General features: G+C 41.9%; 7 protein-coding genes across 21 annotated transcripts in view; 3 read left to right on the top strand and 4 right to left on the bottom strand.

The window, feature by feature from the left end:
* Positions 1–20,455, top strand: part of pikfyve (phosphoinositide kinase, FYVE finger containing) — a 32,986-nt gene extending 12,531 nt beyond the window's left edge. For all 5 annotated transcript variants that reach the window (XM_051403734.1, XM_051403733.1, XM_051403732.1 and 2 more), the window contains 34 exons: positions 297–454; positions 1,805–1,916; positions 2,139–2,286; positions 2,454–2,606; positions 4,429–4,491; positions 4,591–4,720; positions 5,796–5,976; positions 6,113–6,187; positions 6,491–6,598; positions 6,724–6,864; positions 7,552–7,678; positions 7,783–8,672; positions 9,217–9,621; positions 10,671–10,771; positions 10,858–10,929; positions 11,205–11,376; positions 12,099–12,277; positions 12,575–12,688; positions 13,190–13,298; positions 13,382–13,536; positions 14,558–14,654; positions 14,890–14,947; positions 15,054–15,182; positions 15,764–15,884; positions 16,716–16,811; positions 16,915–16,995; positions 17,271–17,365; positions 17,760–17,819; positions 17,958–18,134; positions 18,515–18,618; positions 18,698–18,826; positions 18,906–19,167; positions 19,252–19,326; positions 19,846–20,455. In XM_051403734.1, the coding sequence (XP_051259694.1) occupies positions 297–454; positions 1,805–1,916; positions 2,139–2,286; positions 2,454–2,606; positions 4,429–4,491; positions 4,591–4,720; positions 5,796–5,976; positions 6,113–6,187; positions 6,491–6,598; positions 6,724–6,864; positions 7,552–7,678; positions 7,783–8,672; positions 9,217–9,621; positions 10,671–10,771; positions 10,858–10,929; positions 11,205–11,376; positions 12,099–12,277; positions 12,575–12,688; positions 13,190–13,298; positions 13,382–13,536; positions 14,558–14,654; positions 14,890–14,947; positions 15,054–15,182; positions 15,764–15,884; positions 16,716–16,811; positions 16,915–16,995; positions 17,271–17,365; positions 17,760–17,819; positions 17,958–18,134; positions 18,515–18,618; positions 18,698–18,826; positions 18,906–19,167; positions 19,252–19,326; positions 19,846–19,961 (5,193 nt within the window). In that variant the 3' untranslated portion in view covers positions 19,962–20,455. The remainder of the gene's footprint in view (positions 1–296; positions 455–1,804; positions 1,917–2,138; positions 2,287–2,453; positions 2,607–4,428; positions 4,492–4,590; positions 4,721–5,795; positions 5,977–6,112; positions 6,188–6,490; positions 6,599–6,723; positions 6,865–7,551; positions 7,679–7,782; positions 8,673–9,216; positions 9,622–10,670; positions 10,772–10,857; positions 10,930–11,204; positions 11,377–12,098; positions 12,278–12,574; positions 12,689–13,189; positions 13,299–13,381; positions 13,537–14,557; positions 14,655–14,889; positions 14,948–15,053; positions 15,183–15,763; positions 15,885–16,715; positions 16,812–16,914; positions 16,996–17,270; positions 17,366–17,759; positions 17,820–17,957; positions 18,135–18,514; positions 18,619–18,697; positions 18,827–18,905; positions 19,168–19,251; positions 19,327–19,845) is intronic.
* A 2,109-nt stretch (positions 20,456–22,564) lies between these two features.
* ankrd44 (ankyrin repeat domain 44) lies at positions 22,565–62,149 on the bottom strand. Of its 5 annotated transcripts, XR_007885230.1 has the most exons (29): positions 62,012–62,149; positions 51,975–52,058; positions 49,718–49,796; positions 48,617–48,687; positions 47,209–47,409; positions 46,564–46,651; positions 44,753–44,895; positions 44,398–44,610; positions 43,798–43,876; positions 43,603–43,717; positions 43,420–43,502; positions 40,013–40,121; positions 39,150–39,218; positions 37,786–37,926; positions 37,006–37,071; positions 36,192–36,303; positions 35,785–35,856; positions 34,944–35,145; positions 33,304–33,391; positions 32,711–32,828; positions 31,122–31,344; positions 30,883–30,970; positions 29,996–30,079; positions 29,735–29,880; positions 29,493–29,575; positions 28,807–28,889; positions 28,570–28,661; positions 24,914–27,510; positions 22,565–24,457 (listed from the first exon to the last, which is right to left on the bottom strand). XR_007885230.1 is itself a non-coding variant. In XM_051403741.1 (28 exons), the coding sequence occupies exons 1-28, from the start codon at positions 62,036–62,038 to the stop codon at positions 27,251–27,253; spliced, it is 3,219 nt and encodes a 1,072-aa protein (XP_051259701.1). In that variant the 5' UTR covers positions 62,039–62,149; the 3' UTR covers positions 22,565–27,250. The 5 variants fall into 5 exon arrangements, 4 of the variants coding, with proteins under 4 accessions (XP_051259701.1, XP_051259703.1, XP_051259702.1 ...); XM_051403741.1 differs by having other exon boundaries at positions 22,565–27,510; XM_051403743.1 differs by having other exon boundaries at positions 22,565–27,413.
* Positions 62,150–68,185: 6,036 nt separating this feature from the next.
* sf3b1 (splicing factor 3b, subunit 1) lies at positions 68,186–81,383 on the bottom strand. Of its 5 annotated transcripts, XM_051403735.1 has the most exons (24): positions 81,286–81,383; positions 80,497–80,669; positions 80,173–80,274; positions 79,539–79,653; positions 77,042–77,121; positions 76,742–76,927; positions 76,094–76,556; positions 75,784–75,905; positions 75,479–75,676; positions 75,258–75,359; positions 74,697–74,876; positions 74,535–74,621; positions 73,630–73,900; positions 73,184–73,329; positions 72,739–72,885; positions 72,313–72,438; positions 71,908–72,129; positions 71,607–71,789; positions 71,401–71,512; positions 71,140–71,260; positions 70,905–71,036; positions 69,936–70,208; positions 69,522–69,738; positions 68,186–68,824 (listed from the first exon to the last, which is right to left on the bottom strand). In XM_051403735.1, the coding sequence occupies exons 1-24, from the start codon at positions 81,311–81,313 to the stop codon at positions 68,666–68,668; spliced, it is 3,945 nt and encodes a 1,314-aa protein (XP_051259695.1). In that variant the 5' UTR covers positions 81,314–81,383; the 3' UTR covers positions 68,186–68,665. The 5 variants fall into 5 exon arrangements, 4 of the variants coding, with proteins under 4 accessions (XP_051259695.1, XP_051259696.1, XP_051259698.1 ...); XM_051403736.1 differs by lacking the exons at positions 79,539–79,653; positions 80,173–80,274; positions 80,497–80,669; positions 81,286–81,383 and adding an exon at positions 77,475–79,254; XR_007885229.1 differs by lacking the exons at positions 68,186–68,824; positions 69,522–69,738; positions 69,936–70,208; ... (13 more) ...; positions 75,784–75,905; positions 76,094–76,556 and adding an exon at positions 77,475–77,529 and having other exon boundaries at positions 76,838–76,927.
* Positions 81,384–83,759: 2,376 nt separating this feature from the next.
* coq10b (coenzyme Q10B) lies at positions 83,760–94,274 on the top strand. The gene is made up of 5 exons (XM_051403754.1): positions 83,760–83,927; positions 87,284–87,439; positions 89,140–89,332; positions 90,143–90,244; positions 90,426–94,274. Exons 1-5 carry the CDS (start codon positions 83,830–83,832, stop codon positions 90,591–90,593), a joined length of 717 nt encoding a protein of 238 aa, XP_051259714.1. The 5' UTR covers positions 83,760–83,829; the 3' UTR covers positions 90,594–94,274.
* Positions 94,275–95,351: 1,077 nt separating this feature from the next.
* Positions 95,352–101,877, bottom strand: hspd1 (heat shock 60 protein 1). The gene is made up of 11 exons (XM_051403752.1): positions 101,746–101,877; positions 100,009–100,184; positions 99,592–99,927; positions 99,410–99,505; positions 99,200–99,293; positions 98,921–99,089; positions 98,414–98,513; positions 98,054–98,299; positions 97,783–97,957; positions 97,004–97,182; positions 95,352–96,821 (listed from the first exon to the last, which is right to left on the bottom strand). The coding sequence occupies exons 2-11, from the start codon at positions 100,180–100,182 to the stop codon at positions 96,651–96,653; spliced, it is 1,740 nt and encodes a 579-aa protein (XP_051259712.1). The 5' UTR covers positions 100,183–100,184; positions 101,746–101,877; the 3' UTR covers positions 95,352–96,650.
* Positions 101,878–102,207: 330 nt separating this feature from the next.
* On the top strand, positions 102,208–113,772 carry LOC127365564 (MOB-like protein phocein). 3 transcript variants are annotated; one of them, XM_051403757.1, is made up of 9 exons: positions 102,208–102,470; positions 104,175–104,330; positions 107,528–107,590; positions 109,712–109,812; positions 110,142–110,184; positions 111,198–111,284; positions 111,432–111,511; positions 112,088–112,199; positions 112,501–113,772. In XM_051403757.1, the coding sequence occupies exons 1-9, from the start codon at positions 102,468–102,470 to the stop codon at positions 112,633–112,635; spliced, it is 780 nt and encodes a 259-aa protein (XP_051259717.1). In that variant the 5' UTR covers positions 102,208–102,467; the 3' UTR covers positions 112,636–113,772. The 3 variants fall into 3 exon arrangements, with proteins under 3 accessions (XP_051259717.1, XP_051259716.1, XP_051259715.1); XM_051403755.1 differs by lacking the exons at positions 102,208–102,470; positions 104,175–104,330 and adding an exon at positions 106,509–106,640; XM_051403756.1 differs by lacking the exons at positions 107,528–107,590; positions 109,712–109,812; positions 110,142–110,184; ... (2 more) ...; positions 112,088–112,199; positions 112,501–113,772 and adding exons at positions 104,473–104,562; positions 104,661–104,871 and having other exon boundaries at positions 102,261–102,470.
* Positions 113,773–114,107: 335 nt separating this feature from the next.
* rftn2 (raftlin family member 2) lies at positions 114,108–141,357 on the bottom strand. Its single transcript, XM_051403753.1, has 9 exons — positions 140,922–141,357; positions 127,341–127,521; positions 124,369–124,477; positions 123,097–123,271; positions 122,551–122,769; positions 119,923–120,029; positions 118,366–118,469; positions 118,045–118,126; positions 114,108–116,436 (listed from the first exon to the last, which is right to left on the bottom strand). Exons 1-9 carry the CDS (start codon positions 141,058–141,060, stop codon positions 116,233–116,235), a joined length of 1,320 nt encoding a protein of 439 aa, XP_051259713.1. The 5' UTR covers positions 141,061–141,357; the 3' UTR covers positions 114,108–116,232.
* Positions 141,358–142,015: the final 658 nt, after the last annotated feature.

Genomic DNA, 142,015 nt, shown 5'->3' with positions numbered 1-142,015 from the left:
TAATAGCAAGGTATCAGATGATGACATAAAAACATTGTGATGAAGAGAGTGAATATTGAACAGATTTTAATGTTGCTCTGTTACTGATCTAAGTAACTGTTTACTAACAGGTTCACCATACTAACTTAAAATGAGGCGATGTTGCTAAAAAAAACATCAACTATTGCAGGTTTAATTCCTTTTGAATATATTTTTTAAATGATTTCACCCACACTGATCTGAACTGTAACACAATCGTAAAAAAGAGGAACAAACATTAGTGATTATTACATACTGACATACCAAACATGCTGCAGGACTCCTCCCAGCTGAAGGACTTGTGGAAGAAAATCTGCCACAACAACACAGGAATGGAGTTCCAGGACCACAGATACTGGCTGAGGACCTACCCCAACTGCATTGTGGGAAAAGAACTTGTCAACTGGCTGCTGAGGAATGGCACTATCTCCACCAGGTAGCGTCTCACCAGACAAACATGGTCTTTCCTGTGCTATGTTGTTTTAATGGTCTTTGGCAGGAATATGTAAATGAATAGTTTGACATTTTGGGAAGTATGGTTATTCACTCTCTTGCCAAGATGAAGATGAGAAGACTGATACTGCTTTACCACCAGTATGTCTGTTAAATATATAGCTGGAGTTGAAAGCAGATGAGCTAGCTTTTTCCCTGTTTACAGTCTTTATGTTAAGATATCCTAATCAGCTTCATATTTAGCATACAGATATGAAAGTGGCATTGATTTTCTCAACTAAATATTGGCAGGAAACCAGATGAGCAGATTTCTAAAAACGTAAAACTACAGCTTTAAAGGGTAACTTTGGTATTGCTCAACCCGGACCCTGGTCACATCTGAACTCTGTGATTTAAGGGATTATTTCAACCAAACCACAGTTGGTGATTTTTGGGACAGTGAAAAGACAAACCAAGAGGGGTTTGGTGAGTTTTATTGTTTTTCTGTTGAATGTTTGAATAAAGGTTTTAGAAAGTTTCTATCTCTATCGGGTCCACTTATAATAACATTATGAGCTGGTCAGTGGCAACAAGCATTTTTAGTGGACGTACATTGGCACAATTGCCCAAGGATTATTTGGCACCTGGTTTGCCACCCTGCAGCCCTCTCACTCAGTACTGGACCGATTTCATTGTTGTCCCCGTTAGTCACTTGAACACAAAGGTATGTGAATCCTCCACAAAGGAATCTAAAACTGTCCACAATTTCAAAAGATGACTCATTAATGGAAATATGGGTAGGATTTCCTCTGATCTTTCTGAAGTTAACAGTGATAAGACTTGTCTTATTGACATCTGGAAGGAGGTTGTTATCATAGCACTTAATTGTTATTGAAACAATAAAATGATCTTGGTAAAAGGTTGACAGATATTACATTCATCTGAATGGTTGGGTTGGTTGAGATCTCTTTAACTTCATCCTCATTGAAAGATTGCTCTTGGTAAGCCAGGATAGGCTACGCTGTATACTCACTATACGTGTATTCTTTCTATGTCTGTCCACCATGCTATTTTGTGTCTTATGCAAATTTCTTTCTAATCCTTCTGTATCCATTACGCATTACTCGATTCTTTCCTGTGATAAATTGTTGATAATTAGATAGAAGTATGCCATGTTAACAGGTAAACCTAATCTAGAGCAAGTACATTGTAAACGTGTGATAATGCCATGGGTACTTATTATCTTCGATTTGCTTGTTCATGAGTGGCTCTCCTCACATATCCAGTGTATTTACAGAATGAGAGCTGCTCTTGAGCTCTGTGTTAACTGTCGCACTCTGTTTCTGTGTTGCAGGGCCCAGGCTATCGCCATAGGCCAGGCGCTGGTGGACGGTCGCTGGCTGGACTGCGTTACTCACCATGACCAGCTGTTCAGGGATGAGTACGCTCTCTACCGCCCCCTCCAGGTAACAGCCCATTTCTGATGATTAAACACTGCACGCACCGGAAAAGAGCCATTTCAAATCATACATGATGCACGCATTTGCTACAACATACTCTGACACGTGTTGATATTGATTCAACAGGCTCCTCAGATAACACCAGAGCCTATATCTGTAGCAGCTTCTACAGATTGTTTCAGTGAAGTGCAGTGTGCTTATGGTGACGTCTCTCTGTCTGCTCTCTAGAGTACAGAGTTCTCAGAAACGCCGTCTCCAGACAGTGATAGTGTCAACTCCCTGGAGGGACATTCAGAGCCGTCCTGGTTTAAGGACATCAAATTTGATGACAGCGACACAGAACAGCTCACAGATGAGCCTGAGTACACCACACCCAGTATGTATCGCATGCCTAATGCTTTAATAAAGCCTTTTTGTTACACCTGCAGCCATACCTTGTTGGCTTGGATCATTTGCTGTTTGTACAAGCTTTCTATGTGGCTTTGGTTGGTGTCTGTGAATTAAAATCCCAGCTGCAACTCCCTGACCCAGCTTTCTGTCCAGACTCTGCCGGGCCCAGCAAGAGAACGTCTGTCAGCAGCTTCCAGTCGGTGATGGACAGTGACTCAGCTGCCTCCATCAACCTCAACATGGAGCAAAACAATGTAAACTTCCACATCAAGAAACAGTCCAAGTATCCACACGTGCCTCCTGTCGGTGAGCAGAAATGTACCACATACAATATGTCCATAAATATGTTGTCTATCTCTGAGTATTTGTTTTGATCCAGTCATTCTGTGTGTTGGTTACTGTGCCTCTAAAAAGCATGACCTCCACTTGGACTGATTTTATTTTTGACACAGATCAACAGAGAGTAGGCCCAGTATGCAACTGGTACAGTGTGATGTAGAAACTTGACACCATTTTTCTCAGTAAATATATTTCTAAAGGTCATGAAATTTTCACCAGATGTCGGTAACAACCCATGCACATGCAAAGAAACCAAAATAAATCATTTCAGAAATTAAAGTTGTGTAATAAAATGGAATGACACAGGGAAAAAGTATTGAACATGCTTACTGAAATTTATTTGATACTTTGTACAAAAGCCTTTGTTGGTAATGACAGCTCCAAGACGCCTCCTGTATGGAGAAACTAGTCGCATGCATTGCTCAGGTGTTATTTTGGCCCATACTTCCACACAGACAGTCTTCAAATCTTGACGTTTCTGTGGGCCTCTTCTATGAACTCTGATCTTTAGTTCTTTCCATAGATTTTCTATTGGATTCAAGTCAGGTGATTGGCTGGGCCATTCTAGCAGCTTTATTTTCTTTCTCTGAAACCAATTGAGAGTTTCCTTGGCTGTGTGTTTGGGATCATTGTCTTGCTGAAATGTCCACCCTCGTTTCATCCATATCATCCTGGTAGATGGCAGCAGATTTTTATCAAGAATGTCTCGGTACATTTTTCCATTCATCCTTCCTTCAATTATATGAAGTTTGCCAGTGCCGTATGCTGAAAAACAGCCCCACATCATGATGTTCCCGCCTCCAAACTTCACTGTTGGTATGGTGCTTTTTGGGTGATGTGCAGTGCCATTTGACCTCCAAACATGCTGTGTATTATGGCATCCAAAGAGTTGAATTTTGGTCTCATCTGACCAGTATTTCACAATGTTGTGCAGCAAACTTTAAACGTGCTTCAACATGCTTTTTCTTCGGCAATGGAGTCTTGCGTGGTGAGCGTGCATACAGGCCATGGCGGTTGAGTGCATTAGTTATTGTTTTCTTTGAAACAATTGTAGAACAATTGAAGATCTCCACAAGTGGTCCTTGGCTTTTGGACAACTCTTCTGATAATTCTTTTCACTCCTCTGTCAGAAATCTTGCGAGGAGCACCTAGTCGTGGCCGGTTTATGGTGAAATGATGTTCTTTCCACTTCTAGATTATGGCCCCAATCGTGCTTGCTGGAACATCCAGAAGTTTAGAAATCCTTCTGTAACCAATGACATCAGTATGTTTTGCAACAATAAGGTTGCAAAGGTCTTGAGAGAGCTCTTTGGTTTGATCCATCATGAGATGTTTCTTGTGTGAGACCTTGGTGATGAGACACCTTTTTATAGGCCATCAGTTGGGACTGAACCAGCTGATATTAATTTGCACTGACAAGTGGCAGGATGCTTTCTAAATACTGACGGATTTCAGCTGGTGTACTTTTTCCCTGTGTCATTTCACATTATTACACATAACTTAATTTATGGACATCTATGGTTTGATTTATTTGCATGTGTGGATTGCATGGGTTGTTACAGACATCTGGTGAAAATTTTATTTCAATAGCATCTTTAGAAATATATTTACTGAGAATAATGGTGACGTGTTCAATACTTATTTTACCCGCTGTATGTCTTAATACAAGTCTGGAGGGGATCCCAATTACATTTGTTGATCTTCAACACTATAAAAAAACATACGTTTTTGTTATAAGTGCTGTAACTAACAGGCTGCTCTTGCTCACTTCCTCTATCTCCTTTTTTAGCTGAATTTCTTGTGTCTGAGGATGGAGGACAGAACATTGTCATAAGTGATGCCTTTATCAAGGGTAAGAGCTCTGCCCTTCCTTATTTATTTAATCCGACAACATACTGATTTTGCAGCTAAGCAAACCTGCTCCGTCTCCCTGATTTGATGTTTCCTGCAGAGTCTCTGTTCAACCGTCGTGTGGAGGAGAAGGCCAAAGAGATGCTGTTTACTCCGTTGGGCTGGCACCACAGCTCTCTGGACCAGCTCAGGGAGGAGAACGGAGAGAAGAAGGCCATGGAGAGGCTGCTGTGAGTGGAGACGATAGCACTGTTTGTGTCCAGTGTGATTATACATAATAGTAGCAGTCCATTAGGGCTGCAAGTAATGATCCTAACAATGAACTGATTATAAAAAAAACGTTGTTGGTTCATTTTCTGTTGATGGACTGATCATTGCAGCACTTCCTGATGTTTGCAGTGACAGGATGAAGCAAAATGTGAAATACGTCTAGTATTCTTTGAATAAAGTGATCTCTATAAAGCAGCTAATAAACAGTAAACAGTAAATGCAGAGGAGCGACGGGCAAGGTTATTATAATTACCTAAAACTGAAGTAAAACTGGGTGAGAAAAAAACATTTTAATTCACGAAAAATAAAAAAAAACTATTCTTGAGAAAGAACAGAAATTTTGTGTACTTACAAAACTAACTAAAATAAGATAAATACACAAGCCATGTGTTTAGTTTTAGGCTTTGTCAATTTGGTTACATTTGTCAATACAAGCGTGGATTTATTTAGACTGACTACATGACTGTGAGTTAATGTGTTTGTACTTTAATACCTCTTCTGGACTTCTTCAGTCTGGCTCCTGACAAACACTCCCCATCTTGTAATAAGAAAACTAATATTAAAACACATTTTTTTAAAACAACAAAAAATGAGCTGAAACCAGCAATTCCACTCTGGAAACTGAATTGAAAACCAAAATTTAAGAGCTATTTCTGAACGTAGATTATTTACCTGCAGACCTGAAAAACGTAACATAGGTTTATTTTTGTTTGTTTAGTTTTGTTTGCTCTTTTTTGTCTCTCTTTTAATTTTCTTCATTTTTTCCCCATTTTTAATTGTTTTTTATTGTCATTATTTAATCTTATTTTTATTATTTATCTGTATTTTAGGTTTCTTTTTCCCTTCTTAGGTTATGCTGTATGGCTGTCTGGGATGGGGGTATTGTGTGTTGTGCTGTTAAAAAAAGAACCAAAATTTAAAACTACATCAAAACTAATGAAAAATTCAGAACTATAATAACTCAGGCAGCTGGTTTAATCATGCTAAAGTTTTGTCTTCTTATGTAACCATCTGCCACTCTGCCTCCCTGTTCAGCTCGGCCAACCACAGCCACATGATGGCGCTGCTGCAGCAACTGCTCTACAGCGAGTCTCTGTCTCTGTCCTGGCGGGATATCATTGTCCCTGTGGTCCGACAGGTGGTCCAGACAGTCCGGCCTGACGTTCGCAACTGTGACGACGACATGGACATCCGCCAGCTGGTCCACATCAAGAAGGTCAGGCGCCATCTCATCAAATCACTCAGATGTCACTCGTTGGAAATCATACACATATATTTAATTGAGAATCCTACAATTCGCTGATTAGACTGTCTGCTTCAGAAGTAAAACTGAATCTCCATTTGTGCTTCAGATTCCTGGAGGCAGGAAGTTTGACTCGACGGTGGTAAACGGCTTCATATGCACTAAGAGCATCGCCCACAAGAAGGTGTGAACATTAATGAATAGAGTGCTTAATAAACTAATACTCAGCTTTGACTCCTTGTCTAAAGAGAGAAATAGATTTACTGTATCTATTTTGAATTTCTTTGAAATCAGTCTGAAAGCTGTCTAATGTGGATCCTGCTGTTCTTTATTTTTGTCCGTAACTAGTTTCACATTCTTTGCCTTTTTGAAATCAGCAGTAATAAAAGTATATTATTATTGTGTAGTATATTGGTAGTTAAAATACAGCAAAGCTTCTGTGTTAATATTCGACTGAACACTTGATACTTGTTTGACCTGTAATTAGATGAACCCCTACATCAAGAACCCCAAAATTCTGCTGCTGAAGTGCTCCATAGAGTATCTGTACAGAGAGGAGACCAAGTTCACTTGCATCGACCCCATTGTGCTACAGGTCAGTGTCACTCCAACTACAGTTAACAATAGAGAGTAGAGGAAACCACTGTTTTAGCCTGGTCTGCAGTTGCATTTGCCTTTTTTCCAAAACTAAGTACAGATTTTTCTCTGTCTCTCCCTCAGGAACGAGAGTTTTTGAAGAACTACGTGCAGCGCATAGTAGACGTCCGTCCAAACCTGGTGTTAGTGGAGAAGACGGTGTCTCGTATTGCTCAGGACATGCTGCTCGAGCACGGTATCACGCTGGTCATCAATGTCAAACCGGTCAGTACAGTATGAGTGCTATATAACTCGTGCATTGGCCACTGCAGCAGCCATTTTTTAATAAAACCATCATCTTGCTTTCTACATCATTGCCCCCTCTTGTTTTGGTTTTGTTCAAATATTCACCAAAAGAACCAAACAGAGTCAATCCAAGTCCAAGACATGGACATGCAGAAACAAAATAAAACAAATTATAAACAGCATAAAAAAAATTGTCTGAAAACATTCTGAAAAGGATCCCTGCGGAGATAGACCTTTTGTTTAACCAGAAACAGCCGTGATATAGCTATCACTCACCACTACACTCACAAAAACAACAACAAAAAACAACAAATCTACCTTGCATATGATGGAAACCAAAACCATCTGTCAGTCCTTCCACTGTTCCAACAATCAAAATAAATCCTTAATTTGCTGATGTAGATGATAAAAACGGCAGTTTCAGACGCTCTACTCTGCGGCACAAGGAGCAGACCGGCTGTGTAAACAGACCACAGAGAGACTGTGATAGTAACACAGGCAGAGGGAGTGTGACACCATTCTCTGCTCAGGACTCCATGACTCCACTATATTGTTACATAGTGAATAATTGTTTGCTGCTATATTCATGTTTTAAATCTCATACATAGAACCTTGTTGTCTTTGCCACTTTTAATCACTTCTCATTTTTCTTCTTTGTCAATTTAGCAAGTCTTGGACAGAGTGAGTCGTATGACCCAGGGAGACCTGGTAATGTCCATGGACCAGCTCCTCACCAAACCTCGTCTAGGAACTTGCCACAAGTTCTACATGCAGCCCTTCACCCTGGCCAACAGTAAGAAGCACACTTCCGCTCTCCACTCCTACTCTCAGTGAACACTGCTGTGACATTACTATCCCCTGTAGAGTAAATCCTGATGCTTTTTTCTGTCCTTCCAGATGAAGTGAAGACTCTGATGTTCTTTGAGGGCTGTCCTCCTCACCTCGGATGCTCCATCAAGCTGCGTGGTGCTTCAGAGTACGAGCTGGCTAGGGTGAAGGAGATCATAATGCTGATGGTGTGTGTGGCCTACCACTCCCAACTGGAGATCTCTTTCCTCATGGATGAGTTCGCCATGCCACCCAGCTTGCCCCAAAGCAACTCGTTCCCCTGCTTGCTGGAGGGCGCCTCCGCAGAGGAGGAGGAGGATCAGGAGGAGGAGGCAGATGGAGAGAGGAGGCGGAAGGAGACAAATGTAGAGAGCCAGGAGAAAACTGTAGGCGCTGAAGACTCTGCACTGGGTGGACAGCCCTCGGAGGAAGAGCTTACCTCTGAGTCTTCATCCAAAAATGGAGATATAGACACTCTCCCAGATCAACAGAACCCCAAATCACCCTACTCTGTCCTAGATGAGGAGACTGTTAACACAGAGACAAGGACTTCCTCGCCATTTACCAGTCCCCCTGCACCGCCTCTGTCTGTCTCTCCTCCGTTCCTCATGGAAGAGGACCAGGAGATAGGCTCTGACACTCTCATCGGGGTGTCTGAGGGGGACACTGGGGAAGAGGGGAGCCTAGTGAAGGATGAGTCAATTGGTATGGAGGATGGGGAAGGTTCAGAGACACCTACCCCTAGGTTGTTCCGAGACCCTCTGCAGGATGATACGGGGATGTTTGTGGCCGAGCAGGTTGCTTCATCTGATGACCACCTTAAGTCCATCTCTGCCGTCTTTAAGCAGGAGCTTAAGGACATCATCCTGTGTATTTCCCCCTTCATCACATTTAAGAAACCTTTCCTTCTCACGCCTGCTGGAATGCACTGCCCCAGCAGGGACTACTTCCCAGAACAGGTACCTAACTTTGTTGTTGTCGTCTTGTGTTGTCTGTTGTCTTTTAAAAAAAAATCATTTTCTATTCCATTTACATTTACTGAATAAGAGCAGCAAACTAATAATTTAACTAAAATGTATCTGCTGTTTTATTTCTAATTAATTAATTACTGTTTAAATCAATTGTTCATTCTATAAAATGTTACTCCAAATTCAAGGTGATGTCTTCAGATGTCTTGTTTTGTCTGACTTACAGTCCAAAAAAAGAAAGAAGGATATAAAACAGAGAAAGGTAGATTGAGAGTCTGAAAACAACAACTTTTGGGATTTGATATTATAAAGTCACAATGAATTACATAAGTAAGTAACAGTAGTAAAACAGCATATCCTATTTTTTTCCTTGTTCACTTTTCTAAAAAATTTGCTAAAAGTTAAAATGTTCTATTCTTCTTCTTACTGGGGACCCCTTACAAATTATTCAAGGACATTCAATGGTTTCTGGGCCCTCAGTTTGAGTTCCTGGATTATTTGCACCATGCCCATCTATGTTTTCCCTGCCCCATAGGTCTACCTATCTCCACTCCTCAACAAGGATTTCAAGGAACTGGATGGGCGCAGAAAGCGGCAACTCCTTAAAGACTCTGCCCCCTCCACACTGGTCAGCGGACAGACTAATGGCGCCCCACAGCCAAGGCCCATCGATGTCCTACCCTCCCACAGCCTTACCAGCACCCGCATCGTAGAGCAGCTGAGCAGCAGCCAGGATCTGGCCAAGATGCTGGCGGACTACAGGGCAAAGGGAGGTCGTATCCGGCAGAGGGAGGCCACTGACCCCTTCACCGCTGCCAATACTGCGGCTCCCGTCAGCAGCCAGAGCAGGGCGGGGGAAGCGACAGTCAAGCCACCAGTGAAGAATGACAGTGAAGAGGAGAAGCCAAGCAAACAGACTGATATGAGCTGGGCCCCCAAGGTGAGCAGTGTTGAGACTATATACAGTGTTTGCAGTCACCTGATTCTGATGATGCATGAGATTCTGATGATGCATGAAATTCAGATGGAGGGCTGGAAGTGAAAAGTAGAATGGATGAGATGGAAGAAATCTGTTCTGTACTAGTTTAAACGATATTACAAGCAAAAGATACAAACAGAAAAACTCAATATATGTTGGATGTGATTTTTATGTTACGAAGAGGAGAAATTTTTCAACTGAACTGAAAGACTTGGCCTTTCAACGGGGAACTGAAGTCGTTATATGGCTGCCACCAGACTACAGACTTTTTCCTCACAGAACGGGGTAGTTGCTGGTTTACCGCTGCCTTGATTGGTTCATTTTTTTGAGTTACTGTGTGACTTTGGTGTTCCAAACTAATGTTTTAAAACACCAAACTTAGTCTGCTGGCTTTGAAGTGAGGATAGATGAATATAAGAGCTCCCATTCCCCGTTTGACAGGGCTGTCTGTCTGCTAGGTAAAGTGGTGAACATATTCTCAATGAAATTTTGAAATAGTCTACTAGTCTACTTTAGTCTAATAGTCTACATTTTGCTGCTGCATGGTCCACAGCAGTTCTTGCAGGCTGTTTTTTCCAGTGTTTTTTGGTCTGTTTCCTGCTTCTTTGCCCCATATGAACAACAAGCTCCTTGTTTGATCGATTTGAGCATTCCCTGGTCGCAGCTTCCCATTTTTAGCTGGGTAAGAAGCCTCCTTTGGTTCTGGGAAGTTTTGACAGGAAGTTCTCACTATTGAATGAATGAACTGTTAAAAGATACAACCACTAACAAACCCTGATGTCTAAATTCTGCTTAACATTTTTCTTGAAGTGACTTTGCTCCGGCTGGAGGGAAGTATCTTCCTTTGTGTTCCTTCTTCTTTGTAAGCCAGACTAGTGTGATCTTCTGGAGTGTGATCTTTTATTTGTGAGAGAAACTACTAGTAGAGAGGTTTTAATAATTTATGGGTCTCTGTGGTTCTACTTTTTTCTCCCTGTTGACATGTTTGTGTTTGTTGTTGTTGTCGTCAGCTGGACTGTCTGAACCCTGTGAACCATCAGAGACTGTGTGTGCTCTTCAGCAGTTCATCAGCTCAGTCTAACAACGCACCCAACCCCTGCGTCAGCCCGTGGTAAACTGCTCATACGGAGTGGATTCATAAATAATCTCACACCTTGTTTTTAATGACTTTGTAGTCACTGCCTTTGTTGTCAACAGGATTGTCACAATGGAGTTCTATGGCAAGAATGACCTATCGCTTGGTGTCTTCTTGGAGCGATATTGCTTTAGGTAAGACAAAAAATTGTGCATTTGAAATACATTTTAATGAAATGGCAATACTTTAAAAAGATTCATTGTCATAGAGAAACGTAATAAACTAATGGGAGCTATGGGACTGAGAGTGTAGTTATATTTGTTTTAATGTGTATGAAAAGTTTAGAGTTTGAACCGACTAAATGAGTGAAATATGTAAATAACTCTGCAGAAAACAAAATGTTTTACTTCAGGAAGTAAGTAAGCTTTTTAGTTTGCTTTACAAAATGTTTGTGTATGTTTTCTCCAAGGCCTTCTTACCAATGCCCCAGCATGTACTGTGAGACTCCCATGGTGCACCACATCCGTCGGTTTGTGCACGGCAGCGGCTGTGTGCAGATTGTGTTAAAGGAGCTGGACTCCCCTGTGCCTGGTTATCAGCACACAATTCTCAACTACTCCTGGTGCCGCATCTGCAAACAGGTCAGTGATAATGAACGTTGTATTTAATAGGGCTGCACACTTCATCGAAATATTATTGAAATTGCAATATCCAAGTCGCAGAGTTTGAATTATTAATTTTTTGAAGTACTGTAGTGCTGCAGAGAAGCCCTGAACTTCAAATCTTGTTCTCCAAAAGTGAGAAAATCTGTTTGTTTGGTACAGACCCCAACAAATGTAACATCATCAGGATTTTAATCATTTTATCAGTGCAAATGAAAATTGTGATGCTAAAAAGAGAATTCCTAGTAATTGTGAATAATATTCATTATAGCATGACTTTTTTTTAACGATACTGTACAGCCCTATTATTTAACATTGATAGAGTTTTAGTACCAATACCTCATGTCATGTTTTTTTATACTATTTTTTTTTTTATTTCTGAGACTAGATCTGCTGTCAGTCACCAGAATTTGATTTCCCTGTGTGGGTCCAGCGTTGACATAGCAGGATGTGATTTTTGTTTCTTGGTTTATTTGTAAACCAAGAGGAATAATAGGTTGTTAGGTTCTTTAAAAGCCTAAATTCTAGCCATAAAATGTTTTAAATGATTGATGATGATCATTTTGAAAGGCCTCAAAATCAAATTAATTGGATCAATGAAATAAAAACTAAACTAATGAAGTTAACTAAATGGTCATTTATTCTGACGATCAGGCTAGACTTCCCTCTGTTACACTCAAGCTATCTGCCTCTTTTCTAAGGTGACACCAGTTGTGCCTCTGTCCAACGACTCATGGTCCATGTCTTTTGCCAAATACCTGGAGCTTCGCTTCTACGGCCACCAGTACACTAGGAGGGCTAATGCGGAGCCCTGCGGACACTCCATCCACAAAGACTACCACCAGTACTTCTCATACAACCAGATGGTGGCTTCCTTCAGGTTGGTCAGCTGTCACTGTGTCCTGCGTTGACCCACCACTGAGTTAGACAAAGGACGTATTTAGAATGAAAGAAGCAATAAATGAATCTCTATAAATGATTTGTATTGAGAAAATCGTCCTCTAGAAGGAGTTGTGTCATTAGCTAGTTATTCAAAATGTGTGTGCAGTGATGTGGACACGAAGTTAAAGTCCTGTGTGCGATTTCTAGGATGGGTTACAGCCCAAAGCACCTGTTCTATACACAGAGTCCTTGAATTAGTATTGACATAGAGTTTTCCTGTCTGTCTCCTCCTCAGCTACACTTCTGTAAGGCTGCTGGAGATTTGCCTTCCTCGTCCCAAGATCTTCATCAGGAACCTGGGGCCGTCTAAAACCAGCCTGCAGCAGGACCTGAAGGACTTCTCCCAAAAGTAAAGCCATACCATGAGTCAAACACACAGAAAGACACCAGAGAATAAAGTACTTCGACCAGTAAAAGAGAATTAAGATGTGAGCTGTACTGTCGGAAGAAAGACCACAGACACATCAACAGGGTTTATCTCTTTGGTATTAATTGATAATGAAAATAATGATTAGTTGCGGCCCTACCTGAGAGAGGCATGTAGGGGTCACCATTGAGACCGTAATTATACACACAATGTTTTATTATTGCTTAATCTGCCAATTATTTTTTCAATTAATTGTTTGGTCTAAAAAACCATAAAGCGCTGATCACAATAGTCAGATAATCAACTAATTCATTAATTGACTAATAATTGCAGCTTATGATTGTGTGATTTAGGGCTATATAAATTAAATAACTTATGAACATGTGTCTATATATGACTCGCCTTCATTCAGTGGGGTTTGTTTCTTTGCTTATCACCTGACCACATCCACTAGTCCACCGTTCCCCTCCGCTCTCTCCTCAGAGTCACTCAGGTGTACTTGGCCATAGACGACCGGCTCACCTCCCTTAAGACCGACACCTTCAGCAAGACGCGAGAGGAAAAGATGGAGGACCTCTTTGCTCAGAAAGACGTAGGTTTTTCCTAGTGTGTCAGTCTGTCCTATCTCAGAGTTCAGTAGTTACAGACTCATAGTGTTGTTCCTTGTGTGTTTAGATGGAAGAGGCAGAGCTGCGGAACTGGATCGAAAAGCTCCAGGCACGGCTACAGGCCTGTGGTCTGGATTCTCCTCAGCATCTGCAGATTGTTCTGGAGTCGCTGGTGATGAAGAAACAGAGTCTGTGTGAGATGTTACAGTACTGGAATAGCAGGTCAGGTTCAATACCGGAAAAAAGGATACTCAGTATGAAGGGACATTGATATTTTGTTTTTAAAAAAACCCATTAAAGGTGCTTTATGTGACTTTTAGACTAGATGTTGCCCTATAGCACAGCTTCTTAGATCAAAACAAATGAGCAAACACTACAGCCCACCAGACTCTATTGACAAAAACACTTATTTTACCTTTCAGATCATAAAACACACTAAACACTAAAAAATAAAAGATACTCAAATGATCTTTGTTAGTCTTTCCACTGTTCTAGCGATCACACAATGGTCAATATAAATCCTAAATCGCTATTTTTAAATGAGAAAACAGCATGTAAAAGGCTGTAATAGCTGCCATGTAGCTAACATTAACTAGTCCTTGGGGACAAACACAACCGTGGAAGTACACTCACTAAAAGTTGTTGTTGTTGCCACTGACAGACTCAGATTATTATGTCTAAGTGTATGACAACATTATGGAAATGATCCCTACAGAGATAGACCTTTTTGTTAAAAAGTTTTTGTTTATCCACAAACAACCATAATATCGCTATTGCTCACAACCAATCCAGAGATGAAAACAGTAATTTAACCTCACAGATAATTGCAACATCATAACTTCATTCAAAGTGGACAGAAACAAAATAAAACGTACCAAAGCCATCTTCGTCAGTCTTTCCACTGTTCTAACAAGGAACAATTATTATTTATTTTTTTTAGTTGGTTGAAAAAAATCATAATTCACAGTGTTAGGTAAATGAAACAGCTGTTTCAGTTGCTCTGGACGCCATGACTCCACTATATATTTACATAGCAAATTATTGGTTGCTGCTGTATTAATGTTAAATCTCATATATAGAACCTTTAAGAAACCCCTGCACTGCCACACACGCACACACGCACACACTCTACCCACTCACTACCAAAGTTCAGCTTTGGTGAGAGCAAAAAAGAAATGACAAGAAAAGAATATGACTTAATCTTTTTTTGTAATATATCAGACTCTGCCTCTTTCCCTCCCAGGCTGCAAGACTTGTTCCAGCAAGAGAAAGGCAGGAAGCGTCTGTCTGTCCCTCCCAGCCCAGGCAGGCACAGACAGACCACTGCAGACGACAGCAAGGTCAGTAACATTAAATAGGAACGTTATTTCTGTAATCGTACATTCTGTATCAAGTATTATAGAGATTAGCTTTTCCCCTGGAGAAAGACAAGTTCTTGGTCATGTATACTTTTAACCAGGGTTATAATGTAAGCCATCAGCTTACATTCATGTTACATTATATTTATTTGCTAAAACCCACCAGCTGTTGTAACAGACCTATTTTTATTTGCTGATTTAATTATTTCTTTTATAGAGTGCCCTGGATTCCTCCCCTCGAAACCCCTCACCTGTGGTACAGAATGGTGAGAAAGGTGAGTTGGCTGTCTCAGATCTGAATCCATCCTGCTTTATTGTCACTGAGTGAAGCTGCCTGTGTTCCTGGCTGTCACTGATGAGTTGCTGTGTTTCCACTGACAGAAGACCGTCACCTCAGCACAATGACGTCAGCCTCCTCCTCCTTGCTGCTGTCACCAGGAGAACCTGGAACTGAGCCAGTCACACCTGTTCCCTCCTTCACTGAGCAGGACTCCGTCAGCATCCCAGAAGGTACACGCAAAACTGCCCTTCAAGAAACACACCAAGTATTCTTAAATATAATCAAGTTTTCTTGTATTTAGGGGAAAAAAAAAGGTTAAGCAAGTGTTGCTTGGCTAGAATTCTTAAACCTAGCATTAAAAATCTAACCACTGACACACTGTAATGGGTCTTAAAACTAGAAAAAAGTAAAAAAGTTGTGCTTACAAACAATGAAAACTCAGTTATTTAAGATAGACTTAAGTATTTTGGTCACTAGACTACTTTCTCTAGTCTTATTCTTAAAATAAGGAAAATACTTGTGTTCCTCTGCTGGAATATTATGCAAACCATTGTCTTAACTTATTGTTAAATCTAGCTCAATATTAGCTGGAATATTTTATTAAGACAAAACTAAAATATTTTCTTAAAACAAAAATGTCTAATGCAATAATGCTTGACAAGATTATTTTTCTTTTTAGACAAGAAATGATGCTTTGCAGTGAACACACACACACACACACACACACACATATATAAACTAACTCCTGTATCCTCCAGTATCTCTCTAATCTGATCTCTGCTGTATAATTCCTGTGTTTGCTTGTTGTCAGACGTATTTGACGGACACTTGCTGGGCTCCACTGACAGCCAGGTAAAGGAGAAATCCACCATGAAAGCCATCCTCGCCAACTTCCTGCCCGGCAACAGCTACAATTCCATCCCCTTCCCGTTGTAAGTAATACACCCACTCTGAACGAGGTCAGGTGTGGTTTTTGAGTGCTGACCAAATTGTGACGGTAGCATCTCAGCATTTCTTTCATTTCTGTGAAGAAAACTAAAGAAAATTGTTATTTCTAAAGTTTAGATTATTATTTGATCTGAAGTTTTGAAGAGCTGAACACAAGCTTTATTCACAGAACCTTCACTGATAAACTGCCTTAGGAAAGCACGCAGGTAAAACAACCAAAGCGCTAATAGAACAATAGTCAAGCACCAGGAAGAAGAAAACACTGAATTTGTCAAGAAAGAGTCTGTTTGATTGAAAACGATCTAGTTTGACTTTGACAGATCCTAAAAAATGGATTGGATTTATGAAGTTAGTGTTTCTCGTAAAAAGTTACATTCTTCAGTCTCTTTTAAATGTTTTTGGGAAACATTTCTATTGACGATGCTTTAACAACAAAACAAAACCGACACGGAACACAAATGGACCCTTTTGACATGAAATGGTAGGGTAAAAGGTCTTAAATTTCATTTATAAAGTCTTAAATAATATTTATATTAAAAAGTCTTTAATTCGGCGCCCGGCTGGCGACCCATGACACCAAGGCTGAGTCCTTGCTGCAGTGGCCCAGGGTTTGAATCCGACCTGCGGCCCTTTGCTGCGTATCGTCCCTTCTCTCTCTCTGCCCCCCTTTCCTGTCTGTCTTCAGCTGTCCTATCAAATAAAGGCAATAAAAGCCAAAAAAAATACTAATTCTGATTCTGATTCTGATAAGTCTGAACTGTACATGCAGTTGTTACAGGCTGTGTCTCTGTCTGTCATGTGATCTGTGTTTACAGCGACCCGGACAAGCACTACCTGATGTATGAACATGAGCGAGTGCCCATTGCAGTGTGTGAAAGAGAGCCGAGCTCCATCATAGCCTTCGCTCTCAGGTGACGCCTGCCTCCTCTCCCTCTGTCTCAGCTCAGCAAAGTAAAACTGCCTCAGAATGTAGCTTCATAAATGACTTATTTTGGGTCTTGCATTGCCTTCCAGCTGCAAGGAGTATAAAACAGCGCTGGATGATCTGTCCAAGGCATCAAACGGAGGCGGGGATGAGACTCCACAGGTCATCAGGTACGCAGGATTCCTACTGAAATCTGACATTAAAGTTCAGAGATGTTGATAAATCTTTCGGGAATTGTGCAAATAGGTCACTTCAATCAACTAAACCAGAACAGATTTTATAAGTTGGTCCACATAAAAAGAGACTTTTAGTTTGATTTGGCTGCAATAACACAACAAAGCAAGAAGGAATAACATTTTTGGCCATGTAAACTTTATCATACCAAAGTCAAGGTTCCTGTGGTTTTAATGAAAATATTTTTCTGGTCTTTTTTTTTTTACTCCAGTGCTGGGGAGAGTCGGGCTAAGAGCAGCCCTGCCAGGCCCAGTGAGTCGGCCTCATCCCTGCAGAGCCGCAGCAGCATGGAGTCCGACCCCCTCAGTAAGTGTTCGGTCCACTGCTCAAATAACAGCTTAAAGGTGCTGTGAGTGATATTAGTTTTGTTAGAATAAGTATTAATTAGCTCTACATTGTGACAGCCGTCACTGATATAGAGAGATTCAGTCAGTCACATGGTCTCCCAGTCCCTCCTTCCTGCAGTAAACAGAGAATACACTTCCTGGTATCCTGTTCCCACTTTATCCAATCAGGAGAGAGAACTCCACAAAGAGGCGGTCCTTAAGGGCAGGCAGAATTTCAGGGTTGCTTTTCAATACGCTAACTTTAGACACCTTTAGAATATAAAGGATCCTTTAGTTTGAAGTGTTTTGGCGTCACACAAAGCGTTCATTCATTGAAGATTGAAATGTTTCACTTTTATGACTGTTCTGTGCAGAGGATGCAGACTTGACAGATAAACAGAAGAAACAGACCCTGAATCCACACATTGAGCTACGTGAGTATTCCCTCCTCTAACGTTTATGTACCCTCAGAGGTTCAGAGGAATTGAATTAAAATGACCTTTCCTCAGTGTCATCCCTCTGTGGCATCAAATCCATGCTAATGCTAACCTCGTCTCTTTTGCAATTTGTAGAATTCTCCGATGCCAATGCCAAGTTTTACTGTCGAATCTACTACGCCGAGGAGTTTCATAAGATGCGCGAGGAGATCATGGAGAGCCCCGAGGAGGATTTTGTCCGCTCACTGTCCCACTGTGTCAACTGGCAGGCCCGTGGAGGAAAATCTGGAGCTGTTTTCTATGCAACAGAAGGTAGTATCTAATATCTGGCAAATAAATGTCTCTACTACTGCTGCAACCAGTACCAAAGTCACAGCGCAACAGCAGCAAAAGCGTCTGTAGCTCCACTAATGTGAATGTATTCCTGAGTTAAACGTGAACAGGTTTAGTTATGAAATGATGAAATTATTCAGATCTGATTGGAGGCTTTCATCATCTCACATCCATGTAAAGTTTCTGAAAACAACATGCTTTTCATTGTTTTAGGTTTTATTGGTTTAAAGGAATAATGCTGATGTAACTTTATCATTTTATTACTGTCACTAAATCCAATGAAAAGGCCAAAATCAATAATGTGTTAGTCCATCTCTCTAAAACGTGCCGATAGCATCTCCTCCTCTGTGTCCTGTCAGATGACCGGTTCATCCTGAAGCAGATGCCCAGACTGGAGGTCCAGTCCTTCCTGGACTTTGCACCTCACTACTTCACCTACATCACCGGAGCTGTGCAGCAGAAAGTACGCATCATAAAGGAAAGTTTCTATCTAGTGTTTACTTCTTGAGTTAGAGTAAATAACAACCAATTTTGTACCACAGCGGCCGACTGCGCTGGCAAAGATCCTGGGCGTTTACAGGATCGGTTACAAGAATTCCCAGAACAACACGGAGAAGAAGCTGGACCTGCTTGTGATGGAAAATCTCTTCTACGGACGCAAGATGGCTCAGGTAGGACTGACAGCAGTACTGTGATTTTTGGGGTATTTATGGAACAGAAGTGTCCTCAGCTGTGCCGTCTCCTCTGTAGGTGTTTGACCTCAAAGGCTCCCTGAGAAACCGCAACGTGAAGACGGACTCGGGGAAGGAAAGCTGTGAGGTGGTTCTGCTGGACGAGAACCTCCTGAAGTTGATCCACGACAATCCGCTGTATATCCGCTCCCACTGCAAGGCCATCTTGCGAGCCGCCATACACAGTGACGCCTACTTCCTCTCCAGCCACCTCATCATCGACTACTCCCTGCTGGTGGGGCGGGACGATGCCACCGATCAGCTGGTGGTCGGGATTATAGGTGAGAGGACGTCTGATGGAGATGATGTAATGATGCATTTCCTGTCCTGTCCTAATCAGTAACTACTACTACTCTTTACTGCAGATTATATCAGGACATTTACCTGGGACAAGAGACTGGAAATGGTTGTCAAATCCACTGGAATTCTGGGGGGTCAAGGTAAGTTTTAATCTTAATCACACTTCATTCAAACTTGACAGAAACTCAATAAAACTCCACAGTCCCTCTTTATTAGTCTGTAGTCTTCATTACACTGTTCCACCAACCATCAACTCTGGTTATCTCAACACCTAACAGAGTTAGATATGAAAATATTCTGGCTATGCAGTTAAAACAACCAAAGAGCTAATAGATCAATGAGAATAAACACTGAATCTGTCAAAAAAAGAAACCTGTGTGTAGGATTGTTAAAAAAAAAGTTCTAAATGCATAATACGATCTAAATATATCCAAATGTCTAGTTTTACACAAACTGTTTGGCTTCATTGTACAGTTTATCAGTGTTCCTCTGCTGTTATTGTTATACAGTGAATATGAAATATCCATAAAATATGTCACTGTCAGTTTACTGATAGAAAAGAGCTCCCTTAAGGAAAAAGGTTGGAACCAGTGGTTCAGATGATACCACCCTGAACGTTACTGCCTGTCTCTGATGTTGTGCTGTGTTGTGTCTTTCAGGGAAGATGCCCACTGTGGTCTCTCCGGAGCTGTACCGAGCTCGTTTCTGTGAGGCCATGGACAAATACTTCCTGATGGTACCTGACCACTGGACTGGCCTGGGCATCAACTGCTGAGCGGTGCGTGTCCAAGAGCAGAAACACTAACAGAAACACACAGCCTCTCCCTCTCGGACTTTCTATGCACAAACATCAGTTTCCTGGACCACCTACCCGAGACCCAAAAGCACACTGGACGTTGTAAATGTTTGAATATTGCGCAGACTGACACATGACCAGTATGACCAGTATGACCAGTATACAGCACAGCATCATTCCATAGGAGCAGTGCCACTGTGCGACTGCACCAATATCAAGACCGTTTAGATCTGTTTTTAACACTGAGGACTCATTGCAGTATTATCCGATTAGAATTGACCCCCCCTCTGGATTCCTGATGTGTTTCGTAGAGGGTTCGTTATTTTATTAGTGCCATGAGTCCAGCTGTTTCAAGAGGACCCACTGAAACATTCAGTCTTGTGCTTATAGTTTGGTAAACAAACTAATTCATGTAATTTAAAATTTGTAAATGTACAGAGATTATGTAACTATTAAAAGATTATTAACACTGATTTGTTAAAGCTATCATCTGTTTTTTTTTGTGTGTTAATGAGGTAGAAATGAAGTGAGAATGGACTAAACCAAAGTGCATATCAAATATTGGGATGACCATATGACTAAAGGCGAGTGCTGAAATATAACTCACAATCACTTTTGAGGATCAATGAATAATTTAAGTCATTTATTGAGAGCAGAAACCTCAAATATGTTTAGTTTTTATAATAAGTGCAAATTGAATATCTTTGGCTTTTGGACTGCTCGACGGACAAAATGTGCAATTAGAGTTAACTAAAACTAGGTGTAATAAACATTAAAAATAAAACCATAACTGAAAAAACGAACTGAAACAATTTTGTGAACTTAACTAAAAACTAAAGTCAAATAAAAATATGATATATTATATATTTTAGTCTTTGTCAATTTGGTCAAATTTGTCAATGCATCAAGCATGAGGAGGTGTTGGTGAGTATTTGAATTGACACTGGGATGTCTACATGACTGTGAGTCAGTGTTTGTATTGTAATACCTATTCTGGACCCCCTGCCAAATGCCCCCTTGACAAATGCCCCCCTTATTATAAATTAGAAACAATGGAAGAGAAGAAAGGAGCCCAACCGGCAGCTGCAGCAGTGAAGAAGCTGCTGATGTGTTTGGCGGCTCCAGAGTGGAGACCATGTGTGTAACCTTGTCAGCCATGTCAGAGGGGGCAGTCTCACCCGGGTGGGGTCTAGCAGTTTGTGAACACCATTGCACAATAATGCCCTAAACTGAAGGATGACGTCATTATGGGTTAAGTTGAGCATTACTGTTCCTGTAGTCACAAAAAAGGTTGCATCTATCTTAATCAGTCAGTGATTTAATGCACCACCCTGCGAGAGTGTGACACATATCAAACACACCTAAGATACTTCCATGTCAGGCATTCCAAAATAAAGATGAATTGTATTAATACAGCAGACAAATTGGACACACACTATTGGATTTTAGTGCTTCTTGTATGTTATATTAATATTTATTTTTTTATAGATTCCATGTCATGTGAACAAGTGACTCCAAATTAGTGCTGAATTATACCCGTACTCCACTGTGCCTGTGTCCCAGTTTTGAACAGTAGCCTTAAAGGTTACAGAGGAGCCTGTACTGTAGAACATACCCACAACTGAGTGTGTATTTTAGTATTTATGTTTGTGTGTTATCTCTGTGTACTTTTCAATGTTTTCTGCCTGCTGGTGTTGTGTGTTCTATTTCATATTATTTATATGGAAACAACAATAAAATCCAATAAAAAGAATTGTCCTGTTTGTTTAGAGTAGTAATCAGATGTGAACCTATCATTATGTCACCCATCGGTTTGTGGCGCACCGCTTTGAAGCCTCGAGTTCGGCGTTATGGTCGTCACCATGTTGCAGCGCAGTTTCTTCTCATCTGTAGCAGGAAACAATGGCGGCTCACCTGGTCTATTTTACTTTAACTGGGACCATCATTACTAAACTGAAACTAGAGATAGAGACCATAAACTCATTAGGAAACTGTTTACTGAGCTCATAAATCAAGTCAGGAGTTGGGTCATTTTCTCACAAGACTCAATACAATCAGACTTAATAAGTTATTCAGCATGGCTTTGGTGTCCCTGGGTCACATGACATGGAAGATACTGAAAAACAAATCTAGTATTTCCCATAAAAAGTATTAAAATAAAATACAAGAACGACTAAAACTGATAGAAAAAAAAACAATTCTACCTAAATATTAGTACAAGTATAAATAAATAAGCAGCTGTTTATACAAGTTCTTTACATCAACTTGAACAAAACACAAGATTATCATGTCAGTGTTGTGTTCACAACTTGTTTCTGCTTTTTGCTACGATCTGAAACTATCCTTGATCATTTGACCCTGCCTGTGCAGAAAAGCTTTGCTCTTTGTCACTTTGTTGGCAGTTAAAGCCTGCAGTGAAGAATGACCAAGTAAACTGGTTTCCACACAAGCAAAAACAGTTCAGTTAGAAGATCATCTTCATCAGCAAGGATGTGAAGGTTAAAGGCAGTTCAAGGGAAAGGAGTCGGTTCTTATGTCAGTTCCTTATGAGCCGACTGAAAGAAAAACAAACGGCACAAGAGTAACTTCAAACAGATTTTTATAATTGTACAATTTATATAAAACGAAGGGTAGCTGACAAACAGCCCTCAGCATGTCGTACTGCATCAGGAACTGGTATGAAAATCATCAGACAGGTGACGATAGCGATTGTCAGGACTGGTGACGATCATGTGGTAGAATAATAATACTGGCAGACAGATTCAGCCTCTCAGCAGACTTCAGCTCAGGGACAGAAAGAGACTGTGCTTATTAACAACGTGTGCTTATTATCAGAGTGCTCTCCATTTCAATCCGACTGCAGCTAACAGGGTTCTCAGTCGGAGATAAATTCATTAATATACACACCTTTCAGATAACTCATAAAACTGGTTTTTAGCATGGAGACGTCCTCTGTGCTCAGAGTCCTCTGTGATGATTTTTTTCATACAAATCTTTACGTGCTTTACGTCGACATTATATACAAAAGCAGTTCAAATTCATATCAGTACCTCAGCTAACACACTCTCACACACACAACCAACTCTAAGGATAAGTCTGGAGCCATTCTATCGTTGTCATATTGTGCACAAAGCCAATGAAAAGACCCAAACCAACAACATATTCCTCTGTGCCGTAGAGCTCCACAGTCCAAACACCATTAAATTCACTGACATGTTCCTTCATTACCATCTACACACTGTAGTTTATTTTAGAGCGACCCCACATTCACCGTCCTGCTGGCAGAGGGGGCCAAAGTACACACATTCTTTACTCAAGTAGAAGTACTGATACTTGAGTAAAAAAGTAGAAGTACTGATTTAACTTCTTTACTTAAGGAAAAGTGAGGTACAGGCAAGTACAGGCTCTGAAATGTACTCGATGTGTTTGTGAGCCTGTTTTTAAAGATCTGTGTCCTCATTAGGAATGAAAGGGCTCGGGGCTGAAGTCAGAAAGTGGAGACTAGCACATTGTTGGTTTTGGTCTTCTCAACGGATTTGTTGACAAGACAAATCTAGAATATAAAACAGCGGAGTGAGACACCATTTCATTAAAAAAAAGATCTGCATAAAGGTCCCCTCACACAGAGCAAAATCCTCTCAAACGTCGTCATTCAATGTACACAACCGCCCACATATTAAAGAATCAGTTCACTCACATTGCAAAAAAACTGTTGGTACCTTGTGGTAGCTGGTGGTGCAAATAGTTTGGGTTTTATTTGTCCAGGTTTTGAGAAGTCCACCTCTAAGACTTAGAGCTAAAAGAGTTTTCCATCACTTCCACAGAATCCTGCCCTGCATGATTGGACATCTGGAGCTGCGCAGGTGGTTTCAATGGGTCCCCGTCGGCTGTCCTGGTCTACAGAGTGTGCAACCACGGACTACAGGTAGGACTGAACATCAGCACAAACCCTGTGTTCATCACTGGCTACCTCTCAGTTCCCCTATTGTGGCTCTTCCTGCTGCTCCGTCGTAGAGCCAACAGTTAAAAATGGATCAGAACTCAACAATTACACAATTACACGGCTGACTCCAGAGTACAGATTCCACGAGAGCAGTAAAGGGGGAAAAGCAAACTAAAACAATAGTTAAAAAAAACAGATTGTTTTAATTATTGATTAACCTATTATTTACTTCTCCTTTCATAACTGAATTGAAATTGGCACCAAAAAAATTCCATTACTATTCATATTGTTGTCTAATATTTAGTTTTAATATCATAGAGGACTGAGTAAACCAGTAAATATTCCTATATGAGATTCTGGAACCAGTTTGATTTTTTGCATTTGTGCTTAAAGCTGCAGTAGGTCATTTTTATAATAATTACTTTTTGTCATATTTGGTGAAACTTTCAATATATCCTGACAGTAGTATATGTGACAGTCTAATTCCCAGCATCTGTATTTGACACCCTGGGAATGAGACTCAATAATAGTTCTGATTGGTTGTTTTTGTTCCGATGATGCCATTAGGAGCAGGGGGAGGAGCCAGTGGAAGCTGGTCGTTTCACACATTATCTGTCTCAGGTTCTACTGTCAGGATATAGTGAAAGTTTCAGTGAATATGACAAAAAGCTATTTTAATAAGTTATCTGCTGCAGCTTTAAATAAAAATGACCTAAACAACCTATTATGATTGGCTAATTGAGTAATCGATTAATCCTTTGGACATGAATAAACCACGAGAATAGTTCCAAGAAACATGTTCACAGTGCGCTCTGTGGGTAATCCTGAATAACTGCAGTACTGACAAAACCTTCAAAGGTTCAATGAGTACCTGTTCTGGAGCTTTCAGTCACATGATCTTCTTCAGTAGAGGGAGTTTTCCCAATTGTCATTAAATTGGAGTTGTTTAAATTTCCTTTTTATTCTGAGCCCTTTAAGGACTTAGGACCAGTAGCTCTCCTGGAGCTTTTGATCACTGAATCTGGGGCATCATTTCTGGAAATATCATTTTCATTTGGAGTAGCACAAACAAAAAGTTTATTTGGGATATCCCGGTGACAGAGGTCCATCCACCTCCCTCTCCCGACACATTCTCCTGAATTCCTCAATTAAAGGCAAAAATGCACAAAAAAATCTTACAAAATATTTTGTATTTCAGTTAAAGGGAAACATCTCACAACCTGGACAAACCTGCACAGCTCAGTACCACTAGAGTTCAGTGACCAAACAAAAATCACTTTGTGATTCTGGTGCACTGATCCTTCCAATCAGAAGAATATTAGAATCTACTAACATAGGATTTGTTGTCAAAAAAACAAATGAATGGACATCAAGGCACTGGACACGTTTGAGACAATGGCACATAGCTGGTAGGACAAACACAGGGGAGGGGGGTGGGCAGGGGAGAGAAGTGGTCAAGGCCCTGTGTTATTTTACATTTAAGTGCTGGCAGTATTTGTACCATCATGTAATAGATAATAAATACCACAATGAACTGAGGAGACCTAAAAGAGCTTTCCATCACTTCCACAGAATCCTGCCCTGCATGGAGCTGCCCTGGTGGTTTCAGTGGGTCTCTGTCGGCTGTCCTGGTCTACAGTGTGCAACCACGGACTACAGGTAGGACTGAACATGAGTCAGAACAGTGCAGGAGGCCGGTAAAGGCCATAGGATATAATGCATATAGCTAAGTCATAATCTCAGCCTTAATTCACATCTGCACAAACCCTGTGTTCACCACTGGCTACCTCTCAGTTCCCTTAGGTGGCTCTTCCTGCTGCTCCGTCGTCATGACAACGATCTCTCAAACTGATTCAATTAGAATCTCTTTTTATAATGTCCTTTTGAACTCTGCTCACTCTGATTCATTGCACTATAGTATTCATGTATTCATGTTCACATCTGGATACAGTACAGGAGGCTACAGCTGTGTCAGAACATTTCATCACCAGATTCCTGCCAATACACAGCCCTACCTGATGCTAGATTTGAATTTAATTATCAGACCTCATCCCTACTCACCATTGGTTAAACAACCTGGTGGATTCCTGAAGCAGCAAGAACACCACTTTCATCATTCAGACTTTTCTTCTTGCCAATATTATAGTTATGGAGGCTTTGAGTCTTTCAGCTATAAAAATATATTTGAATGATCTTGTGACGTGTCAAACTAGTTTTAGTTCAGATATTTACAAAATTTGCAACGTTTAGGCTACTGCCTTGTTTCTAAAAATTGAGACTTTCTAATTTCAACCTGAATTATTTAATCATGAATTTACAAACAGGATACCAACAAATGCAAATAAGTAAACGTGTTGCTGCCAGTAGAAATGTCTCATTCAGCATTTCGGGGAGCAGATAACAGATCAGAGGAAAGGACGTCTCATTGCTCTAAAAAGTATTTCCTTCATTTCTCTTTTCTCGCATCTTTTCCTGAATCTGTCCTTGTGCAAGTGAAGCATGGATCCAGTTAAGGGAACTGAGATGTACCCAGCGTGTCATATCCTCTTTCCTGTTCAACATTTAAACTACTAAACACGTCTCTGAAGGCTGCACACGTTCCAGCCACAGTTCAGCAAAAATCGAAATTTGTGCTTCAGTTGTTCACAGGTAAAAACGAGCTCTACGTACCTCTTCTGGTGACCCTCCTGTACATGTTAATTATTTATGAGTGGAAGTCAAATATTTGGTACAACAACAAGCAAAAAATCCTAAAAAGGTTAAAATTACACTTAGCTTTCTTAATAGTCTACTTCATTTTATACAAACAGTTAAAAATGGCTTTTTTTTTTTTTTATAAAGACAAAAGGAGTCTCGGAGGCGAGCTGCTATGCCATGCAGAGACTAAGTACCGAGGTCGGTTTGGATTTAAGCACCCGTGAGTAGAAAGAACAAACCGTGGTGGAAGTTAACACAAGCATGCAGACCCGAGCCATGACTGATCCAGATCGAATTCTCCTTCAACCACGGCTTCATGGAGCAACGTATTTGGCTGCAGCAGTCAGTCCGGGGCAGTGCAGCCGCTCCGCACACTTATTTTGGAAAAGGGCACTAAGAAAAAGAGCCAGTAGGGCCCCCAGCCTGGTGTCAAAGGGGGGAGGCGTTCTAAACACATTTCCCCACATGAAGAGCAGAAGATACAGACACTGCAACCGAGTATCTACCCTTCTGCCTCAAGAGTGCACGTTACAGACTAAAACACTGCATCATTCCTGGAGGGGTGGAGGGGGTAAAAGGTTCAGGTGCGCAGTTCGAGGGAGGAGGGTAGGGGGTCGGTTCGGAGGGGTCAGAAGGTTTCCGAGTCCTCAGAGTCGTTCTCAGTGGTTCCCTCGCTGGAGGGTCCGGAGGGGTTCCTTGGGCTGCGTGACACCCGCGGGCCGGTGCCTGGGCCTTTACCCCCCTGGTGGGGCAGCTGCCTCAGCAGGGAGCCTGGGGAGGGAGCCCCGGAGCTGCAAGGGGAGCAGAAAGGCATCATGGTAGCCAGAATGAGAGCCAGACAGTCAGCCACCTCTCTGCTAGGAGCACAAGCCAGAGCAGGGGTCAGACCTGAGGTAGAGAGACAGAGAGAGAGAGAGAGAGAGAGAGAGAGAGAGAAAGAGAGAGACAGAGAGACAGAGGGGGAGGGAGGGGGGACAGAAAAGAAAGGAGGAGGAGAGCGAGACATGGACGTGGAGGAAGCGGAGAAGGCGAAGCAGAAGACAAAGGAGGGACGGAGCAGCATTCCATTAGTGTTCAGCCAGCTGACACAGTATGCAAACACAGACATGGGGGGGGGGGGGGACAACAGAGCACACAGGGACAACCTCAGCTACAGAACAAATACACTGAATAAAAACAAATAATGGCACATGGAGAGCAAACACAGCAGCTGGTATTCAGTTTAAATCAGGGTTCCCACTGTCGGCACGAGCTGAACCCCCCATGACACCACACCCCTCCCTCCCTCTCTCCCCCCTCTCTCCCCCTCTCCCTCTTCCCTGTCATCTCTCTACTGTCACTATCAAAGAAAAATGATTTGAAAAAAGGGCGAAACAATGATGGCGACCCACCAACGTGAGAACTGAGAAAAGCTAAATCTCCTCGAGAGAAAGGAATCCCTGATGTTCCACATCCTCCATGACCAGTGGGAACCCTTTTTAAAGAGAGAGTCTTCTGCAGCACACATGGAAAATCATTTTGACACAATTGACCCCTCATAAGCCCCTCCCCTTTTGGAACCTCACGCAACTTCCTCCTGTCCTAACACACAGCTTATCTATGTTGAAGAGACAACCACATTGTGAAGATGGTTAAACACACATATATAGTCACAGCTCAGCTAGCGAGTTAGTTAGCTTCTCTCTCTCTCTCTCTCTCTCTCTCTCTCTCTCTCTCTTCAAAATGTGGTTGTCTTCAACAGAGACAAGCCTCGCATATCTAAGTACAGGGAAGGAGAAAGTTGATCGAGGCTGGCTCAGTTGTTATTGGAGCACAGAGCGGAAAGGGGCGGGACTTAGGAATGGTCAATTTAATTAGTGAAGCTGAATTCATGCCAGAAAACATTCATGCTAACCAATGACCACGGCATGCAGCTAAGTGCCTGGGGGGAGTGCAGGGTCACCCTACCATTCTCATCCACCTTCTGCACGTTGGCTCCTCGGGACAGCAGCTCCTGGACCGCCTGCTTCAGACCGCTCCGAGCCGCCAGGTGGAGAGGACTGACAGAGAGACAGGTGGAGACAGACAGACAGACAAAGATTCATTCTACCGTATCTCCCCTGCTGCTTTTCACTCACACACCTCCCCGCTGTTAAAAATGTTGTCTTGGCAATCCAAATAGCAACCGAGGTGTTGGATACTCACGTTTGCAGCGCTGCATTTGTGGCATTTATGAGCGCAGTGTCAGACAGCTTCTCCAGGATCAGCAACACACAGTCTTCCTTCCCCTGTAAGGAGGACATGTCGGCTTATAGCGAGCTCTATTCAAGCAGAGACAAAGGCCTGATCCCAGTGTCAGCGCTGCGTCCTGAACTATCAGACTAAAAGCAGTAACAATCAATCATTTTATAATAATGTATCAAATGACCATGTTAAAAGGGGTTCGCTCATAGTGATAACCCCACAGAGAAGTATCAGCTGAATGTGCGGCTCCCCTCGCCTCACCGAGCTTTACAGTGAGTCAGACACTAGACACTGGTGTCACATTGAGACACTAGCACTTAGCAAAAACAGAGCTAAAAGGAGAGTGAATACTGGACTTCCATTCATCAGGTAGACACAAACATGACTCCAAAATAATATAGCTGCTCTGTGACCGCTGGTGAGTAAATAGGCAACTGCTAAAAAGCTAAAAAGCTTAAGTGTGTGTGTGTGTGTGTGTGTGTGTGTGTGTGTGTGTGTGTGTGTGTGTGTGTGTGTGTGATGACTGCATTTGTGTGACTGAATTGTCTTGTGCTGATGTCATTTGTTCTCAGTTCCTGCGGGCAGACACTGGGATGAGGACCAACAATACATAAGATGGAGGATGGAGCCCCCATGTGGACACTTACATTATTGCAAGCTAGATGCAGGGCGGTGTTGCCGTCTTTGTCTGTCAGACTGAGGTTGGCGTTGGCACTGGTCAACAGCACCTCTGGAGTACGACAGGAGCACAGCGATCAGTCCACACACACACACACACACACACACACACACACACACACACACACACACACACACACACACACACACACACACACACAAGACTGGATCAGTGAAACAACATAAAGAGATAAACAAAACATCTCTGTACCGAGGGCTCCGACTCTGCCCTTCTCAGCCGCCATCATCAGTGCGGTGCAACCTGATTGGTCTGCAGCATCGATAGGTGCATCGTAGGACATCAACAGCTGGATGCAGTCGACATGACCCGAGAACGCTGCGGCATGAAGAGGAGTCCTGCAGCAGAGAGGAAGGAATGAAAAGATAAAAGATTAAAAGATTAACAGCATTCATCTAACAGAGCATTAACAGTGCTGCAGTGTCCACACACACACACACACAGTTGTCTTACCTGCCCTTAGCGTCCTTGCAGCCAGCGATCTCTGCCCCCATGGCCTCCAGCAGCATCGATGCACAGGGCTCGTGATTGTTTACTCTGTTGGTTTAAACACCAACAAGATGTCACTGACTCATATCAGGAGCCAGAAATGAGTGCAACAGTACTGAAGGCGGCACCCCGAGGTGTTTTCACTGTCTACTGCTCACTGCAAATCCACAGCAGCAGCATATTTAGAGATGCTTAGTGGAGCTGCGTATTGGCATAATCTGACAATGCAATACGTATCATGATACAGGAGTTACCAATCAATATATCGTGGTACTGTCATATATTTCAATTTAAAAAAGAAAATGTTCCATTATCATAGCCCTCAAACACTCATGTCTAGCAGTTGGGGGTTTAAACACAAAGATCTATAGAGTTTTATACCACAATATAAAGTATTTCATATTTCTATCAATATTTTCTTACACAGTGCTGATGTGTTGAAACAATCGTCCATAAACAGGGAATCATTTAAAACTTTGACTATGGATAATTTCTCAAGCAAAAATATTAAATGTTTTTGTATTTGCTCTCTGATTTTCCTGTTTTGTATCACTGGACTACATGAACATTTAAAAACAGTCATCTTTGGACTTTTGGTTGCCAGTGATGGGACTGTTCACTATCTGTTTTACATTTTATAGACTAAATGATGAATCAGTTTAATGGTAAATGAATTCATTGATCATCATCATTAGCAACCAGTATCAAGTATCAACCAGTATAAAGACAAATTCAAACTGGTTTAAATCTACTGATTCAAAGTACTGATGCACCACATTTTTCTGTGAAAATCAATAGGGCAATTGATTCATTGATCATTAATAATGATGATGATTGTGTGTGAGACTTACACAGCACAGTGCAGAGGGGTGAATGGGTTCCCATCAATACAGCGACAACCCTTCTGCTCCAGCAGAACCTCCACACACCCCTCATGACCTGCAGACACAAACACACACACAGTATTGGACAAGACCATCGAAAGGTTTCTCACTGGAGTCAGGTCTACGTTGATTTTACTTTCCATTTGATTAGCAAAATGATGAACTGTTCCAGAATAACATTAATAAGAATGAACTGTGAGTCTGACCGTAGTAGCAGGCCCAGTGCAGCGGTGTGTACCCGCTGTGGTCTCTCAGCGGGGGCAGCGACGGCGGCTCGGAGCAGGCGATGCTCAGCAGCTCGCTCAGCCAGGAGGCGTGGCCTCGGGCGGCGGCCAGGTGGATCGAGGTGCGACCTCGCGAGTCGCCAAGCAAAATCGAGGCTTCCTGCTCCAGAAGACACTGGATACACTCCTCCTGACCACACAGCAGCTGGGAGAGAGAATAAAGGCCTTTAGATCAGAGTCAAGCTGAATGAATGTGGAGTTTATCAAACACTTCATAAAGCAGAACTCTTATGGTTCATTAACTGGCCTCTAGCAAGATACTCATTCACATATGTTTGTGTGTGATATAAATCACAGTGAACATTAAGTCACCTTTATGGACTCCATTTAAAGATTAAAGGAATGCTTTGAGATGATATATGATGGACAGACAGAAATGTACTACGATATTTTCAGGGTATATGCAGGAATCCTGAAGTTCAGTTTAACACCTTTAAGACCTCTTCTGAAGACCCTTTCCATACAGCGCCACTTCGAGCTCTAACCGGTGTCATCTGTGACACACTCAGACTTCCATTCACTATGCGTTGATAGGAAAATAGCACGATTACACAGTCACAGTGACAACTGCTTGGACCACTATATCTCTGCAACATAGCTCTGATAGGCCGGCTGGGAATGCCCGTCATCACTCGGAGGTCAGCAGTAGATGATAAAGCGGCGGTGGGTAGGGGCGGTGGCGAGTACAGAAATGTGCAATAGAGACCTGGTTTACACACAAAAACCATTCGTACATCTTGAACCACACATAAAGTCACATTTATAAAGAAGAATGCAAGGGTGAGACTGTGTCACCTCACACAGACCTCAGACCAGCGTACACACATGCATCTGGCCCCAGCTGTCTGTGTCCCAGAGCAGCTCTGTAGCTAGCACTTAGCATGTGGGAGCGTTTGTTTTTTTCCTCCTGGTACCGTGGTTAATGGGCTCATATTGATGCTAAATCATCAATCATAAACACCCACAGGCTCTGCTGCAGAGGTTTCTGTGACAGGTTGTGCTCAGTCCTGCTTTCTGTCTCTCCTTCTGACAGCCCCACTTTACGACATGTTGCAATTAAGTTATAGAGTATTAGGAAACCACTGACCTAAATCAACAACAGAATTAACCCAACATTAATAGGCAGAAAGTGCTTTGTCATGTCAAACTGCTGAATTGAACAAAACCACTTAATTGGTTTTAGCACTGGGAGCGTTGATCGATGCCTCCAGAGACGAGCCTCAGCCATGGTTCAAACTCACTGTCCTCCAAACATTTCCCCATTTCACTCTTCATACCCTTACCTAGAATTCACATATTAATTCATCATCTATACACATAGGTCAAATGAATCATGTAGTGCTTATTGCGTTTACTGAGGTATCATTTAATGACTTATTTTACAATATCTTTTTAATCAAAGATATAAAGTCTAGAATTGTTGTGGTCTCCAGTCTCCATAAAGGCAAGGAAGAGGGAAAACTCTATAGACAGTGAGAGCTGAGAGGCTTTTCACACAGCTAGATGCTCACCCCGAGGTGCAGCGCAGTGAGGCCGTGGTTATTGGCCACGTTGACGTTGGCTTCCCTCTCCAGCAGCAGCGAGACGGCGTCCACGTGACCCCCCGCCACCGCCAGCATCAGAGGAGTCCTGCAGACGAGGCAGAGGACGTGTGAGAGAAAGAAAGGGTGATTCTCATCAAGATCATCAGGACATGCTCATGAAAACTGAGAATAATGAACCTTTATTTGAAAGCACACTATGTCTATTATGTGGCACAATTCACTGTTTGGTTCAGAAATAGTATTTTATATGTTGTAAGACAAATAATTACCATAATGTGTCTGGAGAAAGAATTCATGGTTTCTCCTCCGTTTATTATAATAAACATTCAATAAAGTGTGTACTGTATAATTTAATAGATTAGAATCAGATATAATTGTTTAACAATGTATTAAAAAAAATTAAACAGTGTCTGAACATGCAGCTTTCATTACCGTTCACAGCCTTATTTAACGGTCTTAATTAGAGAGTTTTTTATCCATAATGCACCACAAAGAGGAGGAGCCAACAGGACACATTGAGAAGACTGGACAGATGAGGAAAACAAAAGATGACCACTCACTGTCCCTGAGAGTCAGCAGCGTCCACAAGGTCTGCACTGTCCGATTCGTCCAGCAGGAGGCGCACGCAGGTCGTATGACCGTTCATCACTGGAGGGAGCCAGAGAGGGCGTGAAAAGTAAGAGAGGAAGAAAGAGAGGGACAGAAATGTTTATTAATAGTCAGTTAGATGACACAGCAGTTCATTGAGTTAGATTGTGACAATTACAGTGTCACCACAGCAGGAAGTAAGAAGCACCATGATAAAAGAGTGAGCAGTGTACCGAACAGAGACCGTTCACACACCAACAGCAGGGAGCTATACGTGAACTAAGAGCAGTAGGTTACAGAAATATGGAACTAGTCCTCAACTGAACCTGTTGCAGGTTTAAGATTTGAGGTTTCTGATCTGAACCTCAGGCACTGCCGGCTCTTAACTGTGATCACATACAGGTGCTCTTTGGATACTTATTCCATCTTGTGAAGGGCTCATTGCATCGGTATGGTCTCAATGAAAAGTGAAATACAAGCCTTCTTGAATTTACACCCATTCTCATCTCCTCTCACTCACCTTTTGTTTCCTCTTCCTGCTTTCTTTCTCCCCTTTACTGATTATGATGCATCACTTCCTTGTTTTTGCCCAATAGGCTAGCACACTGACAGAGATCCATCCTCCCACTGAACTGATTAATGAACCTTTATGAATGTGTACAAACTACTGCTGACACTGACTCTGCTGAAGTCTTTTAAATACATACAGCATGTTTGTCTAAAATCTAGTGAGGGACGGACAAACTGCAGCCTGTTTTATTTTCAGTGTGTTGTGTCAAAGCTTGTGTCAAATGAGAAATATGACTCGACTTTCTATGTACACTAGTGGAACACAGGAACATTTCCACCTGATACCGAGTAATAAGGTAACCAGTAAAATATTAATGATCACATAAATATCCACAGTCCACAGTGGAGGTACGGTACATCAATATTTATATTAGGCTTTATGGACAATAATGTGTGCATTCAGTGCAGCACTTTTGAACAACAGCATTACACGGTTACTATCAACACGCAGGCCTCTTGGACTTTTATTGCACACATATATCAGTTAGGTGCCGTGCTTTGGCTCCAGTCTTGAGGGGCTGGTTTGAACCCTGCAGATCCCACTGTGCTTGCTGAGTTTAATGCATTTTTGTTTGGGTACAAACAGAAAGATTGCTTTTTACTTTCACTTTTACATTATGTAAATATTCTTAAAGGTGGTAACATGTTTGACTATTTGAGTTTAGATTGGGGAAAGAGAAAATGGACACACAAATGTAACAACCACGTAACAGTCTCCACTCTTCTGGTTTCAGGCTTTCCACCAGATGTTGAACCAGGGATTTGCTCCCATTCAGCCACTGGCGCATTAGCGAGGGCCAACACAGCGGGGGGGATTATCAGCTACAGGACAAAGCGTTCCCCAAACTGCTTGCAAAATGCATATTGTTTCAAATATCATTCTATGTTATTGCATTAAGTTTCCACTTAATGGAAAGTGGTTGAAAGCATGAAAAACAGCATCTAAAGTTCATTCAGGTGTCCATATACTTGTGGCCATATGCAGCTAGACATGTGCCAGACAGGGCAGAAAAACCCAATGTGAGACTGAAGCTGAACCCACCTGCCTGGTGGACAGGGGTGCGTCCGTGCTGGGTGTCGGTGGTGCGCGGCGACGCCCCCTGGCCGAGCAGGGTGTGAACACAGTCAGTGTGTCCCCGGAGGGCGGCCAGGGCAAGGGGGGTCCTCCCCGCCTCATCCCCCTGGTCCACCTCCATCTCCCCCTGCAGCAGCACCTCCAGGGCCTGAGCGTGGCCGTGGTACGCCTGACAGAGACAGAGACAGAGACAGAGACTGAGACTGAGACTCTTTATGGATAATAGACCTGAAAGACTAACAGAACTGATCATAGCTGTTCTGATATCCTTTAAGTCTGGTGTTAATGTAAGAATGGATTTCAGTTTAATTTGTGTATAACTCATCTTTTTACCATTCCTTTATCTACAGAAAAAATAATAAAACGCAAATATTTGAACACAAAGGAGGAATCACAAAGTATCATTTCTGTTTATTACAAGTTGGATCTTATTGTTAGAGTTTAAACGGTTTTACATAACAAATAACACTGTATTCATCAAAATAATTGCTCAGATCATTATCATCATTATTTTAACTTCTTTGGAGGTAAAACAAAAGAGAGAGGACCCACAATGTAAGTGATAATCCCCCATTGCACATCACAGCTACGACAGTGCCGTCAGACAAAGCTGCCAGTTTCATTTGATTCTGACCAGGTTCTGGTACAACTGTACAACATATAGCGGTTTTGTAGAAAAATCTGATTTCTCTCAGGTATTGAATCAGTAGTGTGTGTGCACGTGTGTGTGTGTGTGTGTGTGTGTGTGTGTGTGTGTGTGTGTGTGTGTGTGTGTGTGTGCGTGTGTGTGAGAGTGAGAGTGACTCACGGCGAGGTGCAGCGGGCTCCTGGCACTGGGAGACTCTGGGTCGTTTTGGTGACTGTCGTCTCTGTCCAGCAGCTGCAGGTCAACAACAACACACACATCAACACATTTTCTTCCAAACCCAACTGACAGTGCGCTCATGTACTGTATCACAATCAAAGGTTTATGGATTTACTCTTTGACACAAATCAGGATCAACACTGGAACGGGAGACACCAGAAACCTGGAATGTGGTGTACAGTCAAAATCCGATCAGCCAACAGATGGAGAAAACACCTGGAGTCACTCACCAACAACTCAACTATTTCCTCTGTGTGTGTGTGTGTGTGTGTGTGTGTGTGTGTGTGTGTGTGTGTGTGTGTGTGTGTGTGTGTGTGTGTGTGTGTGTGTGTGTGTGTGTGTGTACTGACCAGTTCCAGACAGTGCCTGTGTCCGTAGGCGGCAGCGTAGTGGACGGGACTGTAGCCCTGTTTGTCTTTCAGAGAGGCCGTCGCTCCGCTCTGAAGCAGGAACTCTAAACATCTGGAACACAAACACAACATTTCAGCTAACGTGCTCAACGGGGGCAACCGGAGGCACCATTATGATTTCAAGGTGTCGCTGTGATAAACATAACGCTTTAATATCATTCTGTGGCTCTGACTGAGTTGTGTGTAACGTATCGGGCACAGAGTGTGTGAGGATCCACTGAATGCTTTCTGCAGATGTCTGTAAAGGTTATACAAACATCAGACAGTTTGTGGGTCTTTGCGTGTGTGTCTTTTTATGTTTGTGAGATGTCAGTGTGTGTTTACCCAGCCAGAAACAATCTTATTTTCTAATTGCCAACAAATCCCATGAAAAGACCAAAACCAACCAAGTGTTAGTGTGTGGCGCTCAAGCCCGTTGGTTCCTATGAAGACATCAATCTATAAATCTAGAAAAAGGGCTCTTCAATGTACAATTTCATATATTTAAAAAGGCGTAGTCATTTTCTAAAGTTTTTAGTAAATGTCACTCAAAGAAGGAGCAAATAGTGCATTTGTTTGGGACTATTTTCAGCTGCAGATTCATCCACAATGGTGCTCCACTGAGTATTTGGGGCAGCAGGACGGTATGTGTGGGAGTAAATAGCTGGCAACTAATAAATTATGTAGTATGTAGTATGTCACTGAAACACAGCTTTGGTCAAAATGCCACATTATATTTCTTTGTCTCTTCAGGTTCGTTTCAGTGTGGACTTACAGCGCTGCCTCTTTCTCCCTCTCCGCCTGAACTCCTTCGCTCTCTGGCTCCAGAGCAACACGACGCCTGCAGATGGGGAGACAACAGGAGGGGGGGAAGGGGAAGGAGGGACAGGTGAGATAAAGGAGGATAAGGCATTAACAAACTCAAACAACAGCCTCCTTTATGTGGCGCTACCCACTAATGCCAAAGGTAAGTGGATAACTACTGGATGCCTGGCTGCGCACCGTGCCGTAAACTGTGGGCCTGCCAATCCTGGAGGCCATGCGTGACTATCACCTCAGTATCACCTCCGGTTACCACGGAAACACAGAGGTGTGGACCATCAGGTTTCTATATGTAGTAACAGTAGACAGCTACCCAGATTTGCAGTGTGACACCAGAGAAGCGGTGTGAAGAGGAGCAGCTTCATCAGAACACATTTCCTACCTACTCTCGCCAGATTCAGAGGATGTAAAGGAACTTGGAGACAGCAGGTGAGGAATAGAGGCGCTGTGGACCTGATTGTATAATGTGTTTCCCTCAGGTTGCAACAGGTTCAATTCAAAACCTTTTTAAGACCTATTTTACATCCACACTGGCAAAAGAGTATTAATGATATAAAGGAAAATCAGGATTGGTTTGGTTTGGTTTTGTAGTTGTTACAGCATGGTCAATACTAACATTCCCAAAAGCACATTGAAAAATGCAACTTTATACAAGTAACCTTAACTTAATTACTCCAATCAATTGGTGAACTGTCAAAATCATATTTAAGACATTTTAAGGCCTCAAATTCACCTCCTGTCCAGGTCCGAGGCAGCAGCATAGTGCAGGGCAGAGCGCCCCCACTGGTCAGTGGCGTTGATGGCGGTTCCACAAGCAACCAGAGTCTCCAGACACTGATAGTGACGGCTGGCAGCCGCGTAGTGGAGGGGAGTCCTGGGAAATGACAGGAAGAGAGACAGTCAGGATCACACAAATATTCAGACGTACCAACTCCACAATGTACTGATCCCACTTTATTCTCCCATTAACAGTTCCAGTACCTAAACTCAGGACATACACTACATGAACACCTGAACCTCACACCCCTGTGTGATGGCAGAACATGTCATTCTGAAACCACAGGTATTAACATGCTGCTGTAACAGCCTCCACTCTCACTCAGTGAGACAGAGCACTGGTGCTGGGAGAGGAAGTCAGGCAAAAGGTGTGGGATGTGCACTGAGGTCTGGGCTCTGTGCAGGCCAGTCAAGTCTTCCAACGCACATTCAGACAACCATTTCTTTATATATGGATACTGTCTTGTTGAAATAGAAAAGGGCCTTCTCCAAACTGCTGCCAAAGAGCTGGAAGCTCACTGTTGCTGTGGCATTAACTGGAACTAAAGGGCCAAGCCCAAAAATATGTGGACAGTGTGTCCTTGAGCAAATGCTAATTCTATCGCTCTGAAAGGTTTAGAAAATTGTGGTGACTTAGAAACTGTAGTAAAAGTGGATTGGTCACAGCTGGCCGACTTCCAATCCAGTATTAACATCAATGTCAACACCAATACCAATCAAGGCTCATGGGAGACCTGTACCAACATGTACGACTGTACAAACCAAGGTGTGCTGTGCTTTGTATCAGTGTGTTGAGTTGGGCTGATTATTAATAATGACACAGTAAATAGATAACTCAAACAATTAAGGAGAATTGGCTCACAGGTGCACACACACACCCCTTCCTACACCCAGTCATACACACAAGCAAGGACCGCAAGGCAACCAACACAAAACTTCAACGCACATGCTGCTCTGGGTTGTTCTAATACAGTAACAATGCTTCAGCCTTCCAAGTGTGTAGGAGAAACCACAGTGGCTGCAGAACTCACAACAGACATCAATGACCCCATTTACAGCCAGTGTTTGGTTTGTCCGTTCTGGGCTACTGTATAAATACGGCGGTTCAACATGGCGGACTCCATGGAAAATGGATCCGCTCCCTCTGTACATAAAAACAGCTCATTCTAAGGAAATAAATAGTGGGACCTAAACTAAAAAGTTGCTTAACCATTCTCAAAATCATCAAAATTATTGTCAGTTTGTTGTTTTGTTGATCTAATAAAATGTTATTCGGCTTATTAATTCAGCACAACGAACAACAGCAATGTATTCTCTTACCTGCCGCATTTATCCCTCCTGTTGTGGTCTCCACCGCTGCTCAGGAGCAACTTGACACACTCCACATTACTGCACAGAGAGAACAGACCTTTCTTTTAATTTCTGCTTTAAGGGTCAATACAACGACATTAGATACTTTAAAGCTCCTACAAGGAACTCTCATTTAGTGTTGATTCTGGCGGCCCCTGTGGCTAAAAGTGGTAGTGTTTCTACTGCCTCATTCCATTGATTTCGACGGGAATCTGACCAAGTGGCAAACATTAAGAATAACTCTATAGAAACAGCCAATCCTCTCACTGGTGGTCTTGTTTGTTTATGTAGAGGCATCAGTATTAAACCGAGACTGTTTCATAACCTGTTAAACACTCCATGTAGTACGTTTAACAGGAAAATTGCGGTTTACTACAACTACGGTCTCATTTTCATAGCTGTGACCATTGTTTCTATCAGTAATAATAATAACACACTCACAAGTTATTTGCAGAGATGTGGAAATATGGCAACATCAGTAATAATGGAGCAGAGAAAACGAGACGTCAGACAATCAGAAAGGTTTTAAACAAACGGCCAGGTTAGCCACAGCGTTTTTTTGTCCAATGAGGGATTATTACCAACATTTCAGATGAGCTCACTTTCTGTTTCACCTCCAAATAAAGAGGTTTATATGATCTGAATTCACAGTTGACTTGTTTATGAGTTGTCTGATCGTCTGACTGCTTGTTGCCCCGTCACACTTTACTGCGGTGACGAGTCCTGTCCAAATCTATGAAAATAAGGGCTCAGAGATGTTGTATTAAACCAGAATTATGCTTTATCCTTCTCATTAAGGACATGTTTTTGCTATAATGAGTGGTGTGGCTCACCCTCCGGCGGCAGCAGCGTGCAGGCAGGTCCTCCCCAGACTGTCAGGAGTGTCGATCTGGAAGCCTGCAGACAGGACCGAGTCGTTACACATTATGCTAAACCTCCGACCTGACGAGGGCAGCGCAGGCAGACGGAGGGAGGCCAGACAACACACAGCAGCAGCCGCCACAGAGAAAGAGAGAGAGGAGGAAGAGTTGGAGAGAAAGACAGGTGTAAGTGCGACAGGTGTGGAGGGGAAACGAAGAAGAGTGCATGATGCTGGCCATGCATACACAGGAAAACACCAAGACGCCTGTGTTACACAGAGAGAGTGAACGACATGCCATAAAGACAAAGACATATCTTGTAGAATATATAACAGTCAGAGACCAACAAAGGAAGGAATCTGAGAGAGAAAGTGCAGCAAGCAGTTCAGTTGGAACATGTTGAATATGTTCACCAGTTCACACATTAAGAAGTAACCCAACCCCTTTTCAGAACAGGTTCTGTTGAAGGAACATTTTCAGAAATTCAGGAACTTTACCTGCAAGAACTACAAGTGTGGCGTGCCATGCCATTCATCAAGTCAATGAAATTTTATTTATATAGACTAAAATCACAATTTTCCTCATGGGGCTTTACAATCTGTACAACATTCGACACCCTCTGTGTTTAGATCACCATTAGCCAGATGGAAAGATGAAAACCCCTACGGTGCTAGTTATTGCTTACTAATTGTGTCCTCTGAGTCAACATGTGTGTAAAATCTGGAACCAAACAATACATTCTTAAACTATTTTGAGATCACAATGACCTTTGAGTCAGAAGTGTCACCAATTCAGTTTCCAGCTAACTGTGAAATCTGGTATTATGATGTCACAATCAAGTTAACCTTCGACCTTTTTGGTAAAAAAAATGTCATCACTTCATCGTTGTATCCCATTAAACGTCTGTGTGGACTTTTGTGATTACCACATTAGTTTTTGAGTTACTTTTCAAATGCAAGATCTCAGTTTCAGTTTTGTTCTAGGGCTAAAGTTCCTGCACAAACAAAACCTCCCGGCTCCCGAGGCAAGACACAAACCATCAGCATGGAGCACAACAGCCTGCTCAAACACAAGCCTCGAGGCTGCTACAGCATGTGTATGGCATTCATTCACATTGGAAATAGGCCCTCTTGGGTCACCAAGATTAGCACTAGAGATGGGAAGCTGACTAGAGGATGTAGACCACCACAGAGAGGGCTAATAACAGAGACAGAGAAAGCACCTACTGTATCTGCTAATTGTTTCAGTGTGGTCACGTGCTGAATCAGGAGAATAACCAGAAAACAGTCAGCAGACCCTCCACACTTTGCAGACAAGCGCTCGGCCTGTCTGTACACAAGACATCCATTCAATCCCTCAACTTTCAGACTGCACCTCGACACCCCGCGCTATCTGTCGTCTTTTTGAAACATTCCAAACACTTCTAATGAAACACTGAACACGCTCTTAAACCAGATGGATGCACTTGCAAATCTGGATGGCATCTAGCGTTTGTTGCTGCAGAGGTTGAATGCTGGTTGCTAAATGAATGTGTTGTACCATCACAGTCACACGAGGGGAAACCGTTACTGCTAATAACTATTAATAACTGCTGCTAACGTGCTTATGGCAGATTTAGCTAGTTAGCAGTTATCAGCGGCTACTTTAGCATTCCAGTAGCCGACCGTTGTTTCATGAAAATAACTAGCTAGCTAACGTAACCAGCTCCATAGACAGAAACTTTGTCTCTGGCTGACTCATATTAAAACAAGACTCTTGTAAACGGTGGCACTGAACCCGCTCTGAAACCATCAGCTACTTCTCGAGTACATTTTCCACTCGCAAATCTGGATGGCATCTAGCTTTTGTTCCTGCAGAGGCTGAATGCAGTATTTGAATGTTGGATAAAAGGCAACCAAATGAATGTATTGTAACATCACAGTCACACAAGAGTAAGTTAGAAGTACACGATGACTGTGTTGTTGTCTTGTGCCGTGGCTTTTTAATCCTTTATGGTTACAATTTGCCTAATGTTCACGGTTCTTCAGACGCGATGTAAAAGGGACTTTTAGCTCCTGGTTGAGCTCTGCAACAAATACAAAAGCTGACCAGACACAACACTGCAGCTGCACAGGGCTCAAGCACATGTAAATGACTTCTTTGTTGTTCGCTACAGCAACTCAGCAGAGCCACATGAGGAGCCCAGTTTCATCCTGCTCCACGCCTGCAGACACAAGTGCCAGGGCCTTGTTAAATCGTCAAAAGGGATCTGGAGCCAGAGAGGATTGTTGTCTCCTCTCTGTTCCTACTTCACATTTGTTTAATATACCAGTCTCTTCTGTGTTGGAAAACCCTTCTCTCAGAAACCAACAAAATATATGGGATGAGTGGAAAGACAAATTATTTCATCGCCAAAAGCAACAAGGAAACTTTTCAGATGTAAACGAGATATTAACAACCAATGTGTGGAGGCTCTAAGAGGAGAATGCAACAGAATCCACTCTTGTCCAGAGGGAGAGTGGTCCCATCAGTGAGTAATTAGACTCAGTGAGGCCTTGTCTGTTTCTGGAACATTGTGACTTGAATTTGGCCAGAGCTGAATATGTGTGCTTGTGAAGGAATTTACCACTGGGAGCAAGAAAAACTGCCGGGCTTAAACCTCCCTGAAAATTACACTTGAAGATGATGTTAAGGCAAAACAGATTGAATCAGCACATACCCAGGGCAATATCCACTAACTGCAAATCATGAGTCAGGTGGTCTCAGAAATATCAGCTAATGAGCCGAGTGGTTACAGCTCGTGTCATAAAACCGGTGCGTCGCAGGTTCTTTATCACTTTAACTTCACTTAAACTGGATCATACTTTATGGAAAACATAACTCGATGATTTACGCCGTCTCTTGAAAAACACTTAAACATAAATAGTTTACTAATAAATAGAGCAACTTCTGATCTACTCATATCATTCTCAGGCTTAAATTAACTCATTAACTTCCTGTTAGCCCCACCCACTTCCAGTTTAAGCACCACCCATAGTGTAAGGAACAGCCATTCTGAGTACAGATATGAATACAGATCATTTGTGCCCTGGGTCCAGATCCGCCCCCTCTACAGAGCTGACTGGAAATGGAATGTGACAAGTTGACATTTCTGTCTGATATAAGGATAAAGATAATTTAGTTGGTTGAACAGATACAGATAATGGTGATGTGTTCATCAGGACTCATAGCAGGACTCTTGTATTAGACTGCAATAAACCGGCAACACAGATATTCTGCTAAAACACACAAGAATTGAACATCAATCAAAAGGTAAGGCAGTAGAGGTCAGGAGACACAACAAACTGGATTAATAAACTAAATCTACTTTATAATAGTTCTGGCTTCACTTTGTGTGCTACCTGAGGACAGCAGCTTCCTGCAGCAGTTAGAGTGAGCATTCAAGGCAGCCAGGTGGAGAGGGAACATGCCATGGACTCCTCGCCTTTGGAGAAAGATGTAGAGAGGAAACAATAGTCTCTTTAGTGGGCACCCTCTCATTGTAATCATTCAACATCCATCTCTCAACAGGTGAACAAACAAACCTTGTGCAGTCTGCTCCACTGGTGATGAGCGTGTTGATGAGGAGTTCATGACCATAGCGGGCAGCAATGTGGAGAGGGGTGTTGCCATCTTTATCCACACTGTCGATCTCCCCGCCTGAAATAAAAGCTTCATTTATAGGGAGAATATGCAATCTAAGAGATCCCAAGACGAAAACGAGCATAAGCAAGTCTCACCATTCTGAATGAGGGTCTGGGAGCGAGTGAAGCGCCCATGAACTGCTGTCATGTGAAGAGGACTCTTCCCGTCCCGGCTCTGAAGGTGGAGGAGAAATAAAACAACAGATTTCAGTTTAATGCAAAACAGATAATTCGTTTAAAGATGCTCAAGCAATAACAATAACCCTTGTTGTTGTTAATTATACACAGTGCATATAACGATACATAGAGTACAATACTGTAAGTCTATACATTAGCCAGGCCCTGATGCTATAATGCTAATTACACATAGACAACAAAACTGTTGTGGATGGACAGTTGATAAAATATTTAAGTTTGATCTAGAGGTAGAAACAGAGTAAAAACAGTCTTGTAACCAAAATCAAACTGTTACCTTTATCATGTTGACATGCTCAACCTTAGCATGGTAACACGCTACTGTATAGCAATTTAACAACTGGTATGGCATTGCACTGCAATTATATGAGATCACCAAACGTTATAAACCAATAAGAATGATGCAGGTGAATGGATGAAGGGATGTACAGGCCCTCCTAGTAGTAGTACGCCCTGTAACCAGATGGAGGAGCTGTGCTGGCTTATGTGAGACAGACGTACCTGTACATTGACATCAGCCCCGTTGTTGACCAGGAACTCCAGACAGAGCGCCCCATGTGTGGAGGCGGCGGCAAAGTGCAGTGGGGTAAAGCCCTTGTTGTTGGGCTGGCTGACGTTGGCACCGTAGTCAATCAGCTCGCTGACGACGGCGTCCTGCCCGTTAAAACAGGCCAAATGGAGCGCCGTGTTCCCAAAGGCGTTGGACTCATCGATCTGTTGTCAGAGTAAAGCAAGACCGGTTATCGTGGCCAAGGAGAGGTGTGGGTGTCAGTGTGTGTATTCATTTGTGTGTTTGTGAATGAGAACATAAAAAGTGCTACAGTTTGTTAAACTGGGAGGATGTGTGTGTCCTGACCTCCACAGACAGGTTGAGCAGGTGTTTGACCACAGCGATCTGTCCGCTGGAGGCCGCCGTGTGGAGGGGCGTGTATCCCCGTTTGTCCTTACAGCTGATCTCCGCCCCCTGATTCACCAGCAGACACACCACATCCAAGTGCCCTGCAGGGGGCGCACCAGAGCACACAAACAAGCTGTTAGATTAAGTCGTTTATGGACTAGCAACACTAACGCAATAAACCCGTGATGTTTTTGCTTTATGTATCAGAGAAAGAAAGCCTTTTATACTGACAGACCTGATTACAAACTGTACTACAGTACAGTCAACATTTCTACAAGCTGATATTTTTGGTGGTATGGCTGCAACTGTTATTTTTAATATTGATTCATCTATTATCTATCTTTTTATATTAAAGCTGGGGTGTTTTTTTGGCATCACTGGACAAATGACTTACAATAACCTTCCAGCGTATTGTAATTCAAGTGGTCTGAGAGAAAACTAGACTTCTGCACATCCTCTTGGCTCTGTTTTCAGGCTTTAGAAAATCTAGCCCGTGACAGGAGACTTTGGCCAATCACAGGTCAGTGAATACAGAGGGCATTCCTATTGGCTACGACTACTGCAGCCGTTTGAACTTGGTTCAGATTTGGTGGGACGAGCTTAGTGGAGTCACAGGAGGCAACAAAGAGAGGTGGGAGGTTTTGCATAGGTTTGCACAGGTGTTGCCGACTGGAATTTAAATGTTGACTTTGTATAACGTCAGAAAACAGTTCAAATGTTTAATTATGACATCACAGTTTCCCAGAGCGCAAGGGGACATCTTTGGGTTTCTTGTTTTTTCTGACCAAAAGCCCCAAAACCCCAAATAACTGTACTGACACTGATATAAAACAGAGAAAGACAGCAAATCCTCACATCTAAGAAGCTGGAACCAGCCATTGTTTGGCAGTTTTGCTAAATATATAACTTAAACAATTTATCAATTATCAAAATAGCTGCTAATTGAAGGCGCTATCAGTGAAATAATCATTTTGGCTAACTTCCTGTCTGCTCTCCACAGTCAGCAGTCCCCTCTCTCCTCCTAACGTCATCACACTGATATTCTGCTGCCTTCTGCTGGAGTTCTCTCTCCTGATTGGATAAAGTGGGAACAGGATACCAGGAAGTGTATTCTCTGTTTACTGCAGGAAGGAGGGACTGGGAGACCATGTGACTGACTGAATCTCTCTATATCAGTGACGGCTGTCACAATGTAGAGCTAATTAACACTTATTCTAACAAAACCAATATCACTCACAGCACCTTTAATTTTCTGTCAGTCGACTAACACATTACCTGACTCATTGTATTAGCTCTAGTATATACTGTATGTTGACACATTGTATTACACCCTTATTTTTATTGATATATGCTTCATTTGTTTTTGTTGAACTTATGTGGTTATGTTAAGTAATTGCTTTTAAATGATTACATTTTTCAGTTATGTTTTCAGGTCAAAAAAATGTTTATTTAGGGGTTTTTAATGGTGTAAACACAACATTTCTAGCATTATTACACCATTTGGAACCTTCAGTATACTGAAATTACCCAACTTTGTTTGCTCTATTCAATGCATGTTTGGTTCTGTCGTGTTTCTCTAGTTAAAACACCCGTTGTGTTATGTGGTGTGCTGTTGCACTCTAGCTCTAATGAACTGGTCCTTTGGCTGTTAGGTAACTCAGAGTGAGCCAATGACTCATTTTTCCACAAACGCGTACAATGATTTACTTCCAGGAAATAAAAGCGTGATGTGTAATATATCTCTAACAAACTCCATCTTCCTCTCTTACCCATGAAAGCTGCCCAGTGCAGCGCCCGCCCGTCCTTCTTATCAAAGGCGTTGATGTTGGCTCCTTTAGCGAGGAGGAGGTTTACCATCTGACAGAGAGAAACACAGAAGGAGGGGAAATTAGTGGGTAATGTAAGAGCTATATATTTGTTTTTGTATGTTTATGTGCAACAGGCCAAGTGTGTGTGAGTGTCAGTGTAAGGAGGAGTGAGTGTGAGAGTGTGTGTGTGTGTGTGTGTGTGTGGGTGATGGTCTTTATATAACAGCATTGTAAATACGTCTCATCACTTGGCTCAGTTGTTGCATAAACACTCTGGAGAGACAGTGCTGGGCCGTCCATTCAGTTTGGCTTCAGAAATCTGCCGCCTCTCATTGTTAAATTTAGATTCAGCACATTTGTGAATGATTCCATCTAAGACGAGGAGTGTTTCAAAATGAACAACCCACTTAATAACCCCAGTGATACAGCTGCACCTGCCCACTTGTTTCCTTTAACCGGGCTATTCAACCAAAATAGCACAATGGATGGTTACATCACAGCCTGTTTATTGGTGAACTACACCAACATACTGTAGCAGCAGTGGATGTAGAGAGCCTGGAAATCATTGAGAGTTATTGACCGTCAGTCAGTCAGTCTCTGCAGTACCTCAGTGTGGCCGTTGAGGGCAGCGTGATGCAGGGCGGTGCGTCCGCCGCGGTCCGACACGTTCACACTGCTCAGCAGCGGGATGATGACCTCAGCGCAACGCAGCGCGTTATTGGCTGCAGCAACGTGCAGCGGTGTCTGCCAGTTCTTGTCCCGCGCGTTGACGTCAGCCGAGTGGCGGATCAAAACTCGCACGGCCTCCTGAGGAGGAAAGTGAAAGTGATCAATAACTCACAATACATTACAGCTATAATATGTACTCTGTACTCTCTGTCTTGGTCGTTCATTGGCACTTGCCTTAGCTATGACTTTACATCCAAACTAGTGCCCAAAGTAATCATGGTGCAACCAATTTTAGCAGTTAATTTAGTTACAGACTAACTGGCAGTTACTGAGCCTCCAGTGTGGACTTCACACTATAACTTAGGAGAGAACTTACACATAGCTGCTGCAATGTGTCCTTGTTTTTACAAGTATTCCAGAAACACATCAGTGTATTTTATAGACCCCTTAATTCCAATTTATCTCTAACCTTCCCAAGCTACTAAGCAAGCCTGGGACGCAGACTTGGGCATCTCTATTGACGAACTAGACTGGCAGGAAGTGTGGATCCAGCCTATGGAAATATCCACCTGTAACTGAACCAAATCTACTCAGTGTAGAACTGTCACACACGTATGACCTGCTCTCAAAAACTAAATGGATGCTAATATGTGTCTGCTCTGCTGTTAATGTTACTCTGATATTTGCAATCTCATTCATTCCTGTTTCTGGTTATGAGGGAAGCTACAGAGCTATTAGTCTGTTATTGAGGAAGAACTTATTTTTGGTGTTCCAACAGAGTTAGACCCTCTGTGCCTCCATATTGGACTTCCTGGTGGTCATATTAAAAATACATCAACACAGATGTAGGAACCAAGTATTTTTGCCCCCAATTGCGACACAGATACACCCTTGCACTACTCAGCCATTCACACTCCTTAGGATATTCCTACAAACCCGTAGGACAGGCCCTGGGTGTATTTAAAGCCTTGGCCACGCCACTAAAATTCCTCCTTCAGCTGTTCAGCCATGCTGAAATACCAGTTTTAGGGACTAGGACTGATGTGGCTGATTAAGTGCTTTGACCCAGATTGACGAGGCTCACAAAGGTAAAGCTGTCCCATGCGGCGCTCTGAGAATAGAATTTATGTATATGTGCTGAATGTGCATGTCTGTCTGTTTTCAGGTAAACACCACAAGTCCAACTCCCTGACACCTGTGTCACTGTGAGGGTTTCTCGCCGTGCTGCTGGAGTTGTTTGTTGTTTTGGTAAGAAGAAAGGATTGGACTCAGTAGGTGTGTGTGTGTGTGTGTGTGTGTGTGTGTGTGTGTGTGTGTGTGTGTGTGTGTGTGTGTGTGTGTTCACCTCGCTCCTAGATGCCACAGCACGATGGAGAGGGGTGAGCCACATATTATCTTTGGCGTTGACCCGGGCCCCTGCAGAGAGAAAGTAGCACAGGGTAGAACGAGGAGGGATGGGCATGAGGTTTACAGACCAAACTGGAATGTCACTCATAGCTAGCATGCATCAAAGTAACAGTGGGTAGGATACACAGGCCTGCAAGTTTGAAGTTTATTTATTTAAAAAAAGGAAAATGCACATTAATTAAGATAAGGATTTAAATCCGCTGTAGACATGCCATATTTAGCCATACAGTCTAATTTCCATCTGCAGGCCAAGTTTAATAAAATGACATTTCACACAAAATCTTTTAAGGGGAGACACTACATGAGTAGAGTCATTTTAACTAATAGATATCACCATCAAACATCCACAGTTGATTAATTATATGAAGACAATTGTCTGAATATTGAAGTTTTCTGAATTTTTATGTTTAAATATACAAACGATGCATTTTGTAATGGAAAACGCAGTATGCTACTGAAGTGGAGATTTCTGGCACAGAGTTTGAAAAAAAAAAAAACTCAACGGCCTTTAAAGATATGCATTGGAAAATTCCCTCCAGGTGAACAGGGTGGACAGTTTCTTCTTCCTCTTCCCCCTCACTCCTTCTTGTTGCAAGTTTCCAGCAGTGTAGACACGAGATTGACATCATTGTTTTTGGCCTGACGTTTGGCCATTGTTCTGTTAGCTCCTTGGTTGTCTTAACTGCGTATGTATCTAATGCAGTACAAGGCTCTGTGAATGTAGCTTGTGTTCAGGTCTTCAAAGTTTAAATCTTAAATAATAATCTAAACTTTAAAAAATTCTTCACAGAAATGAACAAGATGCTAGGATATACCCAAAGTCACCCCTTAAAATCAAGAAGGCCTCGTGACCATGCCAGGAAGCTTTAGCGAGCCCGAGTGTGGGTCCTGATGATCGGTTTACCAAGGTTGCATATATCATGACAAAGTAACATATTGCAAGCATTTTCACTACAAGGTCTTTAGAACCAAGAACAGCTGAAAAAAAGCTGAAAACTCAAAAAGACAAAAACAAGAGGAACAAAGGAATATATTTTACCAGAGAGGATGAGGAGCTCGGTGATCTCGGCATCACCCAGGAATGCCGCTGCATGCAGCGGCGTGCGTTTCTCTGCATCCTGAGGGAGGAAGTCAGTCAGTTGGTACTTGCTTATAACTTTGGCAAGGTATGACAAAATGATACCAACACATTTTTACCTATTTTTCCCCAAATTAGAGCCGGATTATTTCCAACAAAAGCCTACAATCTGCTATACATAAAGTCTATCCCTTTCACATACAGCACAGTGCTGGCTAGAAGGTCACATATTAGTAATCCATGAGTACATGCTGAGGCCGAACAGAGGAGGCTGTGATATCAGTTCACAGATGATGAGCTGAGCATCAGTGACAGGGCCATCAGTGTCAACACATCCATTGTTCCTCTCAGTCAGCTCTCTCTCTCTCACACACACACACACACACACACACACACACAACACACACACAGACACACACACAGACACAGACACAGACACACACACAGACACACACACAGACACAGACACACACACACACACACACACACACACACACACACACACACACACACACACACACACACACACACACACACACACACACACACACACACAGCATCCCGATGACCACTCCGCATGTCCATGTGACTGGGCTGAGTCCAGCCTCTCCAACAAAAACACATCTAAAGTGGACAATGACAGTGACGTGGGAGTCCTGTAACAGGCAGCCAGCAGCAGACACAGGAGACTAAATACAGCAGAGAGGAGAACGGTAGAGCAGGCCCACATCCTGTGCTGCCCTGCTACAGACATGTGTTATGTATCTATACCCATATGACCTGATGGGAATAAACACACACTCTGAACTTTGGTTTTACTGACTCTTGACCTGCGGCCCTACTCCCCTCACCCCCTGGGTGCTGGCTACTACAGGAAGTGGGGGCTGAAGAAATAGCAGGGTTTTTATTTTCCTCAAAAAGGGGAACGAGTCAGCATGTAGATCTGGGTTTAAATCAATATAGACAATGAGCCACCAATTATGCTTTTAGAGAATATCTAAATCCTGGGTATGAATATTAGGATTTGTTACGAGGATGAACTCATAAAGTGAATCAGAAAACAACCAATCAGAGCCGAGAAAGATAGTTGATTGTTGAGTCTCATGCCCAGGGCGTCAAATACTGACCCTGGGAATGAGACTCAACCATCAACTATATTCAAGCCACCAACCCAAAGTGTCTTTACATCTTTCTTGGCTCTGATTGGGTGTTTTCGTTCAGGCCCGGTGGATTCTTACAAATACCATTAGGAGCACTAGAAGGAGCCAGAGGAAGCTGATTTTTTCACAGTTTATCTGTCTCAGGGCGGCTGTGGCTCAGAGCAGGTCGTTCCTCAATCAGAAGGTTGTGGGTTCGATCCCCCGCTCCTGGTGCCACATGTCAAAGTATCCTTGAGCAAGATACTGAACCCCGAATTGCTCCCGATGCCGTGCATCGGTGTGTGAGTGTGTATGAATGTTAGTTTCTGTTCGATGGACTTTGCCATCACTGAGTGAATGTGTGTAAGTAGGTAGTGTAAAAGCGCTTTGAGTGGTCGGAAGACTAGAAAGGCGCTATACAAGTACAGGTCCATTTACCATTCATGTTCTACTGTCAGGATATAGTGAAAGCTTCAGCAAATATAATAAAAAGTTATGTTTATAAAAGTTACCTACTGCAGCTTTAAACGTACTACAAATAGTTTTTAACTGGTTATGAAACAGTCTCAATGTAATGTTGGTTCCTCTATATGACCTACATAAACAATCATCAATGAGAAGATTGGCTGTTTTTATATAGATAGAAGAATAAGATATATACTTTATTAATCCCCTATTGGGGACTTTTTTTTTTCTTTTCACCTGCCTTGCACCTCGGCAGTGCACAGGAGGTGAAACTGGCACCTCTCCAGCTACCAGTCCACACTCCATATTGTGGTCTGTGGGACTTGAACCGGCTACCCTCCGGTTCCCAAGCCAAGTCCCTACACACTGAGATACTGCCGCCTCTTATAGTTATTCTTAATGCCTGCTACCAGGGCAGATTCCCATTTAAATCAATGAAATGAGGCAGTAGAAACTGCGTTCATCCACAGGGGCCGCCAGAATCAATACAAAATGAAAGCTCCTTGTAGGGACTGTGGGCCACCCTAAGACACCTCTTATCATGGGCATGGGCATGAAAGACAAATCTGACACCTGTCTTGATGTAGAAAGTGTGTGCGTGTGTGTGTCCTCACCAGAGCATTGATGTCTTCAGACTTGTATATGAGCATACGGATCTCCTCAGGGTCTCCGCTGAAGATCGCCTGGATGAGAGGAGGCTGGGGAGGAGGAGGAGGAGGAGGAGAAAGAGGACAGAAGCAAAGTCAGAGTGGAAAGACATTCGACACATGACCAGAGGCAACATGTAAGACATGCAAGCGCACGTGATCCATCGAAACAGTCAGCGGATTTATCAAAGTGAGGCGACGTGACGAAGCCACATGCTGGGGAGAATATTTCCTGGCCGTTATACACAGGGAGGCCGAGCATGATCCTTCCCACGCTACATGGCTGTGTGTGTGTGTGTGTGTGTGTGTGTGTGTGTGTGTGTGTGTGTGTGTGTGTGTGTGTGTGTGTGTGTGTGTGTGTGTGTGTGTGTGTATGGAGGGGCAGCTGCTGTGTTTACAAAAGCCAGAGCAGAGAGGGCTACTACGAGGCTGTAGCTATTATACACCGTATACAAAAATGGTCTCTATTACCAGCAGCACTTACTTCCCAAAACTCACTTCTTATATGCAGACGGGACCGAAATATTTACCTCCATACAGAGAATTCTCTTGTTGTAGAGAATTCTTTGGAGATAGAGATCATAAAATAAAATGTGTGCAGAGAAAAAACTTTAATGAAGGGCACTGTGGGGAGGTCATGTCTCTGAAACCCTTATTTTCTGTCCCAGATCACAGATAGGAGGTAAATAGAGGCCCTAGACACACATACACACAGAGAGCAGCTATCAGCGTCTATCAGCACTCCAGCAGTATAACTTCTAGAGGAACAGAACACGGCCTTGGTAAAGAGAAAAAACGTCTGCAGTTAAATTGAGGAAGGCCAACAACAAGTGTTCATACAAGTTGTAAGTCCTTAACTACACATGGACGTTATATATTACAGCTGACAATCTTTGGAGCAGCTACAGTCAATAACAATGTGAAAACGATTCGCTCGTAGTGATGAACCTACAGAGAATAATCAGCCAAATCTGCAGCTCTGACATTACTACACATACAGATTTTAGTTATCCAAATCAAGTGATTCAGCAACAAAATGAGTTAGTAAAGTTTAGTCTTATGTTATGCATAACACTGGATCAATCCTCAATCGTTTTTAACATTGCTTTGGTTATTTTTTATGTGACTTTGCATACATTTGCCATATTGTATCAACCAGCACTGCTCTGCTGCAGCCATTCATTTCTATATTGCATGAAAAGCAATTGAAATTAGATATAGTGCGTCACAGTGAATAGCAATTCTGCATTCATCTTTGAAAAAGTTGCACTGTTGTTACAAGATAATGCAGTTCAGATTTTTAATTAATTTACACTGAACAGTAACATTATCCAGTCAGGCCTCATTTCACGTCAGCTTTTCTCAAAAATTGCAATGTATGTTTTTAGTCAGTGTTTTGTAATGGATTTGCGGGAGAAAACAAAAATTGCTTATTATTTCTTTTTTGTATCATTCATTTAAAAAAAAAGGCAACTTGTTCCAGTGAGAACTAACTCGCACTGTATGGAGGGTAAATGGTCACAATTAGATACAAGGAAGTGAGTTTGGTGACGTACGAGTCAACATTTTGTGCAAAGGTTATGGTGATTGAATATAATTGCAAGGTCGTGCAGCGTTCACAGGCATTGGTTAAATTTGTGTTCATCGTTGCGATTGCAACTTCCTGGAGGGACTGATTACCCCACTAAGGTAAGGTTATAAACTTTATTGTTCACAAAATTGTCAACAATGTAGAAAAGATTTTCTAATCTCACCCATAAATACACAATACAAAATTACAAATAAGAAAAAAAAGAATTTGGGAGAGTAGGTGTTCAGTCGGAGAACAGCCTATTAGAAAAGTGCAAAGTGCTGAATTCCTTAAACACGAGACAAATAAATTCAGCGAGGGGGTGAGGTAAGTGACTTGTAAAAGTGACCATGCATTTTAAAGTATTTCTTGTAGTCATTTTTGGTGGCTCGTGGCAGTCTAAAGCACCATCCTTAGTGAAGCAATTTAAATTCTGTGTACAATGGATGGGACGGATCACTTGTTATGTCAAATGCTTTATTTCTAGTGATCAGTACATGCCTGCCGCTTATTTGCACCTGATTCTCTTTGATTTTAGTAACGCCGCTGTATGGTGGATGTATCGCCCAATAGTGGAGTGGGCTGTTCCTCTACACTACCAGCAGTGAAACTATCAAGGCATCCAAAAACTAGCCTTATTACAACTTCAGATGTCTCTGTTCAAGTTGGCATAATACACTCACATCATCACAATATGATTCTGATAGTAAGATAATATAAGGTTAAAGTATTGCAAAGCCCTATAAAAAAGTGAATTGGATTAGTACACACATAGGTGGTTATTAATGGGAGACAAGATGTAAAAATCCCTGGTACAGTCCTTTAACAGCAGTTTGATTATTAAAGTCAATGTCGAAGCCTGTGCAGAGACAGGAATGTAGACTACAGGTTCGATGCCTTACTGATGAATCAGACTGAACAGAGGCAGGCGTCACTTCACTTCCTGTGTGCTTCTGCCACCTCCTGCCTCACTTCCTGTTGCACAGTCTCTCCTTCTCAGAAACAAGAGAGAGGAACCACAGAGGAGCGTTTCACTTCTGCATTAACAGCACAGCACACATCCTCATCTGGCTTTTTGCTTCTCTTGAATTTAATTTGAAACGCCACATCATCTGACTCCTAAATAACCATTTGAGGTGGGCAGGTGTTGTCTGAAGCATTTCGATACTGGTACCTGTGTTTAACTAGCGATACCAAAATGAGAATGATGAATTGTTGTTTAACGTTGAAGAACTTTGCCCATATACTGGAAAGAAATAAAAATAAAAATAAAACGCAAAATGTATGATGATTTTTTGTCACCGCTGACTCTACAAAGTTATTGCTTCAGGACAAGAACTAGTATAACCCCCTATGTAAAACTTTGTGTATGTAAACATTGTTTGGATAAATTAAACATGATATAGCATATTAATCAGTGAGCTTTAGATGTGTATGTAGACTGTATTACCTTTAGAAAGAGACTTTCTGTTTCCTTGTTTCCAGTCAAAAATGTCAAACCATCCTTTCAATACAAAATCTCTCTACAAGAACCTTTTTTAATTTAATAGTTTTTGGAAAATACGCATTATTTCTGGTGATTTTTCTGAGTTAGACGAGAAGATTGACCATGGCCAAGAGTAGGAGATTAGGTTAGCTTAGCATTAAGACAGGAAGCAGGGGTAAATGGCTAGCTTTAGTCTTCAAAAATATGCTTACCAACACGTCTGACAATAAGCTAACGTTACAGTATTTATGCTAAGCTAGGCTAACCCTATCCCTCTGTAGATAAAAACGACTCATTCTAAAGTAACAAAAACACAAAGACTCTTATATTCAGGTGATTATACACTAATGAAAACATACTAATGAATATTAAATTCCACTTCTGACAATAGATCCTACTAAATGTTACACACTGGACCTTTAGCACACAGACGTGAGAGTGCTATCAATCCTTTCAACCCTCTGAAAGAAAGAAAATAGCCATAACAGCCCATACGTTTGGACTATAAAGAAAAGTCAGTCAGTCCAAATGAGTGAAACAAATGAATTAGCAGGAACCATCCTACCACAGAACAAGTAAACAAACTATGAATGTCACCGGACATTGGAAGCTAGCATCAGGTTCTTCAGTTCAACACCTGGACTTACGAAAAAATAAACTACGACAAAGAATGTGGCCCTTGGAGGTCTGACTCGACTGGTTGGACAGGAGGGAGCAGGGCAGGGGAGTTCAGAAACATCTGTCACTTTTTCTCCTGCGAAACTTCCACCTTTTATCGCAGCAGGCAATAACTTCATCGCACCTAACAAAGCAAAAAGCATATAAGCGAAGAGGAATTACATGGGTGACAGAAAACGAAGGGACGGAGAGGGTGCTGCTATTGGCCGAGGAAGCCATTGTTCCTCACCCTCTGCTGCCAGAACGTTTTCATTCAAGTTCAAAGCTATTAAGTAGTTCAGGTTTAATCAATGTTTACTTGAGCACAGTGATAAGAGATGGAGGTAGGAAGGACACATTTAAGGGGAGGCAGTAGTGAACAAGTTCCCAGCTGGAGAGAGAGAAAGGCGGGCTGTGCCTTTAAAGAAGCAGCCAACACTTGGCAGCATATGGCCTCTTTAGCTACGCCTTTCTTTCTAAGTGCTCCACATGCGCTCACACACACACACACACACACACACACACACACACACACATTCTTGCAAGTCTACAGGCACAAAAACTCTGGCAACAGTCCCTTCTTGTCACAGCGCTGTGTCTGAGATCGCCATGGGGACTTGGGGTGCTGGCACACGAAAGGCAAGGAGATTTACGAAGTGTGAGCGTGAATGAGAACATTCCCCTCGAACACATTCCAGCGCCTACACACCGACCAATACTGGATATTTGACCCAGATAAATATTTTAGAAAAATAAAAATCTAATATGAAAATATCAGCCAATATTTGTTTTGGCGTTAACGTTTGGCAATAATCCATCAAATAAGGTTTTTAAAGTGGCCAAACAGCACATATGAAAGCTGGTTTTTGATGTATAACCTACAATAAGCTTTCAGAAGGGTCCGCACTCACAGGTACTGAGTACCAAGAAAAAAATGTCAGTGTCCGAGCCAATCAGAATCAGAATCAGAGCTGGGGAGGAATACGGGTAGTAAAGGAGTAGGCTAACGTCTAACACATAGCAAGCTTAACGCTGAGGAAACAGCGCTAACGGTGTCCTTGTTAAAATGGATATAAACGCCAAAAGTATTAGGGTTAGGGGTATGTTGTGGTTAGGGTTGTGCGTTAGGGTACTGGCACTGCCCCCGCTCCACCCTAGTCATTTTCACACAATCCCTGAATGAGTCCCATACTGTCAGTTTCACTTTTACAAAGAAAAGGAAATATGATTGTTTGGCACAGTTTACACCCACCGCACATTGTTCTCCACTCACAATTTGTCTTCAATCTCACTTTGCTAATAAAAACTGTGAGAGAAATCCTACTGTGAACCCAGTATCGTGAATTGTATCGAACCACGAGTTGAGTGTATCTATGCGAGTTATGTCCTATGTGAGGACAGAAAGCTTGACAGACGTAGCAACAGTAACTAAGAGGAAGTAGCTTAACAAACAGTTAAATTATCGACCAACAATGTAGAGCCGAAGTGAAACCAGAAAGTCTGATGACTGACGCATTGCACAGAAAGCTAGCCCGGATGCGATGCAGGACTTCAGCTCTCTGTTGAGGCCTGGCTCATACATCAGTCAGACTCTAGCAACACCGCTGCAGGATATCTCTAACAGCATCTCAAACATAAGATCATAACATCACTGCTGCACCACACTCTCTCACACTCGTATTTCCGCACAGTAGGCCGAACCAATGTCACACAAACTATATTAGCAACGAGAAAATGTTCTTGATTCTCTGTTGATACAACTGGAAGAACATACAGATTCCCCCTTCCATCTTCCCCTCGTTCTTATCCTACACTAACTTCCTCCATCAGATAACCTCTGTTTTCATTCCAAACACACACGGGCCAACCGGCAATACATAAATGTCCCATCCCAAGCGCACACACATACAGCACGTCCTGTTTTGTGTCTCCCTCCATAAAAGAAAGCCTGTGCTCCACAGCCATGTCTTCATTTCCTCTGATGGCTGAGGTGACAGGCCTCTAACTGCCTCATCTGCCTCTCTTCCCCTCAGGGTCCACGGCACACTTCTGCAGCCGGTGAAGTGCTAAATCAAAACCTGGTATACTGCATGTTATTAGTCTCCCTGTCTCCGTCTCAAAGCGCCTTAAAAGCTGAATGTTTCACCTGCCTGAAACACACACAGGAAACAATAGAGGAAACGTATGTTAAAAACAAGGAGAAATGATAAAAAACACAGGAAATCTGATAAGCGTAAATGCACACAGCAGTGCAAAGGCGGAAAGTCAAAAGTCAACAACTTCCTGTGCTTCCTCTGTATTCAGTTTGGAGGAAACATGATGCCTCTACCCAAAAAAAGCCTTTCAGTATCATGCATGTATGCATTACTAGCATAGAACATAAGACCAGACTCCAGACTAGGGCTGTGTAAGAATCGGACAGTACGATACGTGTCCCTGTACAGGGGTTACGATACTATATATTGCGATTTCTGTAAGCAAGGGGAAATATATCGCTATTTTTAGGAAAACTTCCATAGTATAAAGAACACACCACCATAGATAGACCACCCATCCGGGGACTTTGGCCATGTGTCAAGTCCCCGCCCCCCTTTTCTGTCTGTCCCTATAATTTGAATGGCTATAAATGTAAATTCTGAGGTCTTTGCCAATTTAATAGCATAAAATGAGAATATCGTTCAGATTTTTAGCTATTAGGAACCAAAATCAAAAAGACAAGAAAGTGACGTATGGCTGCTCTCATCTATATGAACAAAATCTGTGTAAACACTGCGTAGTGTTTCTGACAATCGATACAATATCACGAAACAAAATATTGCAATACTCAAGTGCATCGATACTTTCTTACATACTTACTTCCTATGTATTCAGTGATATATATGCAAATAATCCACTTGGATTGGATATAGATGTGTGTCTGATATGTATCTGCATAAAAAAGATATAATTTCCACATTAAAATCCTTAAACAGTAATCTCCTCCTTCTGCCTCATTAAAACTTCCAGAATCTCTGAATATACAAATGTTGTTGGTTTCTAAAGTTTTCCTGTTGGACACAAGATGTCTCCTACTTCACTGCAAGTCCATTCTCAGTGGATGTGCACTGGTGGCTTCAAGTTTCTACATCACACTGTACAAGTTGCATACTGTTTTTGGACCAGAGGGCGACTTTAACAAACATAAACCAGCAATTTGCCCACATTTCTAAAGAAATCTGAGGGGACTAAAGACATCAAAGCTGTACAAAGCCCATTCTGAGACCACCAGAATGTCCTTGACCTCTGGACAACACCAGTACCTGCAAAACCTCTCTCTTACAGGACTTGCAACAGCCCATATTAAAAAGCTGAGCATTATTTACCATCATAGGTTAAAAAACATCCTACATTAGCAGATTTCCATGTGAGCCACTCTTGATCAGCACATGATGAAAGCCAGCAAAAACAAAAGGGGGAAAAAAATCTATACGCCACTGAGCTGTCTGCTGAGCTGAGGCATCCAGTTATCATCCAGCATCATCAGCATGTTGTCTGAAAATAACAGGAAGCCCCACAGCTCTGGGTTACATAAAAAAACAGCTCTTCCCTTCCTTGAATCAACGACAGATCTGATATGAGTGGACTGACGAAGCTGCGTCAGATCAGGGACTTCTACCGTACTGCCTGTCAGGCTGCGCAGTCTGCTGTCTCTTCAGATGTCTTCTTTCTTGGTGCCACTTGTTCGCCGTTTTAAAACAGCTGGAAACTTGAGCACGAGTCTGTGAGTTTATAGAAGTGAGACCAAACAGAAAAGTGGCTCCCAAACTGCGGTTTAGGGACCTGTAGCAGGGTCACTATACACTGCTGTCAGGAACAGTACTGAAGGTTAGACATCATCCCTAAAAGTCACAGAATTATACACCAAATTAGAGCTGTATGAGTCATCAATCACATATTCTCTTATTTTTAACTTCTCCAATCTGAGCAGCTGCTGCTTTTCTTAGTTTTATATGATTGTAAACAGAATATCTTTGGGCAGAGCAGCAATTATTAGTCAATTCATTTATTAGTTGTTAATTACTTAATGAATTGCCAGTTGAGAGTCTTTTTTTTTTTTGTGAAAAATGTCTGCTTTCTTTTGTCCTCCATGACAGTACACTGAATGTCTTTGGGTTGTGCACAAAACAAACAAAAAACACAGATTTTTCACAATTTTCTGACATTTTAACAACTGACAACCAGCTGCAGCCCTATCATTGGGTTTTGTTCGTCAACATTTTTCACTATATTTCATAAATGAATAATTGATTAATAGAAAAAAAACACTCATTAAAGTATCATAAAGTAAATAAGCATTAGTTACAGTCATACTCTAAATGTAAACCGCATCAGATACTTGAGCTTGAAAGTTCATTCTCGACCTTGACTGAACAATTTTTCAGATTATATCACATGACGCTCCTCATCGGAGTTGGCCCACATTCAATCACAGCTTTAACATAAACGACAGGACAAACATGAACATCTACATTTTCATGAGAAACAGGAAATAGGGAACTCTGTCTGCTGAGGAAGACTGCAACATACAGTCTAAAGCTCCACAGCAGCTACACATCGCTCACGCAAAAATTGTGAAAAAATGTCCACGGTGACGTCTTTTAAATGTCTTATTTTGTCCAATCAACAGTCCAAAATCCAAAGATAATAAATATATACACAGAGAAAAGCAGCAAGTCTTAATAGTGGAGAGGCTGGAACAATGAGTGTTTGGGTTTTTGCTTGATAAATAACAGTTTATCAGTTGTCACACTAACTGCAGATTTGTTGCTTTCAACTTGATTTTAAAAAGGACTAGTGTGTAAGATTTAAGGGCATCTAGCACTAAACTAAATGTTACACACTGGACCTTTAAAGGACCAGTGCTGGATTGCAACCAACTGAATTAGAGTACCTGCACTTTCCCAATCAGCCAACACAGAGAACCAATCTGACACATGCATTATTAAAAATGTATATATCATTTTTTAAACAAGCATACTAAGAAGGGATGTGGCAATATACTCAACTCACGATTCAATACAATTCCCGATACTAGGTATACCATTTTATTTTCTCACGGTTTTGAGAGAAAATAGGATTTAAGACAAATTGTGCTTATTACAAAATTCCTTTATTTCTCAGACCAAAATCTCCAAAATATATTTTCTCTAATAGTTTATTTATCAAATTATAGAATCATTTTTTATTTCAGAGGAAGGGCTTTAACTCTGCAAAATAATGCATATTGCCTTTTCTTTGTAAAAGTGAAACTGAGGTCTCCACGTCTTGATACCACGATTCATTTTTTAATCTCAACGATTTGATATATCTTTATGTTCCTGCTACTGAGCCTGTATGATTGCTCTCGCTGTTTAAGGGCTTGGATCAGGTTGTACCCTTCGACAGAGTATCAAAGGATATCACTATCATAACAACTCTAAACTGAATACTGCTCGCCTTACGGGCATTTAGGACAAAGTACGGACATGAAACCCGGTAAAAACGCAGTGTCTGGTTTTTCCATTATGGGCTAGGGTAGAAACATGGCGGTTCAACATGGCGGACTCCGCCAGAGGAGGACCCGCACCCTCTGTAGATATAAACAGCTCATTCTCTACGGTAACACAAACACAACGCTTTTTATTTTCAGGTGATTATACACTAATGAAAACATACCTTTAATATTATATTCCATTTCTGACAATAGATCCTCCTGAATGTTACACACTGGACCTTTAAAAGGAGCTTGTAGTGAGATTGTTCAGCTATAATCTCTCAAATATATTTATCAGAAAGGGATTTTTGTGGGGGTTTACATTTGGAGGTCCGTCACAGACTCACATGGACCAATATTTGTGCCAAATATTACAGTGTGGACACACACTGCGTTCAGCTCTAGGTCTGTAGCATTATTGAGGACATTTGCGGTGTGCAGCCCTGGGGACGCTTGCGGAAGGAAACAGAGCAGGAAGTCACAGAGAAGTGGGCTGTCCTAATTTTAACCGAACGCCGAAATTTATAACGACAAAGCCGAAAATCAGAACTCATAAAAGGTCCAGTTCTGAGCAGCTTTGTGAATATTTTCTGTGCACAATCTGCAGGAGAGAAATTATTTTTTTGGATCCCGGTTGTGTTTGACTCAACGCCCGGAGAGGCGACACAAAGATGCCGCGATATTAAAAATACATTTCTATCAACCAGCAGGTCAGAGAGGAATGAAGCGTTAAATGCTGCCTGTTTAGAGGCTAAGCTAACGGCAGCTAGCGGGTCTACCTGGTCGGCCAGTTTGAGAACAGCCATCTCTGGGTCAGCTCCGGCTGCTCATCCACTCCCTCCGACACCGCAGCACCATGCACGGTGCGATGCTGCGCCCCGAGCCCCGAGCCCCGCTCCTCCCCTGCTTTCTCCGCTCTTCCCGCGGGACTTCAGGCGACTAACACGCAGCAGCTCCTTCTCGTAGCTCCTCTAGCACACACACGGGCGGACGGTGATGGTGAAGGCCGGGCCGAGCACCAGGGCCATCAGCCCCCGCTCCGCTGACGCTATGTGCGGCGACGCTGCTGAGCCGAGGCGGCCGCTCGGAGTCGCCGGGAGGCGGGGTAGCAGGAACGGTTTGACCCACCGGTGTAAACAATCCACATTTATGGCCGCTGCTGCTTCTGCACGGGGGTCCCGGGCCACTCTCCGAGCCATACACCACCTACGGAAGCCTCCCTCAACGCCCGGTTTGCAGAGCCAGAAGCCTCCCGGAGTCGAGGCAGCCAGGCTGAACTCAGCTGAACGGAGCTCGCACAGGAAGTTGGTGCCTGTCTCTCCTCCTCTCAGATGCAGAAGTGGAGGAGAAGCTTCCTCAGCATCAACAACCAGCAGCACCTCCTCGCTGCTGCCCTCCACTGGATACACAGGGGCCCTGCTGCACAGTATGGAAGCCCATGTCCGCCAGCGTGACGGAAAATATGGTTCTGCAAGTCATTACAATTGGAAACGTTCTCATTATGTTGAGTTAGGATCTCAACAACGTTTTTCAATATTTTGACAGAGTTTCTCATTATAAGGACTTACAGAATCCTTATTGTTTTGCTGTCACTTTGGCAGAAATGGGCTTCCGTAGAGAGGGTCACAACAGTGCATGACAAATGAACAGGCACACAGATGTGGTGGCGTGTAAAGACTGATGTACACACCACTTTAGGAGGCTGATGTAGGCTATATGAGGATTAGTTATGTCTTAAAGGATCATACCACAGTTTAGAACTGTTGAAGAAATCTGAAGCACTGAAGATTTAAAAGCCTTTAATATCTCAGGACTCATAGTAACAGTTAAACACAGGCCTATCCGTTTCAGCCATTCAGGCCTTCATCAGGGCAAATACAAAACGGTTGCTTCAGGCAGTTTCTTATAACTGTACACTGTAGTCATATGATCAGTATGGACAAGTGTGTCTTGTGAGTAATTCAGTGTGCCACCTCTGAAATGCACCTATTCATATGGAAGAACTCACACTAAATGAGCCAGTTGCTGTATAATAGGGCTGCACAGTGAATCAAACATTATCCAAATCACAATATGGCCAAAGACAATATGCTAATCGCAGCAGCTGCAATTTTTGAATGTCAAGCATCTGAAGCACTGAATTAGTTTATGTTTTTATTCAATTATGTCTGTTTTTTTAAGCAATTGCACAAGATAAAAAAAAAGAAACAAACATCCATACAGGCGTACACATACTGGTGTACACACACTTATCCCATAGGTACTTTCTGGAAACACCAGAAGCCACATGACAAACAATCTTATTACATAAATTATTCATTTATTTTCTTCTATTCCATCATCAGTAACCCACAACAAAAGATCTTCATACAGAACTGAATGGAAGTTAATGGCTGCTGCGAAAGAATGAAAATGCATGTTAACCATGTAAAACACTAGGGCGGTGTATCATAAGCTGCACGTCATTTAAAGGACAGTATATTTTAGTATAAATGAAAGCTTTTTAAAGTTTGTTTTCCGTCGTCATCATCTACTATTGTATTACATCACTGCTTGTGTCACTTCATGTACTCAGTGCTTCACTGTGGAAACATTTATAATCGCTGTTCATCTCCCCGGGCAGGTTATAAACCGGGGAGACACAGCCTGCCAGGTTACCTCCCTTTGTTGACTCAACAAACACACGCAGCAGCAGCAGCAGACACAGCGCAGAGTAGTTTCATGGTTGACTGTGTTCATGGAGATGCATTCCAAAGGTTATAAGGGAAGGAAAGTGAAGAGGGCCATTATTGTGCCCTGTCTGGAGATAACGGCATCAAAACTTTCCAGGTCAGGAAGCCTTTTAGCCACGCTAGCAGCATGGCTGCGGGGATGGGACGTCGATCTGTCTGTCCATCACTCAATCATTGCCATAAAATTAAGTAGAAACATTCATGATCCCCAGAGGATGGATCCTAATCCTTCCCGCAGTGATCTGTTGACTTTTCATCTTGACCAAATGTAATGCCATTTTAACAACAGAGTGACAGTAAAGTTCCACAAATCATGAATGCTTTTTCCAATGGGTTTATATTTGTGAACACAAGTGCGAATGAACTATGTTAAAAAGTAATGCTGCCATTGCACGTTCATGCAGATATCACTAGTAACTAGAATTAACAATAGAATGAATATGAATTGATTTGTGACACACTTTTTAAATAACATACTTTGGGCTTGGGGGACAGTATCAAGTATTCAAGCCATAAGAATACAGTCCAGTCATTGGTGTCAAATTGCAAGTCTTGATTTGTTTTTGTCGAGTCTAAAGTCATCAAGTTTGTGACTCAAGTCTGACTCAAGTAGTCATGTGACATTGGACATTTCCATCAGCTGTTCTTTGTATGTTAGTATGCCAATGTGCTAAGCTAGTGCTGGAATTGGACCAAAAAGGTGCCAGTACCCGTTCTCAGCACAACAGTAACACTAAACACGACAAAACCCTAACCCTAATGCTTTTGGCATTTTTAATAAGGGGATTTTCTGTGCTGTTTTCTTCGCAGTAAGCTAGCTATGTGTTTACATGGAGACTCAGTTACATGGGCAATTAATTGCTGCATGCAGGGTTGTAGAAATACCGAGGTCCATCTTGATCGGGTGGTTCTGGGGCATCAAAGTAAAGTTATTTTTATGCAGTTGTTGCAGTCGAACTTTTATTGTATACCCCGGGTGACCTCAGTGGTGGGTACACCCACGCTCAACAGAGGTGGCAGTACTCAATAAGAAGTAAGGGTACTGGTGGACAAAAATCAGAAGCCCCAGTACTCGGTACTGGTGAATACTGGCCCATTTCAGACACTGGTGAGCATTATACCCGCTTACAGTAGCATCAACATGTTAGCACTCTGACGTTAGAATTCAGACATGGCGATTACATGATAAATACACATATTCAACAAATGAGCCTGAAAGCAAATGACACACAGCAGCCTGACAGTGGGAACATGTGACCTGGCTCAGATAAGCCACTGCTCAACAAAATGTGACTAAATGTGATCCATAAATCCTCTCTACAAGTTCCAACTGCAGCACACAGGCCAAACTTTCTATTAAACACACTGGCAAAACACATACACACATTCGCCTCTGGTTTTTACGGGATATCCCTTAGCTGCAGCCACACACACACACACACACACACAACACACACACACACACAAAACAGACTTATTGCCTTCCTCCTCAGATTAGCAGAACCAGAGTCTGCCAGGGGAATCTGGGTCAAAGCACACGAGCGGCTGCGCAGCAGTGGTGAAGTGAATGGAAGGGAGGAAGAGTGGGGGAGGTTTTTTTCCATCGTGTGTCTATGAGCGTTCATGCGTGTGTGTGTGTGTGTGTGTGTGTGTAGGAGATTCGAGGTTTGATCTCTAGTGCAAATGAAGTCCATCAGATGTATGACGGAGGGGTGACACCCACATTAACTTAAAGATTTAAAGAGTTGAGGGAATGCTTGCGAGGTTCGTGAACTTGAAAAGGAGTCTGTGCATGTAACCAACAGCAGTCACAGCTCATGGTCGTACCGCCTCCATTATGTCAGACTGAGTTCACCCGTATGATGTGAGGAATGAGTTCATCTTTAACAAGGCCACCAGGACAGCCAACCCCCCATGCTCTCGGTGCTTTATCTGCTTGTTGTGTCTCAGCAGGATGATAACAAGGAAACTACAAGGTGTGTTGTGCTGCCTGGGCCTAATTCTCCTGAACACAACCAAATAACCCTAACAATTCACATATAAGTGCAGTGAGTCGACAGTGGTTCCTAACCTGGAGGTTCAGGACTACTTCAACTAGGGGTCACCAAAGCTTCACAGGGGGTTGCAAAGCCTTCATAATTTTAAGGGAAATATATGCTATAGGCCTATTTATATCAAAATAGGTATATAGTCCATAAAGTATGTTACTACATACTTCCATCTGAGTGCAGATACAGATCACTGGCCTGGAAACGGACTCACTATGCCAGATGTTTTGTCCCTTCTGCCAAAGCATTACTCAACAAAACACCTTGGTAGCAATGATGTGTAAATATATATATATATATATATATATATATATATATCTATATATATAATGTGCTGTTTTGGATGTCTATCTGTGATTATGTTGAGTGTGTATGTATGTAAGGCCATGTACATAGGACAATAAAGAATCTACCTATCTACTTAGTCAGGGTTCCCACTCTTTTTAAGAGATCATTTTACAGGACTATTCCAGGACATCATTTGCTCACAAATTCATATAATGTACCAATAAGCCTAGCATTGACTTTAACCCCAGGTGTATGCCTCCTTTTTCATTGGTGAAGGGCCCCAGGTACATCACGAATGGTGTGAACAGCTACACTGACTGACATAGCTGAGAGTAAAAGGGAGCGTTTAAAACGTTACATCTGGTTAACCCACTTTGAGGTGTCACACCCCACAGCTACTGTCGGGTTTCAAACAAAACACGCACCCAGGTTAATATAGGTGATCTGAGTGAGGTGCTAAAATGCTATTCAATTTTATTTGTATAGCGCCAATTCATAACAGAAGTTATCTCAGGACACTTTTCAAATAGAGCAGGTCTAGACCGAACTCCTTATAACATTATTTACAGAGACCCAACAGTACCACCATGAGAAAGCACTTGGAGACGGGGGCAAGGAAGAACTAGGACAGACCCTTTGGCTCTAGGTGGGTGGTAGAGAAGAGAGAGAGAGAGGGGAGAGAGAGAGAGAGAGGGGTACAAACAGAAGGACAGAGACAGAGACAAAGGTGCACAGCAACAACAGTAGCAACGACTAATAGTAGTGACTGATGATGAACATGAAGAAGATCATGACGATGACGAGAACAATGGTGGACAATGAGCAGTGATTATAGTAATAATAGTAACTGTAGTAATAATAACATTAATAATAATAATAATAATATCAGTGATGGCAGTCAAGCAGGACCATGGCAGGAGGCTCCACCAGGATCCATGAGAACCTGCCAGACGAGAAAGCACAAGAACTCCAGGGAAGAAGTGAAGTTAGTAACATGCACAATAAACATTTTCCAGGACAATATAGATTATATCCAGGATATTTGGTCATTTTAATCCATTTCCAGGTGTTTTCATGACTGGAAAACTAGTCTCTAAATTTCCAGGTTTTGCAGGATGCGTGGGAATCCTGATAGTCAGAGACTGTCAGTTTACTCAATGACAGAGAAGGGCTCTCTTCAGGAAGAAGGTTGGAACCAGTGAACTATGCCATGAGACTGTAGCAGGCAGAGTCCAGCTGGTTGCCTGTACTGGCTCACAGGCTTCTCTTCAGGAGTATTTTCTTATTGTTTAAATAGAGGTTAAATACTGTAAAACAGAAATGAATAGCCCAGGACTTTATTTGCCTCAGTGAACTCCACCTGCCTGTATTTGGAACAGGCCTTTAGCTCCTTTTGAACATATCTATTATGAATCCTTCATTTGGTGCTCATGGTTTCTGTAATATTAACGTAATTGAATTGTGAAGATTCTAACTGATCTAACCATGTGTAGCACGTGTACTGACATATTTGTGTCAGTGACCCAAGCAGCTTAGTAGTTTAGGAGTTTAATACATCAAAGAATTTCTCTAAGATCCAGACCAGGCATCAGAATGTGTAGCCACACCAGGCTGATAAAGGAGACCTGCCTCTAATTGGGATCCTGCTTTTAACTAAAGTTTTAAGGTAAAATAAGATAAATGAAGACCCTGGGGACAGCCCCCATCTATACAAAATCTGAACTTTAGTTCAATAAAGTAAGCAGAGAGCTAGCAGATGTTAACAGAATGTTGCATGCAAGTTTACATTTTCATTCCCCTTTATATGAAAACTGACTACGGCCACTATACCCACCTGTAGAAATGTGGTTCACGCTGTGTGAAGAAAAAAACTGAAACAGGGAAATGGAATTTTATACACAAACATTTTATTTGGTTAAATAAAGCAACAATCTAAGAACAGAGGTGTGAAAAGAGGAGAGGGTGTGTAAAGGGAGAAGCCTGTACAGGCCTATCAGTACACACACACAGAACATAATCCAAATATTTAAAACATTGTGATGACTGCTCTGCATTCTTCAATCAAGGCTGGTCTAGTCTCAGCCATTCCTTACAGGGAACACTCAAAAAGTAAAAATAAAAAAATACATACAGACTCTACAATGTTCCTTCTTTTCTTTCTCCTTATTTTACGCTCATTTTCAATTCAGGGTCAACAGGCGGCATCAAAAAGAGGCTCAACTTTGTTCTGTGTTGGATTGTTTCGCCCTGGGAGACACTAACAGTTGCTAAATAAAAACCAACTCAGTCCTAGACCAAAGTAAGAGACAACGATGGAGGGTGAGAGTTGAGGGAGGAGAAAAGTGGAGAGGACATTCATTTGTATTTACAAGACGTACTCGAGCTCATAGCGGACGTAAATGTTTTTCTCGTCGTTGTAGACTTGTGGGTAGTGGGCGATGAGGGCGTCTTGGGAGCCGATGTAGATGGAGTTGTAAATCTTCCAGTAGACGTCTCTCACCTTCCTGGCCGGATGGAACAGACCCTGGAGAAAGAAGCAATACAATAAGAGTTTATTACAGGCAATTTACTAATCCAACGCCTTTTCTTCTTTATACACCTAGCAATTAACTGAGTCATCTTTTATATCATCTGTCAATTTGTATGTTATTACTCCTTTCCTTGACAAACTCTGGACATGTTTTAGGCCACTATCAGACTGCAGACAAAAGTAGCACAAATCTTTTTCTTCCATGACAGTGTGAACGGCACAAATCAGACAGAATCTGATCTTCTCAATTCTGATTCAGGACCACTTTCATATGTGGTCCAAATCAGATACATTGCTAATTCTTTGCAATGTGACCTCAGTGTGAACAGTCAGAATGCATTGATTTTACATCATTCTAGATAGACATGTGGATCTGTGGATCATCGTGATTGTGACCGTGAGCTGTCCACACTGGAATCTGACATGGGCCACATTTAAAAAGTAATGTGAACAGCCAGACACACAATAAATGAGAACTGATCGGTCAAGCTTGTAGGGTGAACATAGCCTTTGTTTAAAGGGTCTAGGGTGGAGGTGGTGGTATGGTAGTTGGATTGGAAAAATAGGGTTGTTGGTGTAGTAAGACGTGATACTATGAACCATCATCATGTTTATCATTGTAATTACAATAATAATGATAATCTAGCAACGGCTAGGAAATGTTAATCCATTCATGGGGGATGGTCCTGACCTGTAAGCAGTACTGCAGCATGCGGCAGGGCCCGATGGCGACCCTCAGCCCCTCCAGGGCGCCCATAACAGCCTGGATTACATGAGGAGACGTCTCAAATACGTTGGGCCACACATAGTTGAGCAAGTGGTTGAGGGAGTCTTCGCAGCCAAAACCGTAGACGCCCAGAGACATGTGCTGGACCACAGCACTGGCTGTCTGCCTGTGGACCAAGTCTCTGCAGGATGACACAAAAACAGGGTCAAGGCTCAACCGTTACTGCTTTAACTGAACTGGAAATTTTAAATCAGTAGCCATGTGTTTACTTAAGTGCTAAACTTTAACTGACACCAAAAAGTGATTATTGAGCAAAGCTGAGGAATTCTGGGTTTTTGCAATGTCCCTTTGTCATCATTAGTGTACAGAAACCCTCACCTGTCCATGAGTGCGTCCTCCAGCAGTGGAGTGACAGCGTAGATGTAGTCTTTGCCCATCTCTCCAATGTACTCAAACAGGAAAGAGAGGGACTTGAGCACACCGTTCTGCACATTGAGCTCGGGCACGCGGTATTCGTTCATGAGCGCTGGCAGTACTGTGAATGGTGAACAGGTCTCGGCAACGATGGCGATGGCCACAGTTGTGCACACTCTGTTCTGGCGCTCCTGTACCTTCAGGTTATTGAGCAGAGTGGCCAGGACGTCATGGGGGCTAAGAGGAAGGAGCGGGGTAAAGGATTAGTTAAGATGGCATGGGCATGACGGTTTCTGCAGGGCTGCACAATGCGTCAGTTTGATGTTGTTTGAGAAAAGGTCGAATGTGTGACAAACAGCATTATAATAAAGTAGCAGTTCAGCAGAGATGCCCTGGTCTACAAATTTTGTTCTCTAGATTTTAAAAAAACCTGTTTACTGGTATATGGTGTTTATTTGGATTTTAAGAATTTCAGTGAAAATAACTGATTCATTAGCAAAAATAATCATTCCCTTTCTAGTCGTGAATCATATCGCAGTTGCAATATTTGACAATATAATTGTGTCATATCAATATCATATCATGCAGCCTTTTAATTGCATATAGTTTACAATCTGATAACCGTTGTATGTGTGTATGATTGTGTGTGGAAAAAACAGAAAGGACTTAATATTTTACAGAAGTATAAAACAATCATTCCTAATGATTTCTCAATAATTCATTGAATTATTAAATTATTAGGGGATTAAGACAATATTAATTATTAGAGTATTATATGTTGAATCGTAACCCCTGTATAGTGATAGTTGATTCTTACACAGCCCTATTCATTAATGCAACCCCAAGAGCTGCAGACACCCTGAACAGAGACAATCTGATTAACAAAAAGATTCGGTTTTCACAAAGATCTCCACGATGCTTTGACAGACTCACCCAATGGCTTTGGCAATGTAACCAAACGTGTTGACAGTAGCTCTGCGAATTGCTTTTTTGTGAGCCTTGAGCAGCTCCAGGAGTTCAAAGCAAATCCTCATCCACTCCCTGGCCGACACATACTCAGCACCCCTAAAATATATGAAAGATAAAAAGGAGTTAGGATAAGGTACAGGCCTGAAAGACACTGCAGTCACATTCCTATAGCTTCAATCTGAGGCTTTCTGCAACCGACCTGTCAGCAATCCTGCCCACCAGATCGATACAGTTCTCCTGCACCTTCTCATGTCTGTTCTTCAGGATGGGAGTCAAACGAGGAAGCAGGTCTTTGATTGGTGGGGTCATCTTATGCATACCTGCAATGAAAGGAACATGACACTATAGTTATCTAGAAGTTTCCTTCTCTAAATCCCAAAATCTAGATGACCGGCAAGGTAAAACAGGTTAATCATTCAAAATGCAATGACTGTTGATTCAGGTGATGTAGGATACGTACCAATAACGTTCACAATGGCCTTGAGTGCTCCCAGAATGCTACCCAACACCTCAGGGTACTCCTCTCCCAGGTACTCATACAGCACCACACCCAAGTGACCCATCAGCTTTTCCTGCAGTGGCGGACAAGCAGAACACGCATTAGTTTCTAAAATAAGTTCAAACAGTTTGGGTCTCTGAATGTGTGTGTATGTCTTCGTAGTGTACCTCCTGGCAGGTCTTCATGACCACAGCTGTACGGGAGATCAGGTCAGCAGCCTGCTGACGGACCTTCGCCGACTTGTTGTTCAGGCGCCACAGCACCGTACCGCAGATCTGAGGCAGGTAGGGTTTCACGCGCTTCCCGAGGGCATTCACCACTGTGCCAAAACCATTGAGCATCACAGAGTCCTGGAGGAAAAGGGAAAGGAAAAAACATTCTGTAAAGAGGGTTCTTCCTATACTGGAAGATCTTGACATTGCAAGCTGTTCTTCTACTTATTATACTTATGAGTGTAGTTGCTCTCACCTCTGTTGTCTGTTCCTGGAAGGCGTACAAGATACCGTCGATCAGCTGCTCCTCCAGCTTGTGGTCGATGTCAGCTGCGCCCAGGTTGCCCATGATTTTTTCTATAGTCTCCATCACCATCTTTCTGTACTGCTCTGCCTCATCTTTCAGGTCATCAACAATACGAGAGATGATCTCTGCTGCTCCCACTTTGTTGGCCAACTCCACTGTGGTGTCCACCAACTGTTTGAGGAGAAAGACAGTTCAGAAACGTGTACAGTGTTGGCAAAAGCTTCAGCAGTTTTGAAGTAAGTAACCTGGAATTTACTTTTTTAAATATATTTTTATGGGGCTTTTGCCTTTATTGCACATGTAGCCATGGGCCACAGGTTGCTGCAGCAAGGACACTGCTCTGTGTTTGCTAACCTGTCTGTAGTTGCGTCTATCCAGAGCCATCCTGTGTTGCCAAAAGTGCTTGAAGAAGGGGGGAAGGATCTCGGTCTTAATGTAGTTGGCTTCCACACCATCTGTGCCACAACACTGTTTCACCACCTATGAGACAAAACACAATTGCAGGTCAGAGATGGAAACTTGTGTCTGAGAGCATCGCCAAGGTGTCTCTTTGGTCCTGTGAATGTAACCAACGGGTGCAGGGTGAGAACAGATAGGACAGATGCCAGCTCTGCTAATTCTCATGTTGGTGTTGATGTAGCGAACTACTAGCCCTGATGCAACCATGAAGTGGCTGAACAGGCGAGAATGAGTCGCAGGAAGGTAGCTGAGGTTTATAGAAGCACGGTTAAAGCTACAGAAGTTTAACACCTAACATCAGTTTTTCTGCCCATCCCTTACCTTGAGTACAATCTTTTTCATCTCCTCATCAGGGGATTGGAACTCTCTGATGAGAATCAACATCACCTCTCTGGTGTAGTAGTTTGCATACTCAGCATCCATCAAAGGGATCAGATAACCAATAGCTTTGAGGAAAGCAGCCAGACCCTGGAGACAAAGGGCAAGAAATGCATTGTGAATACAAGCTTAGCTCATGAATTGTGGCGTGCAGAGCTGAATAATAAATGTATTTGTCTGACGCTGACAGCAGAGTATTAATGGGTCTTTCATCTGACCTCTACTGACAGCAGCAGCCCCTCCAAGGAGACGTTATAGCAAGCAAATATTCACACTATAGCCACATGCAGGCTTAGTGCTGGGTGTTGATCTTGCAATAGTTTGTTGTTTCCTCCAAAACCTGAGCTTTTGTAAAAGCTTTTATATTGTTTCAAAACAGGCTTCTTACCTTTCCTCTGTGCTGTCTGATACCCTTCCAGAGTGGCTTGAGGACTGAGTCAAAGGACTCTATACCATAGGGTGTGGCAGCTTCAGCAAGGGCAGCTATAGCCAGGGCACTGATGGTCCTCACCTTCTGCTGCTCATCCACCAGACCTGTGGTATCACACAGTCAAAACCAACAGTCAGAGATTGAACACATTTCATTACAGAAGTTATGACAGTGTTTATTAATCAATTACGAGCTGTGTCTGCAGGTTTTACTGTCAGTTCCAAGCACAATTTAAGCTTTTTAAAGCCATTTTAGAGTTTGGACTATAGTTACAACTTAAAAATGAAAAATACACATAAACAATGTCTCTGCATGTCAAAATAAAACCTTATTATTGTTGATAATGATCAATGGTGTAAGTCTACAAAAACCTGCAAACCCCTTTACATGTGACTGTGACTGACCATGTTCGATAATCTCCACCAAGCTGCGAAGGTGGGGCAGAATGGCGCAGCCCATAAGGATGGCAATCTGCTGCACGATCTTGATGCCTGTGTGTCGCGCCTGCCAGGACTTCTTGCTTTTACACACGGCTTTGAGAAAGGGCAGGAGAGAAGGAATGCCAAGAGCAGAGGCCACCACGGCGAAGGCTCGGGCTGTGGTGTTTCTCACATACTCGTCCATGTTGTCGATATCAGGTCTCATTGTGGAGATCATCGTAGCCAAACCAGCGGCCTGGGATGGACGGGAAATATAAACAAAGGTCAAATATCTGTTATCGCCAGATCTCCATTTACTGACCAGGTCATCATGAACCGAAAAACATAGCTTTCTAAATTAAATGTTTTAAACAATAGACTTAACAGTTTCCTTGCTGTAATTACATAATGTTCAGTTCATCCCCATGTTTATTTTGCCAACATAAAATGGTCATTAAAATGAAAATTAAGATTATCTTTTATATATTTATTTATATTATTACATTATGAATTAATCCAATCATTGAAGACCAGCCAAAACCACATTTAAGACATAAATAATAAATCAGGTTATTGGGTTTTAGATTTTAAGACCCCATGGTCACCCTGATATTCACTTGGACTGACACTGTCATCTGCCATAACTGTGGCAATGATTAATGTCTATCAAAGCAATAAATGACAAAATTCTGTCAATTGATTGTAACCAACGGGTGCAGATTGAGAACACACGAGGCATAAATGTCCCGTCTGCTAGCTCTCATGTTGGTATTCATCTAGCGAACGACTAGCCCTGATCTGACCACGGACTGGTCGAACAGGCGAGAATAGTTCGCAGGAAGTGGACTGTGCAGAATTTGTGAAGTTAAAACAAAAGTGTTCCACATTACCTTTGCCAAGTTAGAGATGATTTCTCTGCCCTCTACTCTGGCGTAGTAGTCTTCATCAATCAGCAGGGGCTCAATCACCACCAGGATCTGTGCACAAAAAAAGGTTAGTTCCCCAAACACAATCCACACAAAGTAAGTGCAGATCTTCCACACTCAGCCTACCTTGTGTACGTATGGTCGGACCAGGTCATCCAGTTTGTAGAGAATGCGGTCAATCACTTTGACCAGTAGGTGGCGCTCCTGGTCCTCGAGGGTGGGCGACATGAGCAATGGCAGGATCTGGTTGAACAGGGGGCCTGCTCCAAATTCACGAGCCTTATCTGTGATCTGACGCAGAGCGGCCTAGGAGAAGAGGAGGGGTTCAGTCAGTGAGATGATGATTGAGACGCTATCAACAGATGTGATGATTTGTCTGTTGCTCCCAGCAGATTATGATCGTGTACACTCCGACCTCTACTGAAAGCAGCAGTGTCTCAGAAAAGATTCTTTAGCTAGCAAATATTCACACTGCAGTCACATGCAGGCTTAGTGCTGGGTGTTGATCTTGCAATAGGTATTGTTTTTGTGCTTTATGCCATTACAAGCCTCCTTGGCTGATTCATGAGAAGAAATAGACTAGAGGAACTTTAAGGGAACACTGAAAATTGTAGGCCTTGTGGGATGGTTAAAAGGGGTATTGGAAAGTATAGGATTGTTCAAAGTAAGGAAATAACTGCGACCAACCTTCCTCATGGGTGGTGTTCCATTTTTAATCTTCAGTAGCAGCTTCATGATCTTCCTTTCTTTCTGCTCCTCAGGGCTCAGTGTGGACTCATCAACCTCCACCTAATGCAAACATACAAGAGCACAAGAACACACGTGTTGAACTTCTGACAGGACAAACACACAGCTGTTGATTTTACAGCTGTTTGCGTATATGTTGTGCGCACAAATGTGATGCTCACCAGCAGTTTGTCAAAATACTGGATGTCATCAGGTTTGAGGAAGGGGAGGTTTCCTGAGGGCTGGTCATTCATCTGTTTTGTAGTGCGGTCCTCCACCTGCATGTGGAAGCCCGTCATGCCTCCAATAGGAGTCGGTGTGGCTGACAGTTTACGGGCCGGAGTGCGGATTGGCACGTAGCCTGCTGGTGGAGGCAAGACCTGCGGAGGAGAAAAGGGTACTGTTCTGTCAGTACTGTGAATGCTTTTAATAATATTTACTCAGGCTTTTGCCACTAGAGAATTATGGACAATAAAAGGGCACAGACCTTGTATCCCTCTGGGAACATGGCATCAAGCTCCTCATCTGTGAGAGGCCGGTTCCGCTCATCAATTTCTCTCTCCCACCTCCATGCCTGCAGCTGCTCTGGAGTCATGCTCATCAGGTGACCTGAAGAAAACAGAAGAACAACACTTGAGGATTCATGTTACTAACATATTGTTGTTTAGATATCCATTAGCTTCTGAAAAGGCAGTTTCTTCTTTTCTTTCTTTTTCTTTTACATACATTAAAAGCTGCATAAAGTCATGTTAAAAAAGTAATGGGATGAATGCAACAAAAAGCTAAGGCGTGTTTACCTGGTGTTGGGGTGGCCATGTTCATGGCTGGTGTTCCTATGGGAGTTTTTCCTGGGGTCAGCAGTGGTGTTGAGGATCCCATCTGACTGGCAGGGGTTTCGTCCCACCGAGACTTCCTCTTACTGGCCCCTGGCGTTGGCGTCTCGCCCACCGACTCATCTCCTCTGTCTGTGCGTGGTGTTTCAGCCCAACCACTCCCGTGTCCCGGGGTCTCCCTTTCTGTCTTTGGGGTTTCGTCCCAGCGGTTCTTGCGTACACTTCCTGTAGCTCCGCCGTGGCCTGGCGTGGCGTGGCCAGGTGTGTCCCTGCCAGGGGTGGCAGCGCCGGCAGGTGTGTGACTGGGAGTGGGGTCCCACATTCGTGTACTGGGAGTGGCCCCTGGGGTGTCGCTGCCTTTAGGGCGGCCAGGGGTTTCATCCCATCGGCTGTTTGAAGGTGTGTGTGCAGGGGTGTGTCCTGGAGTCTACAACGGACCAGAAACAAAGAAATTATGGGATTAAAAAAATCAATAATCAATAAAACAATCAACAACCGGAAGATAGTTACCAAGTTACATTATACTGAGTAACTGACAATATTATTTTTTACCCACTGAAAGGTACTTATGGTATTATCCAGCAGTAACACGCTGAAACTTAAGTGGCTCACCTCAGCAGAGGAGTCAGCCTGGTCCCAGCTGGACATCTTTTTGGGTGTAGCATTAGAGGGGGTTTGGTCAGCTGTCTGGTCCCAGCGACGTTTACGTTTTGCGGCAGCTTGGCTGGCGGCGGACCCGTTGACAGCTTTCAGCTCCCCTGATTTGGCCTTCTCTGCCAGCTGCTGACGAATCTCTCTCTGCATGCAATAAATGCGCAAACGTCAGGATGACACAACTCTATAAAAGGATTAACATCTGACAACTTCAGGTAAAATAGTTTGCAGTCCATGTAAAAGAAAAGCACTGCTTACCTCCTCTTTGGACAGGTTCTGCTCTAACATGACGTCCACGTACGACCTGACTTGCAGCTTGGGGTCCGGTGTTTTGCCCCCTGCGCGAAAGAGCACGAACAAGAACATAGGACACTCATCAGTATACGCTCTAGGGACCCACGTTTTTACAAACACAGCAAGCACAAACACAGCCAGCTAACCCTGACTCTCTTTACCAACAGATTAACTTACGTTCCTGTTTTTACAAACAGCTGATTCACAAAACAAAGTCCTACTAAATTACATACAAATATACATTTGTCTCTCTTACATACAGTCATATCATTCTAATGAAAAACAAGCAGATACATAGAGAGAAGAGCTGAGGTTGTGGTGTTTTCTTAAAGTGGATTAAGAAGTTATAGCCATCACTGATGCAGGGGTCCTGGGCTGTGCTCTTCAGAATACGTACACTTTCAGTGCCAAGGGTCCTTCTGCAGTCAGACTTCAACCGGCAGAAAAGAAGCCTAGAAAATTTCTCTTTACCATTAGTAACACTTTGGAAAAGGGTTTGAACTCACACACAACAGTATACCACCTGTGTTGCATTGACTTACGGCACTCAAAACAAAGTATCTTCTTGGGGCATAACTAGAAAAAATTCATAAGAGACCCTGTGGTCCAGATTCCCACTTATCTTTACTAGCATATAAAGAGTCATGATTTTGAGGCTACATCTAGGAATGACATTACTACAGTACAAAAATATGAGTATGTACTTTGGCATTCAAATATAAAAATGAGGCAAAAAATAATAAATCTAGCCCAACTACATAAATGAGAATATGACATGCCAGAGCTCATAACAGCACTGGTTATTATTCAATCATCATACATTTAGATCTTGACTTCCTTTTCAGGACAAAAGGTAACTGATAAATATAAGCAAAGATATGTAGTCAAATATTTGGGCAGTAATTTTCCATCGTGAATGCATGGAGGGTTTTATCTAAATTTGTTGGAAATTGATAAGCCAAATGAAAAAACTTAAGAGGCTCTTGGGGGTTGAGGTTTGTTGTAGCTGTGCTGCATCTGATTCCCCTCACAGGCCCCAAACAAGCAGCCAGTGGACCCTGACCAAACTGACAAGTGCACAGTTCTCTGTGTTCCCCATAACCTACACAGGATGAGTTGCTGCACCCTTAACAGAGTGCAGTACAGGACTGGCAAAGCAGTACTGCTGTAGGAGAGAAATTAAGGACAGTTAGTATGGGCCTGTGGTATTGCGGTACACAATTTTTCTTGATAACATATTTCTATTTTACATGGAGAGTTGTAAAATAAAAATATATTTACACAACAACTTTGTACAAAGAGCTCTCTCTACATGCAGGCTTCAGATAAGCCCTACCTAGGCCAAACCTGAGACTCTCAGGCCATTTAAGCTCACTTTGCCAGGGGAACTGACTATGTAATAAAAATGCAAAGATAAGCTAGCTGACTTATAATTATTGCCAATTCCAATGCCATTTCCAAGCACAGGTCTGAATTCTTGCATAAGCAGAAAATGGTTAATTTGTGATAAGCTACAAAAACTCTAAAGCTAGAAACTATCATCATCAGGTCTGTAAGAAAAGCTGGCCTCATTCAACAGTAGGTTGAAACTATCTTGCGATGCAGTGTTCCTATGCTGAGGACCTTGCATATCTATCAACTTTGACAAGCCAACAGAGGTGGTGGAGTTACCACAAGATGCTTAAATTACAGCCCGGACAAAGAGAAATTGGGAAGACAAATGACTGACAAATTCAGTTTATGACTGAATTCTGGGTTGACTATGCCAAAGTAACCCATCATATGTCTCTCCACTGCCTGCCTTGGGATCTAATACTCTGTTTATTGTCATCAGTTGGTGAGCTCAGCATGGCATAGCACAGTTCACTGGCAGCTAAATTACACCTTCGGTGATATTAAAACTCACACTCCTCATCCTTGTACGCTACGACAAGAAGACCCTGCTCTTTCCCATTATAATCTAGGCTAACGCTCACATGGGATTGTTAACCCTTCGACTCACACACAACCCATCTGCGACCCACGTTTGTTAGGTGAATTACCCCTTTGAACACCTAACCACCTCTCCCACTAAAAGACATGGTAACCCTACAATGGGTTTAACTTGATTTTAAAAACGCACACACCAGGATGATAACAACAATATTTCCCCCAACCAAAATACTCCAGATAAATTATGAGCCCACACGCCATGTGTTGCAAAGTTGGAAGACGATACAAAGGCAGATCATAATAGGAAGAAAACGTACAATGACACAAAATGTTCTTGGACCACAAAGGATTGACCACAGGGAAGGCATCATGTCTGGGAGGCAAGCTATTGCATTGTGGTCGAAGGGTTTAACAGCAAAACTATGAGTGTGAAACCATTGGTAGTCATGGGGGTCACATAAACAGTGAACCGTGAAAAGGGGGAGGAAATGGGGACGGTGTAATGAAGACAAAAAAGAGCAAAATTTACCATCTGCGAAAGGGTCGAGACGCTCAGGTGAGATGATCATCTGTCGGCGCCGGGCTTTGTATTCATCTTCCCGCTCTGCGATCTTCTGCGGACGATGCTCTGCAAATGGGTCATACTGCAAAAGCAAGATGGGATAAAGGGTGTAAGTGCAGTTCAAAAGGCAAAAGGGCTCTTCATAAGTTCTGTGGAACAACAAAAAAAGAAAGAAACCAAAAACAGGGATTTCGTCCTTTAAGGACTCATTTTTCAGGACCTTTCCAGGAGTTTTTCTTGACAATACAGGACAGCACTTGTTCGCAAACAGTGTTCAGTGTTCTTGTTTTTTTAAAACTGTAGACAATTCAGAAAATTTTTTGCTTTCTGAATCGCCTACAGTTTTCCCCCTGACATAACATTAATTTGGCCACAGCATAGGCTAATGAAGAATAAACATTTTCCAGAACAATAATATTTTTCCAGAATATTTGGTCATTTAAAACCATTTCAATGTGTTTCTATGTCTGGAAAACTAGTCCCCAAACTTAAAGGGTTTCCAGGAGACATGGGAACCCTAAAACGTTTTTTAAATTTTGACTTATTATAAAACTCACAGAGAATGTACTTGATATTTGCCACTGAATAAATGAACACATACTTGCTCGTCTGACTGAGGAATGGCATTGAGTATTGCCACTGGTGCATGGTACCCTGGCTTCTTCTGTCCCAACAAGCTTGTTGATGAATCCTCTTCATCGTCCTGAGGAAAGAGAGAGACGCAGGAGTCTAGTCAAATGTCACAACAACAAAAAAAGGCTCTTCTAGCTCATGTGCAACAGGCAAAAGGGGGAGCAATCAATCTCCAAAATCAATGTGCACTTGCAATGGAACAAAAGGATGAAGGATCTGTAAACTCTGCAACTACCTGGGAGAGAAGAAACAAAAACAAACTTGTCTATGCCCTAGGTTGGAAAATACTTACATCCTCCTGTTCATTGGCAGCAATGGAAGTGACATATCCAGCAAAGCGACTGTCGCTGCCGCCATAGATCTCCTGGTCATAAAAGCCAGTGGAGTCAAGGCCTACTCCCTGCTCTCCTTCTTCCAGCAGGGTGGCCTTCATCCCCTGGATCTCCAGGATCTGGGCCTCGATATCTACCGGGGAATGAAAAAACAAACAGGAGACGATGAGATATTGCATTATCACCAACAAATCTGACTCCACAGTAAAACAAACAAACTAATTTTCGACGTTTCATTATTCAAACGACAGAGGCTTAACGAGCAGGACGGCGGAGTGACACGAATAGCTCAACGTGCGCGTTTGTGTAACGTATGGTGTTGTTAAATGAAGCTATTGCTAACTAGGTTAGCCACATGATAACCATATTAGCATTTAAACTCCAATAAACCGAGATAATCTTAAGATAGTCATACCATAATGCATGCGCAGTAAAAATAAAATATATTTACAGCACGTCGGTGAATGTGGTGATGAAGTTCTATAGACATTTAGAAAACATTTTAATAAGTGCATGGCGACGGTAGCTAACTAGCAAGCTAAAGCAGCTAGCAGCCAGCGCCATTATCTAAGCCGTCCGCGTTGCGTCGTTCTCTGGCCTGCTGCTTACAGCGTTTAAAAGCAATACATTCAAACATTAATATGTGTCCCAGACATCGCAACAGAAACTACTACATTTCTTAGCCTGTAAAACTGTGAAAAAGAATCTAAAATACAAGCTATTTAGTATTTTTTTTGCAAAAATTTTACCTTCGTGCGTTTTGGCGATCTTCGCCATTTTGGTGGTGGTTGTCGAGTCTGAAACCGGAAGCGCGTTAATCCACAGTTCCGTCTTTTTCAAGCAGATCTCAGACCAGTTTACAAAAGACAGGAAGCGTACTGGTAGAAGGAGGTATCGATACCGCAGTGGATAAATACTCTGTACCTGTGTGAGTCTTGAACACAACACGTATTAGAGGCAGAATGGATCAAAAGTCTTCATTATGTAGAATGCTCTTTCCAAAGTGTACAACATTACATATATGAGATTATTACTGACGCCTTAATATGTGTGAGTGCTGTTCTACATTGAGCTCATTTTAATTCATTTATATACTGCTGGGTAGTTTCATCTATGACAATGTATCTGACAATGCATCTTTTTTAATAAGGTCATATGTTTTGTATTTAAAATCATAATCTGAAGAGTAACCATAGACGTCAGATAGATATAGTCGAGTAAAAAGTACATACATTAACATACATTTTTAATCCACTACATTACATTGTAGTGGATTAAAAATGTGAAACGTAAACTCAAATGTTTACTTATAGGTTATTCATGTACTGTAGGTACTACTTCAGTAAATGCACTTTTTACCACTGTATTTATTACTATATGGCGATGTTGCAAACATAACACATTTATACGTATAATACAACAACTACATGATGATCATCATTATCATTATTATTATTATTAGAGTTACTTTTATACAGTCCTCAAATAGACTTGATGATGAGTCAATGTTTGATGTTTGTTATTTTTAATCTAGCGAAATGGATGCTTCAAATTTAAATTTAGAACACAAAAAATCAGAGCAATAATAAGCCGAGTAGAAATACACAATAAAATTCAGAATCAACTTTATTGGCCAAGTATGTTGACACATATAAAGAAGTTAGCTCCAAATATACTTACATGCAGTGCAAATTTACAGGATGATTCAATTTTAAAAAACACACACATAAACAAAGAAAACAAGCTCAACAAATATTACCAAACCGAAAGATATATCTTCTTTAAAGACAGGGCCTAGACAATAAAATACAATATAATCTATTTTCAGGTCATATTGTCACTGTACATGCAGGGTTGTGGTACAGGTAGTGCATGGCAGTGCAAAGAATGGTGTAATAAATAGTATTAATAACATGTCTCTCCATATAGCCCACAGATGTGTTGTGTTGTGAATATATATGATTGTTTCTGATTTAATTTTATGTTTATTTGATTTTTTTTTTTTATTGAGTTATACCAAGGTCCATACAGACAATGTAAACAATCATTATCATAGAGCAGTAGAAACCAAATCAGAGCTGACATTTAAATGACAACACAGAAGCAAATAAGAAAGAAAAAAAATTGAAATTTTTTTTTTTTTTTAAATGTAGGAAGTAGAACCAGAGTGATGGGGTGTGCCTTCATGATACTCAAATAAAAAAGAAGAAGATAGAAGGGAAAAATCAAAACAAAAAGGGGTAATGTACACAGTCCAACCTTCCCATCTTTTCAAAAACTGCTCCTGTTGCAGTCTAATGGAAAAATTGATTATTTCCATATTAAATATATCATAAATAATATCAACCCAATTGTTGACTGTAGGAGTTTCTGGTTTTCACCACTTTCTAGTTATGGCTTTCCTTACAGCTGCATTTTGAAACAAATTTCCAGTCTGATAGGTAACCTTATCTGGAATTTCCCCATTGTGGGACAAATAAAGGAATATCTTATCTTATCTTATCTTATCTGGTGGCAGGGTGCTTAAATACAGATTTTATGACTTTTCCCTTCTTAAAAAGCATGTTCTAACTATGTGCTATATAAATAAAGTGTATTATTATTATTATTATTATTATTATTATTATTAGTAGTAGTAGTAGTAGTAGTATTTATTATTATTATTATTATTATTATTAGTAGTAGTAGTAGTAATTATATATGATTTATTATTATTATAGTAGTAGTATTGGTAGTAGTATATAATACAGCATTTATAGCACATGTATAGTATTGTATATAGCACAGTAAGTCATCAGTCAGAGTCAAACTATCTGCTTTGACATACACTCCAAACCAGACGACCTAAAGCAGAATCAACATACCATCAAAAGACGAACTTCTGTACTAACTGTAATACGTATAAAATAATTAGCCTAATTAACACTAATTAATAGCTTCAAAGATGGCGGGCAATGTTTGAAACAGTTTCAGTGACTGACCACACAGTGGGCGTGTGAATAACGTCACACTGTGCTCCACTGAACTTTAATGAACAAAATGAACATAGGCCGAAACCTGAGACAACATCTCGTGACATTCTCGCGTGTGCGCGTTCGTGCGTGAGCGAAGCATAGACGTCAGTAATTTCGGCTGATGAACCGCGAGACTGGCCAGTGAAAAGTCTCCGTTGTCATGGGTCCTCCAATGGTAGGCCGGCGTTCAGAGAGGGGCGGGACAAACCTGCGGGCATTGATGTCTGTCAACTTGACATTAGTGGGAGAGTGAAGAAGAAATCCGTTTAAGAAGGGACGATGGCGAGAGGTAGTCGGAGCCTGCGGAGGGTAGCTGAGTGCATGAAACAGTTACCTTCTACAGCCAGCCGGGAAATACAGACTAGGAACAACGTAAGGTACGGTAATGGACCATTTATTTCTCGACTAAAGCTGGAAAGTGTAGGAGCAGACGCACCTCTGACAATAACAAATGTTTGTAAAGGCAGCGTTAGTACCAGAGACATTCTGCTAGAGACTGTTTGGGGTTAAAGCTAACATTTACAAACGTAACTCTTCGTGTACCTTCTTTGGTTTATTAGCCCCATTGGAACATGCATTGTATGCCCTGCATATTCTTGTCAGTCAGATAGTTTCTTTCTACAACTTTAGATTTCTTCAACAACATCGTAATTAGTCAGTGGGGCCTGTTGCATCATCTGTCTAATGTAGTCCAGGTACAAAGCAGAATAAGACACCAGCCAACACTGGTGGAAGTAGCCTAGTGTTCTGATAGAGCCTTCAGAGTGTGTACTATAGGTCAAAATAAAAGTTCTTTCTACTAAGTAAAAGTGCTGCCCTTCAAATTTACACAAGTAAAAGTACAGCTGTGTCATCAAGCTGATCGAGCCATTTTTAACTATTTTAGATAATGTTATCTATTATTATGCATAATAGTTATAAACTGATAATATAGTTTTTATATCATTTTTTTAACTGCAGATAAATGTAGTCGAATAGAAAGTACATCATTTACCTCTGAAATGTAAAAGTAAAAGTGAAAGCATCATCAAATGAAAATACTAGGGTACACAGGGTGTTTGCTGGGGCTTAAAACTAAATGAATTCCAATAATTGTAGGCCTTAAAATGTCTTAAATACGATTTGAGCCTCTTTAAAATGGCTTTGATTAATAAAGTTGCATTTTTCATTCTCTCTTAAATGTGTTCTTGGGAAAAAAATTGTCATATTCAAAAAATACAAAACAAAGCTGATATGGAATCAAAACTGATTGTCTTTCATATCCTTCATAGTTTCTTGCCAGTATTGAAATAAATGATTTTTTAAATTGCATTCATAATGGTCCTTAAGGTCTTAGAACTCTTACATTTAACCTGTTGAAGCATAAGAAACCCTGGGTAAAGTAAAGTGTCTCAAAAATGTACCAATTTACATTCCACTACTGCAGCTTAACCATGTTAACTTGCCCAGGACCTTCAAGGTTATAAATATAGGCATGTGTAAGGAGAACAGCTGCTGCAAGAGCACGGTGTTATGCAATAGACTTCCATTTTTGTCTGTGGTTTAAAATCCTACAGAGGAAGGGGTTTTTTATACCAGCTGACCACTACCATTACTCTTCCAACTTGAAAAACAATTGAAATCCAAGTTAGCCTCTGGCACATTGGTTTGGAAGGAGGCAAATTCCTTGGAAGTGTTGTGTTGCACACAGAATATTGCAAGCGCTCATAGTTTTAATTTGGCAACATTTTGCCAACAGTTTCCTCACCTTGACTGTTGAAACATTGCCTTATTAAATTGTGAGAGCTTGCTCTTTCTCCATATCTGCACCCATACACTTACATGGACTTGGCAGTGTGAGGCCAGTACCATGTGTCAGCTGGATCACATTTCTGGTAGTAGTGGGTGGTTTCTCTTTGAAGTGACCAGCAGGCCGGTAATGGACCAGTAATTCAAAGAAGCACAGAATCAAGCTGATGATGACATTGATATTGTCACATTACATTAAGTAGTGGCATAAAGGCTGGTTAAATCTAAAGATATGCCCAGAGAGCTTTGTTGGGCTTCCAAACCATGCAGTGCCAGGGACATTGTGGTACAGGGTGCCCCAGGTGCTGTGGCTGACAGCCAGGCACAATAGACAAATCAAAGTGTCTGACAGATCCCTCAGTAGTGGTCAGTTGCAGTACCCCTGCAGCCTGCGGATGGGAGCGCTAACAGAGGGTGTCCTGGAGACTTTAAGGGGTGGCAGAAATATCTGCTGATTTAAACACAATCACATATATCATTATTTGCTTGGAAAATCCCTCAAATGAAGATATTTGAACTTATTGTGGCACATTAGTAAAACACTGAATAGAAATATCTAAAGGTGGCATTAGAGATCAATGAACTCTTTTATTTCCAAATCTCCTCGTCTTCATTGAACGTAAGCCTATCACTTAGTCTAAAATGTGTCTACAACAGAACATGAAATTATATATGTGACCTATATATGTTATTTTTTTTAAATGTATCTAAATTAATGTTAAATTTGACAGCATTTGACACCAGACTGCCACCCCTTTAGATCCGCCCCTGGACTCCCACTGGCTCCTGATCGGTAAAGCTCTACAGTGGAAAAAGGGAAGTAGCAATTGCAAATCATAAGTCAGTTCCCAGAGCCCAAGGTGACTTCTTGAAGTTGTTCATTTTATCGGATCAACTGTACAAAATTCCAAATGTAAACCAGGGAGAATGAACACATTCTCACATCTTAGAAGCTGGACCCAGAGAATATTTTCCTATTTTTGCTTGATAAATGATGTGTAATCCACTGTCAAAATAGTCACAACGTAACAAAAAGCAATTTGAATACCTATGATGACTAGGGATACACTTCTTCCATTCTGAGTCTTTATAGCAGGCCTCACTGCCACTGGTAGTAGTGAGTGGCTAATGAATCAAACAAACTGGTCATTTAAAATGTAACGTTAGAGACTTGCAGTACAGAGAATTATACAACTAAGTATCTAAACCAAAAACAGCCCTTTAACTAATTTATGGTGGTATTTCAGCTCAGCAGTTTTTGCGAGGACATTCATTTTAGTGCTGTACTCAATATATCAAAAGGTCATCATAAGAGTGAGGTTTTCAGTTGGACGTCAAGCTACAAGTAGATTGAGTCTGCTGTTGGAACTTATTCTTCCACTATTACCTGGTTGTAATGCAGCTGAACCCTAATCATTCACTTAATTCTGCAACAGGCTAAACAGAAAGTACATGTATAGCAATGTCGGCAGGCAGTCAGAAAACAAGCTTGAGCAGGCCTAGGAGGGTTAGACTGTGGGATTTCTTAGTATTGAAGTTGGTGCCCTTGACCTTGTCCCATTTTGTTTTATTGGCATCTGTACGGCTGTGACCCTTTTTACCTGAATGACAAATGTTTGGCAGGTGTGGCATGAAGGCTCCCATGTTAGAGTATCCTGCTCCCCAGGAATAAAGGCTTGTTCTTGATTTACAGGTATTATATGCTGACTAGCAGCAGGTTTATGTTGATGAGTGTTCCTGTCCTATTTAGGTTTGTTACCAAAAAGTGACTTGGAAAAAACAAAGCATTTGACATTGTAAATGAAGTAGTAACAGAGGAACAACCAGGATTATTTGTAGAAACAACCAAACAGAAGTCAGTGTACTGGCCCTGTCCTGTTCTGTGGTTCATGAGAGCATACTGTATTAATTCATTTCCTCTCCTTGTTGTTTGTTTTGTGATCAGATACTTATCATCATGTGGGATCCTGATGACTCGCGTGCCTCCCCTGCTGGGTGCAGCCATGCCCGGGCGTGGTGTTATGTTGCCCGCCCGCAGCTTCTTCAACCTGGCTGATTCCCTCTCCAAGAGGAAGGAGTACTCGGAAAGACGCATCATTGGGTGAGTCTCTCAAGTCTGCTTTCACTTCAAATGCTTTTGCTGGGCGCCCAGTTAGCTCAGTGGGTAGAGCTGGCGACCCATGTACCGAGGCCTTGCTGCAGCGGCCCAGGGTTTGAATCTGACCTGTGGCCCTTTGCTGTGTGTCATCCCCTCTCTCTCTGTCCCCCTTTCCTGTCTGTCTTCAGCTGTCTCTATCATAAAGGCCATTAGAGCTCACAGTGTTCTTCAGGGGTGTCAAACTCATTTTAGTTCTTTGGCTGCATACAGCACAGTTTGACCTCATGTGGGCCAGACCAGTACCAACTGCTGCATGATAACCTATAAATAACAACAGTGTGAAGAAGTACATTCTGAAAACAGTCACAAAAGTAGTGCAATTTCAACAATCTGCCAGTTTTTCCACGTACATTATCATTTATAGATCACATGGGAAACTACAATATAGTATTTGACTTCTTTCTTTGTCCATTAGACAAATCAGGAATGATGGTACATGTAAGTACAAATACTAAGTACTATACTGTACAGATACGTGAAAATACTACTTGTGTACTGTACTGTACTTCTACTTTTACTCCCTACATTTTACACAAATATCCATACATTCTGTTCTTACATTTTAAAGCAGGCTCATTTGACGCATTTGAGGGGAAATGATACATTTTTATTTTGCATCTTTGAACTCCTTCCAAACATCAAGACAGGTGCATATTACGCATGACAGATGTAACGTGACCAAAACAAAATAAATGTCCTAAAAGACAGGACGATGCAGACAAGAATAGGAGACTGGATCCCATGTGAAGTTTCAGGTAGCTGTTAGAATTGTCCTTCAGAAAAACCAAGGTGTACTTTTTATACTTTGAGTACATTTTGTGTCTGTACTTTTTCCCTTTTACTTGAGTAAAGATGTTGAATCAGTACTTCTACTTTTATCTTTTGTTACACAAGTATCTGTACTTCTACTTGAGTAAAGACAGTACATACTTTAGCCACCTCTGCTTCTCTGTAATTTTCACACTTGGCAAAGTCATCCAGTGGGTCGGATTGGACCCTTTGGCAGGCCAGTTCCAGCCCATGGGCCACTTGTTTGACAACCATGTCCTAAGCTTTAATGATAAAAAAATGTTTACGGCGCATGATCACCGAAGTCTCTATACACCTTACAGAAAGCAGCATACAATAATATACATCTTATTAAAAAGCCTTCCTAAATTCTACGTACATGTGTGAATAATTGATTTGAGTGCTGGTGCCCTGTCTGAGGCTCCACATGCATTTGTGTGTGACGCACTAAATGTCCTCCTGCGTCCCATAGAGAGGTCAATATCACTAAACCTGCTTGTATAAATAGACGCAGGCGGCAGCAGTGATGGAGTTACGTAACCATTGTGTGGGATACTGTCTGTCATTCACTGCATGTCGCCTTTATTTTGTTTATTTCGTTGCTCTTTTCTTCCTCTCATGTTGCACTCTTTCTGCCTCTCACTGTCTCTTCCTTCTGTCTCTCCCCTTTCCTCCCCACCCTCTCGCTCTCTGCCCCTCATTGACCTAGTTCCGACCTAACTGGGTTATGAGTCTGTGCCAGCTTTGTTTAGTGTTTGGTGTTATGTCACAGTTGCTGACCTTCATCCACTCTCTCTCTCTCTCACATTTGCACCAACCCTAACCCTCTTTCCTCCCCATCCACGACTCTTCAGGTTTTCCATGCAGGAGATATACGAGGTGGTGGCAGGTGTGGAAAACTACCGCCTCTTTGTTCCCTGGTGTAAGAAGTCTGAAGTGGTGTTCAAGCGAGCTGGATTCTGCAAGGCCAAACTGACTGTGGGATTTCCACCTGTGGTGGAGAACTACACCTCCCTCGTGACTACAGTACGCCCCCACCTGGTCAAGGTAAGGTACTGCCTCCCAGCACCTGTTTGCTAAATACAGTGGGCCTCATTTTTATATTATATTAAGAATATTTCAACAACTACTGAAATGTTCAAGTTGATGTGCCATAATATACCAATACAAATAATAAAATCTAAAATCTATAGAGTAAAATAAAATCTTGCATTTAAACTCTAGATTCATTCACATCAAGCCATTCGAATTCACAAGTTTGTTTTCCCCTGTGGAGAGAGGCAGACTATTTGTACATGACTCCTAGGACAGTTCTGGACTACTTCTGCATTTAGTTCATAAATTTAGTTTATTTCAAAGTCTGAGAAAAATAGTGAATGTCCCTAATACTTGTTCCTACGTGTGGTTCTTGCTAGATGGGTCAGCATTAAGGATTTTCTATTTGCATTAATTTGACAGATGACAGAGCCAGCTTGTAAAGTCCACCATGTTGAACTGCCATGTTTCTACAGTAACACAGAACTGACAAACCAAACACTGGCTGTTGTTTTTTACTGTTACTGTAGTTTCTCCTACACACTTACTTATTCCCAGGTCGTCACATCCAGAGTGGTGTTCAGTTAGATGCAAACTTCATCTTCATGGCAAGATGCCACTAAATCCTAAACAAATCCTTTGTTATTGTCCCTTAAGTCAGTGATTCCAGAACCAGAGGTACATGTACTCTGGTACTTCTGAAACAAATCCTTTTCCAGGACATTTATTGATTTATTAGAAATCCATGAAGTTAGTTTCTAATTTTTGTATTCTTTTAGGCAAACCATTTGCAGTCAGTGTGTTTTCTATGTTTCTGGTCAGGCTTCCTCTTCAGAGGCCAAACTGTTCAACCACTTGGAGACGGTTTGGCGTTTCAGCCCCGGCCTCCCCGGCTACCCTCGTACCTGCACTGTGGATTTTTCTGTAAGTAGACGCAGTATGTTAACATGCTAAAAGAAAGACATTTGCTCTGTCTGTGATCACATGTTGGTTGTTCCATGTGTCTGAGCTTGGTGTGTCATATTTCACATTGGATCAGTTTCAAACCCACACTGACCAAATTCAGTTGCTAACTTTATTCTCTCCCACCTCCTTCCCTCCTCAGATCTCCTTCGAGTTCCGCTCCCTCCTCCACTCCCAGCTAGCTCACGTCTTCTTTGACGAGGTGGTGAAGCAGATGGTTTCAGCATTTGAGCGCCGTGCCGCCAACACGTACGGCACAGAGACGGCCATCCCTCGCGAGCTCATGTTCCATGAGGTTCACCACACGTAGTGTCGCCCTCGCTGCACAAATACAGATACACAGACAGACACAAAGCCAATGCCAGAGAGAAAAACTAGAGTGTAGAGAGAAAGCAGAGACTACCAGTGTACTTACTGAAAACTGCAGTGCCTTTCTCACAGCAATGACCAAGTTTATTACCCAACAATTTCCCGTCTCATCTTTGTATAACTGATGTGGATCCACCAGCTCATTTTCACCTTGGTGCTAAACGCATGTTTCCATTTCATTTCCATTATCAGAACTTAGGAATCTGTGGAGAGTTCACAGGTTATGTATGCATCTCCATGGAAACCATGGCCTAGCAGTGCTGCCAGTCATGACTGGTCAAGCGAGTGTGTCATCACATCTGTGAACATCTGCTACACTCAATAGTTAACTCCACTGCTCTAACCACTGCATTGCTACCGCTGGAACAGACATTAATTCCACAAGCTGCTGCACTTTCCAAAAGCCAGTTCCTATCAGTGTTTGTCCCCTTTCCATCAGGGACCAATGGTCAACCATAGGGATGGGACAAATAATGGCAGTATATTGTATATTCTGCTCTGCAAGGGTCAACTCTATTTTTCGCTTCGGTGTGCAGATGTTTGGATGTATAGTAGATGATTTGATTTATTTATTGCATATCACTTCTAAATGAAACAATGCAGATGAGTGTCCAGGTAGCTCATGTACCAAGGCTGAATTCTTGCTGCAGCGGCCAGTGGCCCATTCTTTTCCCCCCTTTCCTGTCACTCTTTGGCTATCACTGTCGATTAAAGGCAATGACCCTGTTTTAGCAGGTGCTGCAGAGGCTTAGGTGAAGCTGCTAGACGTTGCGGTGTGGTGATATAAGATGCAAGACTAAATCTTACATTGTAGTCAGTTTGGATGACATAAAATGTTTATTTTCTCTTAATATAATGTTTTCAAGCGTCATGCAAGCGTCAAGTGTTTCTGTGCAGATTCAGGATTGGAAAACAACTTTGACTTCAGGTGAAGCTCTCTGGTCAGTGGGGACAGTGAGCCGGGAGCTTAGCCAGTTAATTGCTCGTCCCAGGTCAACCCCCATTACATGTACAGGTCCATTCGTAATCTCTCATTTACTTGGGTTGCCAGACGCAGGGCAGCACACTTCCTTCCGACAGCTGACCCACATCTGATTTGAATCTCAGTGGGAAAGGATTATACAGTATTCAGTGAGAGCTTGTCTCACGTGTTATGAATTAGAAAGTGATCCACAGATGGTAATGCCTGCAGAGCACTGTCTTAGTCTTCAGCTTCTGCTTGTTACATACTCCTTTTTCAGCAACATAAGATGGAGTGTAAAAAGAGTGTAGGGCTGCAACTAACAGTTTTTTCATCACTTATGAATCTGCAGTTTATGTTCTTGATTAATCCTCAAGATATTCATTTTAAAGGTGCTTGTTAAAATCACAAACACCTTGTTTTGTTAAAATAGGTGTTAGTTAGCTCTACATTCAGACATTCATCACTGATATAGAGAGATTCAGTCAGTCACATGGTCTCCCAGAAACAGAGAATACACTTCCTGGTATCCTGTTCCCACTTTATCCAATCAGGAGAGAGAACTCCACAAAGAGGCGGTCCTAAACGGCAGGCAGCAGAACGTCAGTGTGATGAAGTGGCGAGCAAACTGCAAGAATGGACAGGAAGTTAGCCATTTTACAGTTTCACCATTACTGTTATATGTGACAAAGAAAAACAAGCTGGAACCACAGAATGTTTGGCATTTGTGGTTGAAAAATGACTGAAACGATAGAGTTAATCAACTGAAGTAGTTGCTGATTCCTTAAGATTCAACTAATTGATTATCTGACTAATAGCTGCAGCTCTAGAAACGGTTGGGCATTGGATCCATTGCCCAACAGTGCTGTCAAACCACATTGCCCACAGTTGTGTCAAGAGAGACCACAGGCATTAGTCCCTAACCTTGCTTGTTCAAACGGTTACTGCAGTGCAACATGCTAATGAGAGTAGCCTGTTCATCATGACACATTTCCTGACCTTTCTGGTTCTTGGTGTACAATGAAAATGAAACCAAGAACTAACACAATTTCTGAAAGCTTGCACAAGGCTCAACAATAAGACTTGCCAGGACCAGGGAAAATGCCAGGTCCAGGCTAGCAACTCACTTGGCTTGATTTGGTGGTAGAAGTGGTAAAAAGGAATTGAACACCGATTTTCCGAGCTGATGGTGGAAGTAGCTAAGTAGTGAGCCATCTCGCTTCCCTCACATCTCTGTTGAAAGTTGCACACGCTCAGAACCAAAAGTCTATGAGCTAAAGAGCCAGAAAGCATTTCAATATACCTTTTCCCCAGCAGCCAGTTTCACATGAAATAGTAGGGTAAACACAGGTGTTACCAATGACACTAATTGAGGTTCTGATTCTGTGTTTTCCCTACTATTTCATGTCAAAATGGAAAAAGGGTGGTGTTTGTTGGGTGGTGTTAGAGGCAAAAAAAAAAAGTTTGAGAGCAAGGTGGATAAAACATTGTTTTCAAAGGCACATCAAGTTTCTGAAAAACGATGCAGGAGTGCCATAACAGGAGCCGACAGCGTCTCACTTGCATCGCAACAAGAAGGGACTATGTTAAAGCAATTTGGATAAGGGCAAGTAAAAATTGACTTTGGGCAGTAGATTGAAGTGAAAAAACATTGAACCCTGTTCACAAGATGTAGAAGGTCAGTTATAGCAAAGGTGGGTCATTACTTACGCTGCTCGTCCCTCAGGAAGGCAGAGGTTAGAGTGAGGGCAACAGTTCTTTTGTAAGATAATATGAACAGCAATACCTAAGACCAGGATCCAGGTAGCATTAAGACCTTGATGACTGACGTATAAATTCATGCAATGTGGCTAATGCACAGTAACTGCGCCCTGTAATATTTAAATGACCCTGTCTCAGCACACACTACCACATACTGTATATTATAAGAATATATTCTAAGAATAAAGGGCAGAGGCAGGTTAGACACTGTCACTGGAATCAGTCAGAGGACGTGTAACAATGACTGCAGATAGATTTACTCAATGTACTGTAAACTATCAGAAATACACACCTTTTTAAGGGTGCTGAACTTTGACTTCGCTTTATTTCTCAGTAGGGGACTCTTCTTTACGTTACATACGCTATGCTCTCGTCATTATTAAGGGAGCAATGCTGGACATAAGAGTTGCTAAATTATACAGCAAAGTGTGCAATATCAGCAGTGTAAGTGTTATTTTTAAATGCAGCTATAGCAAGCATTATATACCAACTGTCAATACAAGGGCCCAAACTGGCTGGCAAGGCAGAGGCCAGGTCACACACCTTGACCTGGTCTGTCAGTCAGATGCTGTTTCAGTGATGAATCTGCCGTGCTGAAACCTTCACGACTCCAACTGTCAACCCACATCACTCACAGAGTGCCTCCTGGCCTACTGGCAGCATATTTATCTTGATTTTTAAACATTATACTCCTTTTATCATATTTATTACTTAGTTTTAAGTGTAAATATTGGTGTAAGAAAGACCTATACACTGCTTTTAAAGAAAAATTTGTCTGTTTCATGGGATGGAGAAAGGGCTTGTTCTGTAAATGATGTTTGTGTTGAATGACTTCAGAAAGATGTACCGACTGCATCATTTGTAAACTATTTTTTCTAAAAAATAAAAAAAAAAACCTGACTTGGGTTTTTTTGGGTGTTATTTCTCAACATGTCTACAGAGTGGTTCAAGGTCCCCATTGACCAGACAGAAATAGGGTCATCATGTGAGTGGTAAGAATAGACCTGCCTGAATGAAGCACGGCTGCATTTCAACTGTCGGTCATACGGTTCGGAAATGTCACTGCTTCAAAGTTTCATTCAACGCTTACGGCTTTCCAGTAGTCCCTGTGCCCTCTGACCTGCATTGTTAAAGCAAAGTCAAATGTTATAGTCAGGGTAATAGAGAGAGTAACAGGATCCCTGAAACAATTCTTTAATTAAATGTTACCGACAGGAAATCAATTGATGCTCAACTGTTACTGGAACACAGAGCAAGGAGGGGTGTGACTTATGGTCAATTAAAAAACACGTATTAAGTCATTTATATAAATATTCTGCTCGGAATAATGTGTGTCTGATATGTTCATTTCTAACGTTTCTACGTCACACTGTAGAAGTTGCATACTGGACCGGGGACTTCAGTTACATCTTAAACACAAAATAAGTGTTTTTAATTGAACAGATTTACTGAAATAATGAACAAAGGCAGGTGAGGGTGAACATACAGCCCCCTCAACCTTCATCACACCATTGTGACACAAGAATCAAACCACAAGCTCCATTCAGTAGCTGTTCTGGAGCTCTTGGTCTTATCACATGATCTTTATTGGCAGATAGTTGTTCAGTTGTCATGAGACTGTAGAAATAGTTTTTTTCAGAGCACTTAAAAGACTAAAATGATCGTTAGCAGTCTGTCAGTTTTCATCTGCTGATGAGAATCACGTATGTAATAATCCTCAAAAGCTCCAGTGAGTTCATGTTTTCAACTGCTGTTAAAATTAACTGAACTTTAACAAAAATTGCTCACAAAAATAAAGAACTGGTCAATCTACTGCTGATGATCACATGATTCAAAGCTCCAGATCAACTACTAAATGGACCTCGTGTTGTGATTGTTATCGAAGCAGCTGTTCCCATGGTTGAGAATAAACTTTGGACCTCAGCTAATGAACAGTAATGTAAGTACTGTGTAAAAGGAACTCAAATAACCAACACATCTGAACAATTGATTTATTAAATTAAAAAAAAAAAAAAAAAAATCACCATTAATCATGTCTACATTGTACAAAACACAAGTCGAATGATCACTGCCATTTGCCAAAGAAACACCACCTACTGTGTTTTATACAATATACTGTATGTAGGTTTCCTGCTTGGGCGGCTACTTGAGACTCGTAGTTAAAGCAGAGCGCATGAGGGGGACGTGCGAGCCGTGTCACACAAATGAAGGTCAATGTTTAACAGCACAAGGACACCACAGGTTTTCACATTTAGACTTTGTAGCCGAGTCCTGGAGTGGTCCAAACTGGTTTGTAACTTGAGCCCTACCTCACCACCCTGTCCCAACCCATCCCAGCCCCCCTCACTTACAATCAGCCATATACTGTGAAACCAATCTGCAGCTGATCCTACGGGGCTGACAGTGAGAAGAAGAAAAAAAAATAAAAATAAAACAAAAACACCTCACAATGCTGCATGTGTGAAAATGACTCCCAAAAGACGTCTCGGTAAACATAATTTCAATTGACATGGTTTTAAACAGGCCCCTGGTGACACTCAATTTAGGCACTCTTCATCCAACTGTGGTCATGTACAAAGGGAACAGGTGACATCACCAGACATACAATGTGATGTCACTTCAGAGACAAAGTGAGAAAATGCTCAAGCTCTGTAAGAAAATTGGTTTAATTAAATCAAATGACAGACTTAAACCAACATAATGGCTGGGAAAATAAAGATGACAGATATAAAAACAAAAAACAATTAACAAAACACTGACAAAAATAAAAAGACACAATCCTGACTAAGCGTCTGCTCTCTGCGGTAATACAGAGCATCATCAATGTGTACACTATGTTAGTTTCTTCTTAGACCACTTTAATCATTGTTACCTCTCACAGCGATGGAAATCTTTTTTACATGAGTATGACTTAAGTGCACATGTTGATGGCTGATTGAACAGAGCCATTAGAGTACAGGTCTGAGGAGGATTCTGGTGTAGTAACTGGGCTTGATGGGTGACTGGGACACTGGGACAGAGGAGCACAGAGTCAGACTAGGCTGGCTCCTCCCAGAAACCCCGGTTGAAGAGGCAGGAAGCAGAATCGTATGAAGTGGGGGGGGGGGGGTGTCATGTCATCAACTATTTGCAGCTCCAGCATACTCATGGCCAGTCGGTCAGTCTGTAGGGCAAAGTTTGGTGGAGGTGGGTGCGTGTTCTTGGAGGACTGTGTTCCTCGGCCACCCCCAGCACCACTCTGCCTATTAGTCTGTACAGCAAGTCAGGAGGATTGGCTTAGAAACCCATGCCGCCTCCCATGCCGCCCATGCCGCCCATACCGCCCATGCCGCCCATGCCGCCTCCTGGCATCTCCTTCTCCTCCTTGGGTATCTCTGTAACTACGGCCTCGGCAGTGGAGAGCAGGGAAGCAACTCCTGCGGCGTCCAACAGGGCCGTCCTCACCACCTGTACGGGGAGCAAATACGAGGTTACAGCGTTTATAGGTTACACTACACAAAGTGTGTGATTCTGCATGATTCTCCATGGACACAATACATTAGATGTCTTTGACAGCAAAAAAAAAAATTAATACAAATCTTAACAACATGAGCTCTTTTAACTCCACTACACATCCACAGTCAATGTACCTTGGTGGGGTCGATGATGCCCTTCTCCACCATGTTGACGTACTCTCCCAGCATGGCATCGTAGCCCAGCTCAGCTGATCCCTGCAGGATCTTCTCCACTACTAGTGAACCCTCCACACCTGCATTCTTAGCGATGGTCATGGCAGGGATACGGAGTGCCCGTCTGATGATATCCACACCTGTTTGGAACAAGGCAGAGAGGAAATCGGTTTTATGAAGACAACGTAGAAAAGGGATTACTTTCTACACAAAACTCCAGTTATGTTTGAAAGATGGTCGACTTCACCGGTACCATCAACCCAGGGATACGGTCATGTCAGTAAAGGACCTTTAAATTTGCACTTTGACTCGTCTGTCAGCAGTTTTCAGCAGTTGAAAAAGCATACTGCTACTCAGGTCTCCCTGATACGGATCTCATTTACCCCTTTTCCAGCTAGGTAGTTTGAGTGCTGCTTCAGAGCCAGAGACTCGAACCTCGAATCTCAAACCAGTTCTTTGTGTTTTCGACAGAACCGGCTCTTGGCCAGGAAAACTGGTTCCAGGGTCTGAAGGTGCCTTGTGGCCAGCCAGCTATATATTTATTTATTTATTTATTTATTAACACAAACATGTTACAAATGAAGAAATTGGCTAGCTAGCGGGTAAACAAGATTACATAATTTAAATGGGTTATTCTTTACAGATTCCACCTTTAGTTGTATTCCAGAATGAAGATGTTAGAAGGGACATTAGATAATGTTGTTTTCAGACATGTGAGCCAATGTGTGTGCTCTACTAACCGATCTTCTGGTCAGAATTGGCAGTTTTCAGGGTATCGAGGGAGGGGATGCAGCGCAGCAGGGCACAGCCTCCGCCTGGTACGATGCCCTCCTCCACAGCTGCCCGGGTGGCATTCAGAGCATCTGTCACACGGTCCTTCTTCTCATTCACCTCCACATCACTTGTTCCTCCGATCTGAAATGGAGAGCATGCGTCACAGCTTTGTTTTTCCTGCAGTGAAACTATGGCCATCAGCCATCAGTACCGCCTGCCTTTCTGTTGGAGACGTACCTTGAGGACAGCCACTCCATCAGACAGCTTGGCCAGCCTCTCGTTGAGTTTCTCCTTCTCGTAGTCGCTGGTGGTGCTCTCCAGCTGCTCTGCAATCTCTGCCGCCCGTTTCTCAACTTCAGCTGGGCTGCCGCCTCCCTTCAGCAGCAGGGTGTCATCTTTGGTAATCTGCGCCTCACCGACCTTGCCAAAGTCGTGAGCCTGGATGTCTTCGAGAGCCAGACCCAGAGACTCGTCTCCGAAAACCTGGAGAAAGCAACAGATAAATACATTTAGTATTCACATCCCAAACTGAACTCTAGAGGTTCATAGACTATAGCACAGAAATGAACAAGTTACTTTATACTGATAAGGACTTACAGTGCCTCCGGTGGCGACAGCCAGATCCCTCAGCTGATTCTTCCTGTTGTCTCCAAAGCCTGGGGCTTTAACAGCCACCACCTGAAGCCCAACCTTGAGCCTGAAAATGACATTAATTTCCTACTTTTAGTTCTTGTTCAGTCACTTTCTTCAAAGTAAAATGATCATTTGGATATTCTATTCAAGATAGACTCTGAGCCACATTTTAGCTGGTACCATGTTTAATCACTAGGAGCAATGATTTTGCAAGTTGTTTCACATTATTCCAATAGTGTACGGGTGGCAGTAATGCACCAAGCAACGGCGCAGAGAGGAAAACTGCAAGCTCGTAAAGAATGCAGGTTTCAAACCTTCAAAAATGCATTTGCAAGTGTTTTAGGAAGGAAATGCATCCAACAGGTGAGTTAGTCCTCATGGATTCTGGTAAATACTGAATGTAAACTTTTGTTTGCTTACAAGAAAACTCCACAGGGCACCTTTAAGTGGGATCAGTAAGCAAACACGTACCTGTTGAGAACCAGGGTGCTGAGGGCCTCTCCGTCCACATCCTCAGCCACAATAACCAGTGGTTTGCGGTGCTGGTTGGCAATCTCCAGGGCCGGCACAATGCTCTGCACACTAGAGATCTTCTTCTCGCTCAGCAGCAGGTAGGCATCCTGGAACTCACACTTCTGGCCTGGAAACGAGATAACAGATTTAGCGCTGTGTTTCTTTATAGGTAAAAACGAGGACAGGAAGTGTTTATAATAGACATGTTCAGCAAACTGCCAGTATGAGCAGCCTCACCTTTGGCAGTGTTGATGAAGTAAGGGGAAATGTAACCCCGGTCAAACTTCATACCCTCAATGATCTCCAGCTCGTCGTGCATAGTCTTCCCATCCTGAGATGTAAAGCATGTACTGATTACTCCAGTTCCAGGTTTTATGCACTCCACAAGCAATCATTAGAGCAGTAAATAAATCTGTTTATGCCTGTTAGTGAAATTCTGACACTAACCTTGACAGTGATGACTCCCTTGCGGCCAACTTTCTTCATGGCGTTGGATATGATGTTTCCAATCTCCACGTCGCCATTGGCTGAGATCGTAGCAACCTTAAATACCAAGAACATTATTAAATACACATTCAAGAGACATAGCTACTCATCATTTCTATAAATGTATTACGAATTGTGTTTACCTGTGCAATCTCCTCAGGGGTTGTAACTGGCTTGGAGAGCTTCTTTAGCTCATTAATGACTGTTTCTACAGCCATCATGACTCCACGGCGGATCTCCACAGGGTTGGCGCCTTTGCTGATGGTGTCGAAGCCCTCCTTGGCGATGGCCCGAGCCAGAACTGTGGCGGTGGTAGTGCCGTCGCCGGCCTCCTCGTTGGTGTTGTTGGCCACATCCTGCACCAGCTTGGCGCCGATGTTCTTGTACCTGTCCTTCAGGTCGATACTCTTGGCCACTGTCACGCCGTCCTTGGTGACCTTAGGGCTGCCCCAGCTCTGCTCAATGATGACAGTGCGACCCTGGGAAAGAGACAGAAAGTGGTGTGATAAGGTAATAACCCAGATAGTGGATTCATTACAAAATATGAAGCCTCATATTACCTTTGGGCCCATGGTGACAGCCACAGCATCAGCCAGCAGGTCCACTCCCTGCAGCATGAGGGCCCGAGCATCAGCTCCAAACTTTACATCCTTGGCATAGGCTCGTGTGAGGTGAGGGGCCAGCGCCCTGCACACAGGCCTCACCTGCCTCATGACTGTCGGTAAACGAAACATCTCTATGGGAAGTAAAGACAGAGGGGAAGTTACACGTCTGAGACCACATCTTCCATCAGTGATCACTAATGAACCTGAGGTGTCCAATTAAATCTGCAGAATGATTGTGTGTCTTTGTGTAAAGGGCTGTTTTAAGAATCTGAATTGAAAATATATGTGATGTGTCAGCTTATAAAGCACACCTAAATAATGATTCTCCAAACCCATCCATCCCTGCCCTCAACTAGCACAGGAGGACACATTGTATGTACAAAGGTTGCCCCTGGTGGTCACTGGTGGTATGACGTGCCACCAGTGAATGAATGAATGAACCTCCACTTATGGGATGGTCAGAGTTCTGCAAGTCACCTTCTACAAAAAGGTGCACTTATAACCAAAAGAAAATGTCACAGTATGTTTGCAGGTGCATTATGGGGTAGATAAAGTTTCACAGCACCACACTAAATTCATCCCAGAACTCTGAGTGAGCTTTAAATGCCACTAATGTTTGTAAATTGTATTTAAAAATCAGACCACATGTATAAGTATATTCAATTTGACCACAACTATCAACTGCTTTTATCCCCGGTTAGTGTGTTGGTTACTTTCCCAATTATTCAATAAACTGTTCAGTAAATTAAAATATATCAGCACACAGGGGAAATGGTCATCACAATACAGACAAAAGTCCCAAAGGTGTTCATTTGACAGCCATATAAAAACCAATAGGAGCTAATTCTTTCATTTGAGAGGCTGGAATCAAGGAATGTTTGAAAAATGGTTCAAAATAAAATTCTAACATTTGTTCAGTCCTTTCCAATATATTAACATGAAACAAAGACAAGAAATGATGTGGCCGTGTCCCAAGCCCCCTCAGGAAGAACTGTCGGCTTCAATATGCGAGCGAATATCCGATCAACCCTTTTTTTCTTCTTTTTTTTAAACTTGGTCAACACTGATCTTTTTCTAGACTGATCGAGAAGAATCGGACTTACATTTATTTATATACGGGCCTTGATCGTAACCGGATTATGAAACGTATCCCCAAACCAGTTCCTGGTTACCCCACGTGTGCGCTTCAGGTCGTGCGTCACAAGGTCAAACTGTGAAAAGCATGTGTGGAAGTAGCTCACCATCTCTGCTCAGCCTAATGAGTGACCACCAACCACACTGTCAGACCCTCTCTGATCGGACCCTGGCGACAGATCACTAACTACTACTCTTCCTACATTGTCAGCCAAGTTGTCCACAGCGCTGCAGTCGGGCATGACACCGATCAGCAAACGTTTCATAAGTCAGACACGAGGGGCGACATTCCCGATCAATTCTAATTCAACATCCGCTTATAGAGAAACTTCACTAACGTCTATACTGACTCTGTGTGTGTGTGTGTGTGTGTGTGTGTGTGTGTGTGTCCTTCCAGTTAAGAAGAACAATCTGTTAGCCTGGCGTAATCTAAGCTAGCGCTGGAGAGTGTTTGCTCTCGGTCAGAGACCCCTCCACAGAAAGCCCCCGCTGGGTAAAGTACAGCCTGTAATATCAGCTCGGTGTCGTTTAAAGACTTTATCAAATGTCAGCACTTACTTGTGAGGTAAAAGGCTGGTACCGGCTACAAGGTGCTCGCCTGCAAGACGGAATGATAGCGACTGGACGTGAGGACAGAGGGATGGTGCAAATAAGCTGCTGCTGCTGCGATGGGAGTGCACATGGCCCATCACATCCGGGTACTTTACCGGCACGCCCGGGACTCTGAATAAACCTGTGAACTAGCTGAGATCATTCTTATGTTAGTCTTTATACAGGGACAACTCACGGGCTATAACAGGATTATAGTAACCTATCAATCAGTGTCGTCACAACGTGTACATTTAACCATTTCTGATTGGTGGAACATAATACTATAAGATATATAATCTATATTTATTAATCCATGCTCGTTCCCGGGCAGGCAATTCTAGAATTTTCCCGTGTGCCATTGGAGGAAAAAAAGAAAGGTCAAAGTTGACATTGTGCAATATTGCTCTGACCCTGAGTCTGTGAATAACAGAGAAATAACCGGAGTGATTTTTAAAGTGCACCCGTTCATATCGTGGTATTGTGGAGTGACACGTGCTCTTCACATTAGGTGTACTAGAATTTTCTGTTTAGGTAACGAATCAGCCTCCAGGGGCAGTGCGCATGCGCAGAATCGTCATCGTCGTTCTGGATATTTCTTCACGTGGAGTCATTCCCCTTCAGTGTTTCAGATCCACGCGCAGGAAGAACCCGGGGTGCAGATCCACGCAGACCCTCTCTCACATCCAGAAATGGTAAGACCCTCCGTCGCTGTCTGTGGAGAACACTACAGAGTCCCACCGCCATTTTACACAGGGCTAACGGTAATGGTACGTTAGCTGCCGTTAACGTTGATTCACAAGGTCAAGCAGTTAGGAAGCCGACTGAGGAGGGGAGAGGGGGAGAGGGGGAGGGGGGGGGTTATCTCATGATACAGTGTATTAAACATTAGAGGAGAAGACAGGGGGCTTTTATCTGTCGCTGTCTCTATCGTTAAAGCCTCCGGGGCAGCTACACACTCACTGCTAATGTTCACTGACTGATGTGCTGCTCGCTCGGTGAGTGTGAGTGGCTCTTCTATCGACAGACAGACAGACAGACAGACAGACAGATGTGCTGAGAAGTGAATGCTCTCGCTAACTGCAGCAGTCACATGTGGATGAACACACACACACACACACACACACACACACACAGTGTTCCGACGAGTTTGGTGCTTAAATCTGTCTTATTGTATTAAAAGTGTCTTATTGTTCCCTGTTGGTTCTGTCTGTCAGTCTGTCTGTCTGCCCTTGGTTGGTGAAAAGTATGAATTACATGCACGTTTAAATCACTTCCGGCTTCCGCTACGTAGACTGTGACCTCATGACCTCCCCGTGCACATTGTGTGTCGGCTCTGAGCGGAAGCCTTGTAACATACAGCTGAACTAGTGTTAACAGTAACAAGTAAGAACAAAAGGTTCCAGTTTATTAGCTATATCTAACTAAAACCTCAACCTGCAGTACATTCTGTCCTTAAGGAACACTATAATGTTCAGCTTTATCAGATTGATTGAACTTAAAGGGCAATTTGGAGGCTGTAATTTGTGGTGCTGTTGAACTGTACATGTCTTGTCATGTATGACAGTAAATGAAAGGTTTTTCAGTTTCGGGCTGTTGATTGGCCAAAAGAAACTATTAGAAGATGTCATGTTGGGGCCCTGGAAATTGTGATCAGTATTGTTCTTTCTTTCTTTAAAAAAAGAAGAGTCAGAGAATGTGAGTTTGATCATCTGCTGCAGCTCTACCCCCACTACCTCATGAAGTACTACGGAGAGAACCTTCTGGAAAACTGGACAAACAGGCCTCGATCGTTATCTTGTAGTGTTAAAAACCTTGATGACATTTCACCACCACTCAAGGCTGTTACCATAGCTCCCCTAAAATACCAGGATGCCTCTGTGTTACCGTCAAAGTATTTTTTTTAATCAGTAGTCCTGGTCCCTCCCTGCCTGGGGTTAAACAGTCACAGTGAATAAGTAACTCCTCTCTCCCAAACAACCTTCACCCAAGGTCACTCTTACATCTGCCGTTATCAGACTGTTGGCAGCTGGTGTTTTAAATCTTCTAAAGCTGCTGTCCTCCCTCATTCATCTGCTGCTTGTAACTTTACACACACACACACACACACACACACACTGGCTGAAGTATTTGAAGTAATGGTGAAAGGCTGACTTTCGTTATACTGAGTTTTATTATAATTGACATCACAAAGGCCACCTCTGTGAGGGAGCCACTCATTTATTGTTTAGACACTGTCTTTACTTAAGCTCTTTTGTCACTCAAGACAGCCCCCTTGTGGTGGTATTGGGTGCTTACAGCAAATATCAAGGCTTTAGTTGGTTGTGTAACAAAAGAAAATGTTCTTTGATTGTAATTAGTATTACTGGCTGACACCCTCTCTTTGTGGTCACTTGCAGGCCTTCAGAAAATTCCTCCCCTTGTTCGACCGCGTGCTGGTGGAGCGCTTTACTCCAGAGACTGTGACGAAGGGGGGCATCATGCTGCCAGAGAAGTCTCAAGGCAAGGTGCTGCAGGCCAAGGTCGTGGCAGTAGGGCCTGGTGCTGTCAATCAGGTGATAATCCATTTACCATGGTACTAGAGAAAATATAAGAGACACAGGCAAAGCTGCTATGAGGAATGTGGGGCTTTATAGTTGGTTCTGGCTCTGAGAATTCTTCTGTAACTCTTTGTGTGATGTTTTTTTTTTTTCCTAGAAGGGGAACCTACAGCCCGTCAGCGTGACGGTTGGAGAAAAAGTACTCCTCCCAGAGTACGGTGGAACTAAAGTCAGTCTGGACGACAAGGTGCACTACACTTGACTTTTAAACTTTGAATCTGTTTAGATTTGTTTCCTTTTTGCCCTGCCTTGCTTAATATCTTGTTTTCTCGTTCTATCCTCCAGGACTATTTCCTGTTCCGTGATGGAGATATCCTCGGTAAATACGTTGAATGAGTCTTCATCTTTTTGTTGCTGTAGAAAATGTCAAGTCCCTGTCATCCCTGGAGAGAAGAAATTAAGTTGCCTCTTTCATGTCTCTTTTACTTTTTTTTGTTATTACAATTGTAAATAATTCTAATCACATTTTGTTACAATAATAAAGGTGAACTATTAATTATTGTCTCAATGATTTCCTCTTACTCTTGCAGTTAATATTCAGTATACTTAAATAAAGATATTCTAATGTCAGGGTTAACTTACTAGCTTGTGACTGTATCTCACAGCCATCTTCAGTGAATGGAACTTGCCTAGGTACACTACATACCGCTGTTGGGACAAGATGAATGCCACATACTAGATCCCTCAAACACAAATGGACATGACTCGCCAAGAACTATTTACTGTTCAACTGTCAGAGTGGGATTAACTTATGTTTTCTGTTGGGCCCCTTTGATGCAACCTGCGGGTCTCTGCATTGTTTCTATTTGGAATTGATCTCAGTTTATTGACAATGACCAGTAACAAAGCAGAACCTCCATGTAAACACAAGGCAGAACTTATTGTCATTCTCTCCATATAAAATATTCAATATACAGGGGAACAGAATTCTGTGTTCAGTGCTATGGTTTACACAGTAAGGGCAAAGTATCATAGGCAGTGGGGGTGCCGGTAAGTAGTAAAACTTTTTTTGTAAATTTGCAATAAATGACAAAAATCAATCAATAGATAAATAGTGGACCTTGGACTTTTGGGGCCCCTGGGGACGTAGGACTTTGGAACCGTTGCTTGTTTTTTCCTGTTGGCAACCCCTGTGTAGTTTAATCCCTTTATTTTGTAGTTTAATATTTAACAATGCATCATGTTTTATAAATGGGTCATATGTTTTACATTTGCCTTTATCTGCAGTGTAACTGATTTATAGCAGCAGAGTAAAAAGTAGAATAATTGATACAAATACATATCAATTATTTGTATACATTCCAGTGAATGTAGTAAATAAAATGTGAACAAATAAATTAAAAGGTTTATATGTTTTAAACCCAATCAGCCCTTTAAAAAAGAGAAAACATTTCTCCCTTATACCTCAAATCCTTCAATAAATACACTTAAAAATATATTTTATTCTTCATTTTATTTTTCACAAACTCATTTAACTTTTTTTTTAACTATTTTTCATTCTTGGCACATTTGTCAAGTATTTCATATTCTTTTATTAAACACTTTCCTCGTGTCTATATGAAATGGGACTGCCGATGTATGTCCACAGTGGCATATTGCTGCCACGCCAAAAAATAAAAACGGATAAGTTTCAGGTTATAACACAATGTTTTTCACGTTGGAACAAGATATTTTCATATTGTGTAATGTAACAATTCAACTAACAACAATAACATAATGACTATAATAGCCTATCCTGATTCCTTTTACTTCCTAAATGTTTATCTGCTGATGACATTTTTTGTGAAGCACTTTGTAATGTTGGTGCTCTATAAAGAGTTTGTATAAGGTGAAAATGTATGGTGATAATGTGAAAAACATCTTGTTATAACAATAAATGTTTCACTACATTGTGATACTATTCCGTTTTTCTTTTTCTGGCATAATGATGTATTTGTATCAATTATGTTTTCGAGACACATCCGAGATCCTTTACTGCCTTCTGACGGTTTCGGTACTCCACAGTGTAACTAACTAACTAATACTGTCTCCAAGTATAAATGAGCTTCAATGGAAATACTCAATGCCTCGGATGCGTCGTTAAATACAGTACACGAATATAAGTGAATGTGTGTTCAGTTCAAGTCCACCGCTCCTAACCTCTGATCATATCCGAGTCCGCCGCTACAACACAGCGGCTGACGAACATCCGGGTATTCTGTCGAGATGGTCATGGCGGAGGGTACTGCAGTTCTCAGGAGGAATCGGCCTGGAACCAAGGCAAAGGTGCGTTTCACCCAGCAGGAATACACGAACACTACGGCAGATAAGCTCCCACGACTTCGCGATGCCGTCTCATTTGAGTCGTGTTGCTTTACTATACACCTTCTGTCGACAATTCTCGCAGACAACATGTAGGAAGGGCCTGACCTGGAAATGGCCAGCTAGCTAACGTTAGCTGTTGCTCCGTCTAGTTCCTGGAGCGGTAACGTTAACTGAAATGGCTGTGGCTTTTTAGTCTACATTTCGGAGTCCCGTGTGACAATCATTGTAGCTTTAAATAACATCCAGCCAAACTGGTGAATGAAGTTCTCACACTACCCTGAAACAAATAGCCGTTGCTAACTTACAACCAGCGGAAAGGCTCCCTGAACTGTTTGCTCTGCAGGAAGCAGTCGCACCCCAGTTGACGTTATTTAATGAGCTAGTGTCAGGTTAGCTTCGGAACTGTGAGTAATGTGGAAAAACAAGAGGCTACTGACTTTTACTGTATGGTAGTCTCTCTGCTAGCCTCCCACAGCAGAGCTAGCGTTAGCTTCTTATACGTATATATTGTTAAACAAAGCTAACGTTAGCTGTACGTTAGCTGTATGTTAGCTGTACGTTAGCTGTATGTTAGCTGTACGTTAGCTGTACGTTAGCTGTACGTTAGCTGTATGTTAGCTGTATGTTAGCTGTATGTTAGCTGTATGTTAGCTGTATGTTAGCTGTATGTTAGCTGTACGTTAGCTGTATGTTAGCTGTACGTTAGCTGTATGTTAGACTGATAGGGTTTTCTGACTCGTGGTATTTGACGCCAGATGACAGCTAACGTTAGGTAGCAGTGTCTGTGCTACAGTACCAGGTCTGTCCACTCTGAGTGTACACTAACATTGTCCTTCCTTCATGTGTAGGATTTCTACAACTGGCCGGATGAATCATTTGAGGAGATGGACAGCACCCTGGCTGTCCAACAGGTGTGTTGTCATGTCGTCTGTCTGTCTGTCTGTCAGTCAGTGTTTCCCAACCATTCGGTCTATTTAGAAGTGTCAGGAGAGCATGGTGGTATCTACGTAGCGGAGAACAGCCGTCTTTCTGTTGTTTATTTAATGCCATTATCTCCGGATTATAACTGAATTATTTGGTTATCTCGAGCAGTCTGCCTTTTGTTTTCTTGATTTCTAACAAGAAAACAAAAGGCAGAAAGAATTTATCAAGAGAGGATAATTAAGGAGAATTCAAAAGTGAATGTCGTGTCTGGTGAGTCACCTCTTCTCTTCTGAGGTGATGATCAAAACTTCCTTGAAAAAAACAACAACATCTATATATGCTGGCACAGATCTCTACAAATGATAAGAGGAAATGACCTTTTGTGTTCTTGTGATAATAGTTTGATTGTCTCGTTTTCTTATGATAATGAAATTATTAACTTGTGATCTTGATAACGGCATTGAAAAAAATTACAAGCGTGGCCGTCCTTGGCTTCAACACCATGATTTTCATTAACTTGATACATATAAGTATGAAGGTCCTCTTACACAGTACTTAATGTAATCAAGGGTTGGGTGATTATTATCGTGAGTATAAACAATCTTCAGTCATGTGAATATGATGGCCAAGCTAGTAAAGCCATTGGTTGTTCATTCCAGTCAGCTGAGACAGCCAAATAAGTTCAGAAAAATCTAACCACTCGAAGGACAAGTTCACGTTTTGTTAGGTGTGTCCCAACACAATGTCCACATGTACACTAAGAGAACAGGAGGAATGTTAGCTGTAAGGATTGTTCCTGTTCATACTTGCCATGAAGAGATCCCTTTCTGATATTTTTCCAATGGAAGCGATAAGGGGCTCATCCACAGCTCTTACTCAGTGAAACGATGCGTTCCTAACGTCAGCTGAGATGTCTATGAGGCTTCAGGAGTTGGAAATCAAGTTAGTGTTTTCCAAAGTTGCAGTCAGAAGAAGCCCACCAATTTGAGAAGGGTCCAAGCTCACATCTGGGGACCGCAAGTTTGCTAAATTTGAAGAGAGTAGGGCCTCAGCTTACATTACCTTACATTGTAATGTGGTTGTTTTTCAGGTAGAAAAAGGTATAAAATATATTTCTCTTGTTTGTTACATGCAAAGAAACACATGCTAAATTACCTAATAAAAATAAATTGCAGCTGTTGTTAGACTGTTATTGAAGTTAACATTTAGAGTACGTTAACCATATAAAGACATATAAAAGCATGTGAAACAAATTGGAATATAAAATCTCTGCATAAAAACTGAAAACGTAACTGCACCTTTACTTCACTGACTCACAATATACAACAAGCTAATCCTTAACACAGTATCTGCTTAATGTTGGCATATTCCTTGCTTCACATGTTGCTCATTTTGAAATACTCATGTTGGTTACAACCATCTTTGTAACAGACTAAAGATGAAGTTGTATATGCTCAGAAATACCTGAACATTTCACTGCCTTTGTGGCTTTCTTGGATTTAATTTCACTTATAGCAGATTCTCTACACAGAAGAGTTGTTTACCCTCTCATTCTGAGGCTCCCTGCTCTTCTTATTGGCTCGCAGGTCCACAGATTGCCAGATAGTAGGTCTGCAGCCGGGACCATTTGGCCGATTTGGCTAACTCCAAGTAGCTTCAACTAAATGTTAGATTACATTTTTGTGCAGAATGAGGACTGTGGCTTTTGTCCGTATCTTTAACATTGGAGTTGCCTTCAGACCTCTTCAGACAGTACAAAGTGGCAGAATGATTGCAATGACCAGTAACTGCGCTTGAACATACACTTTGACAGTCATGGTAAAAGTAAAAGATCAGGAAATCCCATTGAGGTGATTTTACAATCAAAACCTCACACTGTCTACTTTCATCAGTGTTTATCTTCCTCCAGTTGTGAAGCCTTCATAATCGGATGTTTTAAAACTCGATCTTTATTTTGGTTTCCCAGAAACACCCTGGCAATATTAATTACAGTTAAAACAGGCATTGTGGCTTACAAGTGTGTTATGGACATATCAAGCTGATGAAGATTGCATTGCTGTGGTTGAGGGAGGGTCTCTACTAAAGTGTGTTTGATGGCTCTGTTTCAGTACATTCAGCAGAATATCAGATCAGATTGTTCCAATATCGACAAAATCCTGGAACCTCCAGAGGGCCAGGATGAGGGGGTGTGGAAGTACGAGCACCTCAGGTATGTTCAGTTTATTTTTTCATGTTCTTTTATACTCAAAATGTAAAACAAAAAAGGCCAGACTGTCTACTTTTGAGTGACATTAGCAACCAGGATGCTGGAAAAGATAGATTCTCAACATAACGGGGGGAACGACAACAACAAGTATGAGGAATGAGGATTTAAGGAGGGAGGGAAAGATGAATATGAGAGGGAGAGTGGGGTGCAATATAGATGTTTTCAGCCCTCAACTAACTTGTAACTCCTTCCCAAACATTGTGTTTAAATCTTAAAGTGTAGTTTGATCGGAATCTTATCTTTCTACTGCTCTTTTTCTGTCCTCTTCGTAGGCAGTTCTGCCTGGAGCTCAACGGACTAGCCGTCAAACTGCAGGTAGGTGATCTAGCTCACCAGGTATACAAACTTTATTAAGGGTCGTGTCAAAAATAAAAAGAGTATGGAGGGGGCAACTGATTTTATTAATACCAATACCATTATTAGTTCTTACTGGTCAGATTGTTTAGATTTGTTGATTCCTGATAAATTTGTGGAAAAAAGTAGGCCTACACAGGTGTTCAGTGTCAACACAGCTGTTTTATTATCTCTGAGACTGAACACTGTGTGAAGGGGGGAGGGGGTCTGTAGCAACAGACTGTCATTATCTAAAATGGATGGAATGACTTTCTTTCAAATTCCTTCCTTCAATTTTCAGTTTCAGCAGTCCTGGAATTTAAGCCCATGTTGTGAGAAATATGATTCAGCTAGTGTTTCCACCCTTACTGAAATGATCCTTTGACTTTAAAATGAGCACTGTTGTCATCTTTCTTTGTGAAATGAAGCCACGCTATGGACCGTTTCTTCCTTTTCACCATGACTCCTTCTTGCAATCTGATGTCATTGTTTTGCAACACACAACTGTCAGAAAAACATTTCAGCATCATTAAAAGTAATTGATAGGCTCAGAGGCATACAATTCCAATGGAAAAGACAGTTTGGATCCACTTCTCAACTGGAACCAGTTCTCAATATCTTTAACTCGTGTTTCTAGAGTTGCATGTTTTCACAGACACGTTAGGAAATGTTAATATGCAATATTTCTTCAAGGCAGTTTGGCACAGGGAGCTTTTAGTTTATTTCAAACTGCAAATATGTATAATTCTTTACATTTTAGTCAGCACTACAGAAACACCGCTTAAGTATGATGATGTCAAGTTCTGTACGAAAGCAATCACAGCTAATATCAGGGTTGTTGTCTCACAACCAGATTTAAGACTTGTAGATTAATTTGCGCTGAAAGAGATGAAAGAACAGGTACTTCCCTCTGAAGAGTGCTTGAAAAGTATGTTCATTTTGACTTTGTATCAGTGTAAAGTCAGCTGTAGTGATGCTCGTCTTTCCTCCTTCAGAGCGAGTGCCATCCAGACACCTGCACCCAGATGACAGCCACGGAGCAGTGGATCTTTTTATGTGCTGCCCACAAGACACCCAAAGAGGTGAGTCAGCACTGTGGTTTCACTCAATCACCCTCTCTGTTACTCTCACATGTACCAGTCCCTGAGCGTGATTGATTTGCCTCTGTGTGAGGTAGAATAGAAACTTATGTGTGTGTGTGTGTGTGTTCTGTGCTGCTGCATCCACAGTGCCCTGCCATTGATTACACCAGGCACACGCTGGACGGAGCTGCCTGTCTTCTCAATAGCAACAAATACTTCCCCAGCAGGTCAGTCAAGATCCTCCTTAAACGTGCAGTAACTGATGATTGTGGCCACATGGGGGCAGCGGAAACAAGTTGTGATCACAGCCTCGACTTAATCAGCTTTCAGTTGATATGGTGAACTTGTAAGCGAATAGTTGCCAGCAGTTACAGAGCAACCTTGTCATTCATTTGCCACTGAAAACAGCTGCCTGCTACGCCGAGAGTGAACTAAAACAGTATAGTTGCAGTTAAACAATGAGCTGAAACTCGCTAATAAAGCTCAGTAAAGCCGAGGGGAGCTGCAGATTCTTTGAGTGACCCCTTTTCAAATTGTCATTTGACACATTGTTGTTGTTAAAATGTGGATTATAGCTGTTTAAGGCCAGGGTATGTTTGAAATATAATGAGTTTGTGCAGTGTCTGAATGTGAAAGTGTTTACAGCTGTTCCAAATGGAAGCTTGCTGTCAGAGAGAGGGGAGAGACAGATAATCTTGCACTCTTTCGGAGCTGCTCGTGATGTTGCAGAAGTAGTTGTGTTCAAATAAAAGTGCAGTAAATGTAGTTTTACACAGCTACCATTGTCTGCTTTGTCATTCTAGGGTGAGCATCAAGGAGTCGTCAGTGGCCAAACTGGGCTCTGTCTGTCGTCGCATCTATAGGATATTCTCTCATGCCTACTTCCATCACCGCCAGATATTTGACAAGTATGAGGTAGGTTTCCTCGGAAATATCCTATGAACCAATTACACCTTTTAAAGAAAAAAGCTCTTATTTTGGTGTGTATTCCTTTTCCATTGCTGAATAGACAGTCCCGCCCCTTTTTTGCTCTGTGCTCCAATAACGTGTGTGTGTGTGTGTGTGTGTGTGTGTGTGTGTGTGTGTGTGTGTGTGTGTGTGTGTGTCTGTGTGTGTGTGTGTGTGTGTGTGTGTGTGTGTGTGTGTGTGTGTGTGTGTGTGTGTGTGTGTGTGTGTGTGTGTGTGTGTGTGTGTGTGTGTGTGTGTGTGTGTGCAGAATGAAACGTTCCTGTGTCACCGGTTCACACGCTTCGTAATGAAGTACAACCTGATGTCCAAGGACAACCTGATCGTGCCCATTCTGGAGGAGGAGGCGCAGAACACCTCATCAGCTGGGGAGAGCGAGGCCTAAGAAACAGCTGCTGCCATAAGGGAGACACCTGTACAAACACAGTTTTACGCATTACAGAGGAGACACATTCACACACCTGCATCTACAGGACACACACATAAATATACACACACTACAGTGTATTAAGGCTCTTGTCTAGTAACACTGTCCATGTCCCTCCACCCTTGTCACCTGTGTCTATCTCAAAGGAAGTAAGGGTAAAGAATACCAGGAGCAGAGTTCAGCCATGCCTGCAGGACAAGATGTTGTTGTTTTTTTTAATCCTGTTTCTGCTGTCATTCACATTCACACTGTGTCTCTGCTACCAGGACACAGTTTGTTTCTGGATACAGTCCTGCTCTCACACTACTCCTTTTGGGAAACCCTGTTCCTTTTAATCTTCTTTAAGCAGCTGGATTTGCAAAAACCTATGTAATCATGGTGACCTGTATTGTTGACAAAGGCACACACTGACAGTCTCCCCGTCTGTATATAACCCCCCACTCCCCCTCTCTCTTATTCACTATCATGTTTTCTGATGGTGCTTCACTCTTTTGTGTCTGCTTCTGTTCTCTATTTGCTTGTGTTGCCTGTTTTGGGGGTGTCCCATGAAATGGATCATTAAATTAGCCTGCTGACTTAATAATGCTATTAAAACACAATGTAGGTGTGTGGCTTGTGTGGTAGTGAACAAAGACAAACTTAATCTCTAGCTTTGTACGTGTACTAGCAGTCAGATATTCTTTCTCTTCGGCCTCTGAAATGATGTTTCAGAGTATTTAGGAAGGCTCGTTGGCTAACTCTGATCCTGCTTTGTGACATGCCCCCATTTTAATACTGTGTAAAATGTGCCTGATATTCTTTTTCCTTGACATAATAGTAAGTGAAACCATGACTGTATGGGCAGAGACTGAGCTGCTGTAAGCCAGTTTTTACCACTTTAAGCATTTGATGAGTAAATAACCACAAGGAAGGATGGAATATCGGCTACATTTTAATATCGGAGCACAACCTCCCCTCTTTTACCCTCTCCCTCATTAAGTTATTTTGTGGGAGGAGTCTTGTCAATCCAACCCACTTTTTTTTTTAATGGACTAAAAAATTTTGTTACTGTTGACATTTTCATGATGTCTGTTAATAAAAAATACCTATTATTCAGGTTGCTGTGTGGACATTAATTCTATTCAGTGAAGCTGCACTGCTAACTGTGGCATGAACCTTATAGGACCAGTGTGTAGGATTTAGTGGCCTCTAGTGGTGAAGTTTCTGAGCTACTGTAGAAACATGACAGTTCACTGTGGAGCCTCTGAAGATAGATTTCCAGGTGATTCTACACTAATGAAAACATAGCTATGGATATTCTATTCCTTTTCTGACAATAGATCCTCTTAAATGTTACACACTGAACCTTCAACATGTGGCTTGTTCCAGTCCTACGTAATTGATGAACAATTGTAATTAACAATAGACAATAATGGGACAGGACTCTCAAACCATGGGAAATAAGTGTTTAATACAATACAAACACCAATGACAAAGGAAGCAAAATGTACAACTCTCCCAGAAGGAAAGGCTGGAATATTAATACTGACATTTAGTAAGCCTTTGCTGAGCTAAATACACCCATTTAAAACATGTATGCATACAACACTGGAATACCTAAAACTATACTTTCGGTGCATTTGATCCCTTTCCTCCCCCAAAAGCAAAATAACATGCATCACAATTATGTCAAGCTCATTTTTTGCAATTACGAATACTAACATTAAGATATATACAACTGCAGTGTGTCCTTTAAAAGCAACTGCATCCCTTTCACCAGACAGTCAGACTCTGGATGGACATTTAAAAAAGTATCAAAATCAATGCAGCAGAGCTTTCTTCTTATCCAACAAATTCTTCCCTGTCAAAACCTGGAGTCCGACCGCTGGCAGTTGGGTCACAGCTCACTACTTGCAGTCTTAAGCCCCAACCGACATTTCCCGCAGCTCCTTCTGCAGCCACAGAAGGCTTTATCTGCCGCAGTAGTACTTCCTGAGGCTGCCCTAAAACCGTCCCCTCTAAAAAATAAAGAACTTCATCCATTACAGAGAGCAGGTGTATTGCCAGTACCGTATCAGCTGTAAAGCAGCCATTTAAAAAGATTTGACTGAAGAAAAGTAGGAGAGGGTTCCCGCTCCTTTCAACAAATCATTATCCAACACCTCCAGGAGTTTCTCTTGACAATCCAGGACAGCACTTTCTCACAAACCGTCCTTTATGTGACACTTAGTGTTAGCTCTTGGCTGTTCTCCCCGCAGCCAATTTTTCTGCTTTCCTAATAGACCTTTTTCACAGCAGCCATTTTGACATGAAATAGTGGGGTAAGCACAGCTGTTACCAATGACACTAATAAAGGCTCCGTTCCATTTAGTTTAGCAGAGCCTTTCCCTTTTTCAAAATGGCTGTTGTGAAAAAGGTCTACTGACTGCAGCTTTCCTCCAACATTATTCTGGCCACAGCACAGGCTAAAATACTTTAAACATTACCAGGACAACAAACTAGTCTGTACATTTTCAGGTTTTCAGGGCGCGTGGGAGCCACAGCTCCATGAATCAAATATTAAAAAAATACTTTCAAACGTATACAGGAGCCATAACCATTTCCAGAATGATTGTGAAATGGCACCAGTCAAATTGAACTTCAGGAGGCCGTGTGGACTGAATGCTGGTAAAACATGCAAGTGGCTGGTAGATTTTCTTTATTTACCAGCTGAAAACAAACAATGGTTATCTACTGAGAGGCTGGTCAGAACATTCACTAGCCATGTGGCCAGTAGACAGAAACATTAATTTTGTACCCAGCTTAGGGATCAACACACTGATATGTCTCCAGTTTACAACACTGAAAAGCTACTGATAGCACCTGAACTCTGAAATCCTCCAGAGGAACACTGCACAAATGTACTATATTAGGCAGCCAGCACATTCACTGAGGCCCGCAGGTACTGTATCAGATGTCAGCCTGCGTATTGTCAGTACCAACGCACGCAGGAAACTGTGACAGCCTCCTGGATGAATATTCACATCCTGCCTCCGCCTATGGGGGAAGTTTTAAGGAATCTTGGAGGGAAAGGAACAAAGGTTGGGAGGGTGAATAAAAATGCAAATCAAAATTGTGACTCATGAGACAGACAGAAAGTAGATCCCCTTTCCCCTCATTTCGCCACCAGTGTAGTTTCCATAATGTGCAGAAATCTGAAAGTGTTTATGCTTTATAGTATTGTGACAATCTTCCATGAGCACCTGAACTGATCAGAAAGTGGATTTAAATACGTATTAAGTGTCTCCCATTGACTAGTTTCTCTCCTAATAGGTCTATATAAAAGTTTGGACAAAGATCCATTTCTAAATAATACCTCATTCTCATTATGGCTTCATTAAAAACATTAAAAAGTGCCAAGTTCTTCTACTCTAAAGTCTCTGTTGAAAGGAACATGAGCGTGATGGCTGATGAAGAGTCTGTGGACTTCCCAGAGTTCAATTTTCTCTGATATTCTCTTCAGTAATCCAGCAACGTTTAAATCCTCAACTTGAGTCTGGGTAAGGAGGGAGGGGGGGATAACGTCTGTTTTCCTGCTCACATACAGGTGACTTCAGCTTTTCCCTCCTCCTGCTCAAAGCCACCTTCCTCCAGGTGGGACAGGGCGCTGGGATACCCTCCGCCGAACACCGGGAAGCCCCCGATGCCCCCGGTGGTTGGAGACAGTTCCTCGGGAGGGACAGGGCTGCTGACCGCACGACTTACAGAGCGGCTGGACACGTCGCTGTGCACAGACAAAGCCTGGAGACAGAAAGAGACGTTAGAGTAGCTATTCCCAAACAGGACCCTGAATGATGCTTCTGAATGATGTATATTTCATCACACCATTATAAACACTATACCTTTTAAAGAATGTCCCAAAATGTTCAGATGTTTCAATAACCATCCTTAAAGGCCACAACTCTTAACCTTCACTGAGCCACAGCTTCAGCCTGAGCAATGCCACAGCAAATCAAGTGCAACTTCGACTCTGTTCACCAGGGGGCAGTGTAGCCACATAAACAGTCTCCCCCTGCAGCAACCGGAGATCTATCTGTCAGTCAACATTCCTCAAATAACTGCCTTGTTTTTCTCCAAATACCACTAAAGTAATTATGTGAAAGTCTTTTAGTGATGACTGTCCAAAATAATAGCAATATAAATGAAATGTGTTTGAGTAATAATTTAGTAATGTGAATATGAGGACTGAGAGGGTACAGGCATTTATTCTCACTCAATCACTGATACATTGGCAGGCTCATATTAGATCATTATGGTTAAGTAGTGTATATGTTGGGAAATCAAAATGGTATAAACAAAAATAAAATATATTTTTAATACTATTATACCTTTTGTTATTCATAACAAATTGTGAGAAAAATAATCAGAGAGATAGTCTAAACATGATAGACATTCATGCTGCTAGAGAACCTGCAGTAGTACTTACACAAGTTCAAATTCCATGTGAGAGTCTAATGTTAAAGCAGGAGTGTGTGAGGAGTGTGTGTTGTGTTATAGAGGGTGAGGGCAGATAGGAGGATAGAATTCCAGCCTTTGTTACTGCTGAAGCTACTGGCTCCAAGACATGTCCTGATAAACACAAGCACACTATTCTGGAAAACAGCTGCAATTTACTGTCTTCTTACATTTACTCTCACCCTAGAATAACACATGTTTTGGCGGGAACAGCATTAACCTTTTAAACTCATTGAATGTGAGTACAATATTCACTCTCTTTTAGCTCTGTTTTTGGTCTCTACCAACTCCTGAAATATGTGGCTCTTTAGCTGCTGAATGCTCCACTATGTTCACCAGCTAGTCTCTAACTGAGGCTGTCTGCTGTGTGGAGCTGAGCAGGTAGTGTACAGTGGCTTCTTCGAGCTTTTTTGAGCTTTTTCACTGAAAACAGCTGCCTGCTGCGGTTGAAGACGACACCATGGGAGCTAAACAATGAGATTCATTTCAGTTCATTTCAATTAAACCAGCGCTGGTGATTGTTGAAAAGACAGTTTGGGTGAGTTTTTGTGTTTTCTGTCCAGTTTGAAGTCTGTTTTATGTTTATCTGTGAGGTAAAATTACAGGTTTTGTCTATGGAGTTTTTGGTCTGAAACACTGGTGCTCTAGTGCGACATCGAGTGGCAGTCCATCATCTTGTATACCTTACCTTTAATATAATAATGGTTTAATCTTTATTAATAAAGTTTAACGTTCAGCTGTAAAATATCCAGACTCAGCACATATCTTTGTCATAACTCTCTAATAACTAAATTTGAGGGGTAGTGGTTTATATTAGGTGTAAAGTTATCACATAATTAGACTGATGTGATATAGAGTAGAGTCTGACCGTCACCCACTTCCACCTCCTCTCACCTGGTTCCTCGGTTGTCCGGCTGCCTGACTCCGGACCGGCCTCTGTAGAAACACAACCTGCTTTGTGGCCAGGTTCCCTTCACTATACACAGACACAGACACAGACACAGACACAGACACAGACAGACACACAGACACACACAGACACACACAGACACACACACACACACACACACACCCACACACCCCACACACACACACACACACACACCCACACACACACACACAGTTAGCTCAAACAACAGGCTTCAAAATGCTTTCGGTACAGAGCAGAATGAATCAGTGACTAATACATTTTACAGATACAGTGTGTTTTATTACCTGTCGTGTCGGATGATGGGAGTGGGCAGCACACATGTGAGCAGCCACCCAAACTCAGCCAGGGTGTGAAGGAGGGGCCCGTAGTCTGTTTTCACATTGGAGCCCTGGGTGTAAACACAATGTATGCATATGTAAGAAACACTTACAGATAAGTTATAAAGGAAAAGATGTCAAAATGGCTGACTTATAGCCAACTATGATGAAGAGGAAGTAAACCAAGTGCAGTTATTGAACGATCATAGTGGGTTGTATGTTTTTGTGGAGTCAGTATTTTAGGGAACCTGTAAATAGTCAGTGCTTGGAACATGCAACGCCATCAGATAAAATCTGTGAGTATTACAAAGCATAGAGCTGTGTTTGGCATCTGATAAGCATTTAAACGCACTAATACTCAAACTGGACTGGACTGTGTCCCTGACCCCTGAGGGTCGGGACCCACACTAGGGGTCGCCAAAGCTTCACAAGGGGATTGATTTTAAGGGGTGTAAGAAAACTTAAAAATACATAGGCCTATGTAGGCCTATATGTCTGAATCTAAATCTGTGAATAAAACAAATTTGTTTGCTTAGAGAGAATGTATGATTGTAAAATAAAAAGATGGGAAAATTGTATAGAATTGTAGAAATGTTCCTAAAACCATCAGAAAACTCACCTCACGTAATATTCACTGGAAATAATCTGCTCAAAGTTCATCTAAATCTCTCATTTTACACCAGCTTCCTGCAGTTATTGTGCTCACTGTTTGGGTTCACTGTACAGTCTATAAGCTGTTCTCTACTGTTAATATCCATAAAATCTGTCACTTTGTCAGGGGTTGTCTGTTTACTGTCTGTGTGGATAGTAGGGCTGTGTATTAGCAGGATGATACAGTATATATCACGATACAGGGGTTAGGATACTGTAAGCTAGCTGGAGATGGGCCGCATTGATATCACTAGATGCGATGTGTCATAATGAGTTGCCATTTAGAGACTATTGATGATACAGCAGCAGCATTTCGTCAGGTTAGCAAATATAATATTTTTGTAAAAGAATTGTTGAAGTTTGAAGCAAGGGTTTGTAGAATAGCAAATCTAAATGTACTCTAAGTGTTAAATCATTGTAATTGCGTTTATTATGTCCATTTGTTACACGTTTTGTATTTATTTAGATTCATATATTTAAGTATACTTTAAACTGTTAACAGTTAATATTCTCTTCAATGTCAAGTTCTAAATTGCCTTAGAAATCTAAAAAGCTGTTTACATTTTTAATGTCCTCAACTTCTTTCTGTACAACTACTGTAAACTTACGACTCCTTCTCTACTTTAGAAAGAACAAATCCTATCATTAAAGGGTCAGTTGAAGACATTTTCTAACTTAGTCGCTTCTTTTTTCTAACTTGAGCTAACTGACTCATAACAAGACTTACTGCCCTCTCACCCCTGCACCACACACACAAACACACACACACACACACACACACACACACACACACACACACACACACACACACACACACACACACACACACACACACACACACACACACACACACACACACTCAAAAATGCTGACCTCGATGACAGTCCACTGCTCTACGACGATGGTGTCATTGGCAGGAGGAGAAGTGCTCCTCTCTTCATACACAAACAGTCCCTCCAGTGATCTCGGCACTGGCTCGCCTGAAACACACACACACACACACAAAAAATCACTGTAAAATGGGCACAAATGTATTTTCTTATAATTATATGGTTCAACAGAAAGAATCCAGAATAAGTGCTGGAGGACTGCAGAGGAAATGTGTCAATGACCCAGTTATCAGAAATAGGTTGAGCTCCGTTTGAGTTCCCATGTGCTGGTGTGAGAAGAGGAGCGTTAGAGTGGAGGCTACTTGCTGCTGGCTGTGTATGACTGTCTGAGAGAGTGTGTATTTCCATTTATGCCAGGCCTCAGAGGTCTACAGATGATGTGGATGTCTGCTAAAGAACAGGAAGTGAGGTCACTAAGGTCAGGAAGACAGCTCCAAATATAGATGCAGTGGGAGAGAGGAGGGATGGACCACAGCCAAAACAGGAAGTGACTGATTGTGTGTATGCGTGAATCACTGTTTTATGAGAAAAGATAATAATGCAAAGAGAGAGACCTTAACCCTTTGAATCTAAAGCTTGTTCTGCTCTTCACTCATCTCACTTTTTTTTCATCAACTTATTTACAGTTGATGTCTATGGAATATTTCAAATGCCTTAATAGTATTTCCTTTTTATTGCATTAATTATGTCATAATTACCTAATGTTTAAAGGACAATTAAATATCTTTTTTGTATGGTTAACTGAATGATAATTCTGAATCATTTTTATCATAATTCATTCAGTTATTAAAGACAAAAAGCTAAATATCCTTTTAATATACATTTTTTTATTTAATTAGGGAAATTCGTTTTAGGGCTTCACTATATGGTAAAAACATCATATTGCGATTATTTTGACAGACACTACGATTACAATATGATTTAATTTTCACTGAAAAATACAAAAATCAAATCATGATGTGACATTTGTTGGGGGTCTGTACCAAACAACAGATTTTCTTAAATCTGGAGAACAAGATTTGCAGACCAGGGCAGCTTTGCAGCACAACAGTACATTTGACCTTCATCAAAAATTGCAGCGTCTGCAATTTGCATATTGCACATTACAATTTCGATATTATAATATTATAATGGAAGGTCTGAGGCGATAAAGAACTCCTTTTTTCATGATGAGCAGGGTGAGGTATTAGCAGGTTTATCATCATGTCTTTGATGGAGTAAAGTGCAACATTCTGCATAGTCTGACATGTCTATTGATGCCCGTAGCACACACTGAACGCACCATACAGACAGAAAAATAGTCAAGGGACAGTAGGCCCTAGACCTATTAGATCTGCTGATGTGGGAACCAAATGATTTAAGGTCTGAATCTGCTGATTCTCGCAGTAATGGCTTTTGTGAATAAAGGGTGCCATTTGTGACGCAAATTGGTTAGGTATAGGTATAAGGATTAAGTGGTGAATTAAAATGTAGATTACAGAAAATGATCTTATCTAATGACTCCTTTTCTAATCCAACCTTGTCTGTGTCAATGAATAGATCAGCAAACACTGCTAATGGCTCTGTGTGCACTGAATATCAGAGCTTTATGAGCCGACCAGAGTCAATTCATCATAAACAAATCAGCACCTAGAAGGAAAAGGAAAGAAGTTATAATTGGCAACCACTTGGCTGGTGTAGCATGAGGGTGTGAAGGAGAGCTGTCAGAGAAAGATGGGTGTAAATCTAAAAACTGACGAGGATAACAAGTCTTCAGCATACAGAAATGGTGGCTTGCGAGTGAGAGAATGAGTATGTATGTGTATGTAAGAGAGAGTGAGAGAAAGATGATGTGTGTTTGAGAAAACCTTGGTGCTGCATAAATAACTGCCTCTGGAAAGATTATCTTGATAATGTCTGGTATTGCCCAAACATTGGAATGTGGAAACATACATACGCAACAGTTACAAGCAATGGTTTGTGTGTGTCGGTGATTTCTGGCCAGATAACCAGTGAAACTTCTCTTCATGTCTGTAGCAGTCAAGATTTTAACAAGACTCAGACCCTACAGCCATCCTAGAGGCTCCATAAGGCTGTATTTAGGCACTGCTGTGTTTTAAGCTAAATGCTAACAGCCTGCTAACATGCTAAAGCAGCAGGTATAATGGTTACCATGTTCACCATCTTTGTTTGACATGTTAGCATGCTAACATTTGGCTAATAAGCACTAATGACAAAGTCCAGCTGATGCTGATGGGAATGTCATTAGTTTTGCAGGTATTTGGTCCACCTAATGATGGTGCTAGCTGAGAAGATAAATCAGGGATTATCAGATGATTACAAGTCATCCTCAGGGGGAGGGACATTAATGTTGACCAAATTTCACAACACTCGTTGTTGGGGTTCCCCAAGCTTCCATTCTGGGTCCCCTGCTGTTCATGATGTTAACCTGCTCCTTGCTAACTTGGGTGAAAAGGAGACTGATGTTGGGTCTGAGTTGAATCAACGGTAATCTAGTTTGTCAGGGGACAGGACTTTCATGTGCACTGCTGATGTGATGTTATATAATTCATCCACACTGCTGATAGTACTGTACAGGCTTTAAGAGTGTGGCTTCCAACATCAAACCAACCTTTAGGCGTGTCCCAGTAGACGAACGAGTCCACCAACGACCAGCCTTTGCGGTAGTAGGCGGCAGTCAGCTCTAGCCAATCAGCTTCCAGGGCACTGACCACCTGGCCCTTCCTGGAAACACGCATTGAGAGCGCCCCCTGGTGGTACTGACAGGCCAGTGAGTCCAGAGGAGCACAGCCTGGAGCCCAGGAGTGGAAGAAGACCAGCAACCTCAAGTCTGGAGGGAGGCAGGAAGGAAAAAGAGAGCAAGGATGAGGAGAAATAAAGACTGGAACGCTTGTCAACAAGATCTGGTTTGACAGAAAGCTACACTGACCTACATTTATTACCTGTTTATGAATAGAATATAGTTACAAAACTGCCACTGAAAACGTGAAAGAAGGTTTAATCTCAGGACAGAAAATGAAACAGTTAGCATGGAAATGTTAATCCCTTTTGAGGAAGACCGAGACCTGGGTCAGACATCAGTCCTGTGAAGTGTTATAACATCTCCCCACGAGCAAAATCAAACTGAAATGTGATGGAGGAGCAGCGAATATCTCACCAGGACTGTAGGTGTTTTCCTCCAGCTCTCTGTCTCCAGGCGGCGTACCAGGAGGGGTGCATGGAGGGGAGCGACAGCCCCTCTTTGGACTGTGCACCCTGCCGTTGGTGATCCCGCTCACCTGCTGGAGGACCGAGCCGATGAATCGAACGCCCCCCCGGGCGCTGCTGTTCACCTACCAGAAAGACGACCAGCCACACTGTTACCATACAGCTCAACATTACAATAAAGCAATTCTGAGGACTTTTTACACACCACACACTAAGTGGTACTTGGAAAGTAAAAGAAAACAGAACAAAGTGTGAAAAGCATCACTTCTAGGGTGCAGGGTCTGTTTTCAACAGAATTCATTGGCATTTTCACTGAGAACATTTCTCAGTTTCCAAGGGTGCTGTTTCCAAAGAACATATCCAAGCATTGTTACTGTGCCAGTTTGGGTGTTTTACAATATGCAGATTGGATGTATAAATTATTAATTAACTGAAATTATCACACATGTTTACCAAAATATAATTCTGTTTCTGCATTCTTTGGAAGGAGGTCATAATATAAGCCCCAATAATGCACTCTGTGGTGTCCAATATTTTTATTTATTATTTCTATTTTCCTTTTTCCTGCACCCTACCATGCTTTAATACTTTCAATTTAACTTTATTTCGCATATATCTATATCATAACTATATACTTATATTATATAAGCATTATTATTATTATTTTCCACAAATAATATAAGTAATTTACTCATTCAGTCAAAGTCAAATTAACATAAAACTTGAATTTCACCTTTGAAGTCCTGAAGAGGTGAAAGTGTCCAGTATTTTAGTTATTTTGAGCGCCTTTAAGTCTCAGATAATGTGAACGTATGAAATATTACACACACAGATTTTTATAGCCATGAATAGGTGAAAATATCCAATATTTCACTTTGTAAATCATTTTTTATGGGCCTAAAGAGCTGAAGGTATTCAATATTTTATTTTTGCAGGATTTTAGAGGCTTGAAGAGGTGAAAGCATCCAGTATTTAAATTATTTTAGTCTCCTAGAAATTCCTGAAAAGGTGAAAACATCCAGTTTTACTTTACGATTTTAGTCTCACAAAGGTCAAAGTATTGAGTATTTCACTTATTTTAGATATTATAGAGGCCTAAGGGATGAAAGTCTGCCTATCTTTTTCTGTAATGCTTTAATCATGATGGACCACTGCACTACAGTAACATTTAGAATGCAGCTCCCTCATTCGTTGCGACTAAGTTGCGGTAAATATCACTGACCCTGTCGATGAGTGCTCTGACCGTGTCACCCGTCAGTGACTCTCCAGGTAACGGCCACTCCTCCACCTTCAACATTGGCACGCTGTGACACATGGACGCCATCTGCTTACTGAAAGCACACACAGACAGACAGACAGACAGACAGACACATCTATTAGACAGCCAGTGTGACAAGTTCAACAGTAACAGCGTTTGACTTTTTTGGCTTCTGTGTTCAGGTCAGCGGGGAGTTTCTGGGTTAGTGGCACCAAACCTACTGAACCTGTCCAGCTGGAGGGTTCATAGTTCACTCGTAATTGTCACAGAGCTTCAGACACCAACACATAAATTATTTATAGGCTCAGCAGGACATGGCTACCAGCTCCTGTCTAAGCAATTACACAAAGGGTAAACAGCAATTTAGGCAATTGAAGTAGATCTTTGATTCTCTGCCCGATCAGACCCAACACAACCCACCAGGTTCGGGCTGATTCGGGCACAAAACATAGGTCAGGTTCGGACAGAATTAGATTTAAAAAATATATACATATTTAATATTTTGCAACTGTAATTAATGAATGAATTTATTATTTATTGTTTTTTCACTTCTATTAGTTCGGTTCGGGTTCAGGCCCAAAACTGCTTCCGCGGTTCAGGCTTGGTTCGGGCTTGCACAGAATTGTTTGGGCTCGGGTTTGGTTAGGGTTTAGGTTTCAATCAAAACTCTAAATTGAAGTGATGACAGTTCATACACACCATACTGCCTTTTCAACAGCAATGTGAGTTTCTGTAAAATAACATAACAATGTTGCAGTATTTTATACTTTACTTCAACGTTGCATTAAAATACCATCATTAACATTACTGATTCCCTTCTACTGCCATCATCTTATGAAATAAAAGTTAGCATCATAGTAACGGTATACCAACCTATCAAACCTCACAGATTAAAGACACTTTATCTCCATTGGCTGCTGTGAGACTCCTGTTGTTGGGTGGATTTCTAGCCAATAGAAATCATGGTAGACACAAGGACCAAGTCAAACCATAACATAGTCTCCCCCTCCTCCAGGCACGCCAGTCTGACCTCCTACCAGCGCTCTGCATTAAATATGCAGCTGACTTCATCTATCATTCATCTATTTACTAGACGGTATGATAGTGAACATGTGGGCACAGTGGGAAGGTATGTGTGGCAGAGGGAGGGGAGTCACACACAGCCTGTATACAGTAATCTTTTTTTGACCCTTTCAAAAACATTTGATACTGTCGATCAGAGAATCCTATTTTACAAACTACAGTCTAGATGATGTTGCACTCATCTGGTTCCATGAGTACCTTACAGGAAGAACTCAGATTGCTGTGGCTGATGGTGCTGTGTCAAGCCCTCTTACCATTAGTAATGGCGTGCCACAGGGGTCCATTACTGGTCCATTATTATTCACACGTAAAAAAAACTGTTCTTCCTAATCAGCTCTTCAATGTCCATGTATATGCAGATAACTTAATTATATATGCCTCTGGCTACACTCCAACCCAGGCTCATCTTCAGTTTGCATTTGATGCCTTCCAATTACAACTTCTTAATCATAAACTTGTTTTGTTTTTTTGTCAAGTATGTTTTATTGAGGAAGTAGTACATGAGATGCAGTGTACATTTTCACTGAAGGAAAACAAAGCTAATACAACAGATTAATCAACTTAACTGAACAAAATATACTCTTAACACATCCACCCACCCACCCTCCCTTTTGTTTAGGAAGTACTATACAACAATAAAGGTTGCAGTGGAAAAATAGTAATAAAAAAAAAATAAAAATAAGCGATGGAACTGTATTTGCCAGTAAACTACACAGGGAGTGTCTTATTGGTTGTTTCTCAGGTAGCAGACAAAGGGCAGCCAGATCTTATTAAATTGTGACCGTCTATTATTCAGAGAGAACCTTATCTTTTCAAGGTGAGGGGTAATAGACTTGTTTTAAATGCAGATGAGACCAAGGACATGGTATTGTCCCCATCCACTGTTGTCTCTGCTTATCCTGCCATTAAACCTTTAATTAGTACTCATACCACTCTTTCGGCAATCTTGGTACTCTTCAGCTATTGTCTGACGATGATTTAGCCTCTGGGGCAATGGCCAGTGTTTTCGGGCTTCTGGTGTAAGTAGATACATGGAAACAAATGAGAAATATCCAGACAAAAACTTCCTTTGCGGTCCAATCAGCAACTTGATACATGATGAGAAAGACATTTCGACTTGTCTCTATAGATAATGTATCTGCATATAAAGATAAATAAATAAAACTAAGCTAATAAAAAACTAAATTGACACCAAAACGTTACGAGACTGCATTTTGGCCAATGCGTTCCGCCTCTTTTGCTGTCCACACGGACTGTTTACCTGCTTGCAACCAAAGCCTGCTCAAACCTTTAAACCTTTTTGGTCAATACTACTCAGACTACAAACGGAAAGACAGGAACAAATGCTGTGATAGCTTGTCTACAGATTCAACATTCATATGCAGATTATCTGTTTATGATGATAAGGCTTTCTGAGTCAAACAAATATTTGACAGCTGTCAGAGACTGTCAATCCAGATTCATATTCAACATCTGGCCAAACTTATGTCAGGTACTATACAGCTTTTAAACTGAATAAACTGCAAGCTGCCCTCAAGATAGATCCCTTCATTCCCCTTGGAGAAGCTTTATGATCAGAAGTTTTTATGATTCATATCATTGTTCTGAATAGTTCTTTGTTGATTGTGGTTGTCTGGCCTCATTTTTGTTGTTTTTCTTGCTGGTTGTGTGGTTGTATGACCATAAATGTTTCTTATTCTCAGGTATCTCTTAAAGGTAAAAAGAGATCTCAATGTGTATAAGTATGTGTCCTATAGGTCTAAACTTACAATGATGAAAAAGTAAGCATCCTATATTCAAATTAAGTCTTCATTTTAGTTATAAGGTTGAAAACATGGTTAAGATTTGTGTACCTGGGTCTGGGACGGGCCAGGATGGCGCGGTAGAGCAGGCTGAAGGGCAGTGAGCGGGTACGGCCCACAGACAGGATGATAGGGTGCAGGGCGGTCAGGATGTAGCCTTGTGTGTAGTAGGGCTGCAGGGCCTGGGGCAGCTCGGAAAGTGAGGCCACATACTGCACCGTGGGACGGCTACCTGCATGGATGGAGACATAATTGGAAGAAACAAGTCAGTGAAATTCTGATTGTGATCGAGACTTTTCACCTTTTCTTCAACATTTTAGACTTAACCACTAATTGAAAAAATAATTGAATGACAACGAAAATAGCTCTATACAACCCAGATCAATGTTTCAGGCTCAAATGAATGAAACGAACACCTGTATCATGTGATTAGTATGGACAGAAATGTACTTTACGCTACACAACACACATTTTCCTCATACATAGAAATTATTTTGGCATCCTTCAAAAAAAGGTTTCCTGATGGTTTTGTGTGTCTTTATTTCAACAGTCAGCTTAAGAATGCAGTAAAAAGTGCACATTAGTTGTAAAGTATGGTGACATTTGGAAAGGCTTTAGTTAGCTCTTGACTTTTTGCCCTTTTGCACCAGACTCTTTATGCTCTGGCCTTGTTTGAACCCTCAAATCTCCTAATGTCACCACTCCAACAGTCCAAAACCTACATATATTCAGTTGACTATTATAAGTGACAAAGTGTAGCAGAAAATCTCCAAAAAAGCCAGAACCAAACGTGACCATTTTCTCCATTCAAGACTTGTGTTTTCAAATGTATCCAAACCAGAGGACATTTTTGAAAAGCTCCGTTTTCAGCAGTGGGAAATGTCGGTGTGGCGTGGGTGACAGAACCAAAGTGGTGAGAAAAAGTTTTCAGATTTGTGTGTATTAGTATAAACTATGGACAATGATCCATAATGATACACACTGTCTGGAAAAGTTTCCTTTGCCTTCCTGCATAATGACTTTAACATCACTATTCCCATGTTGCTACTGTGCTACTGGAGAGGAAATTGTACACACACACAGACATACACACACATACAGTATACACACAAACGCACAGGGTCTGTCAGACAGGAATGCAGATGATGATGACTGAGCATACCATTTATATTAATATCACTTTTGTATTGTATGGTAGTAGGCAATCTGTCATCCCAGTTGTCACATATGGAACCATTTATTTAGAACCACCCACATACTTCCACAATACAAATCCTATGGTGTGTGAAATTGACATGTCACCATCTTGCAATATATGCAATATATATGGAAATATTGCTAATCTGAAAAATAAAAATGTTTGCTGCTTGGTCTGTGAGTCCAGCGATGTCTGATGATGGCCTCAGACTGACGTAAGGTCTATCTGCTCTGAGACAGACGTGAAAAGAACAACCACTGACCCTGGCATGCTGAGGGAAACACCCCTTCACCGCACTCTTACATAAAGGTTATATATGCACACACACACACACAAACTATATATACATGTTTTTAGTGCTGCTCCTCCAGCTGTGATGTCTGATGTGGTGAGACTGGTTTTCTGTCCGTTATAAAAGGTGCGGCCCTGAGGCTGGCACACACACACACACACACACACACACACACACACACACACACACACACACACACACACACACACACACACACACACACACACACACACACACACACACACACACACACACACACACACACACACACACACACACACACAGGGTGCTTATGTTTAGTTGCACTGAGTGTAACCTTCATGCTGCTGTGATATTATAGCAGGGTTTATGCAGGTTTCAACAGGTTCAATTTGAGACTTTTAAAGACCATTGTGAATGCAATTTAAGACCTATTTTACATACATACTGGCAAAAAAGTACAAAAGATATGAAGGAAAGTCATTATTGATTCCATGTCAGTTTGGTTTTGTAGTTATTATAACATGATCAATCACGATCAATACAAAAAATTTCCCAGAAGCACATTTGAAAGCGACTGAAAAATGCAACTTCATACAAGTAACGCTAACTTCATTAATCCAATAAAATGTTAAGACCTGTCATAATCATATTTAAGACACTTTAAAGCTGCAGTAGGTAACCTTTAGAAAAAATACTTTTTGTCACATTTGCTGAATCAGGTTCCTCTGACTCCTCCTAATGCTCCTGATGGGATTTGCAAGAATCAACAACAACAAATCAGAGTCAAGAAAGATTGTAAGGATAAGAATTGTGCAGGCTTAAAAGGAAGTATACACTCCAAATGCTTTTAAAAAAGATCACAAGTAAGAAATTTTGCTTTCTGGTCAACCCATTTCTCATTTGTGTTATCCTCACCAGTTCCAGCTATAAAGAGTACAGTCAGTGTTTAGGAGCTGTTTGTGTGCTGGTTGAGTCTTGTTGTTTTTCTTGAAACCCTGGCTGGAAATCCCTGTGACCATCACCATACTTCCTGTGTCCACAAAGAGTGGCTGTTCACAGAGGGGCTTGGCTGTGTGCCCCTTGCACATGCTTGCACGCACACGCACATGCACACGCGCGCGCACACACACACACACACGCACACACACACACACACACACACACACACACACATATAAAGTCAATTTAAAGCAATTCAAGTTTTAAACACTAAATTGCACATTGAGAAAGAACAACTGGGAGCGAGATAGGAAGAGAAAGTGTGTGTGAGTGTGTGTGTGTGAGAGAGAGAGAGAGAGAGAGAGAGAGAGCATTCCTCATTACAACCCCCCACATTCTCACGAACAAACACCCCATCGGGGCAACCAGCACACAGTTGAGATCACTGCAGCCTCTGAATGGGCTGTCTGGCTCCATTATAAGACTAAAGACCACCAGAACCTCAATGAAACCACTAAAGCAGGGGCCGGGCAAACACAGCTACAGTTTACTGGCATTCCTGTGGGTTTAAACCCCACTCCACACACACACACACACACACACACACACACACACACACACACACACACACACACACACACACACACACACACACACACTCGAGGTGAATTTAAATTTAACATGGGCTCACATGTTCATACTTCACTGTGGATGTGCAACTTTTAGAACAACTTCCTTTTCCTTCAGAGGACTAAACAGAGCCAGTCAAGTCAAACGTGGATCACTGGCAGTGTCTGGAGGGTTGCATCGAAAACACAGGCAACCACGCTGCAGTCAATGGCTCCCAGGAGGACCATGATGTCATACACACACACACCTCTTACCAAGGCTTTTGTTGCAGCCTTTTGCTCTTCTCCTCCCCTGCTTTCAGTCCTCACACCCCCTCCCACCCTGCTGCCGCTCGCCCCGTCAACCCGCACACTGAGGCCTCTGTTCAGTGCTGTGTGGGGGGAATAAAAGAGGAGGAGGAGGAGGAGGAGGAGGAGAGGAAGAAGGGAGGACCAGCAAAGAGGGTAAAAAAGGGGGAAAAGAAGTAGAGGAGCATGGAGAGGTGGGAATTGGCAAGATGAGGCGGGGGTTCAACAGGAGTTGAGCAACAACTGAGGGCACAGAGAGGGGTGACAGAGCTGAGGAAGTGGGAGCCGAAGAGTGGAGGGAGGGAGGGCTTCGAGCCAAACAGGGGTTACAAGATGAATTTTATGAGCCCATATGTGAATGAGAGAGCTGGAGAAGGTGTGAAGAGGAGAAAGCTGCCTGGCAACGAGGAGCAACAAAAGCAAGAGTAACACTAGTGGGAAAAACAAGAAGCTCTGTAGACATAGCACTGCTCCGAGTTTAATGCTAACGTCAGAAACATAACATGCTCACAATGACAATGCTAACAAGCTGTCATTTAGCAGGTATAATGCCACATTCAGGTCATATTGTTAGTCCATGGGTAACTCATTTAAGATATTTAAATAAGGGGACTACAAGGTTACTGGCAGGGGCAATCCTACACACTGTCTCACTCATTCATTTAACAACGTTTTGGTCTATACAATCTTCATTAGTTATATGGGAAGCATGACAAGACATGCATACACATACATACATATTTATACATATACACACACATTATGTTATAAAAATATAAATTGTCGCTTTAAGGGGTCACCAAAAGAATCACAATTCATCCTGTGTGGAATCAGATTTCTTGGCAATCCATCCAAAAGTTGTTGAGATTAAAGTAGTGGACCAACCGACCAACCGAGATACGATTAGAGATGATTACAGAAGGCATTTAACCCCCTAATGTGGCCATCCCAGATCATTAGCTCAACATTAGGCACATTATGCCAATCAAGACTACTCTGAAGTAAGGCACAGACTGGAATCCAACATAACTGATGGCTGAGTGTGGGTTTCCAGGTTTGTACTGCCCTTCAAATCACCTCTAAATCTAATAATAAAAGGAAAATACTGACTAATCTGAAATAATCCAGCATGGACCATTAGATTCCCAGATTAGACAGAGATTACACAAAATTGCACTCAGCCCTGGAAATAATAAAGAGTACAGGCAGATAGAGAGATACCCTTTTACAATCAGGCCGGTGAGCCGATCGCTCAATGGATTGAAAGAAGGTTTCAATTCCACCCACGTTTTCTTCAACTGACTTTTCATTCATCCCCTCAGTTCATCCAACCAGCAATGAACACACGTCACCTCAGGTTAAACCATCTCCCAACCCGCAAATCCCTTTGTATCCTCCCATTTATTATCTAGCCATGACCTGCCATCACTGTGCACCATCACATCATCCTCTTATCCTCTATTCCCTTCATAGTCCAGTTCAAGTCTTCACATGACACTGCTCCATGTGTAGGGAGGAACAGGATATTCTTCAGGATGGCTTCTAGCCTCAGGCATCATATATTAGTTAGTTCTGCAAGGTTGTGCTTAATTTGTTTGTTTGTTTACTTGTTAATCAAGTAAACAGTAATTCCTGAACACCTGCCCTGAGATCAAATCAAAAATGGAGGTTGTGTGGACTAAAGATCACCAATTTGACTAACACAGAGGCCCTTTATTGGACTGAGCTTCAAAAGGAAGGAACACAGTGAGCAGTTTGCAATGATGAGATCAATACCTATCAAGACCTCTTTAGAGTCCACATGATTTCTTGCTTTCACGTGTGCCCAGTTATCAGTATTCAGCTCAGTGAAGTATGAGCCATTAGGTGCTTAAATGTGCTTCCTCTGGCTCCAGGCCCCAGGTCCAGTCTCCTCTAAGTCGGAGTAAAACGAGGCCAAGCTGACTGGGAGCACTGCTGCTACTGGGCATAGCCATGGGAGATACTCTATAGGGGGGATGGGTGTGTGCGTCTATTACCACATTCAAGTATGAGTAGGAGTTGAGTCTGTCACAGTAACTCTGCGTGTCCCAGAAACGCTCCATCCTTTCAAAGGAAAGCCAGGCCACAGGAGGGAGGAGTGGTGTGCTGATGGTTCTTATAATGGCATGAGGTAGCACTGTAGTAGATTACTTGGTAATATCATTACTGCTTCAACAAATACATTTTGGTATTTTCTATGAAAAACTGTTAAACACAAAAATGATTAGCAGTGTTTCTCAAATGGGGGTACGCGTACAAGTGGTAGCAAAACAGGTTTTAAAGGTACAGTGGGTAGGATTTAGTGGCATCTAATAGTATAGCTGAAGATTGCAACTTCCACGTTTTACCCTCTCCTTCCAAAAACAAATGTGAAACTACGGTGGTCACAAAGCATGCAAAAAACGCAAACTATCTATTCAACATGGCGGCCTCCATGGAAGATGACCCATGGCATCTGTAGATAGATAGATCCTCCTAAATGTTACACACTGGATCTTTAAAAGTCGCCAAATTTAGTAACAGAGTGCGACAAACTAAGTCTTCTTCATCGTCACATTTGCTGGCACATTGCTACAGTTCTTGGCACACTATCACCACCACCTGTTGGGTAATGGAGTTGCGTAAAATCTTCAGTAGGAATGTGTATTACGTCGTTGCATGCTGGTATGTTTGCTTGACGGATAGGGATCCACTTATAAAAACATTGTTACATAACGCTACTCCACAGGGCATGATGAAGCTAAGATTCATCAGGAATTCCAACAAGAGTACTGAGTTTGCAGAACAAGAAGGGCCGAAGGTGGTGGAACTTGTCTGGACAAAAACCATTACAGCAGAGCAGTTCAACAAGATATGCAACAAGAAGTTACAAATACCTCTCCAAACTGAAAGGCATCTGTTGGCCAGGTGCTTGAATGGAATGGAATAGAATGTACCGACAGATGTGTTATTATTGCTCTGAAACATACAAGCCTCAAGGCTGGAGACTACTGACTACTTCACACCTCTGCCTTTAACAAACTCAATCAGTCAATCAATGCTGAATGTGCACACACTGTGATTTCATTAATCTTGTATGTTGAGTTCACTCACAGTTTGATCAGCCACACCATTACACAATCACCTGGCCAGCCACAATGTGGAGCTTACATACACTTATAACCCCCATAAACTGCAGTAACTGTGACCCAAACAGTATTTCTATAGAAATACTGGTTCTATGGTTGGAAAATGTAGTGGCAAACAAAAAGGTTGTCTGATCAAGGTAAAGCAGTAAAAAATATTCGGAATATAGTGTACACTTAAACTAATATTGATTTTTTTAGGTGGCTTCAATATGTTTTTCCGTATCCCTTGTCTACAGCAGCGCATTGCTTGGCTTCCATGCCAGGACTTCTGTCTGCTTCTCCAAACTGGGGGTGTGCTGGCCACCACACACTGACTATGGATAACTACCTCATACAACCCCACTTCAAAAAACACGATGATTCCTTTAAACACAGAACACAGTTTTGTCAACTGACAAATAGACAAAGACAGAATTACTTTGTGCAATTCTGGTATTAACAAAACATAAGAAGACAAAAAATATGCAGCCACAGAATCAGAATCAGAATCAGAAGGCTGAAGTTGCATCTTCAGCAGTTCAGAACTGTGTGTAGTCCATGAGCCACGGGTTGTTTTAGCCACATGTGAAATACTAATCCAGTAATATTAAAACAAGCTCAGTACAGTTTATAACGCATCTATTGACAGCAGTCAAGTGGGAAATCAGGCAGAGTAAGTGGGGTAAGAGAGCTGTATGACATGCCAGAAATCCAACCGATTGCTCGACTGTCAGATCATTGATAGTTCAGGCAATTAATCAGGCGTTGGGATCCCCCTCAAAGTGAATGTCAAATGACAACTGGGGGCGAACAATTTTGGGGCTCAAATCAGGCCAGATCTGAACAGTGTCCGCTTGGTTTAACATGGAATAACAATAACTGTTCTGATTGTCACAGGAATGAGTCCTAAAACCCTGCACCTCTGGTTCCCTCGTCTCAAAGTCAGTGGGTTTTTGAATGGGTTTTGGTTAGATGCCTGAAATAAGGTCTGTGGTTTAGAGATTTTCACGTTTAGTTCTACGACATAAAATACGTCAGTAAATACCAAAGCTGTGAATATTGAAGCTTTTACGTGTCCTTAAAGAGTTGGCTGCTAACAAGTGTCTAAAAGAGACTACAGAGGTTGTTGGTGACATTAAAACTCAGAGACTGTCTACTCACTAGTCCGCCTTTACAGCCTCATTGTGTTTATACTATTCTAACGTTACAACCTGCAGATTTTAATTCCAGGATTTAATTACAAGTTGGAAGTTTAGTGGTGGTGACGCTAATGTCATGTGACCATGGTGTAGTTTGTTTAAAGCCTGATGTTAGCTTTTTACTTCTGCTGATCACATTTATGCTTCAAAGATCATAAACATGGTGTTCATTAGTGAAGGCTATATTACTGAACAAAACTGTATCATAAACCTTTGTTCACCACAGAGCTAATTTCCTGTAACAGTCCAAAACCCAATGGAACAATCCCATTAGCTTTTTGTCAAAGGAACCATGGCGATGCTAACTTATGGACTACAAAATCATCCCTGCAGTACTCTACAGCATATGATAACTAGACATTTCATCATACATAAAGTATTGAGGAAAACAAACCCTGTACTGCATCATGGTTTTTAACACTAATGAATTAATTTCAGGAAACTTCAGCATCTTTCTTGTTTGGTGCTGTTCAATCACTGGGTATTATTATTTTCTCTCCGTCTGGGAGGACACCTCCAGTGAATTTGGGAGCACATCAAATATCACGTCTATCCTGGAGGTGGTTTCAAACTGGAAACGAACCCTGCAGAGACTCATTTGAAGTGAGAATGCAGTCTGGTTAGAAACTGGTGTACAGCCAGGAAAACACACATTCAGAAGCCTGGATTGGCTCTTCGTGGTTCTTTTCATCTTTCATCTGGCAAGATGAGACTTGACTGACTAAACCAAGACATATATTACACCCATTTTATTTTTTTCACCAAATAAAATGAGGCGATGAACACGGTAAACAACTTATAGTCTTGTGAAGAAAAGAAATAAATACCTCTGAGGATTCCAGCCATCACCAGACTGCACATTACTACTAGAGATTGGAACCACTCCGGTTTATCTTTAGCTGTGCCAATAATGGAGCCTTCACACTTCGACAGATTCACACATTTCAAGTCAGTGTGATCACACAAATCCAACAAGACAGAAAGCCCGCACATTAAACCTAAATGTGATCCAATCACCTAACACATAATATACAGCTGTATACTGAAAACGTATGAGGGCTTCAATGGTTCGAGCTCCGTTTGGAGGTGGTCAGGGATGCAAGTGACCAACTTTAAGGCTGTGAGTGCTTTTGTGATTATTTGCAGGCGAAAAAAGTCCCAAATCTGTAGAGTGTGTCCAGCACAGGAAGAATCTGCTAAACAAACAACTCGGACAAAATTTAGGAAGTGTATGTCCCTATAAGGCTGCACAATTCATCAAAATATTTTAGAAAGTGGAAAATCCCAAATTATAGCATTGCATTCTACTATTATAGCATTACAGTACTGTAGAGATGCAGAAATGCTCTAGCCTACAGATCTTCTTCCCCAGATGTAAGAGCAAATGTCACATCATCATGATTTTAATAGTTTTTCCAGTGAAATTTGTGATGCAAAAATGATCATTCCCATTAATCGTGTATTCAATATGATGTTTGTACCATATCGTGCAGCCGTTGCAATCTTGATCCCTTGCACAAATGTTTTTTCTAAGCAGCAGTCATACGTTCCCAGATACAAATCTAATGTGAGTGTGGAAGCAATGTCTGATCACAAAGAGCAGCATCTGAGATGTATTCTCACTACTGGTATAGACTGCAGGTTGTCTATGGTGGATCTAGATCTAGACAATCTATGACTCACACACACACACACACACACACACACACACACACACACACCCCCCCACCCACACACACACACACTCTGTCTGAAGTACTGTATTTAGTCTGTCTGTCTGAGAGCAGAACCCATGACTCCCTGCTGATGACAGGCCCAAAGTATTTCAGAAAAACTTTCCAGAACACAAACACACGCAGCAGAGAAGCATTCACTACTGTCAGGGTTGATGAACAGTTTGCTGCTGGGTGACAGAGAGAACTCTTTCAACAAGGAATATTTCTGTGGTGTGCCACAATCGTGTGTCACACTCACTGTTGTATGTTCTGCACTTAAAGCATCAGTGTGTAGGATTTAGTGGCTTCTAGGTCTTGTTGGGTCCACTAAAAGTTGGATGGTTTGGACTTTCGGACCAATTACAGGAAGTTATGGTACATAGACGGAAGAAAACCCCCGCCAGAACAAGCAAAAATGAGTCGTGGAAGTACGTGGGGAGAGGAGGGGATTATATGTTTAATTTCAATTTGGTCAGACGAAAACATTAAAAGTCACACTCACAAAAATGCCGACATTACCAAAACATTTTCTGAGCGGATGAAAGAGAGAGGGTATGTATTTTGCACTACGAGAACGTACATTTCTCGCGAGTACTCAGTGCTTCCAGTTGGTGCTGACGTTGTTGCTGTTGGTAGTAATACCATAATAACGCAATCGGGATTTGCTCATTCATTTTCATTCATACGGAAAAGACTACCCTATTCACCAATCAAAAGGAGACGCAATACACGTACATGGTGACAACACGCCGTAGGTATGTCATGGAAAGTTCTTTAGTGCGCTAGCAAAATTACTATGTGAAACCGAAAATAACGGGATCAAATGTATACAATGTAATTAAACACGAACGTTGGTCCGGACCTTGGTCCGGACTTTTAGGTGTGAAAACGCCCTTAGACACAAAAACATGGGAAAATAAGGTCCAAGTTGAAAATAACTGAAAGTTACCTTTTACCTGTTTAAGTTATTTATCATTCTCCAGTTCCAGCTTCTCTAATGTGAAAATTTGAGGCTTTTCTCTGGTTTATGTGACTGTAAATTGAATCTCTTTGGATTCTGGACTGTTGAAGACTTCAACTAGGGCTCTGTGATTGGTCATATGTTAGTCAAATCAATATTAACATACAATCAATTGACAGAAAACTAATGAAACTATGTTGTCCTTTTTTTGAGCAAAAATGGCAAAAAAATAATTGGTTCCAGCTTCTCAAATGTGCATATTTTCTGGTTTTCTTAAGGCGGGGGCACACAGTATGACTGATTATGAATGTGGTTTGGGCATAACGGCTGATGGGACCAAGTTGGACTGGGTCTGTTCCATCCTGGGTTAGTTGTTGTTGACAGTTGGCAAATAAAATCACACAGTGAGTGATATGTGAAGACCATAATCTTAAAGGTCCAGTGTGTAACATTTAGGAGGATCTGTTGTCAGAAATGGAATATAATAATAATAATAATAATAATAATAATAATAAGGTATGTTTTCATTAGTGTATAATCACCTGAATATAGGAATCATTGTGTTTTTGTTATCTTAGAATGAGAAGTCCGCCATGTTTCTACAGTAGCCCAGAACAGACTAACCAAACACTGGAGCTAGATAGGGTCTTTAGCATTTTCTGCAGCCACTGGAGTTTCTCCTACACGCTTTGAAGGTGAGCAGTATTGAGTTCACAGCTAGATGCCACTAAATCCTTCACAATGGTCCTTTGAATCTTCAGATCCAGTCACTGCCAATAATTCTCCCAAAGATTTTTTAAGATGTTTGATATTCGTGTGAAGTAATTTAAATGATTGTGCTAAATGACCGGCTTTACCTGAAGTCAGCTTCGTTTTACAAAGTTCACTTGCCTCCAATTCCCTCCAAAGTCGTACACTCCTCTCCCTCCAGCATCTCCCCAGACTCTGTGCTTTTTCACTCCTTTTTTGGCCTTTTCAGCACAAATGTCACTGCATATAAACAAACCAAGTGGCTGGTTGCCGACCATGTTTGTTGTGGTAGAAGAACATAGTTGGCGTTCTAGCGGGACTTGCAGGGTCATCTACCTCCAGAACTCCAGTCATTACTGACCAGTGGTTATGTGGGTTGTATGGTTGTAAGGTTTATGCTCCTTCCTGACCGACTAAAGACAACGATTCATCGATTAGTTGTCAACTATTAAATTAATTGGCACCTATTTTGATAAATCAATAATTGTTTTTATGGTAGTTTAAAGAAAACCAATTTCTCTGATTTCAGCTTCTTCAATGTGAATATTTTCTGGTTTCATTCGTCCTCTGTGACAGTAAACTGAATATCTATCTATGTGGGTTGTGGACGAAATAAGACATTTGAGGACGTCACCTTGGGCTTTTGGAGACACTGATCGACATTTCTCGCTATTTTCTGACTTTTTTTGGACCAAACAACTAATTAAGAAAATGATCTACAGATGAATCGGTATTTGCAGCCCTACTAAAGAGTAAAACATCTGTGCAAGTTGGAATCAATCTTTATGTGTGGTTTGTCCAGTCTCTGTACATCTGTCCTATGCAAGGGACTGATGGTTTTACAGAACAAGACATGCAATGTTTTGCCTTTTTATAGGTGAAACACTTAATCTTGAAAATAATCTGTGGATTTGTCCATAATAAAAATAGTTGTTTAATAGCTACAGCCCTACTTTGAAGCGAGTCTACATGATCGGATCTCACGTACACAGGACTGGACCCACGCCGAATGCTGGACAATCCTAAAGTCATTAGAAGGCGGGATATGTACTTTACTTTCCCGATCCCCTTAATTTGGAAGGCAGCACTTTCCTCCATGACTCATTATGGTGTCGGCCTGCTGTTTACATGCTAGGCTCCCATTCAGAACTTAATCACCATTTCCTTCCAAATAGGTCACAGTCAAAACAGCCGGTCTGAGGACCAGATGAAGGGATTATCCTTGAAAAATGGCAACCCTCGGCAGTCCGAGATCCCCATGCATGTTCCAATTAGATTCTGTATCCCAGCAGGTGGGTTCTTCTCTGGGAGGGTGCTGCATTTTACTGCATGCCTACGACATGGGAAGGGGTGTGTGTCCAAGTGTGTGTGCCAAGGGGAGAAGGGCTAGTAGAGAAGGCAGGAAAAAACCTTGAGTGACCTATTTCTAGATAGGCTGAACGAGCAGCCCTGTTGCTAGGAAAAGCCAGAGCCAAATATCACATTGAAAGGGCTTTAAAATTAAATTGAGTGGAATTTAAAAACAGTAGCAATATGGATACTAACTGCACCCTGTCTGGCTACACAGCCAATTTTATATCACTTCACAAGCATCAGAGGAAAACACAGCTCCTGTGTGAACAATACAGTGATTCCATGTTCAAATAAAACTGCCATAAACAGGATGTCTGCTATTTAGGAGCATTTTAAGGTCAAATAAACAAGTTTTAGTCAAAAGAAGCAACACATAGAGGCCTTTTTAAAATGGTAAATGGTTAAAACTATAATAATATTTTGAGGGGGGCTTACATCCTTATTCTAGTGTGTCTACCTCCATTAAGATTAATCAGTGACAATTAGACAAATGGGAAGAAATAAAAAGTAATAAAATGCAAAGTTATGCAGCTAATTATTATTAATAATATTATGATTATGTTCATTATACATATACATACTTTTTCTGAATAATAAAACCATAATGTCCCAAAGTGCAAGGTCTTAAAAAGATATTCTACGTAAAATTATATTAAATATTGCATCAGATCCTCACACAGTGTTTTGGGTTTTAGATGAAACTAAATTTGACATTAATCAAATAATCAACTAATCGTTTCAAATAAAATGTCGGAAAAGTTTCCAGAGAGCGGGGTGACATATTCATTACTTCCGACCAACAGCTGAAACCCAAAGATATTCAATTTACTTTCATTTATGATCAAGAAAACCAGCAAATTCGCATTTGGACCAGACTTTCCACTTCAAATAAATAAATAAATAAATAACTATGTATTACAAAACAAATAAATAACACATTTACCCATTAATTTGAGTTGTATAGATTATTTAAAAATACATATATACTTAAAAATAAAACAAAATTCAGTCCAAGCCCGACCTAGGGGCAGTTGCTTTTGTTTATAGCATTTTTGTCTGAAAGTTGACAGAAATGAATCATCATTTTGAAAACGATGAATCATCTCAGCTCCACTTGAGTTGTTTGATCAACAGTCCAACACCCAGATATATATCATTTGTTACAATAATACAGGCAGCATTATGGCAGTAAGCCTACCTTCCAGACTGAAGTCGAGCAGCACATACTCGTACACAGTATCCGTTTTGGACTCCACTTGTGGTCTCTTCAAGGTGGAGTAGATCTTCCCGGGGCTGCTGTCCTCCGGGTCTTCCAGTTTCCGCAAGCCGCAGCCCATGGCCTCTGAGGCGGGGACAGCCGCTCGCTCAGCGCGGTGGGAGCACCGGTGGAGCGGCAGACAGACTGAGCTTCTCTTGTGCTTTCAACTTTAACGGGACCTCTCCATCCCTCCTCCGTCCTCCCCGGTAATCCCTCCGAGAGCTCACAGAGAAGCAGCGGCGAAGGTGGAGCAAGGGTTTCCGAGGAGAGGAGCTCGGTGGACGGTTGTTAGGTGAAGCGCTTGTTTCTTGAAAAAGTGTCCCGCTGGTGTGGCCGCAGGTCTGAAGCGTGGAGAGGAGGAGCGCGCTCTCCCTGGAAAGAAAGTTTCCTCCACAATCAAGCTAGCAGGGATGATACAACTTCCTGTCGGAATGTCAAAATAAGATACTGAACTAAAACACGAATCTAACAGAATATTCGTCCCGTATTTAATGTTTCAGTCCAGTGTTTTGTTCACTTTCTGTGTTTTTAATTATGTTTTTTGTTATTTGTACAGACTCATGATCAGTATCAGAACTACTTGTGACTTCCTCTTTAGAGCTGAAAATAATAAGTCAATAAATCAATTAGTTGACAGAAAATTGATCAAAAAACAATTAACTGTTGAAGTATTTTTTATTCTTAGTGCCAAATATTAACTGGTTCACCTACAATAACATTTTATTTTTGTTTTCATTTTCCCACTTATTTCATATATACTGTTTTCCCCATGTTACACGATTTGTCTTTTACTGTTTAATGTGTGTAGCTATAAATGATAAATATTGCAATCAACTAGGCTACTTTGCATTTTTAAAATTAGAATTCTATTTTTGTTTGATGTATCCAATTATTATTGGCTGCTGAGATTCTGATTAGATTCTGATTATTTTCATCATACAATACTCTCATTTATTGAATTATAGATTGTCCTAATGCTCACAATATGAGAACCACAATGCCCTCTCAAGTTTCTAGAGTCCAGTGGCGCCCTC

Source organism: Dicentrarchus labrax, unplaced genomic scaffold (assembly GCF_905237075.1).
Source record: "Dicentrarchus labrax unplaced genomic scaffold, dlabrax2021, whole genome shotgun sequence".
Classification (NCBI taxonomy): Eukaryota; Metazoa; Chordata; class Actinopteri; family Moronidae; genus Dicentrarchus; species Dicentrarchus labrax.
This window is presented reverse-complemented; position numbering and strand designations above follow the sequence as displayed.

Bases quoted from the DNA above. Each gene is read 5' to 3' on its own strand.
- ankrd44 (XM_051403741.1), bottom strand. From the start codon at position 62,038: ATGGCTGTTCTCAAACTGGCCGACCAG. The intron at 30,971-31,121 runs GTCAGACTCACA...TTGTGTCTGCAG, and splicing joins GCACTGGGCCTGCTACTACG to GTCATGAGGGGTGTGTGGAG. The intron at 27,511-28,569 runs GTAGGGTGACCC...TCTCTACCTCAG, and splicing joins GCAGAAGGTGGATGAGAATG to GTCTGACCCCTGCTCTGGCT.
- sf3b1 (XM_051403735.1), bottom strand. From the start codon at position 81,313: ATGGCGAAGATCGCCAAAACGCACGAAG. The intron at 73,330-73,629 runs GTCAGTCACAGT...GTGATACCACAG, and splicing joins GGTGGAGATTATCGAACATG to GTCTGGTGGATGAGCAGCAG. The intron at 71,037-71,139 runs GTCGGTTGCAGA...CATATATTTTAG, and splicing joins GTGGGCAGGATTGCTGACAG to GGGTGCTGAGTATGTGTCGG.
- coq10b (XM_051403754.1), top strand. From the start codon at position 83,830: ATGGCGAGAGGTAGTCGGAGCCTGCGGAGGGTAGCTGAGTGCATGAAA. The intron at 87,440-89,139 runs GTGAGTCTCTCA...ACGACTCTTCAG, and splicing joins TCGGAAAGACGCATCATTGG to GTTTTCCATGCAGGAGATAT. The intron at 89,333-90,142 runs GTAAGGTACTGC...GTTTCTGGTCAG, and splicing joins TACGCCCCCACCTGGTCAAG to GCTTCCTCTTCAGAGGCCAA.
- hspd1 (XM_051403752.1), bottom strand. From the start codon at position 100,182: ATGTTTCGTTTACCGACAGTCATGAGGCAGGTGAGGCCTGTGTGCAGG. The intron at 99,928-100,008 runs GTAATATGAGGC...TCTCTTTCCCAG, and splicing joins CTGTCACCATGGGCCCAAAG to GGTCGCACTGTCATCATTGA. The intron at 98,514-98,920 runs GTACGTGTTTGC...TGTCATTTTCAG, and splicing joins AGCACCCTGGTTCTCAACAG to GCTCAAGGTTGGGCTTCAGG.
- LOC127365564 (XM_051403757.1), top strand. The intron at 107,591-109,711 runs GTGTGTTGTCAT...GCTCTGTTTCAG, and splicing joins GCACCCTGGCTGTCCAACAG to TACATTCAGCAGAATATCAG. The intron at 110,185-111,197 runs GTAGGTGATCTA...TTCCTCCTTCAG, and splicing joins GACTAGCCGTCAAACTGCAG to AGCGAGTGCCATCCAGACAC.
- rftn2 (XM_051403753.1), bottom strand. From the start codon at position 141,060: ATGGGCTGCGGCTTGCGGAAACTGGAAGACCCGGAGGACAGCAGCCCC. The intron at 122,770-123,096 runs GTGAGATATTCG...GCCTCCCTCCAG, and splicing joins GGAAAACACCTACAGTCCTG to ACTTGAGGTTGCTGGTCTTC. The intron at 116,437-118,044 runs GTGAGAGGAGGT...TTCTGTCTCCAG, and splicing joins CCGGACAACCGAGGAACCAG to GCTTTGTCTGTGCACAGCGA.